The 121896-nt window shown below is 35.7% G+C and overlaps 1 protein-coding gene across 2 annotated transcripts; it reads right to left on the bottom strand.

Moving 5' to 3' along the window:
- Positions 1 to 2293: 2293 nt before the first annotated feature.
- LOC135081506 (mucin-2) lies at positions 2294 to 77733 on the bottom strand. 2 transcript variants are annotated; one of them, XM_063976221.1, is made up of 10 exons: positions 77385 to 77733; positions 22505 to 22738; positions 6471 to 9378; positions 6135 to 6373; positions 5491 to 5567; positions 5027 to 5402; positions 4823 to 4953; positions 4527 to 4682; positions 4116 to 4273; positions 2294 to 3773 (listed from the first exon to the last, which is right to left on the bottom strand). In XM_063976221.1, the coding sequence occupies exons 2-10, from the start codon at positions 22578 to 22580 to the stop codon at positions 3650 to 3652; spliced, it is 4245 nt and encodes a 1414-aa protein (XP_063832291.1). In that variant the 5' UTR covers positions 22581 to 22738; positions 77385 to 77733; the 3' UTR covers positions 2294 to 3649. The 2 variants fall into 2 exon arrangements, with proteins under 2 accessions (XP_063832291.1, XP_063832301.1); XM_063976231.1 differs by having other exon boundaries at positions 4533 to 4682.
- Between the last annotated feature and the right edge of the window lie 44163 nt (positions 77734 to 121896).

Below are 121896 nucleotides of genomic sequence, written 5' to 3'. Positions count from 1 at the left end.
ACAAAATTATTTTTGTAGTAGATACAATGTGAATAGATATCGACGAAATAAAATTGCAATCTTACACGTGGTAGCGGGTAGGTAATAAATAACTGACTCTATTCAAAATAAGTAGCAGATTAGGGTCGTTGGCATTAATTATATGAGCATTGTCTCACCTCAAACTCTTCTCATCTGGCAATCTTGATTTCAGACATAAGCTACCTACGTACATAATTATTCGGTTTGTAAAACTGTAAAGTAAAGGAGCCTTAAGTCTTACTGTAGGACACAGGCGTTATCCCATTAACATATATGTATACCACCACGCGATTATTTTTCCGTAATGAAAATCGGGGTGCCCCATTTTCGGCTTCACATTAAATCCCCTCAAAGGCGTTTGGTTATTGTCGACTCTCCCCCTGTTTGCAAGTGTGATAGTGTTGTGGCCACGCACACACCCTCGAGTCAATTCAAACTGTTCTGGAACGCAATCGAAGCGGTCGGGCGGTTATCGCTGTGCCACTATTTACATTCCCCACTTGTTTGTTTTTGCACATTGCCTCCCGTATTTACGTCTTACGAAACGAAGATTGAAGATTTTGTATGAGTAAAAAAATATACGAGTTTATTGGATGGAGTGTAAGTAGGTCTTGAGATGCTTAGCATTTTATTTTCGTTACAGATTTGTTTTTATTGTTATGTCTGAAGTATCAAATTATATTGATGATTTTGGTAATAATATAGTACCTACCACATAGTCCTCAACTTAATGATTTATCAAAATCTCCATCGATTTTTATAGCAATATGGAGTTACGTCTAATTCAATTTAGCTCAAACAGTTTTTTTTTAGAAAAGTTCTGTCTTGTACTAATTTAGACAGATATAAAATAATGTGACTCATTATTTTAAAATATACATTATTAAATAATGTGTGTCTACTTTTTTCAATCCGTATACTGTAACAAGGGCTCACCGTCCCTCAAGTGTCGAGGTGATAAAGGCAGTAAACCTTATTTACAACGCACTTATATTCGGAGCACAGTGGGGGCATGTAAGCACGGCATTTTATAAATTACATACTTATTTCGTGGGTGTTCGGATTTTCAGCTGATCCCGCCCTTTGAACGAGACATCCTGGAATCTTGAAGCTAAATGTGATTGTTAGTTGAAGAAATGGGATTTTTATAAGATCTTAAGTGTTTGTGTGCGAGACTGATTCAGATTTTGTCACAAAATACTTGACGGTAGGTAAGTAAATAGGCAAGATTTAAAGTGCACGAAAGATAGTTAACATTTTTTTTTAAATATGAGGTTGGTAGCGGTCGTAACATTTAGTACTTTTGGTAATATACAGGGTGTCCCAGAATGGTTGAATCAAACTGCTAGGGGAGGAACCTCTACTAATGTAAGTACTATCCCTAAAAAATTAAATTAAATTTTTTGTTCGGATTTTTTTTAAGTAAAGTGCTCTAAACTCGAAATCTAGTCATTATTTTCAAAAGTTTGTTTACAGATAAACGAAGCGATCATGTACAATTAATATTAGAAAGAAAAAAGTACAAATAAACTCCAAACGCAGCAATTATAGCCAACTACTTAGGCAAAATGGGACATCCTGTATTTACTTAAAGAAATTACTATGCATAATCTTATTTAAACCGTCGACTGCGTAGCCAGACATATTATGTTGCCTCAGATTGACAGTTTTTATATTCCGCAGTTTAAGGTTTCTGGGAATATTAACAACTAGGTACAACCTCCATGATATTATTATGATATCACCATAATATTTCGCTTTCAATTACCGAAATGACATCCAAACTCAAACTTCCTGGCTTTACCCACGATAATAAAAACGTGAGCAGAAGGCATTTCGCGGCCGCGTCAGCCAGCGAATTGTCACCTCGGGCGCCGCGAACTCATTCCAGACAACAACCAACTAATAAACTTTCATTGGGGAAATGCAAAACAAAGATTACGACTCGACGACGGCCTAATGCTTTTGCAAAAGTAATTAGAAGTTGTTGAATGAGATCGCGCACTCGTGTTTGATCTTTCAGGACTCTTAATGATAAGATCTTCCTATTGTGGGGAACACCGTCTCAGTGCGCGATAGCTTGATAACGTACTGACAACAGATATTCAATTATTTTCGTCAAACGAATTTCGTCCTTGGAAAATTTTGGCCCGTATTTTATTCAAGAAAACTCTTGGCTTTGTCAGACACTTTAAGCGACTGAATTAGAATAAGTACTTTTCCTTAAGCTCTAAGAAACATAAGGACGGTGTTTGAAAAATAAAACTCAATCTCTGACATTATTATCTATATTCAGGGTCTTAATTGTTTAGTTTGTCACTAACTATAATTATAATAATTAAATTAGAAATCTACATGTACAAAAATTGATTTTATATACAAGAATTATCATGCAACTATACTTACACTAATTGGTAGGTAAATACATAGTTAAAATGATCATAATTCCAGGAATGTACAACAACAATCGATATCTATGATGAAATTGATCATTTATTTGACACAATCGAGAAAAACGTTTCGAAGATTCAAAAACTTCAGCGTTCATTATTATAGTCATTTATAATATTCCTATCGGCTATTAATTAAATTAGATATTAATGTCTTCATACCTGCTGATGTTATTCGCGACAATTAAATTGACGATCAATAACATTTTAGTTACGCACAAGTTAATGTAAAATTAATAAATTCTTAACATTATAAGGTTCACACACGTACTTACTTATTGAAAACGTGGAGGTCCATTCAACATTGAACCGAACTAGACGTTGCTACGCGTCACTCAACGTTATAATATAGCTTCCAGACGATATCTACACTCATCTTAATAATTCTGTTCTATTCAGAAAGTTACATTTTAATATTTACACACGTACGACGAACGACGATTTGGCACAGGGGCGTTTGACGCACACTCGGCCCATACGCTCCACTACATGTTCTGAGCAAATATAGGTATGCAGAGAGTTATCTACAGAAACACTTCATAGGCCGGAGTACTACACTTTACGTATGCGATATTCCACCTATAGCAGCATACGGATAAAAAGACTGAATATTAAATAATATAGTTCATTAGCCAAACTGAACGCGAGGGTCAGTTGACAAGAAGACTTAGAAAGAAGGGCAGACAATTTTTATCGTAATAGCACAAATGAAAAATCACATAGATGTAGCATCCCCTCTATGAATTCTACTAATCCCGACTTACAATATTGGTGAGTTCTTATTCTACAATTTACATCTCACAATCAGTCATATAGTTAATAATATTTTGGCAGACAATTTTTATTTAAAACTATTTCAGTTGCTGGTTTTATATTAATTAAACTCGTAGTAGGTAAGTAGATACAAAACGCAAAATAACGCTTGGCACTGTATAGTCCTAAATAGGCCGGACTACAAGCTGCTAAAAATACAATGCATAATATAAAATACGTATAAATTCTGTGATATAATTTAGATTTGATGATAATAAAACGTATTCACAACCTGTTACTGATGTACGAGTAAATGACCTCATTTTATGTGATAAAACGACGACTGGGTACTAGGGATTTTAATTGAGGTTTGAAAATGTGATATTGTCAAATTGTGTCAAGTCTCAGGGTGGTTCTAGCATATTCTAGAAGTTGCTGTCGTACTCGGAGCGGCGCCGCGAGTAGTGCGAGCGCGGGTACTCGCCCGTGTACCCGTACAGCTGGGAGCCGCCTCCCGTCTGCCCGTACAGCTGTGATCCACCGCCGTAACTGTCCACAAAATATAAGAACTTTAGAAATTAAGACAATATAAACCAAGAAATAAAGAAGATCGTTGAATAGTCACGTCATGTAGAGTCTCTTTTCTAATGACTGATTCTTACGATCCTTTACCAGTTTTCTTTTTGAGTCCAAGTTACATTAAAGTATATTGACAACGTCTACGTCAAGTCTAGTAATGGTAATAAAATTAAGTCTGAGACTTATCACTAAAACATCCTAACTAGATTTTTTAAAGAAGTAAATAAATTAATGCGTTGGTGGATTTAGTTCACTCATTGCGCTCAAACTCCTTAAAAACATTACTGAAAACTCTATATTTTATCTACTTACCCATATCCATTTCCGACAGGCCCGTATATCTGCGAACCCCTGCCCGAGTCGGGAGTGTAGTGCTGCATATACTTCTGCAGCTGCGGAGTCCACTCCGACCTCCAGGAGTCCCCAGGATTGGGGTATGCCAGCTGTTCGATGAACGCCGTGGACATGCGCTGTGGAAAAAATAAATAATTTTGGAAATCTGCTTTGTTCACGTTGCAATTCTTAGTTATTGTATGAATGTCTAAAAGCTTCTAAGAGTAAAAACTAATCGCTATTTTTACTAAGCTTAAAATTCATTAACGACCGGACGACGGTATTGGACTAATTTGGTAAAATCCTAAAATGCCTTGAGGCCCGAGGAAGATTTTTTCTAAAAAAAAAGGAAAAACTGTTACTTGTATAACTAAAAATGATTATAGGTACCTTTACCTTTCCACTAGGGAGATAAGGCAGATCCCTCTCCTTTAGCTGATGCATGTCATCGAAGCCACCCATGTGGCTCTTGTCCAGTTCTCGGAGCATATCCTCGCTGAGTGGTATTGGCTGTTTCGCTTTAGCGCTTTTTTGCCGATTGACCAGCTGAAAATAAAAATGATGGGCTGAATAAAATCAAAAATATTTTCATCGTCGCATTTGTGTCTCTAATCCCTTGTTATTCAATATTAATTAATATTTGTTTTCTCTTTCTTATAATAACTCTAGAATGAAATACGTCTTACCACTGTAACTCCGAAAATAACAACAAACAAAAGTGAAGCCATCGCTATCACTATTACAGCAATACCCCACTGTGGCAGGAACGATTCCTCTTCAGGTGCCACTACCTTCGGCTCCTCACGTTTTGGTAGAACTGGAAATAGAAACAAAATTAAATATCCTGACAAGCATTAATTACTAAAGCGACAGTATTACTAATCACATACCAATGAATTCCGTGTAAGCAGGATCCATAACAAATTTTCCTATTTCTAGTTTTCCAGCAGATTTGTCTATAGTCTTAGTCATCTTTTCATCGCTTTTCGTCATTCTATCTTCATCAGGTTGGTCACCCATCATTTTATCGGGATCAAATTCCTCATTAGTTGAGTCTTCGACTGCTTTCTCCATGACTGACCCAGGTTTGGCTTCATGGAGAGATCTATGGAACATTTTCTTTAAATCGACGGTGTCGATTCTCTCTTCAACGTCATTGAGCTCAATAAAGTAATCAACGAGAATAGAGCCCTGACTGAATCCATCAATACGAATGTTCTTGTACCATTTCTTCAGCAAGTCGGACTTGGAATAGACAGAGTTAAGCTGAAACAGAAACAATTTGTTATAAAATTATAGTTGACATGAATCGTACAAGTACCAGTTATTCTAGTTTATGAAATGAATGCTTTACTTCTTCTTTGACTTCATCAGCCAACTTCTGCCATTCTTCGGTATTCCGATCCAATAATTCGGGTATCCATTTGGCACCTGCGAAAAAAACAAAAACATAATAATCATCATACCTATTCTAAACAAGGTTGCTTAAATTAGATGTAATTATAATAGATCAAAATGTATGTACAGTCACGGAATGAAAAGGTTCGTCAGTTTTCAAATTGATTCCTTCAACGAATCGCGAGCACATATTACCTTTTGAAACTATGTTACAGAATAATCTCGAGTTAGAGAAAATAATCTTTAACTGTTCGTCAGTAAAGTTCAAAATTATTCAGATCAAAGTCGTTTGACGATTTATCTTGTCAAGAAGATTATTATGATGGATAAACTAAAACCTTCTTGTTGGTTCAACCTGCCATTATTATTTCTATTAAATAAAAAAAACTATTGGCAATTGGCCAATGTCATCATTGCATTGCACTGATGGTATAGAAAAATAAACAAGCAAAACCTTATTCGTTAGCAAACGTCATATTTATTTAAATGTTAGCAGCACTGTTTCTTGCACTGTTATGTTGGCAGGTTTGACTCTTACAGTACCTAGTGCAAGCGAAAACCGACACTAAGGTGACGAACCTTTTCATTCCGCGACTGTACCTGCAACGATTTTGATGGTAGCTGCGATATCACACTCCCGTCTGCAAACGCCGGGAGTGGTCGGCGGGGGCGGCGCTGGTGTCGTGGTCGTCGTCGTCGTCGTTCGTCGTGTCGTTACTTCAGTGCTGAACTCAGGCATTGGACTTGTTGCGGTTGCATTCCTTTGTGCTTCCAAAAGCTTCTCAATTGAAAATGGTGTTGTGGATGGGGACGGCCATCCAGTGAATTCGGTGGAGGCTCTGTAACAGTAATTAGATGGGTTAGATTATACAACTGTTAATGATTAGATAAAATAAAGAAAACTAACCAAATATAAATATTATTTATGTGCATTACCTCGTTGGCCAGCCTTTTTGAATCTTAGGAGTGACAGGAGCAGGACCAATACTTGTGTTTGGCCTGGGCGTTGTTTTTCTTGCATTTTTGCTACCTGGTCTTGAAGGGAATACTAATTTTATACCACCTGGAGCTTTGGTTGTTGAGCTCGGAGGAGCTGGCTCTTCAGTTTCGTTCAATTTGAAGCCAGGTGGAAGTAAGCTCGAAATATCAGCAACTTTAATCTTATCCAATGGTAATTCAATAGGTTTCTCTTCCGTTGAATTCAGCTTAAAACCAGGGGGCAAGAATGCTGATAAATCACTAACGGGCACAATTGCCGGTATCTTAGGTTCTATTTTGGATTTATCTGTAGTTGAAGTATTCAATTTAAAACCTTTAGGCAAAAATGAAGTTATATCAACTTTTTGTACTTTATCTACAATACTTGGCTTTGTGGTTTCTTTTACTTCAGGTGCTTCTGATGCAGGAGGTTTATATCCTGGAGGCAAAAACTTGCTTATATCATCTGTCTGGAACTTTTTCACTAGTTCTTCTTGTGGTTTATGTTCTTTAGGTCTGTATTCTTTAGGTAGCAATGATTTATCATCTAAGATAATAACTCTGTTTTTAGTGCTTATGCCTGACGATCGTCCTTGGGTTCCATTTATTACTGACTCTTCAGAAGACGGCTCTGGTGCACTTGTGGTAGTGGTAGTTGTAGTGGTGGTAGTACTAGTTGTTGTACTTGTTCTTTTATCTTTAAATGACAGTCGTGGTTTATAACCTGGCGGTAAGAGACCTGACAAATCATCCATAACAGTCACCAATTTCTTCTTAGGTTTTTGAGTCGTAGTAGTTGTGATACGAGGTGCGAATTTCTTTATGTTAACTGGTAACGGTTCTGGGGCTGATTTTTCTGTCACGGAAGTTGGTGCAGTGCTCTTTAAAGTAAAAACATTGAGTGAAGAAGGTGTTGTAGTTGTGGTGGTCGTTGTTGTGCTAGTTGTCGTTGCTTCTGTTGTAGTTTCAGTAATTAATGCAATCTTATGCGCCTTATTTAATGTTCCGGAAAGTACTGCACTTGATAATTCTGACTGTATGCTATCTAACTTGTCATTTATATTTTCAGTTGACGACGAAGATGAACTACTAATGATACTAGCTGAATCAGATTCTATCTTAGGATCTTTGGTAGCGGTTTCTTGATCCTCTTCATCTCCTTCTTGTTCATCTGACAATGTTTGTTTTTTATCATCTTGTCCGATTGCTGGGAACGGCAAAAATCTAGCGCCGGACACACTTCTACTAGTTTGTACTGATGCAACAACAATCCAATTTTCAGTAGTAACAGATGATGATGTGTCATTATTTTGAAGTTCTTCCAAGGAAGATGAAGATGATGCTTCTGACGCCGCGATGACTTTAGCAGTAGTGGGTGCATAAGTGACGTCTGGTACAGATATTGTTCCATTTACAACGCTTTTCGTGGTAACAACAGATACAACCTCTTGTCCCAGAATTGATGGAGTCTCAATTGAACTAACGTCTTCTTCAGATGTTGAAGATTCGACGGTTGCCCCAGTCGTTACTTTGTCTTCGTCGTGTTCAGTTTGGTCGATAATAGTTGTGTCTACAAAATGTTTGAAATTGTCGTCTTTTACCGTAGTATTCACTGGTTTCGTTACTAAAACATCAAATTCTGATGAATTAGTTTTAAATTCTTCTGTAGTTGTTTCAGCTTCTTCATTTGAATCATATTCGTCATAAATATCTGTCACAGGTTCCGACGATACTGGTTGCCGTGTTGTCGGTTTTACTTCAGGTGCATCTGTTTCATCGTAGTATTCGACATATTCTCCTTCCTCCTCTTCCTCGCCACTTTCATTATCATCGTGATGGTGAATCTCAGCAGACTTTTCAGTCGATGTAGTAGTAGAAGAAGTAGTTGTACCAGGTCTTCGATACGTCATAATTTTATTATCAGCATTCATTGAACTTGCATCAGGTTTACTGTCTTCAGTTTGTTCTGAATTTGAATCACTTTGGTTCGATTTAATAACTTGAACATCAAAAGAAGCTTGTTTATTTTTCATCAACTCTCTGAATGAACTTATGTCACTTATGTCATCCTCAAGAAGTGGTTCTAAATCTAATAAGGCTTTGTATTCCGTAGAAGAACTGTGGTAAACATTTGCATCGGATTTTACAGGTTTGAAATTGTTATTACTAAACTTCGGACTGTTCCTGAAGTTAGATTTGTCATCATTAGACGGGGATTCAAATTGTGAAAATCGTGAGCTTGTAGGTTTATTACTCAGTCTTTGTTTACTTACTAATTTATTTGGATTGTAAGTAGTTACTCTATGATGATCATAAAGATCTTGGTTATCATTGTCAATATCTTCATCATGTGATATATGACCGCTCTGGCCATTGCTCTTCAAGCTATTACCATCAAATGGTATAGTCTTAAACCTGCTGTTCCGTAGGTAGTCTATGTCTGGATTGTTAATTGTTATTTGGCCTAAAAATGTTTCTGGTTTGGATGGATCATTTTGATACGCCACTGAGTGTATTTGGGATGCATCTGGCCTCTTGGTTGATGCTGGATGAACCATCTGGAAGTTGTATGGCAGTGCTGGCCTGAACCTTTGTCGTTGTGGTGTGAATTCTGGTTGATTTACATAATATTGAGTGCCAGATTGACTTCTGCCCGTGGGCAATTGGAAGGGTGAGGGGTTTTGGTTGTAGTTAGGACTAGGGAATCTGACATGGGCGTCATTGTATAACGGCTGCGGTGCTGACGGTGCTACCCTGAAGTTGTCTCCATGGTCAAAGAATGACGTTGGCCGACTGTTTGGAAATAAAGGCGGTTGTACTTGAGCAAAACTTCTTTCCACCGGTGTGTAGTAAAAATCATTTTCATCTGAAAAGAAAAACAATCTTATGAGTATACTTTGTGAATTAACTTTGAAATATCTAATAAATAAACTGCATATAATAAATTAAAGCAATCAGTTGAACCGAACATAAATAATTCATAAGTCAAATTGTCACCAAACAGGATGTGGACATTCAGTACCTAATTAGATTAGGTATGTACCTACCTACCTACATACAATATCTATGTATAAAAACATGTTTTAATGAAGTAGCAAATACACGTATGCTAGACCTTTTTGATTTTTTAATAACCCCTTTTGGACATTGCATTAAAACTTGATAATAATGTCATTTAATCCCATCACGTAAGGTTGTACGTTAACCCATATCACACCCATGTTATTTAAATTATTTTGCTGGGCTGTCACAACAAGTTTGGCAATACGCAAACTGGGAAGCAATCCTATTATGTGCCCTATAACCTAATACATCAGCAAACAAAACAACTTGGATTGTGTACAAAAACAATATCGTAATGGATTTTGTTAACTTGTTTTGCGAGAATGTTAGTTTCAAAGCGTTTTAATGCAATTTCGTGATAAGCTTTTATCGAATTCTGTCTGTTACTAGGCCGCTATAAAAGTGTAGGCTAACTAGCTGGCTTTTAACTTTATTACCTGCATCTTTCGGTTAGCGACCGCATATTTTCAAACCACAAAAGCAAACAAGACATACATACCTACTCCTAAAATAGTTCAAGTATCATATTCATAAGACTTGAATGTTGATGAACTGCCTACCACAATAATGATTTAGCACAACGTTATCAAAGATGAAAAATTCTAGAAGCGCTCTACATACGTATCTGACAACAGAAAATATAAAGGTAAGTACGATATTTCCCTCGTTAAAATATGAATAGGGTGAATACGTAAAGGATTTTTAAAATCCTGTTCCCAAACTCAGTGTTTTCATAAAAAAGTTTTTCGAGCTACCCACTCTACCAACACCTATCAACCGTAAACACCACTTGTCGCAATTCATCTCTCGCCAGAATAAAATTATGTTTGGCGCAAAACATATTCGGGAGGGCGCAAAGACAACGCGCGGCTAATCTTCTTTTATGACCCTTCCAGTTTATTATTACGTCCTGGTTTCGGCTCCACATCGTTTCGAAGATAATCTCAAGGAAATTACTTCCTTGCGGATCATATCCCTAATTAAGGAGCGTCCTCATCAGAGCTCGAGTGGAAGCAACGCTGAACATAATAGGAAATCGATAAATTGGGACTCTCATAAGTCAAGAGCCTTTCGTGAGATACTTTCGACTTGGCACTTACGGCCTCGCTTAAAAATCTGTCCTAAAATATTACTTAACGTATGTGGGGAGTGTTTATTTATTTTTATTTAACTTAGATACCCTATAAGGTTTTGGTGGTGGATGTTTTTATGAACATTCTAGTGTAACTTAACAACTCGGATAGGCAACTTGCTTAATTTGGAAAACTTAAAATAACATTTAATTGACAAAATAATGATTTCATCTTTTTGCTTTATAACTTTTTTAATTATTATGTCATAACTAAATATTTTATTCGTGATTTATTTATTTATTTATTTTTTTTATTTATTGGTTTACCAACAATTGCAATATATTTTAAGGCATTAGGTATTTTCTAAGGCCTCTAACTTAAAGTTGTTTTTCTGCAGACGGTAAAATTATTCTTGTGACCACAAAATCGCCATTAATAATCCATTAGCAAGATTACGGTTCAATTTATTTAATTTAATGCAAGATTTATCCATAAATAACTTAATTTAATGACATCTTGGAAAAGTCGGGTATTGTTTTCACGGTTTGTTATCATTATTGGATAGTCGAGGGCTTTGAAATTTTAAAGTACCTAAGTCTTCTAAAATTTTGAGAAGTGAATCTGTAAACTTGTTTTGTAGGTAACAAAATTATAGAGACTATTCAGTGAAAAGTATATAAAACTTGAAGACCTTTAATAATACGAAAAGTATTTATAATAAATTGTCAGTGGCATCTAGACTTGAACAATGAAATATGATTTCGCTTTCGAAATAATGTTGAATGAAAATATTCGTTAAGTATTGTATTTGTAAATTTATTAACAAGCAAAATGTCACAGTAAAAGAAAAGATATACCTTTTGTTCAGTTACTTATTTAGTTTTGGGCTAGACAGTAAATTGTATTTTATCCGTCATTTTTCGGTTCAAGTTTCGTTTTATAGAGATAGCAAAACAATTCGACCGTACAGAATGATTTTAAATTCGACGCGAGGAATCGTTGTTCGTTTTACTTTATTTTTCCTTTAAATCCCTGTCGATGAATATCGGAGCCGTAGAAAAGGAATCTCGGAGAGACACAGGAAAATCTGATGCAAATGAACATGAAATTGCCCTTTTGAAACACACGCATTCCGAAATCTTTGCTGAGGGTTCTCGAGTTTTCTTTGTGAGTATAATGTTGTTTTGTTTATTGCGCACTCAATTGTTTTTCAACGCAAATAAAATACGCCTTAGGCCCGGTTTTTTGATTCGTAGTTAAAATAACCAATAGTCAAATTTGACAGAAGTCAAATGACAAGTGGTTAAATATCAGAAAAAAATGTTTTTCGAACAATGGTTAGCTTGACTTTTAGTACATTTTTTAACTATTAGCTAACATTTTGTTAATATTTAACCATTAGTAGCAAAAGTTAACAAGTAGTTATTTTAACTATGAATCAAAAAACTGGGCCTTATTCTATGGCAAGGGAATTGGTTCATCGAAAAAAGTTGTGGCGAACGAAGGTCGAGCTCACTTCCCACTCTACTTAATTCTTCTCCAATCCCAAGAGTCGCACTATATTGAGAAAACAAGTTTTTCCCTTCGTCTCAAATATTTTCCCTGATTAAGTTCGTCGTGGTTAAATTTCCCCAGGGCTTGCGTGAACCTTATAGCTTGGTGTCAATTTTGATAGCTGTTATTGATCGTGGGGATCATATAAGTAGGCAATATGTGGAATCCAATCTCCTTCAAAGAGCCGAGATTTCATTAATGTACGAGCACACAGACCCGTTTCGTAGCGCGTTTGAATATTTTTAATTATGTTCACATGAGCAAATACTATCATTTAATTTCCAACCTACATCAAATGCTGAATCTGATTCTAAATGGTGATTACTTTACTGGGGCAAATATTGTATGTATCCTCGTTTAAATATCGAGGGTGGATGGGTAGTTGGCAGTACAAACATTTATGCATCATGTATTATCAGATTGCCAACACGTCGCGCCGTCGGTGATAGTAAATCTAGTTTTCATTTTAGAGAGGTTGAAATTTAATGAAACTACCAGTATTTATGGTAGATTGTCCAGTCTTCAAAATTTAGGTCACAGTCCTAGGGTCAGATTTTTATGAGCGTCTGAAATGGCTCAATGACAATCGTTACGACGGCATAAAACGTGTCCTCCGAAGGACAGAACCATTTGTGTTTTGGTTGATTTGAATTAAGATTCAAATTTCACTGCGCCTTACGACGAAGTATTATGTAGGTAGTTAAACTTAGTAGCATGTTATGTTAAACCTGATAATCGAAACCAGAAACTGTTTTATTATTAAGAATTTTGTATTTTTCTGTATCGCCATTCAATAGTAATCATTAACGATTTACGCAAATGCAGTTAAACGTTATGCGATTTTAATAATACATTATTGTTACTAATCTGTGTCATAATTACCTTAATTAATTCATGTACGGCGTTAACAGTACAAAATGGGTATTAGCTTATGGAAATCGTCATAAAAACAAAACAACACAATAAGCGTAATTAGGTTAGCTTTTTGCGGTACAAAGTTTCCAAAAGGTCTTTTTGGGTTTAAAACAGTATTCATCTGAACAATAAGTTGTAATTAATATTAGGGGTGGTCCACATGCCGTAAATCGCAGGTAATTAGGGGGTTCGGGCCGTCGGCCTGCACGTGACGTGAGGGAAAGCTCAAAAGCTCTTTGTAATACACACGAGCTTCGCCCGAGTTTACCATAAACATTTAGATGTAGATTTTTACGGAGCCACCTTTAAACGGTAACATTTATTAAAATATCTGCACCATTTTTACGTAAGGTTAATTTTAAATGTAAAATGACAGACGCCATTTTTGTTGCCCTCCGAAATTACTGAATTAATCGCGTTTACAAAATTGTTACGGTGGCTGTTGGGAACATTTTGTTGCTATTTAAATTCAAAGCAAAATTACAGTCCTTTGATTTGGAAAATCGATTAATTTGTTTAACTGATTACCTATTTAATGTTTGACTTTGAGTTTGTTAACGTTCTAAGGCGGCTTATTTTGGATATAATAATTATCACTGAGAAGACAGTAAGGTAATTGCATCCTTATTTTGGTGCTATGAAGGTTGCAGTTTGTTAAGCATCTTGAAGTATTAAGAAATCAGTTTAACGCCTCGATTTTGTTCCTCGACAAAACTTTAGCCCATGGGGCTTTGGAGGAAAGGATCAGCTCATTCAGCAAAGGACGATAACTGACTTGATTAGAAAATAGGTTGTTAATTGTTGATGCCGATTTAATGGATTGAGGGTGTAACAATATACACGTTGTCCTGATATTTAGTAATGCCCAAAATCTTACTAATCTAACTTCACTAAAGATTTTAAATACGAAAGTATGAAAAAATGATTTAATAGATGCTTGTTACTTTTTGACGTCAACAATAATTTCAAAGTTAAAGCTTGTGAAAAACTTAATATGAAATTGCAAGTGTTAACTAGGTTTTAAATTACTACACAAAATATGACAGCAGTTGATATTAACATTTTACATTTAATAGTTATTTCATTTAAGTGTTAATTGTAATTTATAATTAATGTCAAACACAAATTAATACTAACATATTACGAGTATTTCATCATTTATAATTACACCGTATCTAGTGAAAGGGAGGAAACGTGTTTCATAAATAGCTTTTACATACTTTTGTTGAATAAAATTCAAATGAATATTAATGTTTTAGCATAATGAAGGTTTTTTTAGTATTGTTCTGTTTACATACGAGTAGCTGCATATAATTCAAGCGGAAATAACACATACCGTAAACTATTTTGGCGTTCTAATAGTTTCCTTTAACATTTCCTACAATTTAAAAGTGAAGACCTTGATTTCATCACGTCGTTAATTTACGAAAATTGTAGGCTTAATACGACGCGGGCAACTTATACGAGTATAAGTAGAGCAACCTCGTTATATCAACAACTATGTACTTACATAATAACTCTACATTTTACTGATAAAATCAAGAAGGGAACTTAAATGAATGATTTAAGGAATTTAGTTGAAGAATAGGTATAGCTGACAGCAGCTAGTACATTTCTCGTAACCCGATTGCTAACAAACTCAATCACGTGTATTAGTAGGCGAACTTATCCCTGATGAAGTATGGGCGGGCGTTAGCCGCAGGCTCGCTCGAGGCCTATTAGGCCTGCTTTCCACCAAAGTGGAGACAAGACAAGATGTGCGGAGACGAGCGACATAACGAGCAGTTTATCTCCACCAAAGTGAAGCGGAGCGGAGATGTGTGGAGACTTCATTTTCAGATATTCTCGTTCTCACACCGTTCCGTCGCTTAGTGCTTATTAGGTATTTTGTATGAAAACCCTGTGCTTACCATGAATTTACGTGTGCTCGCTAGCGAGTGCGTCAAAAAATCTATGAAGCTTTTATAATTCTTGAAGTTGCCGCTAGGGGTGCTGTGCAATGGTAATGGTAAGCACTCAAGCCGTTTTGAAGCTGAGCGGAGATGATACGCGTAAGTAACGTTAATTATAAGTTAAGTAATTGGTTGCTTAAAAGACATCTTGTTTACTCGCCTCGTCTCTGCCTTGGTGGGAAACGACCCTTAGAGTGACCTCTCACGTGCTCCCCACGTGTTTGGGTAAGACATGCCTAGGAATTCCAGATAAGGGCCAAATGGATGCCGCCTTGGGTAAAACGTGGAATTTATTCGAATGCTAAAAGCTATATTGATATTCCAGACCGTTTTTATACGTTCAAGTTGCGGTTATTTCTTTTAGATCTAGAATACGTAAATAGACATGTCCTTTTTAGTGATATTGACTTCAAAGATCAAAAATTTATTTTTGCTTTAGTTTACTGAACATCTAAGTATCTAGTCATTTGAAATGATAATAGCTTACTTTCGATTGACTTATTTCAGACAGTTAAGACGTTCTGTGATACTATATTAGTTACTTAACTATCTTCAGATGATTGAGTTATTCACATTAGTCCTGACCACAAGTATATCCTGTTTGTAGGTAGGGTTTGATTTTAATTAATCATTACCAAAACTAGCTAGGTCTTCCTAAGTAGCCCTATTCCCGCAAAAAGGGTTTTAACTGGACCGTAAAAGACCGTTAATCGTGGTTCTCTCGGCAAACGTTTATTTCTATGCTAAATCACATTAGCACATACCTCAAACGAGGTATTTAATTAAGGTTATCTACGTGAGTGTGGTTTTGTTGAGCCATGAATCTCATCTCTTATTAGAATGCCGGATCACGTGTGATATAAACCAGTGCGGTATTATAGCTAGTGGACTAGATTTAGGTGGTTATGATATGTAGAAGCGAAGTACATAGTTTGGTTTATGTAGTAAAATATGTATAAGTAGAAAAGATGAATGAACGCACTTAATATATCGGAATAATTGAAATAATCAAATTAGCCGTACATAAAACATATTTAACTTTGAATGGCATATTGGGTTTTATTACCAAACTTAAATAATAATCTGAAATGGGTAACTATCCAAAAATGAAAGTTGTACGAAACGTTTTTTCTTTAGAAAGCTCAGTTTAAGCTTGCTTAAAACGTCGTCGTACATAGCTTAATATTATGTTATCATTCATGTCATTTATTTCTAATGTTTTATGCGTTGGGAATTTTCCAGGAAAATTATTAATTTCATGTAATTCAATATTAATGTCATGTACAGTAAGTGAAAACGATGTTAGGTACCTAATTTTCACAGAAACGATCACGGTACGATGACACGGCACGTGTAAATTCATAAATTGTTTATTTTGATATATTTTTCTAGCTTTTGCCTGCGGCTTCGCCCACATGAATTTCGGTTTATCACAAAAATATTTTATCGTCTATCGTATCCTTTTCTTTTAAAAGTCCTGACTTTACTTACTTGACTTAAGGTCGTATGTCCCCTAAATGGGGCAGAGCGCGTTCACAACAGTTTAAAAATCCAGGATCTATCCTTTGGTTTTCCCTAAGTCTCAAACTATCTTTGAACGTGAATAGGTAACCGACGAACAGAATTTCTTTGACATTTATAATATCCGTAAGTAAATACGGATTTCACGGAATTTTCGCGAATCCTCGATTCCATTGATTTCCAACCAAGTAGTAGGTTTGTACTTAATTAAATTAAATTACGCTTTAAATGGAAAAGAGGAAAGACATACTATTCAATGGAAACCAAAATAGAAATTCCTACAAGAGGTTTAAGTTAGAGATGGGTAATACTAGGTAAATTTGATACTAGGTGCACCTATTCCAAGTATTTATTAATACTCGATCCAAATACCTGTTCCACCTAGCACGTAGTAATTTAGCATACTTGACGCGACTAGTGCGGACTAATCCAAGTAATATGACTTTAAAATACAATTTTCTTTGAAAAGATACAACCGTAGTATGAATAATGCAATTTGAAATTGAATAATAATTCCTCCCTTCATACTTCAACAGGCTTTGGACTGTCAACTTAAAAGTTGGCGTATTTAAAAGATATCAATTTCATAAAAATATTTACATATTTTTTTCTTATTTACATGAATATGGTTTGACTACGTTTGTGTGCGTTTGCTTCGTCGCGCTCAAATTTGTTTGGTCAGACAGAGACGGAGTGAATCTCTACGTTCGCACATAAGCTTAGCAAGAAATACTAGGTGCGCGTAATACACGACTACGGATTACGCAATAATAACCTCTATTACTTTCAGGGTAGGGTCGGAAATCGTGTAATTTTTAAAATACTAGGTGGATCAAGTATTTTAAAAAATGGAATAGGTGCCGCCTAGTACTGTAAAATACCTAGTGTGTGGATCTGTTCTAGTAAATACGTCTCATCTCTAGTTTAAGTACTAGACTAAACGTTTTGATGTTGGTGGTACTTTAAGTGAGCCTTCTAATAAATAAATGTAGAACGCATTTTGAAAAAGCTGACAATATAAGGTATTATAGTAGGTAGGTCAAATAAAATATAATTTAAGACATGTACTTACCTACTTCATTCTAGTATCATAATCATAGATAAAGATATATTTTACATTATTATTATAAGTACTGGTCAATAATTACAATTTCAAACCTATTTAAAATCTGATAAGTATTTCGACCACAGTGAAGTAGGTTATGGCGTGGTCACATACCTTTGTAATCTTCTATAATATAAAAATGAATCGCAAAATGTGTTGGTAAGCGCATAACTCAACAACGCCTGGACCAATTTTACCAATTCTTTTTTTAAAATGTTTGTTGAAGTCCAAGGATGGTTTTTACAGCGAGAAAAGTTTGAATAATTTCCGGGTAAACCCTAAAAAACTCGAAACTTCACCCCTAAGGGTAAAACGGGGTCCACGCGTACGAAGTCGCGGGCGGCCGCTAGTTCCCAATAATTATATTGCGTGACCTCGTACGTGCTTTAGACTTGGTCGACTTCAGAAGCAATTTAATTCAGCTATAAAAGTTAATAATCTCTTAGCATATTCAATGCAGTGTTAGGTTATGTTCTAGGGTAGATTAAATTTAAATTGAAACATCGGTTAGTTCCATTTCCTTTGTACGCTCTGTGAATAAAATCTAAATATATTTACTGAAAGAGAACGAGTATGCGTTCAGGAAATTAAAGAACAGATTGTGCATTCGCTCTGTCAACCTCAGCTGTTATCTTGGCTTTTTGAAATCTGAGTATACTTTATAACATTTTAAGGTTGTATTTTATATCTTATACAATCTGAAATTAGGTAGGTATTCAACTATCTTTTGAGGAAAACTGAAATCTGTAGTTTTGTTTTGTTTCTTTCACACACGCGAAAAAGGGCTGAACGCGAAAAGACTAACTTAGCTTACTGATCAGCTGATATCATATTCACATTAGTCAGTTAGTATGCATGTGGTAGTGGTGAGTTAATAAGTATCCAATTTATATTTAACTATGCTATAGTGATTGACTACCATACATTCGCAATCTCTCAGTAGGTAGTAGTAGGAAATAGAGGCAGATCTAAATCTGAACCCGTAACAACGACAATGGGGGTAGCGCATGGTTCCTCAGTATCTAACATCCTGTTTTCATTGCTTTTGAATGATCTCCCACAGCACGTCAAGACGAGACATTTTGATGTACGCTGACGACATTGCTGCGATCGTGCGTGCGCCTGGTATTGATGAACTTGAGTCGAAATTGAACACAACAATATCAGAACTCGGTGTCTGGTTCAGGACTAACGGACTAGTTCTTAACCTGACAAAGACACATTTTATACATTTCTCACTATCCGGGAAATCCGATAGGCCAGTTAGTGTGACATTAGAGGGAACTCGACTTGAACAAGTGCAATCCACTACCTTTTTGGGCTTCGAATTAGATCGGGGCCTGACATGGACCTCGCACATGGATAAGTTGTGTGGCAAGTTGGGGAGCGCGTGCTTCGCATTGACCAGACTATCTCGGGTAGTAGCAGAAGATACGATGCGAACATGTTACTTCGCAACCGTGCACTCGCTGCTGCAGTATGGTGCTGAGCTCTGGGGTCTCGGTGCCGACCGAGAACGGGTATTTAGGATGCAGAAACGCGCTGTGAGGGCCATTGTACAGGTATCGCAGCGAACAACTGTTAGGCCTCACTTCAGAAACCTAGGTATACTCACCCTGCCGTCCATAGTAATTTACCAAGTAGCTATATACACGCGCGAGAACCTGGACTCATTTGTGAGACATAGGGATCGTCACAACTATAACACTCGCATCGCCGAAGCACTAGTATCGACTGCAGGTAGACTACGAAAGTCTGACTCTTTGACGCACGTATTGGGGCCTAAAGTATACAACCGATTGCCTAAAATAGTGAAAGAAGCGGTATCACTCCATTCTTTCAAATTTCAATTAAAAAAGTGGTTGATCGAGCAGGCGTTCTATAAAATTGACGAACTGTTTGGAATTTAATTATTATTGACGCTATTTATTTTGACATTTAATTGACATTAATTCTATTTGTATTATTAATTTATTTGGACATGATGTGTATTTCTTTCTTATTAATACTGCAATTGTTTATTATTAATAAGAAAATATATTGAAAATTTGACATGTAATGAACATTATGAATAAATTTCTTATTCTTATTCTTATTCTCACATCGGCAACGAAACAAAAAAAATACTTGAAACATAATAATGAATATTAAAATAGACCGCTCACAATTTTAATAACCAAGAAGAATTTTGAAACTTTGAATTACAATTATCATAAAATAAAATCAGTTTCAATTTCAGAATTGCCTCTGAAATGTTGGACAATAAGACAGCAGTTGATGTGACTCTTTCGTCTCTAAATTAATTATTAATTAATGTCACCTTAATTTGATATTGTCTGGAGTTTTCAGCTATGACTGTATAGACTGAATGGCGTCTTTTAAAGCGATGTAGGAAATCATAAAGTAAAAGTAATTAACAAAAACAGTCTAGCAATGCCTTTTATACTTAAAATTATAAACTAATTTGAACTTTGTAAACAAAATGTTTAAAATGACATTAAGTTCTTTTATGAAACCTAATATACCTTATTAATATTACTTAATGTATGTGTATAACCTGTATAATATACGGGTTACATTACATGTAAGAGCGGTTCAAAGAGATGAAGCTAACTTGCAGGGCTTGAGCTAATGTTAGTTGTTGAATCATCTTGAACTAGGACATGAGTCTGAGATTAATTTTTGTTTGATTTCGTCTTAGTTTCAATATAATTTAAGTTCATAATATCTAAGTGTACTGGCTTCTCTTCATACAGCAATCTCAAACATTTGGTCTATCGAGTAGGTAGTTTATGGACAAGATAATTAAAGGTAAAAAATGCCATGTCTGGTATTTTTATTTCAAAATCACACCTGTTCCAACGATATAAGATGCCTCAGTGTGAAGCTTGCTGTCCTGGTCCTGACGTTATTGTACCCACGAGAAAAATATATTCCCTGCTGTCACAGAAAACTCCACAAGCAATAGTTCAGTGAAGTATAGGGGAGCAATAAGAAGGAATGTTTGCCCGAGTTGTCAAAGTTCCGAGCAAGTTGCAAACTCAAGGGTAAAATTCAAAGACGATAACAAGCGGTCGCTATTCGCGTCTGGGCATTGAATAATAAATGGGCCGTCAGCTAGCACACGTGGGTGGCCGTTGGGCCGACGTGTTCGGCTCAGGCCGAAAGTTTCGGCCTTGGGCCCTTCCCACCTTGTTTAGTGTCGTACAACAAAGATATGTACATTTTTAGACGTTTTGTCGTCTGTCTAAAAATTGACCGCTTATTTTTAGATATTTATTAAAATGTCCTTTTCTACGTAGCTATGAACTTACAGTATACGTGTAGGTAGAACTTATAAACTAGCTTAAGGCTAATGATGTGGTAACAATATCTCTTACAGCTTGCTATCTAATGTTTAATGTCTATCCAATTAATCAGTAAAGTTTACGCTCAAAATAGCTTATTGTTTATTTCAAGAACAAAAATTCTGATTGAAGTCAAAAGGACGAAAAAATGTGTCTAAAAAAGGTTTCGGCCGCAATATCCGGAACTAGCTGTATTTATTGGCTGCACTAGTCGCCATTCCTGCATTGTACGCCCACTAGCTTTATATTATGCGTCCACATGTTTTTTTGGTCCGGTTTTGTCCATTAGTGTCGCTATATAGGACTATGTATGTGTACGCAATGAAAGAGCACAGATATGCGGTTGTTGTGTATCACAAACTGATAAAAATAAGGCATCGTTTTAGTTAACTTGATTTTATCTCTTTTAGATTTTGTTGCGATAAAAAGTACCTAGACAGATTCAATCCATCTCTAAAGCAAAATTCACCAGAATTGGCTCAGTGGTGTACTTACCTAGTTGTAAAAACATAACAAATACACAGAGTAACTATAACAGTAGTTAGTATAGATACATGAGTCCTTAGAGACCAGAAGCGTGCGAATGTGACCGTGAAAATTCTCGTTTTATAAAAGTCAGCGCACACAGAGGCGAGAAGGGCGGGAAAGCGATCCGATAGCGATCCAGCGCGAAACGGTGGACGCATAACGCGCCGGGGGGGCGTACGTTTCTATGTGACTGAATTTATACAAACTAGAATATTACAAAAGTGGACCCGGATTGCAACCGCTTTTCCGCGCTTCCCGCCACTGTGTGCGCTGACCTTTACTAAAAACTAAGAGTCCCAATGGAAATCATGCCCGCTGTCAATATATTTCGATGGAATTCCGAGTATAGGCTCTGTGGGATTGATTCAATTGAGCTTAATATAATTTTTTTCTACGAATACCTTTTGAGTTAAATAAACCACGAATTTCGAAAATAATAATACTGACATTCATTTAATTTTCCTTGTCAAGTGGACCTAATCTCTTGAGAAAACTGATTCGGATTTTCGTTGTCTTATTTCTAAACACTATGTAGGTTGTAGGTATTTGGATATTGTTTGTAAATACCATGTACCTACATTTAGGTGATACTATGTGGGGAATTTGTTTCATACAATTCGTATGGACGATTAAAGTTAAGTAGGTACAACCGTAAATAGCTATTACAAAAAAAAGATAATAATTATGCTTGATTGACTACAATATGAGATTGGTGACAATTTGACTTACGAATTGTAAAAATGGAATAGTGAACAAATATTAAAAATAAACAAAAGAGAATCACTTGCAACTCTCTCTCACTCCACATTTACAGAAAAAAATGCTCTACTTTAAACACCGAAATGCCAAACAGAATCGATTTGTAGAGCATTTTCCGACCTACGTGTGAAATTTTTCGCTTTGACGGATAAAAAACAATTGAAAATCGACTCACCTTGACATTGCGTCTCTTTTATAATAAAAAGCAGGAACGAAGCGATTGTGACGAATCTCCAGCGTCGCCGTCCCATGGTGTTTGGTTATATTTCACCGTTTCATTGGTCTATCACTAGAGAAGTTATAACACGAGAAAAGTCTTTTGCGTTTTGGGCACAGCCATATTTGGCGGAGAATTTGGCACAGTCATTGATTAAGCCTACACCATGTTGGCTTGGCAGCACCGTCACATCTGAAACAAAAAATACGCATTTTAGTCTGAGAATTCCAAGTTTATGTCGAATAAATGATTATTTCTGAGCTTTATTTATTATATGAAAGGTTTTTAAATCAAATAGCCACTAAAAGTAATTACTCGGACTAGTTAACTCGACGATCGTAAACTAGAAAATAGATTTTCTATCGCCTTTGCTCATAAACATTTAAAAATGTTAATAGTGTTATAGCAATTATAATTTAACAGTTCAATTTGAAATGACGTTTATGCGGCAGCAATATCTGGTTTAAGTAATTAATTTGAGTGTTAATTTAAACGTTACGCTGCAAATAACAAAGAAAGTGCCTGTAGTTACGGGTAATTGCTTTTGCTTAACAATAAGGGCTTCTTATTGTTAAGTAAGCTCTATCAGCTTCTACAATGCTAGTTTCCGAACAAACAAAATTATATAACAATCAATTTGAAACGACTTAACCAGATAAAGCTGACAAGGTTGTTTGTGTTACTAATCTAAAGCTGAGTTGCACCATCTTAATTTAACAGTAACTATAACGATAACCGGTGTTTTTATATGGAGTTTGACAGACTTGACGTTTGTTAAAGTTAAAGTAAGATGGTGCAACCCAGCCTTAATCAACAGTGTCTAGGTAATTATATCGAACACAAATAGAAGTTGGGAAGTTCATTAAGTAAGTGGTTGCCAGCCGGCCCATAACTACGGTCTACTTTAATCAATAGATCCCGAAGCCCGAATTGTGGCCCACGAGAGGTGTCAGGTGTTGTACCGTGGATGGTAATTAGCCCGGGCCACTTAAAAGGTACTTTAGGTATCATTCTCGGTATCGATTACCAAGGCTCGGTTAGGAATATCATATCGCAATGAATTATACGAGTACCTACAGAACAATATGTACTAAGTCGGATGGTTATATCTGTTTTCTTTCATAGAATCTGCTAAAGTACGCAGTGGACGTCATTTGGCTGAAACGAAACGAAAGAACGCTATATTTCGCAAACTTTTTATTAATCAAAAATTAAATAGCGTCCAAAATACAAGCATTTTATATCATCAAGCTAACTTACTAAAACACGTATTGTAAATAAATATATGCATTTTGTTACCACGGATAATAGTAATTATTTTACCTCAAAACGGACTCTATCTACCTCTAACTCTTCATTTAATCGTGGTCTGCAATCGACCTCAGTCAATCAATTTAATTAATACCATCTAGGGAACCAATCCTGCGATTTCAAAGCCTCCACTAAACTATTTTCTAAACAAGGTTCGGCCTTCCAAACTTGCTTTGACAGGTGTCCAAATTTGGCCAGTGGGCCACAAAGAACCTGACTTTAGCTGTCACTTGTCAACTTTGAAACTAAAAAACTAACTTCTATTATTGACTAGCGGCCGCCCGCGACTTCGTACGCGTGGATCCCGTTTTACCCCCTTCATCTATCTTACGCGGTTTAGATTTTTTCATATAAATGTTTTTTCCCTCTAACTCCCGTTCCCGTTGGAATTTTGCAATATCCTGTTGTAACTAAGCTTTAAGTTTACTAAGGTACCTGCATGCCAAATTTCAAGCGTCTAACTTAAGCGGTTTATATTTTTCATACAAAAGGATTTTCCCGCTAATTCCCATTCCCGTGGGAATTTTGCAATATTCTGTTGTAACTAAGCTTTGAGTTTACTAAGGTACCTGCATGCCAAATTTCAAGCGTCTAACTTAAGCGGTTTAGATTTTTCATACAAAAGGATTTTCCCGCTTATTCCTGTTCCCGTGGGAATTCTTAAGTATACTATAACCTGCCCAGGAGTATGAAGAATAATTGTACCAAGTTTCGTTAAAATCCGTCGAGTAGTTTTTGTTTCTATAAGGAACATACAGACAGACAGACAGACAAAAATTTTACTGATTGCATTTTTGGCATCAGTATCGATCACTAATCACCCCCTGATAGTTATTTTGAAAATATATTTAATGTACAGAATTGACCTCTCTACAGATTTATTATAAGTATAGATTATACCTACCTACCTAACCTACTACGACTACCTAGTTAGTAAAATTTATTTGAGTAGGTTGATAAAAATCTAAATCATTCATTAGTAATCAATTTGTTATAAAGGATTACAAAGAACAAGTTGGGCAAACATGGCACATACTTGTTACTATTGAAAACCGGCTTTATGACATAGTTAAATAATTAATCAAAATGCTTGTTGCAATAGATTTGCTTGTGTTCAACGTTCCAATAAATTAATGCCTAATGGTAGTGACTAAAGTTATCCAAACGAGTTTTACATTAAACAAAATAAAATTAGTCCAGTCAATGAATGCTTTAACGACGGTGTAGAGAGAAATCCCTGGAACACAATTTCTGACCTCGGGACTTTATTTAGACTAGTTAGGAGGTGAACATAGTAAAAGTCCCCACCCTTAGCCCTTGAGCCGGCGGGAAGAGGAGGGTTTAAAGGTACTATTTTTCGGTTTTTCGTTTAATCCTCGGAAACTATGCGTCCTAGTGACATGGCTACTATGAACCAAAAAAAGCTTATTCAATTTGCTACATGTGAGACAGTAATTTTTTTTCTATATCTTATATAGTTTTCTCGGCATCTGCTCTAGAAGGTCGATCTTAGACGTCAATACCTAAAGAACCGTTTGAGGTATAATAATGAAATTGGAAGCTAATGTTTAACTTGCAAGTCTCAACACATGAGCCAAATTCGAAGTGTTAATGCACAGTACTTTTTGAGTGATGAGGAGTCAAAAGTGGCTCCAATTGGTTCGTCTAAATATACGCAGCAGCCCCCTCCCTGGAACTAGGCTTAACATGCTTCCGCATGTCTAGAATATTAGCTCAATGTTGATTTAGTCGATTTTCTCCTGATGGAAACATGTAAGACAAAAATAAAATTTCCAATATTACAGACCTTCTGGAGCAGATGCCGCGAAAACTATACAAGATATAGAAAAACTTGACTATCTCAACTGTAGCAAATTGAATAAGCTTTTTTTGGTTCATAGTAGTCATGTCACTAGGACGCATAGTTTCCGAGGATTAAGGGAAAAACCGAAAAGTGGTACCTTTAAACCCCCCTCTCCCCGCCGGCTCAAGGGCTAAGGGCGGGGACTTTTGCTATGTTCACCTCCTAACTAATCTAAATAAAGTCCCGAAGTAAAAAATTCTGTTCCACGGATTTCCATCTATAATGCTTTATTGACTGGACTAAATGAACAAAAAGCCGGTCAAGTGCGAGTTACAACCGCATGCACCGGATTCTAAACATTTTCATCGCATCTTTAAGCTCATAGCAGACTTCTCAACTCGGAAAGGGGTCAACACCGTATCGTCTTTCGCGAGCTGTCATCGCCTTTCGCGCGCTGCTGTCAATCGCGAGGCGAGGCATTTACGTTACGGCGCGGGATAAGTGTACATTGCAGTATGGAGTTTCATACAAAGAATACTGATCGCCTCGAGTTGATACGGTTACGATCCCTTTCCGGGTTGATTAGTGTGCTATTCTACGTCCTTTACGTCCTTTAGTTTTCAAGCCCCGATTTGTCACGCTGTAATCCAAATTTCGTTCATCTGCATAAACTTACTTTAAAAAAGCCAAACTTCCTGAATCACAGTCGTATCATTTTCTTCAAACATTAAATATGCATCTTTTTCTACATTTACTTGTAGAACCTAACTTAAGGAACCCATTATTTTAAACGATTTTTTTAATGAACCATAGAGAGTGCATTTTAATGCAACCGGCCAGACATTTTCTGTTTCCTAGCAAACACGAGAACCGAGGAAAAGGAAATGCAGTGTAATCAAAGGTTAGTGTAGAAAGGTATACTATTAAACTGGATTTGCTCAGAAAAAGTGGTCTTGGGCAAATTAGATGCAGTTCGTGCCATGTTAGGTGTGTCCCAATGCGGTACGTGGAAGGTCTCGGAATTACGTACGCAGGAAAAGTACAACGTAGTCTGTTGCGCATTAAATTTACATGAGACGAGCTGAGCCATCAAGGCATAAAATTGGTAAAATTTCTACACGATGTTGGGAGACAAATCTAAAAAAGACTCTCGTGTGATTTACTGAACTTTGTATGACAATTAATTAAGACAGTCGATGGTTTGATAATGAAAAACCGTACATAAGCTTTTTGGAATACCTAAGACTTTTAACGACGTGTTTTTCTTCTTCTTCACTATTATTATCTTGAGGTCACCGATGTAGAAAAACAAGTTCTATTGCTAATGCTATACCTACCAATATCCAGTCTAAAATATACTCACTGGATTTTGTTTATTTTTGGCAGTCACTATTATTTTTAAATTTCGCGCTATTTGTTCAACCAGCCAGTACGAATTAATGATTAAAAATAAAATACGTCTCTATTTTAACGCATTTTCGGTCGTTGCACCAATATCGGAGGTAGTGAAATGTGTCGTGACGTCACGCGGCGAGATGGCTTGCGTGAAAGCGACGTTACGGACCGGCGAACAGTTTCTCGTATGCGCCCTGCACACGATCCGACAAAATACATGCGTCGTGTTTTTGACGTGGATACGTGTGACGTGTAACGATGCATTGTGACTGTGACGCTTCATAATTAGGCCTGTTACGACGAAATTATGACAGCACCTACTAAAACTGGCAATTTATTCAGTAATATTATGAAGAAAATTGACCTAAATAGAGTCTTTTTTACTTTTTACTCAAGTTTCGATTGTCGGAGACTATGCCTACTTTTACGCATGCATGTTACTTTTATCATGCGTCTTCGTAGAAGAAACTCGATTTCCTTTCGAAAAATTCGCGGTTTTTCCAATCTAAAGTATATTTTGAAAGTGCAAATATGGATTTCGGGATCGTGAGTGAAAAAGTTTACTTTTTAAGATTTTCCAATCTGTCCACACTTACAAATGTTATCCCTCAATTTTCCTGGTATTTAGAGACAGATTCTCTTTCAATTCCAGGAAAATCTTCGAAACGTTTAAAGTGGCTTCAAAAACTTCAAAAAGTAAAGGATCGTTCTAAGAAATTTTACACGGGTTTGAGAGAGAGAGAGCTTATCATAAACGTTTAATTACATCTATTCTATTATTTACATCTATCAAAAAATAATAAAAATAAAAACGATTACAAATTCCATTATTATTTGTTTTTAATGATGAGTTAACGATGTTAACAAGTTGCTAGGTACAGACGCCAGCACATCAAGCTAAATACTGTGTGGTTTTATGTAGTTGCAATAGAGTTGAGATTGCAACAAAAATGCATAGTCTGATGTGCTGTACATACAAGGTTTTAAAAATGAGTTTCTTGCCTCGAGCGACTTCTTCACAAATATCAAGGTTCCAACCTTTCGAAAATTGCGAGTCATAAAATTTAACACGGTAAATGGAATATGTATGAGACGTCGCATTTAATTACTTTGTTTGTCTATTAATTTCAAAGTATTGTTATACATGTAATTACATTTGAATAATAAAAAAATGAATTTAGGCACGATTTCATATTTAATTGTTAAAAGGCCAGAATGGTTTAACGAAGTAAAATTGGTAAATAATACTTCACATAGCAGAATGTATAGCAATACTCAGAAAATTGACAAATATTCATATAATATCAGCGTTCATTTCCAAGTACATTTTCATTTATTTTTCCTTTCAGATATTTTATGAAGATCACTAAAGCGTAGAAAATTAACCGTGAACCATTTTCCGAGAAAATGATATTTATCTTGGAGAAATGTGATATGCTTGAGGAAAGAACTAGGTAAATGTATTCTAGCTCTCTATAAGGTGCATGATCACATGAAGTAGACCTTATCCATGGCATGAATAGGCAGACAACTGGTAGTTACACGCTTTTAAAGAAAAACATAATATGAATAAAGAGGTGTAGAAAAAACTAAACGGAGTTGGTGATTACTGTAAAGTAAAGAAAGAAGAACAATATTATTAAAAAACTTTCCTGGTAAAACTATAGCTTAAAGAATAATAGTCGCAACGGGCTGGAGCGAAAGGTAAAAAAAACAGTGCAGAAAACTTTAAAACAATATAACTCGTTTCCGGTAGAGAAAATCCAAGGTAAAAAAAGCCTTTGTGAGGGAGAGGTATGAATGGAAAAGTGCGATTGCTTCAAGTACGTACTCGTTTGGAGTGCATTGCGTTTAGACCCAACTCGTGCGTGAGAGTACAGTTGACAGCTCATCTGACTGTATTTTTGTTGCAAAGTAGCATTTATTACAAGTGTACTAGATGCCATAGTGTTAATATGCAGTCAGTACAATGTAGAGGGCCAACGCGTTGTGTTGTAAGCTTCGCCCTTGTAAGGAGATGTGCGTTGTGTGCGTATTAACAAATGCAGCATCATAAATTGAAAAACTTTCTCAAATTACTTTAAACCCTTAAAGATTCAAAGTTTTAAATTGATTAGAAGTTTTATGAAACAATAAATAGAAAGCACATGTAAGCTGAGGTGCACAACCTAGCTTTGACCGTAACTATAACGATAACCGGTGTTTTTTGTATGGAGTTTGACAGATTTTTGACGTTTGTCAAAGTTAAAGTAAGATGATGCAACCCAGCCTTACTTGCTAATTTAATCTGATGTCATTGATCAATGAATCTGCCATAGAACTCTACCCCAAAAGTATATGAGTACTTATTGCATACATTGTGGCCCATGAGGGCCCATGTGGTTATGCATTCACAAAATTACCATGTTTAACCACTTAACACTTAATTGCTGTACCATGGACCTCAAACCGCAGCGGTCTTACATGCAAATAGCAAGTCCAAGCGTCTAAGGTAATTCAAATTGCCCTCATTGTGAAGTTATGAAATGTTCTCACGGTCACAGTATTGTCGTGTGTACCCATTTGGGTCATGCTGCTAATAGATTTGTCTAAAACACTTTTTAATTGGCCAATATGTTATAGGAAATATCCGTGACCTTCCGAGAAAAGTTTCACCGTTAGCTATTGTGAAAGGCCATTTAATTTTGTTCCATACCAAAGTGATATAATTCGAGGTCGGTTCTCATTGAAAAGATAGGCTTAATAACGAAGCCTGAAATTAATGTAAGAACGACATTCTGGTGGTGTATATTCTATAAGATTATCTAGTATGTAATACACTTTCAAGGCATAATTTAAACACTGCGCCACTAACTCAAAGCGTTTAAATGATGATAGATGATTCAGAAATTACAAACAAATACATTCGTTTTGTAAAGTTTACGACATACTTCGTATTAATTGTAGTTGCTTAAACCTGGCTATGTTCAAAATATTCGTTTTCAATATTCTTTTGTGATTTTGCGAATGCAACGATATAATAGATTGGTTAATCTGCAACACGAGTGCATCATTAGGTTACTAAATATACGATAGTATTTTGTCCAGGAAGACGCGTGACGTAAGCGCATACATTTTAATTAATTTTGCTATCTTCATCATTTAAATTGGTAGATTCCACGCGGCGTCGTTTCCCAATTAACTGCATTCTACTAAGCTTTGCTATGCAATAAGCATGCTTAGCGTACCGAGTTAAGTATCAACGAAAAGGTCAAACTTGAACGGCCCCGTGGAGACACAGAACGCATACTAACACCATCGAAGGTTGATTTGACACTCAACCTGCTAACCACCACGATTCTTCAATTTACAATCATCTGTAAACGATTGGGCGACCTTTGGAGTAAATCGTGATTGTCATATGGGTCATTCCACAAAAATATGTCAACTCTTAGTCCGCGCCACATTTCACATGAAATATTTGTTAATATTTTATTCCAAAATTGTTAAATAACAGCTCGCAATGTGCTTTATTCATCACCCATTTATATTTTTTGAAACTATTTTTAAAACATCTTAAATTACTTTTGAACGACCCAAAACGTCATTCCCTAGGCATGTCCGTACTCCAAAAGTTTGTGTTTTGGGACCCACATTTATAAAAACATCAACTTTATCCTTTGTTTTAATTAACGAATAATCTATTTAAATGTATATTACATCAAATTCTATTAATATTTTGCGGTTTCAATAAACAATAATTTGATTTTCTTTACTTGAAAAAGAGTCTACAGCTTTTAGCGTCATTCCCTCGCCACGCACTGATTTTATAATTTTGCGCTTTAATATGTATTTAGAGAGAATGGCATTTAGTTGAGTTTAAAGTACGATACGAAGTTATCCTCAGACCATACTGGCTTTGCGGTAGCCGTTTTTTGAATTAGTGCAAACGTGCCAGTTGTTGGGGAAACATGTGTTAATCCAGTCACTTCGTCAGTCCCTAGTTGAGTAGCTTTATTGATTACAATAGGAAATTGTATATAATTTAATAGTATTTACGTGTGGTTTTTAGGCTATTTTCGGCACATCGTATTATGCATCTTATAATATAAAGTTAATCTGCATTTGTGTTAAGTTTTACTCCAAATCGTCAGTCCCTAGAGCGTCAGGCCCTAGCTTTAAACGGCACTTGGGACTAAATTACTAGTTAGGGAATGATGTTTTTTATATAGTGATAATATCAAAACAACTACATTATGTATATTAACTTATCCGTAAATTTTAAGGTTATAAGTTTTATACTTTATTAGAAGTCATATAGGAGTAATGTAGTATGAAAAAATTGAAAATTATAATTTCTCCTAAAATAAAGCATAAAGTGACTGGCCCTTTTAGACATAACATAATTAATTAATAAACTATAATTTACACTAATAAAGTATTCAAAAGCATCTTAAAAAAGTTACGGACAAAATGACGTCGAAAATATACAGATTTTTATGGAATAACCCATAACATGTCAATAATGTTTGATTGTAACATGTTTTCGGCTACATTACCCTTGAATGAACAGCAGTGGCACTCAAATTCGTGAATGAGAATTCACTCCAGCTATAAACATGTCAATTATTGTAAAATGGCTTTGTTACAAAATATTTTTGACGTATTTATACGTACGCACTTAAAACAATGTAACAAGGTGCTTAATAAATTATCTGGGGGCGCGGCAGTGCCCCCACCAAGTCGAGCAAAAAAGCGGCACGGCCGTACCATCCTTTTCTCGAAGCAATTCAGGCCATTTTCGACCGCCTGTAACTTCGTTGTGGATAAAACTAGAAGGCTGAATTTTCATTAGCTATGCAGGCATTGTAAAGACACGGTATATTTAAAATTTCATTCAATTTGAACCAGTAGTTTAAGAATTATAACGGGTCAAAGTTACTTAATTTTGTCACTCACTGACTCACTGACTCACTGACTCACTGACTCACTGACTCACTGACTCACCGATCATCAAAACTCTAAGGCACTTCTAGCAGACCTAGAAGCTTCAAATTTGGAATATAAGTAGTGTTTGGTGTATGAATCAAGGAAAAACTAAAATATTTGGGGGCACGGTAGTGCAACCGCCAAGTCGAGTAAATTTTTTCAATTTCGGTCCAGTTTTCTAGATACATAACTGCTGTCTACAAAATACAAAAAGAAATGAGATTTGGGGGCACGGTAGTGCAACCGCCAAGTCGAGTAAAATTTTTCAATTTCGGTCCAGTTTTCTAGATACATAACTGCTGTCTACAAAATACAAAAAGAAATGAGATCCCATCAAAAACAATACTTGTCAAAAAAACCAAGTCTCGCAACTCAGTTGTTCTACGGTAAAAAGTTGTGAGATCCATGTAATACCAAGTCCAGGCCAGGAAATCTTTAACGTTTTACATAAATATATTGACTTGGCCATCGCATGAAAACACGTGTAAATTAAATTATTTAGTGCGATGGCCAAGTCAATAATTTATGTAAAACTTTAAAGATTTCCTGGCCTGGACTTGGTATTACATGGATCTCACAACTTTTTACCGTAGAACAACTGAGTTGCGAGACTTGGTTTTTTTGACAAGTATTGTTTTTGATGGGATAATTATTTTACATATTGTCTGATGTACTCGTTACATAAGTTGTAATGAGTATTTAAAAAGCGTGCTTAAAATAAAAAGAGCGAAAGAGAATTACACAGTAAAAAAAATATCGTAACGCAACTTATGTTTTGTCTTTCCGTGTTGGTACATACTTTTTGTGTGCAACAATGTGTTACTGAAACAAGAATGTTGCACACAAACTACTGACAATCACACATAAGTATATTATGACCTCTCTTGTAGGTTCTAATAAATAAGTATTAAGGTCACAAGTTTGGCTTGGTATTGTTACTTATCTACAAGGTACCTACGTATTCGTTCCTTATGTAACTACATTTGACCTTTTATTACCATGTTACGGTAATGAAATGATATTGATGCGTCTTTTGAGATTGTCTGTAGCATTTGGATTATATTTTTATAACATTACCGTAGCTATTCACATAATGTAGAAGGTTTATTACTTTGTACGAGGTAAATACGAGTATATTGGGTGAGTAAATATTTACGATGTTTCCATTTTGACAATCAATAACAGAGAGGGTAGCGATGGCTCCCTAGGTGACTTTTACTGCCGTTTATCTGTTTAATGTTTGCGCTATGGTTGAGACCCAGGTGGGATTAAAATATAATTTACGCTTTTCATTTTCTTTATACGATTATCAAGATGATTACTTTTGTAGATTCAAAATAAAAATCTAGTAGAGTTGGTATAGCTGAATGCAATGGGAAAATTATTACTACAATTTCTGAATTAACGTACAACAATCGAAGTAGTGTACTCGAAATGATACTACTGCAATCAAATCTTTAAACTCATTATTCCCGCCACACAAAAAAAAACTTGATCTCAATCTCAATGAGATTTTGCTTTTTGTGAACATTACGTGGAACGGAACGTGAATTAGAGTTCGAAATTCAAAATGCCATTGGGTTCAATCGTGTTCAAGCACGCGTTGCAGAATTAATGGAATGAATTTTCAAAACTGGCGTTTTAAAAATAGAATCTATGCCATTCGGAATTCGAATGCTTCAATATTTTTTAGAGGCTTGCATCATAATGTGAGTTCCTACATGGAAATTAATGGTGACGACAAAAACTAGTAATAAAATAATTGAATTCGATACGCTGGTTTTTGTTACTCTAATAATTGTACTGAATGTGACCTAGCTATGCCACATCATACCAGGAAGACATTTTGTTCAACAATGGAGAGCCAAACTTGCGCTTTGTGTTGCGAAGTATCCTTACACAGTCATACTACGACTAGGACAGTAACTAGTTTGACTAGAACATGATATTCAAGTTCTAGTTAAATTATTCCGTTCCACTTTGTTGATCGAAATAGGTGGAAATATTTCCAAATCTATTTGTGAATAACTTGTATGGATTTGGAGTTGGTGGCTATCAAAAGTATGTAGCTAAAAATATGTATGTAAATTAAATAAGTGACTAAAAGTAATCACAACCAGAAATTTTCGTTTCGACTAATCGCATAAGTATTAGGTGAGACCTATTGTTTTGTTTGTAAAAAACTTAGCGACAAAATCTCAATCTCAAACCAAAATAGAAATGCTATTTTGTCTACAAACACAGTGTTCGTCAAAACGAAAGCCGTCTGTTTAAATAAAATTTCACGACCCGTCCGTGTCATTTCGAATAAATAGATATAAGAATGGCAGAACTGCACCGACAATACGATGTGAATTATGGGATCTGCGAAATAATCCGAGTTATTTGTCCCGCGGTCCGGCTGACCGAGTTATTTTCATTTGCACAACGCAACAAGACCAGTAAGACAACAATTGTGCAACTTGTTAACTATACTATGTAGGAGGCAGTACTTAGGTACTTATTTAATATCGGTACTTGAATTGCTGGTCTAAGGTTTAGTAGAAATGTATTCAATGTAAAGGACTAGTGCCCGTTTTCACCATCAATCTCTTATTTTTAAGTGACCCCTAAGGTAACACATAACAGGAATTTAGTTTTTAAAGGGGTCACTTAAAAATTAGACATTAATGGTGAAAACGGGCATTAGTTATTTAGACGCACAGGCCACACAAAACTGATAGATCTAGACACGCGGCAGTTTGTCAAGCCAAGTTCTAGCAAAGAAACTGGCTAGCCAGCGCAGTGTATTGAAAAAATACTAAATCGAAACGCTACATACAATTCTAGGAAGCGATCGTCGACGATCTACAAACAGAGTAATAATTTTATAAATACCTATATTAATTAATTTTTAAAAATGTTTCTAAATTGTAAGTTTGTTAGCAAAAACGTGTTTACTTATTTTTATAGCAGCTGTTTTTAATATTATTATGTAAAAGTAGTTAAATTACTTACATAAGTCAGCGACTTTTCATCTAGCAAAATAATGATACCTAATAAGAACGTGCGTTCTAAGTATGATCGTTTGAACATGTTTTTATTTAATTACTGCATTTAAAACATTGTAAAAGACACGTTAAGTATAAGATTATTGGTTTAGCAACGAGTTAGCCTAGAACCAGTTTCGGTCTTATGCAAAAAATGCAATATTCCACAACTCGATGCGCATGGGCAAGCACTGCAGCGCGTAATAAATAATTTGCTAATTTGTTTCGGACTATGTTGTCCAAAGATGTTGTTATGACTTGAAGAACTTACCATTCACTTAGCACATACATACCTATTTAATTTAATTAATATTGTATATTTTTTTAATTATTTGTTACAATACTTTGGCATCCGTGTCGTTTTTATGATTTCAGGAATTCCTACATGTTCATTAAAAATAGTTTGATATATTGACTTAACTTTTGTATCATATTTTATCACAGATAAGTAACTTATGCCCGTTTTCACCATCAATCCCTAATTTTTAAGGGATCACTTTGAAAGTAAAATACCTGCTAAATGTTATCATAGGGGTCACTTTAAAATTAGGGATTGATGGTAAACACGGGCATTAGCTGTGATAAAATATGCTATGATCGTTTTGACCAAAACTTTAGTCAACTCTACAATTTCATACATTTCAGGATACATTTTGTAACCCAATTGGGGAACTATTCCATTTATTTTAACGATTTATTGTAACTAATTGTATTTAGTGTAGTGCCCATAAAAAAATAAAAACCTTTCATTCATGGCAAGCGACATGGGACAAAAACGCCTTAAATTGACAAACGACACGGAATACTTTCAGTTTTGTCACTTTCCCAAGAAAATTGCTCAAGGAAGCGCGGCGATATGCCAATTACTGTGTACATCGACCTTCGATTAAAGCATGTCGTCAATCGGGTGTAGAAAACTGCGTCGTTGAGTTATTAAACACACGTTACAGTCGATTAGTTCCCTTGATAGAGTGTCTGCTAATGAATGTCGCGGTCCCATAGAATTTGAAGTTGATGGATCGTTTGCTTCCCTGTTACGTTTGTCTTTGGAATCAATAATTTTCTAAGAACAAGGAAACGTTGTTACACGGTTGGATAAGTAAAACACAGCTTGGGTAAGACACTAGTAATATCTAAAATTAACTCCTGTTTAGGAAATAGATTAGCATATACGAAGCGTGGCTTAGTACTATTCTGAAAAAGGAAATAGGTAATTGTCTTTTGAGTTAACGTTGACCACGGTCGTTTTGGAGATGATTAGAATACTCGTAGTTGCGAAATATTTCTCTCTAAAAATTTGCAAAAGATAATAATATGAACTAAAATTGAAACTGTTAAATCTTTAGAGCCTGCCATTGTTTTAAACCTTATCTACCTGAATATGTTTAATACATGTTTATACCTACACAATCAATATGCTTTAGTCTCACTATCAAATAACGTCACAAAAAGTTATATGATTGGGCGACTATAATTGCTATTACACAAAAACTAGTCCACTTCATACTCGTATCTAGTTACCGAGCAATTCTGAATATTTGCGTCTGATTGATAACTATGGTTAGCAAGGCATTAAGCACTTTCATCCTTTATAATTAGGTTGAAGGCATTTCCTTACGTAATCTGTTATGTACCAGTACCAAGTAAGTATACGTTTGGGATAGTTGGCAAGCTTTAGAACTCGAATAATGCTCATACAAGCGAGCCAAGTCGGAATGGACGCTATCAAATTATGCTACGACTTTTTTGTTGTAAAAAATGCGCTCTGACTATGCAAACCGTATTCTAATGTGTTTTGTAGGCACGAGAAAAACTTGGCAATGGTTATTGTTGTGATGATATGAATAAAAATGTATAATTGAGTCGACAACATAATTGGGCAGTTGTCACCATTAACCATTTGAAGGCACAACGTCTATAAAAAGACGTCATAGGTCATAAGGTTGCTATACAAAATCAGGATTTCAGACAATATCAACTATCAAAGAAGTGTTAACATCACGACATACTTTTGTAGTTAGTAAGTTGCTTAGTTAAGTTTCAAGGCTAGAAAACTTACCTCCAAAGAATGTTTAGGCTTACAATCGAAACTCTGGGACAAACACTTGACCTACCACTACATCTTTAGATGTTCTTACTAAACTTTTGATCTGTGCAAAAACTGATGAAAATACCATATCAGCTGGCGAAGACATCCGAAAACGACCGACGAAGGCCGAAGCTGGTGAAAGTGTACCGCGGGAGGGGGGGCAAGGTTGCGAACCGGCTGCACGAGCAGACGTGCCAAACAAACGCGTTGAGTAATAGGTAATAAGCATTGCGTCGGCTAATGACGAGCTGGTGATGTATGCCCATTGTGATGAAGGCGTCACAAATTTTGTAACTAACAGACAAGTGCACAAGAAATTTGGAGAAATTCGTCACCAATTCGCCCATGGGAAAGGAGATGTAAATAACGATTATTAAGTTACGTCACGTGGGTCACGTCACGTGTTTGGTATGCGAAAGCAACTTGGATACCTGCACGACTCTACGTACAGTTCGCGCTAACAGAATTTGACCATCTTAAAAATAAGATACGATAAAAGTCCACTACAAAATTCAAAGATCACAATCTGGTTTTCACTTTGTACATCAAATACAACATTATTCACATCACTAAGGGGGTAGGCAATTTGTGTCAATGTTAGTCGGCCTTATTTGTTAAGAGTGCTAGATTTTATTGGCAAGCGCTGTACTGAAAGTACCTTCGGGCCGTCCCTTGCCTACTTTGTAATACTCGTAGCTTTTAGTTATGAGCTTCCTGACGTCTTGAGTTTTAAAAGATGCACTATCGCCGAGTAGCGCTAACTTTAGTCTACCTATACCGGATTTTAATATCCAGAGACGCGCCACTATACATGTCTTGATGTATGGGGAACGTGCAGTCTGTACTGCATCATTTATGACATTAGCCTGCGGTCTAAACTATTAGAGACAAGCTTGTTTGCAAAGTCAATTGTGTTGAAAAACATTGGTTGTGATACCTTGGGACCAACAGATCCATCTCCCTTAATTTCAGCGCGTTATTTCACGTCCAAGCTTTGTCAGACATTCTTACACACATTATCGTACTGGCTCCAGGACAGGAGGTTTTATGCTATTTCTATTTCAAAGTGTGGACGTTGGCATTATTTTCATTCGCGTACAAATGCAGATGCAAATCGGTGATTATAGAGTATGCAAATAATCGTACTATGTACAGTACAAAATGCTAGCAAATTATTCATGGGGCTATTTCACAGCTCAATCATGTCGATATGACCATGTTTACTGCGAGACAAAATAAATATGGCCGTGTTTGGAAAGAGCGTCGGCCGTGATTGGGAAAATTTCCAGGGAAAAATAAGAGAAAATTATGAGTGATTTAATTACGATACACGAGCCGGGTTGATTCTGCGTACAGCAACATCATTTTGGAGTAAGTAATTTCGTCTATAAATCATTAATGTTTTGTATTTACTCAAAATGGTAGGAAAAACAAATTATCAACTTGACTACGTACTTACTACAGTTACGGTAACATTTGAGTCAGGAAGATCTTAATGGTGCTTCCTAGATTTTTAGTACAGCTATTGAAATACCTTGACTAAGAAACAAAAAATAAGATTTAGAATGAAAAAAGCCTTCAGATTTCGTTATTTTCTCTGAGGGCATCATTACTAGAATTTCCCAAAAATGATCTTTGTTGTTAAAAAAGAACAATAGCTAATACGAACTGACCTTTTGGCAAATTGCTATGAGCCGCGTACAGCCGACTAATCTAAAAGTGCTTGGAGCAAAAATTTTGCTCGTTAGTGTTTCCAGCGAGCTTCCTCCTTTTTGCGAATTTCTTTCTGCTAAAACAGAAAGTAACTACATCTCTGATTATGAACCTATTATGGAATATAATATCATTAATAAAAATAACTGAACGTGATTTGCCAAAAATATGTTACATAACTTTCAATGAAGAAGTAGTCAAAAAAATAAAGCATGGCATCTAAATTGATTTGAATACAAATTAATATAAAAACGACATTGGTCTTGAATGACCTGACTTTGTAGAGTTCAAAAAGATGATACTGTGCCTTTGGACACAGAACTTAAAGGTGGCGTTCACCAATACCGGTTTCTGCAGATCGTACGACGTACCAAATATTATTATCACCTACGGAAGAGTTCGCATAATGTCACTTGATCACCTTCTAGCCAGGACCTGCTTCGACCGAATAGTCACCTCGTGTAGCTAGCAATTTCGAGCTTATGTTTAAAACATATCAACAAAATGATAGCCGATCGTTGTTAATAGCTGTGTTTATTTTCATTTAGTGCAGTATTTACTGAGGCAAATGCAAACAGTTTATTTACTTCAAGTTTAAATAAAATAAATGTTTTTAATAGTCGCAAAATAAGCTAAATTTTATCTACAAAAAAATACCTTTTTGTACAAACTTCGATTCTCTGTTGTGTAGGTATATAGTTTTTGACGATTTGCCCTTTGGTTTTTGGTGAATGTATGTTCGGTTTTCTAAATTTAGATCGTATTAAAAATTATGTAAATAACTAAATAGAAAATTGTGTTAAAGGTATGATATTCATCTTATCATTTATCACTCTGGTATTTGTCCTTGGCGGGACATGAACCCGCACCCGCAGCTGGCGAGATCCGGCTCGAGAACTACCGGTCGTCAATATTGGTTGAGCATTAATTTTATATCACAAAGTAAATTGACTCTTTAATGTTGATCCCGTCGCTTCTGAAAATGATAGGTAACGATGTTAAGATACCTATATTAACTTATTAACGTTTACTTGGAAAAAGAAAAACATAAAATACTTAATTCCAAGAAAAGTTTTCTTAAACATCTTATAATCTAGTAATTCCATTCTTTTGAATTTTTAAATTAACATAATTTTCGTTCTATCTTATGTCTACGGTAAAGAAGACTTTAATATAAATTCTTATTAAAATCCCTCTTTTTAAACGAAATAATCATGAAAGCCAATTTATAAAGCAAAACTCACTGTAATTAAAAATAAACTTCGCTTGTTGTTTTTGTCATTTTTCCATTAGGCGACTTTTCAAAGAGATGTTTATAAAATGCCTATTAAATCAAAACATCGCGTGTTTAACTAAAGGATAAATTGAGTTCTTGATGTATCCGTTTGATTGAAAATAAATGTTTTATTAACAATCCGATTTCCAAAGTAAAAAGAAATGTTGGTTTCTATTAACATGGATGATATCGGCACAAATTCGGAATAAACAAAGCCTGTTTCAATTATTTATTTACGCTTTCATTTTTGCGAGTCGTCGATTTCAATTATTTTTGCTATTATTATTTTTGCTACTCTTCAATTTGCGGTTGACGAGCAATGGGTGTAAAATGAAGTTATTGACTTGGAAACGAAATTTTATTTTTCATCGTATTTATTCAACAAAGTTTTTTAATGAAGAAAAATCTTATCAAAAGCTCTTCAGGCGCCTATTGTTTTTTTTTATCTTGAAATGAATTGCAGTTTTTGATCAAAACTTGCAAGTAGGCATATTAAGTTTCTATTTTGAAAAAGTATTTTTTTATGCAAGACAAGGCATGAAAAGATTTATGTTTAATTTCAGCCCATTCGATTTTCTACGTCTTCATTCATAGCCTGCTGATTTGATTAGTAATGTTTCGCCCTTGACCTTAACCAAAAGCACGAGAACAGAACACAGACGGCCCAAATCAGATAATTTGGACTACTACTCATTCGTATGCCATGTTTCCCGAACGAATGGGCAAGTTTTCTCTTTAAATAAATCCAACCTAAATCCGTATTTGCCCTTCGCAAACTGAAACAAAGCTCCAACTTGGGTTCGGTGTCTACTCCAAATGCAAAATTTATGAGGTCCTCGCTCATAACTATTTAATGAGAGATTAAGATGGCGTTCGTTAAAATTTTAGGAAAATAACAAGGGAAAACTGGCGCAGGTGTGACGAGAGGAACACTTAACGTGAATTCAAGAAACCACATAGGCTGCCGCAACTTTTGTTGAATTATAGAGCGAGGAGGGTCACGATGGTTTTAAAACGGGGCGTTTCCAAGGACACCGAGGAATGTGCGGCGAGTCCTGAATGTGTAAGCGCTCGTTGTGATGCCAACGAAGGTATTGGAACATTGTATTTCTCTACTATAGATTCTGTAGGGAGCAAAGAACTCTTAAGTTTACACTGGACAAGCTGCTCAGAATAAAAATTGTGTCAAAGCGCACGTGGGCAAAATTAACGTAAGAAAATGCACAGTAGGTAAATAATGGAAACGTTTTATTAACCTTTTGCAATGAAAAAAAAAATACAGAAAAAAGAAAGGAAGGCAAGCTACAGCAAAATTTTGAGAAATAACCTCACTTAAAAATTTAAACAAAAGCTTGCATTAACACCGTTTTGGCTAATTTTACATTTGTCAAAGGACTGTGAAAAAAAATACAACAGATTTTTAGTTAAGACTACCCGCGACTTCGTACGCGTGGATCCCGTTTTACCCCCTTCATCTATCTTAAGCGGTTTAGATTTTTCATACAAATGTTTTTTCCCGCTAACTCCCGTTCTCGTGGGAATTTTGTAATATCCTGTTGTAACTAAGCTTTAAGTTTACTAAGGTACCTGCATGCCAAATTTCAAGCGTCTAACTTAAGCGGTTTAGATTTTTCATACAAAAGGATTTTCCCGCTAATTCCCGTTCCCGTGGGAATTCCTAAGTATCCTATAACCTGCCCAGGAGTATGAAGAATAATTGTACCAAGTTTCGTTAAAATCCGTCGAGTAGTTTTTGTTTCTATAAGGAACATACAGACAGACAGACAGACAGACAGACAGACAGACAGATAGACAGACAGACAGACAGACAAAAATTTTACTGATTGCATTTTTGGCATCAGTATCGATCACTAATCACCCCCTGATAGTTATTTTGAAAATATATTTCATGTACAGAATTGACCTCTCTACAGATTTATTATAAGTATAGATAGATGAATAGAAATCTTTTATTATCATACTATTTTGTAGCAGTGTATCATTTTGGATATCACCGCGGCATCTTAAAAGACCGCTTGTGTAACGTAGTCTATGATTTTAAAATGAAAGTGATTTATGGGCTAGCAAAATTAAAATGAAAGTTTTGTTATGTAAAATGGCACGTTGTCGAAGTCGAGTAAATTATGTAAAAGCCCGTGTTTACAAAATAAGTTAACATTTCTCAACTGACGCCAATTAAATTACTATTGGAAAAAGAGAAGTAGGTAATTCTCGGGAAAATTGCATTTTTAGCGTATCCTGAACGATAATTAACTTTTGTTAAAAGTGTAATTAAAAATTATATTAAGCTATTTTATTTACAGTTTTATTAAACAGAGTGTGCTATTAACACTGACGTTTTTTTAAACGTCGTGGCCGTCAAAACTATTATGGAGTAATATTTGTTGATTATCGATTGTTGTGAAATAACAGACGTATTTGTAATTAGCGTGATGTAACATTTTCCGGAATCATGGTCAATGCGGATTTAAACACTTTATCGCCAATTAGTTTTTGTCATAATAGGTCGAGTAAATAAATATACTCGTCGTTCAGTGGTTACATTTGAGAAACCATTGCTAACGCATAAAATGTATGTAATATGTAAAAAAAAGTTTAAATATCTATTCGTACTTACCTATTGTAGAATATTACTAGAACCCTCAACCATAAGTAGAGTCGTAGAAATAGTGAGAGAAGAACCTTTGCAAGCGTCCCAGACAAACTTTATAATTGCTTATGTGTTAGCGTGATTAAATTTAAACTGGCAAAGTCAAAGACACAGCTAATTGCTCCCAAATTGATTTACTCATTTATAAGCTATATGACGTCAATATTAGTGAACAATGCCGTTCAAAGTAATAACTCCATCGACATCGACAACACGGGTTGTTTACCAAAAATAAGGGTTTTAAACCGTACCGCGCTGGCCCCGCAAATTATGTAAACGCTAGCGCTCGTGGTTATCAAATTAACGTTTCCCAACCGGCCCCAATTAGTGGAATATCCCACTGCACCGGAATTTCATTCAACCGATTCTTCCCACCGGTCCCCTTTAGAGATGTTGGAGTAATTATTAAATCGAGACTATTCGATTTGGGTTGAGGATTTGATTGAACTAATACCCTTTTTACATCAAATTAAACAAACTCTAGAATAATAAAACAAACTTTTTTATTGTAACAAGATCTACAAGCCAAACAACTCAACCTTTTGTTTTATACAAGAGCGTAATCTATACTTATAATAAATCTGTAGAGAGGTCAATTCTGTACATGAAATATATTTTCAAAATAACTATCAGGGGGTGATTAGTGATCGATACTGATGCCAAAAATGCAATCAGTAAAATTTTTGTCTGTCTAAGCTGTCTGTCTGTCTGTCCGTCTGTATGTTCCTTATAGAAACAAAAACTACTCGACGGATTTTAACAAAACTTGGTACAATTATTCTTCATACTCTTGGGCAGGTTATAGTATACTTAGGAATTCCCACGGGAACAGGAATTAGCGGGAAAATCCTTTTGTATGAAAAATCTAAACCGCTTAAGTTAGACGCTTTAAATTTGGCATGTAGGTATCTTAATAAACTTAAAGCTTAGTTACAACAAGGAATTCCCGAAATTCCCACGGCAACGGGAATTAGTGGGAAAATCCTTTTGTATGAAAAATCTAAACCGCTTAAGTTAGATGCTTGAAATTTGGTATGTAGGTACCTTAGTAAACTAATTCCCACGGGAACGGGAATTCGCTGGAAAATCATTTTGTATGAAAAATCTAAACCACTTATGTTAGACGCTTGAAATTTGGTATGCAGGTACCTTAGTAAACTTAAAGCTTAGTTACAACAGGATATTGCAAAATTCCCACGGGAACGGGAGTTAGCGGGAAAAAACATTTGAATGAAAAAATCTAAACCGCGTAAGATAGACGAAGGGGGTAAAACGGGATCCACGCGTACGAAGTCGCGGGCGGCCGCTAGAACCTAATAAAAGAGTCGTCTTGACCTGTGGGTGGTTTGGTTGGTGACAAATAAAATAAGTACCTATTTCAACACTTGTTGAAATTCTAAATAACTATAACTTTTTCTTCAGATCTTTTAGTTCAGTTAGTTAACTAAGATTAATAGTAACAAAGCAATTAAGTAACACCAATTGTTCATAATAGGTAAAATTTGAAAACAGTTAGTCCTTGTAGAATGTCGCAACGAGCGCAATGCAGTCAACCTGTTAAAAAATTCTTCTTCTTTAAAAAAATACGAGAACATTTACGCTCTGTGATTTCTGAAATATTATCAAAGGGGCCTATCTGGCAAATTTATAGCGAGTGGAATATTAGGCAACTTTAAAAGTTAGGCGGGCAAACTTTTATATGCGCGGTAAGTTGGCGTGGACGAAAATCGTTATAAATCTTATACCATTACTCTAACAAGGTTGAAATATTACAGGCCGGAGTCGCTGAAGCTATTTTTGTACTTTGTGCCACTCCTTAATCTTCACTCACAAATTGGGCATTTGACGAACTCACTGAATGTGTGTTCATTTTTCTCGACAATTTATTAAAAGCAAAGTTCAAAAGGGAATGTTTCAATTTGATTAAAACTTTCCACGAAACCTTATCGTATAACCTGGCGAGAAATTGAAAGCTACTACACGGTAACTGCATTAATCAAGTACTTTAAGAGCATGGCTTGTTTCCGAGCTACTCATTAATGCAAGAATTTTCTGATACAAAGGACTCCTCTTTTGCTACATTTACGTTCATTATTTTGAGAAAAAAATACTAGGAAAGCAGATGCTGCACTCACACAGCGGTTCTATATTTTAATGAACCACCATCTGCCAAATATCTTTGTTTATATTGACAAAAACTGGTTATTTTAAACTATAATTATTTTTCATTTAGTTGTAAGTACTATAAGACCTTGCTTCTTGCCAATTTTCATGAGTATAGGTCAACGGGAAGTGCCCATTATAGGTTTTAATTTACTGACGAGTGCCTTTAAGTAGGTATATGTGACATTAATTTCTACTTGATATCTCCTAGTACCTATGTAGAGTCTGGAATCTGGATAGACGCTTCAACAATGATGATTCTATAGCCTAAAGATACTAATAAAACTGTTAATATCGTATTCATAATGTCGCAAATGTAGCTTTTCATTATTTCGAGGTCAATCTAACAAAATAGCTCATCTGGTTACCTAATTATAAACCAAGAAAATAACAAGGCCACGACCATATAAAAAATTGCAGCGTGTGGTAACAGCACCATTATTGCTGAGGTTTTGCATTACATAATGTAATGTTTTCGTTTATGTACCTACCACTAAATGCGATGCGTATGAGCCATTCAAATAAGTATGGCACTTAGTCCGATCCATAGACTAACAATTATCTAGACTTCTAAACAAAAGCGAAAAAAATGACAAGTTTTCACACGAGTACAAAAGTAAGTCTTTTTAGATTTGTGGTTTTGACAAATTGCTCAATAAACTGTGTTTAAATGACGAAAAGAGACTTATAAAATTATATATTTTTATGCCTATCTGAAAACCTAGAGCCGTAGGAACTTTTATTTTTGCAAACACTGATGCCAAATCTATAAGTTTCTATATCTACGTTCTGACCGCTAACCTAAAAACAGCTGCCAACCAGCAAAAAGACTGAAAACTAATAACAGAGCCCATAGGCCTTCAAAACAATTGAAAAATCTATGAGCTGACACTGAATAAATAAAAAGGTAGTCCTTTGATGTTCGTCAAAAATAAAATTGAGATAGAATATGTAAAAATAAAATGCAAACCAAATCAAAGCAAATTCAAATACAGTATGAAAGATATTGGTTACGGTTTTATTTTCTAAACAATAGAAGTCAATATCGGCACCACCCAGACCGCCCTATAAAGATGACTAACAAACAAATAAAGTGAGCTGTTGGTCGATCTTCGCTCGGCCCCGCAATAACACTTTCATCCCACTGCTTCTCAACTTGGATATTCAAGTGTGTTATTGAAAAAAAAAGTCTTGATATACAACGTGTCCCAAAATTCTAGGAAAAGCCGGCGCCGGAGGATGGACATAGTCATGACTACTTTAGGAAAAATAAGGAAAAAAATGTATCTCAATTATTTTTTAAGTTACATAATAAATTACGAAACTCTTCGAAAATTGACACCCCTTATGATATCATCATCATGACCCTGGACATCATCTAGCACTAAAGTGCTCGAAAAGATAAGTCCAACGAACCCAAACTAGATGCAATTCCGCCGTTTCGTTAAGAGTTCCTATGGCCACCTCCAGACTCCATCCAGCTCAATGGTACCATAATATTGCATTGTCATCGTACTTACACAAGTATACCAAATTTCAGCTCAATTGGTTAAGGAGAACTGGTTTTAAATTCAGTTGCAAGATTTATCCCATACTAACTAACAAGCGAAGTGCTTGTAAAAATGGTACGCATATCTTTTTTGCGACTAGGTTTCTTAGAGTATTATACCATTTTGGAATCTTGGATAGTTGCGTCAACTTTATAAAAAAACTTGCCGCAGTAGTGTTCATACCTTTTTTTTTACAAAACGTTGAGTTAAAGTGGAGTGAAAGTAAAAATCGTTGAAAATTTTAAGGAAATAACATATTTTGATTAACTTTTGTGTAAAAACTGCAAGGATTCTGGGGGGTTTAAGAGTTGGGGTGAACAGCAGCACTACTTAAGTTGCCGATATAAACAGAATAACAGGAATATTTGAAGAATTGTGATCGTGGTAATGTAAAATATCATAAGGGGTGTCAATTTTCGTCGAATTTCATAATTTATTGTGTAAGTTAAAAATAATTGAGATAGATTTTTTTCCTTATTTTTCCTAAAGTAGTCATGACTATCATATGTCCATCCTGTGGCGTCGGCTTATCCTTGAATTTTGGGACACGTTGTATACAGGATGTTAGGTAAATGGGTATATGAGCCGACACTAGCCCATGTTAACATGGTCATATAAATGGTATGGTAAAGTCAGAAAATTGATATCTTTATTTTAATTATTTAAATTTTCATACAAATCGGAATTTATAAAATTTATTTTGTATAAAAATTAAAAAAATAAAATGATGATATCAAATTTCTGACTTCACCATACCATTTATATGACCATGTTAACATGGGCTAGTGTCGGCTCATATACCCATTTACCTAACACCCTGTACAACCCAAGTTCGTCCAAGTTATGTGAATCCACATTTTACTTTTTTTTATGACAAACGAACAACCACATGTTTTTCACACGTTTTTCCTGAGGCCTGTAAAAAGGGAATAATTTTTGAAAGCTTTATTTTATATCTTTGTTATGTCATTGACTAAGGCTGAGTTGCACCGCCTAACTTTGACTGTAACTATAACGATAACCGGCGTATTTTGTATGCAGTTAGACAGATTTTTGACGTTTGTTAAAGTCAAAGTAAGTTGGTGCAACCCAGCCTTAATCTCTAATCTTTACAGAGTTAAGCTTTAACATTAACAGAGTACAAAATACGTCAAACTTGGCTTGGTAAACTTTGTTTCAAACTGTGTCTTTAAAGATTTAAGCGAATCTTCTATCTTTTTATGATCAAAAAGTTTTTCATATGTTGGGAACCACTGTCCACCAACTTGTTTTCCGTTGCGCTCGACCAAAACAAAACCATACGATGGAACAATCTTTTCCCCAATCGCATCGAGTTCGGTGTTATTTGTCTGCGGTTCTCAGCAACTTTGTAAATGTTCTTATATTCTATTTGCAATACCTAGTTTGGATTGCACGGCGATCGATATTTGTTACGTAAATGTATTGTGTTATTTCGGAAGGTATTTTAGACATTTTATAGGTAGGTAAATCATAATAATATAGCCAATTTTATAGTTCTAATTTGTTTCAAAGAAACTTTGCCGGTGACTAGTTTTGCAAACTACGATCGTGCGGTCAAGCTAATGGACATTTCGAAAATTACTTGCTTCAAACCTCAAAACTAAATGATTTGAAATTGCTAATAAATACTAGTTAATGATATTTGTCGATGAATTAATAAAATTTCTGTTGTGTACGTGATTTTGGAAGTCAACGGTTTTCGGTAATAATGAGTTTTTAATTAGCACAGACTAGCGCAAAAAGACGATTTTTAGTTTGGATTGCGCTACGTTATTGGCCATTAAGTAATGTTTGTTTGAACTTAATTACACACTGTGAGTGTCGTCTAATTTTCTATAAGCTTTGAGTAAATACTTACATAATGATATATTTTTTATATTTGTTTTCTATATTATTATTTGGTATAACATTTTGAATTAAGTACCTACTTATAATGAATGACGTGATTTACTAATCTGCCCTCGGTTCCAATTCGGACTTTTATGGCAAAATTATGTGAGAACTCTATAGGTATAGTTCACACCAATAGAGTTGATGTCAATTATATCAATATTAGTAAAAAAATATATATAATGCAGATATTGTCACTGATTTATCAATGCTTCATTTGTGCTTTGGATTGTAAACATAAAATTAATATTGAGACTAAAATATTATTATCAAATTTCATGTGTGACGTGTTATGACACCTAATTCCCTGGCAGCGATAATTAAGTATTTACAAAATTATTAAAACGTGAACTAATACTTATTAAGCTATACTTACTGCAAGAGTCGGTAATAGCTAAATTATTTACTTAATACTATAGAGTGGACTATACTCAGCTACATTTAATGCTAGGATCAGCCATAGCGCACCATCATCATGGACCACCTTATTAGTTATTTGGAGGGAAGCGATATATTATTTAGTTACTTACTAAATATTACAGCGTAGACTATACTTATCAAGCTACATTAATGCTAGGGTCAGTCATAGCGCACCATATTAGCCGACCAACTGGTTCACCTCAGCGGCGTACTTTCGATTTCGCGACCTCCGCCACGCCTTGCCGCTCACATACCAAGCCGGATCGTGATCTAAACTTGTTTACCAACAGCGTGCAAGTCCACTAAATATAGTTTTGTTAATAACAGTGGACAGACGAAATAGAAACTGGATACCAATTCGATAATGATACGAGTCCCAAATCGATGGATGATAAATCTAACAGTCGTTGCGTTGTATTGATGACAACACTAGATAATAGATTTTGTGGCAAATTCACCCTTATCCTATTACAACTTATTGAGACTTTAGTATTTAGGTAGATGCGCGTCTACTATATTTGTATGGAACGTCTATTTTAAACCTCATTGGTAATGTTTTTTTTGTACAATTACTTGTTGTTTGTTTTGTACAATTACCAATTGCCGTATTAAGATGGACACCATTAAAAAAAAGATGTTTATCAACAGAGATAATTACAAACATAAATTAATCTTCATACATCACCGTAGATTCGGTCATCGACAAAATAAATTCTTACTCGAGCAACAAGTTATTAATGATTTGCTTTAACGAATTCGTAAAATACGAATTAGAATACAAACTGTGACATTAATCTTGAACTTATCGCGAGACCAATTAAATGGCTTTTAGTAAAAGCTTCGTGATAACAAACGTTTCTCGCCGAGAAATAGAGCGAAAACAAAATGCGTTGTTGTGTAGAAAGCCTCAAACGTACAGGAAGGGACTAAGTATAGCACATAAGCTTCCCAGAAAAGGAAAACCTTCCTCCGTGGATTTTGAGTCTTAACAAAAGAATATAAAATTCAAAACATATTGGGAAAATTCTTCATTTAGTAGCAGATTGATGTGCTGTCAACAGTAGGACACATACTCGTAGATACTACAAATAATAGTTAAACGACCACAAAAGCTGAGACATTACAATAAATTAATATTTATTATAATCGATTGATACAGCAAATTATTTTTTATTTTCGTATATGACTGTATCGTTTTTTTTTTTCGTATTTTGTGACTCAAATGACGTAGGCGCACGTTTATAACGTTGGAACGTGCATTGAGCTACGCGCCATATAACTTTTAAACTTTGCATGAAAAATTATTAAAGTTTTAGGCTATATTACTACAAAAGTCCCGTAAAAACATGATTAATTCATTTACTAACAACTGATTGTCAACAGTAGTACCTAATAAACTATACATATAAAATCCTGCTTCTAGGAAAGATGGAATTATTAATTTTCGATCGGTTCAACATCGGTACGAAAATCAACCTCGCCACTATTCAAAAACTACTTATTACCTACTTAATTTTGTAATCTCTGCATTAAGCTTTCCCAACTACACCCAACTGGCTGACTAACGAAAACTTCCCTCTCTGAGTAATCCATCAATAAATTAAATGCTCCAGTAACTACTTTTGCAACAATTTGTTTGCTTACCAGTCCCTCGTCCTTTATGTTCCGAGAAATCAAAGCGTATAAAGCGGATATCCCCACTTTTGTAGTTTCTTATGCGTATAATTATAGAGTTCAAAGTCGTGGGAGGTTTTCAAAAAATCGCGTAGTCACCATCCATTTCCATCGTCATTAACGGGCCGAGGAGTGCGTCTCGACCGTACGGCCCAACGGGCAGGGCTCTTTGTATTTCTCGATTCGTCACGGGATTGACTGCAGCCGTTTTTTTTCATTCGATTCTCGCCGTTATTGCTTTTGCTGTAAGAACCATGATGCCATAACATAATTTACATCGGTTAATGGGAAATGCTTGACAATGACAGGGAAATTCCGGTGTGCATCAGTTGCTATCCAATTATTTTCGCGAATCATTTAGCTGTTCTACAGCCAATTTGGGCTTTTATTCTTGCTTTAATTTGCGTTTAAAGTACTCACGTTTCTTTGAAGCTGCTTTTATTATTATACGTTATAACATAAGTTTTCTTTATATTAAATCTATTTAAGCCAAGAAAATGTAAAGAATTAAAGATAATATATTAGCGCTCGTAGCTCTACATAATGCTTAGTGCTTGTTAATGGACTTGTTATCACATTTCTACGAAATCTCTAATTACTGAAATATTCCTTTTGATTTAACATTTTGCGATAAATAATTTCTGGCGAATATTAACATAATAGTATTTATTAATTTTAAGCTGTAATTCCTTCTGATACTTGAAGTACATAACACAATCATCAAAATATCTTTTCATCATCATCAATCATCAAAGAGACCTGAAATTGTATTACAATTCTATTACAAAATAATTTTCCCATTAATTTTGAATGAATGAATCACTAAACTCTACATTAATGGTATACCTAATGCAATTATTTATTGCATCAAAACATAACATCCGAACAGCTCTTGACGAAAACACACATCTAATTAGCCGAACAAAGCCCAATAACGCAATAAAATCTTTTCACAGAGCAGCCATAAAATTTTAATGGACCACCTTCTTGGCAAAACTAAGCATTTTCTTAATAAATGGCAGTTTAAAGTTCTCGCTGGTGTAATTAAGAGAAATAAATGAAGATGACGCAATAACAATTTAGTACAGTTTCATCATATAAGTACATCTGCATTTTCAGCAGAACGAAACATCAGCGAAAACGGTAGGAGAGAATATTTTTGTGCCAGGAAATGTAATATCCTTTACGCGAAACGTGCGAGTGAGATATTTGAAATATTGAGAAGTGTGATATTCCACCGTTCTTGCAAGATACTAATGTGCCACAAGAAATGTAGGATTATTTTTCTTGCAACAATTTTGCGAACAACCGCAGTCCTATAGGGACGTGAGTGAACGAATAATATTTGTTACTTGCATTTTCTGAGATGCTACATGCACGAGGAATTTGATAGTGAAATTTTGAGGATTGAAATTCTTGACTTGAATTTTCAAGGGAGCTTGACTTTTCAAGAATAAACATTGTGAACGTTGAGAGGAAGAAATATGTAGGAAATGCCATGAGCTTTCTAAATGATGAGACATTTTCTTTCAACATTTAGGTAGTTATTAACAAGCCATATTTTGAATAAAGATATGTAAAATAATTAAAAGGTGTAGAATAAGTGAAAGAAGATTAAGTAATTCTTAGCAGGCGTAACTTTAAAACTGAATAATTGGGTGCTTTAAATTATTTATCACATTAATTAGGTTCAAAAGTCACATTAAGTGAAAATCTCTCCGTAATCATGAATAATTATATTTAAAGCCTTAAATTGTTTTCTCGATTTCAAGAGATTTAGGTACCGAAAATAAAGTTGCAAAAACAAATGCCTTTTACAGAACAAATTAGATTCTCTTCTTAAAAAGCCGGTCGATTTAATAATATTTACGGCTACTTTTAAAACTGCCAACATAGTTCAAAAGAGTTATTACACAATCACATTCACTCAATTAATCACTCAAATCTGATGCAGATAACATGTTTTAAAACAAAGCATCTAATAACATACGAACAACGCAACTGTCAGTACCAACATTGTATTGTGAAGAAATTCGTTCGTGAATGACTATCGGTGTTGAAATGTATGGGAAACCAGGCATGAACACTTTGGAATGGAATTACACGTACCTCCCTATAGAAACTGCAAGCATTGCAATAACCTTTTAAAAAAGAATTCATACATTGCCAGTAACGACCATTGTTTAAGTGATTCAATCATCTAAGTTCTGAGAAGTAAAAATAATTTATTACGTTTCAAACGTTGTCAGTCACTTGATTGAAACTCCTGATTTCTTACCAATTATTTATCAATTTCTTCTTAATGAGTATTTACTGACTAAATAATGTTTCGTTAGCGAGAGTTCTCAAATAAATTATTGCGTTTTCTTTATTAGAAATTTTAAGCGAATAAAAACTTAAATTCTTTTGTTTTATATTATTTGATTTGAGTCATAGTCAACATCAAATCAGAATAAATGCATTTGCACAAGATCGCATATATTACAATAATGACAAATTAGGACACATTTATATTAGAGCATTAAATTAAATTACCCATAGAATTACAGCCCATAGCAGTTCACAGCTGGTCATGAACCTCGCCCAATATAGGGCAATTTACCCTGTCTTCGATTCGTTGCATCTCCTGGCATCACCTTTTGGTGAAATAGCTTACATATCGATTAACCAAATTAATGCTTATTACCGCTTACATGGTTCTTCTTATTGGGTACTTAGCCTATTCTAGCACTGTTAAAGAGTGCAATCACGCGGTTCTTCACCAACTGGCCTATTTTGTGACTAGAGCTATCGTGCGACGACGCTGCTATCTCGATGGTCCGATGAAATTTATTGCTAAGCAAGAATCTTTGTGCCCGTGCACGCGTGAATGATTCACGCGTCGCCCGCGCACTCAGTCGGCAAAGCGTGGGTTGCCACATAGACTCGACAGCCACGGTACAGGGTTGCCAGCTTAAAAATTAACCTACCCCAAAGAGAAAGACTTCCTTGATTGATTTTGGACTTAATGTTTTAGGTATAACATAAGTTTCAAACTTTGTTGGTGTCTTATCTTGGTCTGATTGATTTAACGATGTTATTTTGGTTGATGATATCTGGCGATAGATTTTTAGATACAGAAGTCTTCATAGAGTCATTTGAATGTCTGCAAAATGATTTCAATACAAAACAAATCCTTCGCACCTTTCACGCCCAATTTCGGAATACTTTTCGTATTATAACAATCCAAAAGAAAATGTAAATTTCTTAGAAGCAACATGGCATAGTAATGAAGTGAAAATCTAGCCGCTAATTAATGTAAGGACTAAGTATGGTGCTTTCACCATAGACTATTCTTTCGTGGAGTAAACAAATTTGTTAACAACATTGGTGAAAGAAAATAGTGAAACGCGTGTTATCCCTTTCTTATGCGTCACAATCTCTTCATCTGCACACTAAACTTGCAGATTGAAGGGCGAAGGGTCGGCAACAAGTTGTTTCATCGTCAGTCGTAAAATGCGTACTGAATCCGACAAATGTGTGCCATGTGACAACCCTGGCAGTACCGGCATACCGGCGCGGTCACATTCCGCGCGCCCCGACGTCGGCCGCCATATTGTAAAAATTCACACTATCTACATAATTGCTTCATACTTTCATTTATACGTAAAACTATGACGTCAAGGCTCTTCTAGACATAAACAAGCTTTGACAAACATTACAACTTACCAAACTTTCAATAAACATTGTAGAAGGCAGCGTAACGAATTTAAGAGAAAGTGATTTTATGATTACACCTGTAACCTATGACTTTGATGAAAAGATTGTAGGTTTATCATCAACGAATCAAATGAACTTACATAACATTTGCTCGTTTGATTGCTATAAGAAATGTGTTCAATTTATGGTAGTAGTGTTACGTTGTTCACACTATTACGTGTGTTAGCGTTGTTCACACTAATATAATTGCCCTAATTGGGATTCGAATCTGCAACCGAAGCTAACGAGGGTGTAGCTACAATAACCACGAGGCGAGGTAGCTCAATAGTGTACGCTACAGTCTATTAAGCTATTACGTGTAGGTACTTGCGTTGTTCACACTAGCATTTGCCCTAATCGGGATTCGAATCTGCAACCAAAGCCGACTTGATAGTTAGCTACGCTAACCACGGAATCAGGTTGATAGTTTTCGTCACAGTCTATTAGGCACTGTGTTTTAGTTGACCTACTTGCACATTAATTAAATAAATCATATTTAATTAATCAATTTAGACTCTTAATTAATTTTAGGCAGGGCTTTGGCGACTCATCAGAAGTGAAAGCACGGGTTAGAAAGTATTTAGTCGCGACTATTGATATGTGCATTAGAAATCTGTGAAACACAAGCGTTACTCTCTCACAGGGAGAGACAGAAGCGACATCAACTAGCGAATCTTTTTGTCCGGCCGCTCAGCCTAGAACAGGGATCGAAAATCTTTTAAGAAAGACCTAAAAGTGTCAATTTGTATACCATCAAAGACCTATGCAGCTCTGAGGATCTTTGATGTTTTTAAGGTTTTTATACTCTCTCACAGGGAAAGACAGAAGCGAAATCAACTAGCGATACATTTTGTCCGGTTGGTTAAAGCCTTAAAGGCGGCAACCTTTTGCTACAAAACTAAAAATGTCAATTTCTAATTTTCCATTTAAGAACCACTCAGCTCTGAGGAACTTTGATTTTTAGGGGGTTTGAAAATAAATTAAGGAATTGAAAAGCCGCAACTTGAACATCAAAAGAGCCGCAGGTTGCCGACCGCTGGCCTAGAGTTAACCCGTCAACAAGATGCGTCGTGTAAAGACGCAGCGACTTAGCCGTGTTAGGGACTGAAATTACCTTTATATCTTTAAGGCTAACTTACACCACCTTATTTTACCGTGATAATAACGATAACCGGTGTTTTTTGTATGGAGTTTAACAGACTTTTGAAGTTTGTTAAAGTTAAAGTAAGATGGCGCAACTCAGCCTTAGAGTACCTACTCAATATAAGTACATAAATAAATCAAGTACCTATGAGGATTACATATTTTCAATTAAAGTTAACAGGGATTTATTATTTGAACGAGGCTTAGGCTGAGTTACACCACCTAACTTTGACCGTAACTATAACGATAACCGGTGTTTTGTGTATGGAGTATGACAGATATTTCACGTTTGTCAAAGCTAAAGAAAGATGGTGCAACCCAGCCTTAAACTCTTATACCTACACCTACAGTTAATTGACATTTGATTACCAATAATTGCTTACGAAATCAAATTATAAATTTCGACTCTATGAGGTAATTCAAGTGGTTACTAAAATAGTTAGCTCTTTAATAATTACCATCGTATTATTGTGTACGAATAAAATCTTCTATAGCTCTAATTCGAGTAAGAATTAAACAAAAGCCCCATTAACTTAATCCAGACTAAGTTACCTAATTAGATCTTAGAAAAACATATTCTTGCGGACTAAAAGAAAGATAAGATTAGTAAGTTAGTTCTAATTAGTTTCTGTAATCACGTGTAACAGTACAAGCTAGTTTACTTCCCACTTTCTTTTAGAACGAATTGTCTACTAAATCGTTTAGTTGATGTGTAGTCATTTGTCTGTACCAAATCAAGGCTTTATTATTTATGTTGTTTTTTTATATATTTCACGGGATTTTATGTACAGGTAGAGCAATTTGACGAACCAAATTGACAAAAGTAAAACGGGTAACAGCTTGTATAATATTTTTAAATAAACCTCCATTAATGTCTTATTTTATTTAAATAGTATAACTAGTACCAAACAATTACCAAACAATAAAATATCAAGAGCTGTATTTCTACGTAACAAGTGAAAATCATTCCAAACTAATGATCAGATTTAATACTTGAAATTCTAAGATGAATCTCATTCGATTTCCAATTAAATCAGCGTTTAATATTAGAATTACTTTCAATACTTTTTCACCAACCCCTTTCCAAATGCTTAACATAATTACTGAGATCTATTAAAGTGATAAGTGTCGTGCAAACGTCTCTGCTAGAGCATTGCATGTCGCACGCTAAGCGTTGAGGGAAGGCAATTTAGAGCAGCCATGTAAATCCATTTTAACTGGAGATTTAGTGACTGTTAAGAAAATCTGCGCTGCTTGGGACTGTCTTTATAAATCTCCTTTTTCAGGCTGTCCTTTTCGAACGATTGTAGTTAAGATATCAATGCACGTAGAGTCACAGTGGCTTATTATAGTAAGTCAGAGGTGTGATCGTCTTATTTTATTGTTTGTCTGTCTTTTTCTGTTGTTTACTATTATTCAGTTTAATAAAACGCTTATTTTTTACTTTTATTCAGTTATTGTGCAAGTACAACATTTATTCATTTTGTGCATATAAAATGCGATAAAACGTTTAAACTTGTCACCTCAAGTAAGAAATCTTGTATGTAAAATACACTGGCAGATTCTTAACCAAAGTTTCTCGGTGATCTTTTTAAAATTTTATTTCACCGTCTTTTATGCAGCCTAGAACACTCGCCTCTGAGGTGAATACACAAACATAGTTTCTTTGCCTCAACTAAAAAGACAAGTGCAAACGTCCTAAGGCATGTTATCGCATGATATACTGCGGTGGATTTTGACATTTATGATGCAGGTAGAGTCTTCATTTTACGGTTTACTCGTTTACTCTGTAAGGATTTGTTGTTCACATTTTAAAATGTCGTTGGCACATAACGGAGTTGTAAGAAAATTTATTTTCTTCACATTTTTAAGAGGTGATATTTACACGGTGCATTCAAAACGGCACAGTATAAAAAAGAACCCAAAAAGGGACTAGTAGTAGTTTCGCACGATTTTCCTTCGCAGAACTAGTAATCGCATACTACTAGTTCAAAAAAGAGTCGCTTCGCACGCGATTTTAATTCTTTTGATAAATCCGGACGAAACGCCTACTAAAAAAAATATTATTAAAAGGGGACGTTTCGCACGAATAAAAAAGCCACCGTCCAGTAGGTATATTGTTATTGTATTTGTTAGAAAGTAGTTTGAACACCAAATAAACTATAGACTTTATAGAATGTTTTGTCTATGTAATATTTTATGGATTATAAAATAAAAGACACTCGATCTTCGGCTTACACAGAAATACGTTATTTCATTTCAATTATTCCCATTATAATAGGTTATGGGCCCAGTAAACCCAAAAAGTTATCAATAAGTGCATTATCTGGAATAGGCGCGTATTTATTTACAAGAAGCAAGAACTGAAATATCAAAAATGTCTTCGAACGCATTCCTAACCAGTGTGCCTAAGCTATTGGGTCGCCAGAATTACCATGAATGGGCGTTTGCAGCGGAAAATTTGCTGGTCTTGGAGGGCATGTCTGACTGCATCAAGCAAGAAAGTTCAGAAGCCAGGGCAACAGAAGACAGAAAAGCAATGGCCAAGCTGATCCTAACAATAGATCCGTCATTATACGTCCACATTAAAGAAGCTAAAAGCACCAAAGATCTGTGGCAGAGACTAAGAAACATGTTTGATGATTCTGGATTCTCAAGACGAATAACATTACTCAGGAATTTGATATCAATTCGCCTTGACAGCTGCGAATCAATGACGAGTTATGTTACACAAATCATCGAAACGGCCCAGAAGTTGTCAGGAACAGGTTTCTCCGTAAATGACGAGTGGATCGGGAGTTTATTGTTAGCTGGTTTGCCTGAAAAGTATTTCCCCATGATTATGGCAATCGAGCATTCGGGAATCGCCATTACCAGTGACGTAGTGAAAACGAAGCTCATAGATTTGGCAGGAAATGACTGCGAGGCGGGAAGCGCATTCTTGAGTAGAGGGCAGCACAGTCGTCATAGTTTGAAAGTTGGTAGCACTGGCAAGTTCGACAACTCCAACCAACTTCATGGCGGTGCGTATGGCGGAAATGGAAAGTCTATGCCCGACTCATCAAATGTCAAATCGGACAAGTCAAGTGTCAAGTGTTATCGTTGTAAGCAGTTTGGACATTACAAATCTCAATGTAAACAACAGAGTAATCAGCCTCAGATAAAGAAAACAAACGCATTTTCGGCAGTTTTCTTGAGTGGAAATTACAGCAAACAGGACTTTTATTTGGATAGCGGTGCGAGTACACATATGACTCCAAATATAAACATGATACAGAATGCATCTTTTACTACAAGCATTAAGGAGATTATAGCGGCAAATCAGAATGCTATGCCAGTTTTATGCTCTGGGGATGTCGATATCATAACCGTTACTCCGGATTCCCTTTATGAAGTAACGTTGAAAGATGTGTTGTGTGTACCTAACCTTACCACAAACTTAATTTCCATCAGTCAACTTATCAAGAATGGGAATAAAGTCGATTTTAAGGAGAATTGTTGCTATGTTTACAACAGACAGAACACATTAGTGGCTGTAGCAAATCTGATAGATGGTGTCTACAAGATGGTCATAGAAAAGAAACAGTGTTTGTTTACATCAAGCTCTTCAGCAGCAAGCAGTGAAATGTGGCACAGGAGACTTGGACATCTGAATATGAACGATCTGAACAAGATGAAAGATGGAACAGTGACAGGAATATCGTGCACTGATAACTCCGTGATCAACAAAAACTCGTGTACCGTGTGCTGTGAAGGAAAGCAGTCACGCTCACCATTTGGACATGTGGGAACGAGGAGCAGCGAGCCATTGGAAGTTATCCACGCTGATGTCTGTGGCCCCATGGAGGTTACTTCAATTGGTGGAGCAAGGTATTTTCTTATATTTGTTGATGATTTTACTCGAATGGTGTTTGTCTATTTCCTCAAAGAAAAAAGAGAAGTTTTCAAGTACTTCAGGGAATATAAGGAATTGGTAGAGAACCAACAATGTAGAAAAATCAAAGTATTCAGAACTGATAATGGGTTAGAGTTTTGTAGCAATGAGTTTGAGAATTTCCTAAAAAAGAGTGGCATAATACATCAAAAGACCAATCCATACACTCCCGAACAAAATGGTTTGAGTGAACGAACTAATAGAACAATTGTAGAGAGAGCCCGTTGTTTATTATTTGATGCAGGATTAGATAAGAAGTTCTGGGCAGAGGCAACAAACACCGCTGTCTATCTTAAGAATAGATCTGTAGCATCAGGACTAAATAATAAAACTCCTTATGAGCTCTGGACAAACAGGAAACCAGATTTAGCCCATATTAGAATATTTGGCAGTCATGTTATGGTTCACATACCAAAAGAGAAACGACTAAAGTGGGATAGTAAGTCAAGAAAGCACATATTAGTCGGTTTCTCAGATAGTGTAAAGGGATACAGAGTTTATGACCCCATCAAAAGATGTATTACAATTAGTAGAGATGTTATTGTACATGAGAATGCAAAAGGAAACTGTACATCAGATTCTAATGTAACAGTTTCAGTTGGGGATATTGTCCAATCAGAGGTTCCAAGCAGTAGCAATAACATGGATGAAGAAAAGTTGGATGTCATTATGAGCCCTGTAGATTTCACTGAAAATGAGTCGCATGATGACACAGTAGGACCTTCAGAGTCTAATGCTTTGACTGATTTGGATTCAACTTTGCATCAATCTCAAGCATCTGAAGAGGTGAAGGAAACTTTATTACCAGAACCAGCAATTCCAGTAATACCCAAACGAGTGAGAAGGCCACCAGAACGGTATGGGTATATTGGGTATACCAACTAATGCAATGCCAGCTGATGTTCTGACTTAAGCGTTATGTTCCGTAAAACTTGTTTTTGTAATTATCGTTTATTTGCTGTAGTTGGGGTGTTAGAAAGTAGTTTGAACACCAAATAAACTATAGACTTTATAGAATGTTTTGTCTATGTAATATTTTATGGATTATAAAATAAAAGACACTCGATCTTCGGCTTTCACAGAAATACGTTATTTCATTTCAATTATTCCCATTATAATAGTATTGCTAACAAGCATACACAGTTGTGTACTTAGCATGACAATTTTCGAATCTAACCTACTTGGCGTAATACGAGTATTCCGTGCGATCCGGCCTAACGCAAGGACCGACCCATAATTCATACAAATTAATGCTGCCCAGCTATGTTCTATTTCTTTATCAATACGCATTACATTCCATCACATCCCAACATTTATGTGGCCACCCTATTTCACTCTACAGGGTGACCAGGGAGTTGACGTTCAAAGCTAAATTCCTTACATCAAGATGTATGTTCTACCCCCATGTATGTTCTACGATTTTGCTTAATTTAAGAGATAGAGTTAACTGTGACTTATCCTTTGTTGGTTTTAAACTTTTTTCTCACTCTGGAAGCTTCTCTAGCGTAAGTAAGTAAAATCAAACTACAAGTGCTCGCCAGAGTGAGAAAAGAATTAAAAACCAACCATAGGTGATAGTTAAGGATAAATCACAAATTTAATTCTATCTCCTAAACTAAGCAAAATCGTAGATCATACATGGGGGTGATTCAGATACACCTTGATGTAAGGAATCTAAACGTCAACTCCCTGGCCACCCTGTATATCGATGTCATTCAAAAGTGCCCTAAGAACTAACCTGCAAACCGTTCAGCGCATGCGAGTTTATATTTACGGCGGGTTAACTTTATCCGAAAGACCCAAGATTGATGTCCTTGGGGGTTGCTTTTGTCAAACAAACAAAAGCTTAGAGACACTTCCCAGGGGCGGCCGCCCCGGCGAGCAATATGTTGCTGAATTTTTAGTAATGCCCTCTGTTTCCTAATTTTCTACTCAGGGGTTTAGGGGCTTTACGAATTCCATTCGATTGAGCGCTGACAAAACATTTTGAGTGTACATTTTGGAATTGGGACTAAGATTTCAGTTTATTGTTTTTCAAAGATTTTTAAAGGTAAGAGTCACCTAAAAGAATGAATGAACGATGGTGTTACTGTGTGAGCTTGGACGAATACTACCTAGAGTACTACCTAGAGTACTAATACAAATTATGTTTGTCATGTTAAATGGTAATTATTACCTAACGCTTTTGAGAGGTTACTGAATATCCTACTTTACCAATTATTTTACTGTGATGTGACTTTATTTTATGCTATAGCATGTGTAGTTTTATATCTGCAATTTTACTCTTCAAAATTGCAGATAAAATAAAACTACAATCATCAGCAAAGAAACGCTGGCTAGCCTTAAAAATCACTTAAATCGTTGTTGTTAATTACTTTCGTCTCACTTCGCCGTGCAGCGAACTTGCGAGATGGACTCATTGCTCAGTGATATACGAGCCCAACCTAATGGAATGCGAGGAAATTAAAAATAAGTTCACTGCAGTCTCTTCCGCAAATAAATGAGGCTCTCTCAACTGGCGTTTATTGCCTTATCTCAAGGAGAATGATAGTATTATATCCCAGGACAAAAAACTTGTACCATGTCTTTGAACCTTGGCAAGAAACCTTGGAACGCAGCCAATGTCATTGCTCGAGGCTTAGTAAAGGCGAAACGTAAAATGAATTTTAAAAAATCTCTTTACGCATATTTGTAGCGTGAATCCCGTCTCATCACCATCGTAAAATTTAAGTGTAAATATTTTCACTCGACTTCAAAATACATAAATATTTATAGAGCCTTTAATGTTCCAAATACTTTGTATTAATTCAACTCGGCTGCCTTTTCAAGAGGGCCCAAATTAGCGAACCATAAATGATCAAAGGAATCGAATAAATTACAATCGATTCGGTCGACTGTCATAAAGTTCGATGTTCATTGACCTAAGGGAGGGTCTACCGATGTTACCGAAACAACGAACAAAACCCGTTGAGATTCCAGTAACAGCCCGTTTGGAAGCAATAAACGCGAACTTTTAGCATTTCAGTTAACTTAAACATCCCCATGGCCAATAAAGTTACGACCAAAAAATTCACAGATAAAAGTTTTACACGCCATTTATTTGTGCTTCAATTTACATAATATATTATTGAACCTATCTAAGACTTCAAGGTAATTTTAAAAACAATATTTATCTTATTCTGAAAAGGGATCGTCAGAATTCTAAGAATCTTCCAAAACAAATACTAACCAGGTGTCAATCTTTCAGACAAGAGCTAAGTAATGAGAGGGAAGTTATTTCATTTATTTTCATTTAAAATCCTCTGGATAATTTGAAACATTGTCTCGACAGCTTTCCAGCTCGTTACAAAATTTCGCCAATTTACCGAGAATTTCGACGAAATTATCTATCAAATACAATTTTATTGTTCAGATACAGAGCTCGGAACTCTCTAGAAACGGTATGTTCTGACATCGGCGAGTTAGTGATGCGTGCACTGCGTTCTCTACTCATTTTCCACAATTCAATGCCGAACTATAAGTTCATTAATTACTCCTAAACCCCGTTTCCAATAATAGCGCGAGTAAATTATACCTTGAACGTGTTGTTATACCGTGTCCACTCCAAACTTAGTAATAACATTGTGGATTATCCCTCCGAGGCTCACAACTTTTCTTTTTCACGAAACCAGAGCCTACTCTAGGGATTATTTGGTCTGTGTCTACACGGGAAGCAATAACGAAATTTAGCTGTTTTTATGTAACCGCCCATGTAATGTAAATACGCACGATAATAATAATTAAACTACCGTAGTATCTTTCCGGACATTACGTTTCACACACTAATTATTATTTAGGTAATGTTAATATACACTTAAGCGTATAAATAACGACTGTTTTTCTTTAATTGCATTATTTATGATTTGATTAAACGTTATACTCGTATTAAATTCGCCATTGTTACGAGTACATAGATACGTTACCTGCTTTCGATTTTTTTCCGACAATTAACTGAAAAATCCAATAAGGAGTACAGTTTAAATGGCTCAATGAAAAATGGGTTTGTATAACGCATAGCGGCCATAATATTTATGCGTGTGATTATAATTAATCATATTCAGCTCACATCGGGGTCCTTCGGTTCTATTCACTCACTGAAAGTGGCTCACGTAACAAAGGAACGGTAACCCGATACGTGAGGAGAAATATGATGCATTAGTAGGCTCATATTCCATTGCGGTGGACCCATTTGCTAGCTAATTGGTTCTGACGGGTCCCCAGTTGTTCGTGGCGTGGTGAAATCGCGTTCTGACGCGGTGTCGCGCGTTTTACCCGCAGGTTTGTATGTAGTGTGACGTGTGGGTATATGACGTCTGTTTGGAGTGGAGATCCTACTGGACTACAGAGGTTACAGATTTGAATCCTGTCGAGGGTAGATGTTAATGTGATTAGATAAGTAGGTACTAGCATGAGGTCGTATCCTTATGTATCTCTATTTAAGAGACTCTTAGTGCCAACATCGCCATAAAATAGAAACAGTTATGACGTTACCTAGCTTGTTTCTTATTATAACCACAAACAAAACAATATGAGGCATAGCCATATTTTGTTTGTCTGAGTCACATCTGAGTTCAACAGTACCTAACGGTCAAAAGTCCGTATTTCATAACTCCCAATATGAATATCTTCCAAAGTTCAGAATAGCAGACTAGGCCTTACTATTTTGGGTTGGAAATTATTCATAACTCAAACGATATTAAGTTTAAAATAAATTCACATATACGTCGTCTGCAAAACTGCACCACCGTACTTTTAAGGCAGCTATGGAAACTGGAGACCACTGCAGTAACGCCTTGCCTTCAAGTGGGTATGCAATACTCGTGATATCGTAAGCAAAGAGTTCTCAACTCGCCTTGCTATGTGTGACGCTAGCTCGTGATCTCTATCACAGGAATATTTGAGACCTTATTATTGGAAATTTCCTGAACATAGGTTTAAAGATTAAAATTGGGTCTCTAACAGCGAATTGCCAACATTAAATTGCCAAGTTAATGGCAATTTGCGGAGTTTTAAGTTACTATTTCACAGCTACATTGTAAATAAACAATGAATTTAACAGGCTTATTTAGTTACTAACACCATTTTTAGGCGAGATACTTATATAACGGATGAAAGATCAATATAAATGAGTTCAAAAACTTTTGCCCCGTAGGATATCGAATCCGCAATCGCTTATGATGTCATAATCCTGTGTACCGTAGAAACTACCGGCACCGGTAAGATTGGCTTTCTTTTTGATGTAATTTTAACTCTTATTACATGACATTTATCATAAAGCAGGTCTTAAGTCAGGTGACTGTACGGAGATGTGGGCACGACTCACTTAGGTAACCGGGCCAAAAAACTTTTGTGTTGTAATATTTATGCGAGATATACTAAAATCAATTTGAGGTTAGGTATACTGAAAATCCTGAAACCCTAAAATTGCTTAGATATTATACATATTACGTATCTTAATTATTTATGTTAGCTTCGTAACTATTAGGTCGTTTAACATAATTTAATACAGTAAATAACTGTCGTCATTAATAAAGCGTACTTTTCCTTTAGGATTTTTAAATTTTAATAACGATTGACGTCCAAGTTTTCGTCCAGAATTACTTAGAAAGTTAACAATTCTTACACATCTCAACTCTAAATGCGGTCAAGTGTAGTGTGGCCGTGTAAATAATGGAGATTTGAGAATTTTCGCAACTTTTAAATCCTAGGAGACAGATTAAAAAACCCGGCACGTACAACGAGATCAGCGCATTGTTTTTAGAGCGCTTTACGCATCGCGTTCACCCGCGGCCATACTTTTGGGCACGTGACGTTTTTCCTTTATTAGAAGAACGGTAACGAACTGGTGTTTTGAGTTAACTGAAACTGCAACGTTGTATGCGTCTTTATCAAGACATTTCTATAGTCGCTTAACTCGCTTAGATATCATCTAAGCGAGTTAAGCGACTATGTGACGACTGATGTGACCTATACCTATAATGTGGATGTTTTCTTGCAACATATCATAGATGGACGTCATTTCACTTTATTTTATTTCCATAACATTTTCAGCACTTACATTTTAGAGTTAAAGACAACGGTAATTAAAAAGACTATCTAATGTTATTAAATTAAGATTGAGATAATCAATTTTCTTTGTGTTTTCGAGGAGTTGGTATTTAATTTTACTCTCAATAAACTGATATTTTCGTAGTAAGTATAATGTGAAAGATACTTTAGAGGGGAACATGTTCAGCAGATTAGTACAAGGACGACTAGTTAGTTAGGCTAAGGGGCCAGTGGCGCTTAAGTGTACTTAACTACATAGGCAATTTGGCAGTATCTACTATCTATAGTATAGGACCTACAAAACTGCTGTGATAAAAGTCAAGTGTTTCTTAAAATCACTGCCATACCACGGCTATACTGTAAATAAATGCAAGTATCGCTCACAATATTTTTTTAATTAAAAATAGTTAACGCTAATAGGGTAGAGTTTCAATTACCATATTGGCCGTGACCAAAATTAGAAAAAATAATTTATTCTAAATATAATCAACAGCCACCAATGACACTGGTTTTGTGAGATATTGAATAAATAGGTTGTAGGAGATTGGGATAGGAACGGGATGGGATACCTTCGATTGAGCAGACTCCACAGGACGGTCCAAGCTTGGTTCTTCTTTCACTTTCACAAACACTTGACTTTTTATTGAGATGAGTTTAGCGCGCGATTTGGGTTTATTTGAATTGGTTTATTTTGGATACTTATTTAGTAATAAACGCCCAGATAGGTAGGCGAAGCGGCGCGTTGCGATGCGAGAGCGAGACTGAAGGTGGGAGGGAGAGGATAGGAAAAGGACTGTCAGAATGAGTGATAGAATAGTGTGACATGAGTTTGAAATGTATGAGGTTTTAATGCTGGCGCGTACAACTCCCCCGGCCTAGAGGTCTTCCTCTAGATTGAGTAGCGTTTGCAAAAAAAAAAAAAGTTAAAAACGCAAAAAAGCATGCGTTAGAGAGAACTAAACGAGTTAAATTTGAGTTAAATGAGCGTTAAAGTTGAGTTAAATTAAAGTTAAAGTTGAGTTAAATTGAAGTTAAAGAAAAATTAAAGTTAAAAGCATTATTTGAGTTACTGTAAAGGAAGAGGACAAACTCTAACTACAGGCCGAACATAAGTACCGGTTGCAGTGCGAATCTTTAAGGTGCGAATGATTTTGTCCTTTCCGGGATATACTTCCACAACCACACCCAATGGCCAACAAAGAGGATGCGCATTGTCATCCTTTATAACAACAACAGAGCCCACATCTATCGGTTTGGTCACCGTATTCCACTTTTCACGGCGTTGTAGAGAAGTTAAATACTCCTGACTCCAGCGACGCCAAAAGCTTTGCACTAATTTATTGACTAACTGATAACGCGTTAACCGATTGTCAGAAATATCAGAGACATTCTCTACTGGTAAGAATTTCAGTGGAGTTATATTGAGAAAGTGATTGGGAGTGAGAGCGGATATATCAGATGGGTCAGAGCTAAGAACACACAATGGTCTACTATTCAATAAGCCTTCTATTTGTACAAGTACAGTGTTGAACTCTTCGTATGTTAACACTTGAAGACCAATAACTTTATAAAGATGCGTTTTTACATAACGAACATTTATCTCTGTGATGCCGTTAAAGTGCGGACCATATGGTGGACTATGAAGAAACTTAATGCGTTGTTCAGCCAAATGTGAACTTAAATAATTTTTGTGAGAGTCAGATTCTAAAAGAGCGTAAATTTCGTCAAGCTTGCGTTTAGCGCCAATGAAGTTAGTACCTCCGTCGCTATATATCATGGAAACGGGGCCTCTTCTACAAATGAATCGACGAAAAGCGGCGAGAAATAGATCAGAGCTTAAGTCTGAAACTAACTCTATGTGTAGAGCCTTAGTTGTAAGACAGCAAAATAAACAAATATAAGCCTTCTGGCTTTTAACACCTCTGCGGCGAATGTGAGTAATAAAGAAGGGACCTGCATAATCGACCGATGTATAAACAAAGGCTTTAGCTTCTGAAACGCGAAATGATGGCAAGTCGCCCATAAGAGGGTTTGTAGATTTAGGGTTTAAACGAAAACAAATATTGCATTGATGCACTCTTTGACGTACTAAGTTACGTGCGGAAAGTATCCAAAATTTCTGTCTAAGCAGACTGAGTAGAAGTGAAGGACCAGTATGTAAATTACATACATGAAAGTAATCAACTAAAAGTTGAGTGAAGCGATGTTTAGGCGATAGAATGATTGGATGCTTTTGTCCATAGTTGAGTTGAGAGTGAGTGAGTCGACCTCCGACACGAAGTATATTATCAGAGTCAATGAAAGGGTTAAGTTTGAGAAGCGATTTGTTAAAGGGTTTATTATTTTTAATTGCGTGCATATCTTGAGTAAAAAATAGCGCCTGTATATGGCGTACTAAATAGAGTTCAGCGAGTTCTAAATCAGAGGATGTAACCACTCCGTTTGAACGTAGTATTTTAGCGAAGCGTAACACGTACACAGTAGCGCGTAATAATTTTGGGTACGTGGAAATGCGATCAATTAATCGATCGAAAGGGTGAGAGTTCGATTGAGAGCTTGTCTCTGAAACAAGAGCGATAGTTTTCTCTTCCAGTCGAACACTGTTAGATGAAACTTGAAATGGCTCGATAGGCCATTGCGAGATTGGCTGAGCTGTCCATTGAGGAGAGTGAAACCAATTTAATTGATTTAATAATGCTTTAGGAGTTACCGGTCGCGATATTACATCTGCAGGATTTTCATTTCCATTAACATGATGCCAAATTTTTGCGTTGAGTTTCGAATTAATTTTAGTAATTCTATTCGCAACAAATGTGTGAAATTTGTACGCGGGAGAATGTATCCACGTGAGAGTGACAGTCGAGTCTGAAAATGCGTAAATTGAGTTAACAGGATAACGATTCTCTATACTATCGCGAACCGATAATAAAAGATTTGTCAAGAGCAGCGCTGCGCACAGTTCAAGCCGCGCAAGAGATATTTTCTTTAAAGGCGCGACGCGCGATTTGGATGCGATAAGAAAGACTTCACCGGGTGAATCTGCATCAGAGCTCACGCGCACATAAACCACAGCTCCGTAGCATACTTCGCTGGCGTCCGCGAAGCCCATGATAGTGACGTGGCAACCCGCGGTGATTCCTATATGACGAGATATTTTTAATTGCGATAAATATTTAATCTCACTATCAAACCGATTCCATTTATTTTTTATTGAGTCTGGAACTGGCTGATCCCATTCAAGTTCGCGCTGCCAGCATTCTTGAATTAAGAGTTTGAGAAACGCTGTCACAGGGCCTAGCAAACCCAAAGGGTCGAATAATCTAGCGGTTGCGGAGAGAATCGTGCGTTTGGTGCATTGGTCAGAGTTAGTAGAGTTAATTTTGTAAAGAAAAACGTCATCATTAGGAAGCCACTGCATGCCTATGATTTTTGTCGTAATTTCTGAGTCAGTGTCAAAATCGACGAGCTGTGGATTTTTATGCGAATCGGGAATCTTATTTATAAGCTCAGGGTTGTTCGAGATCCACTTAACCATTTTAAACCCCCCGGCCATGAACATCTTAACCATTTGATGGTAAGATTGTTCATCTTTTTCTAACCCGTCCATAGATGAGACATAATCGTCCATATACATACAGGATTGAGCTTCAGACGCGGCGATAGGATAATTCGCGCGCTCGTCCTCAGCGAGTTGGCGAACGACACGCATAGCGAGGTAAGGCGAGCTAGAAACGCCAAAAGAAACCCTATTGTATTGATAAGTATCAATCGGTGATTCAGGATCAAATCGAAATAATATGCGTTGAAACGGGTGGTGATTTTGATCAAGCTTTACACAGAAATACATCTTTTCAATATCAGCAGATAAAGCGACTGAGAAAATGCGTAAGTTAATTAAAAGATCAAAAATATTACTTTGTAAGTTTGGGCCAGTGTAAAGAACATCATTTAACGACTTTCCAGAGGTTGTTTTACAACTTGCATCTAAAACGACTCGAGTTTTTGAAGTGAGTTTATCTGGTCGGTATACTGCATGATGAGGTATATAATAATTTGGAGTATTTTCCTCTGAATTCGATGCGTTTTCAACTTTTGACAGAAAACCGCGATCGATACAGTCTTGAATATTTTCATTATAGTTAGTGCGTAAGCCCGGAGTTGAGTCTAACTTTTTCTCTAAGTTATAGAAGCGACGCCTAGCAGTAAAGTAAGAATCGCCGAGTTCTGATGGGTCGAGTTTAAATGGCAAAGAAACGGTATACGTCCCAGAGTCGTCGCGAGAATGAGTTGATTGGAAAATGTTTTCACATATTTCGTCGTCAGGGCTGATGTGTCTCTTAGTAGGTACACTTTCAAGCTCCCAAAAGCGTTGCGTGAGTGATTCTAATGAGTGCGAGTCTACATTGCAAAAGAATGCTTTATTATCATTGCGTGAATGAGCTGAGTAGCACTGAGCGCGTCCCATAGCGAGATATCCGAGCGTGGTTTCGATGGCGATGACAGAGGATTGCGGTGAAGTTATTTTATTACTACCTAAAAGAAGCGGGAATATCTCATTGCCTAACAAACAATCGATTTCAGCAGGGATATCGAAGCTGTCATCAGCCATAGGAAGACCTTGTAAATGCGATAACTGGGTTATGTCAACCCTTACATTAGGTAAATAATCGGTTATTGTATCAATGACGCGTGCGTTAATAGTGTATTTACACCTGGGATCAAAGCGTGAGGCAATTGTGAAAGATACATATCCTAGCGACACACTTTCAGACTGACCTATGCCCTTAATAGTGGTAGGTAGCGGATTGACTTTTAAGTTCAGTCGCGCACAACATTTATTTGTGATAAAGTTGCTCATCGAACCTGTGTCTAGAAACACGCGTAATTTTTGACACGTCTTATTATTGTCATAAGTATACACTGACGCGGTGGGTAATAAGACCGTGGTACTAGATTCATCAGCGATCGACGGCGTGACTGCAGAGAGAGACACATTGTTGGTTGGCATCGATTGCAACGGCGGCGTGACCGGACCGGGCGCGGACATGGACGCGTCGGTCGGCGAAAGCGTCGCGCTGCAAGTCAGCTGTTGTGACGTCATAGGTCTATTCACGTTAAAATTATCTATATGAATAAGAGTGTGATGTTTACGTTGGCAAACTGAGCAACGGTTTTGAGATTTGCAATATTTAACATTATGAAAGCCTAAACAATTGAGGCAAAAGTTACATTTTTTCACTAGAGAGTAGCGAGTTGGCGCATTTTTCGAGCGAAAATAACTGCATTTGAACAGGGCATGTTCAGGTTCCGTCTTACAAAGTTGACAATTCTTGCGTACAGCGGATGGAGTGTATGAGCCTTGCGAATTCGGTTGAGATTGGAAGTAATGTTGATTGGGTTTTACTCCAGAAGCTGTATTAGAAACAAACGACTGTGTCGGTTTCGAGTTTTTAGACTGCGATGCGAAATTCGTTTTATTATTAACGTACGGCTTATTCTGCGTAAAACATAAGCGTAAAGCATGGATTTTATTCTGTTCTTTTATAAAAGTCTTGAGATCATTAAACGTAGGCATTTTTACGTGCTTAATGGATTGTTCAAATAAATTTAGAGTGTCTTTGTCTAATTTACTGAGAGCAATATGAGTCAAAATGAAATCGGAAAGGTCATCAATCTGTAAACGTCGTAAGGCAGCTTCAGCTGAGCAATACTGTTCCAAAAATTCATCTAAAGATTGCGATTTGAAGTTTATTAACTGTTCCAAATACATAGAGGCTTGTACTCTTATGTCTTGGTATTTTTCTAATAGGTTGTTCCAAATTATGTAATAGTTCTCACCAGTAGGTGGAATACCCGAGCAAATTGTAAGTGCTTTTCCGGAAAGTTTTCCTATAAGGTATTGAGCCTTTTCACCTGGAGACAAACCAGTGTTCTCATGAATAAGCGTTTTAAAATTTTGGTAGAAAACGGGCCACTTGGAAGGGGCTCCGTCGAAAGAGACTAGTTCTAAAGGCGGTAATTTTTTTATGAAATCCTGTTTGCGACGCTCTGTGTTGGCTTTGAGTTGTGCGATGGAGCTTTGCACCGAAAGGATGTTACAGTACAAATCGTCAAACGAGTTGAGTGCGGCAAATGTAGGTTTGAGTTCCTCATCATTTTTCATATAACACAAATTAAGTTCGTCAATAGTATCAAGAAAATCCGATCTTGTTTTTTCAATCGAATGCATGCGAGACATGAAAATTTGTTCAATCTGAGGGTCGGAGACCTTTAGGCTGAGGTCGTATAATTCCTGAACCCTCTGAAAAAGCGCTTCTTTTTTAGCTTCAAGCAAATTAATTTTGCGTTTTACTCCCTCCATTGTATTGTAGGTGAGCAAACACACGCACGAGAGCTAGCGTTAAAAAATGAGTTGAGTTGTGCGTATTTATTTATAATCCAGTAGGAAAATAAAATGCGTAGCGTACTATGTAAGCGAATTTGAAATTGAATTGAAATAAAATTTTAAAAGATTGAATTTAAAAAATATACGTGTTTACAAACAACGAGTTGACGTTTGAGCGAATAGTAATTTCTAGAATGTGTCAAATGTCAAACGAATCGAACTTTCCAGTGGGTCTAGACAAAGTGCAAATTATAATCGCAAACCAGTCGCAAAGTGGTCGAAAAGCCCCTTTTTTGTATGGAGTTTTGACGGATTCGATTTTCGATTCGATCAAAAAGTGCGTTTTGTCTAGGGGGGCAGAAAGAATGTGTCAAACGAGCGAATTTTCTAGAATTTTCTAGAGAGTTGTCAAAATGACGGATGCGTGAAAATGTGTAGTTGTGATTTTCTGTAAGTGTAAAGGATAGGAAATGAACCATGCGGCTCGGTAGGACCAGAAAGGAGTTGTAGGAGATTGGGATAGGAACGGGATGGGATACCTTCGATTGAGCAGACTCCACAGGACGGTCCAAGCTTGGTTCTTCTTTCACTTTCACAAACACTTGACTTTTTATTGAGATGAGTTTAGCGCGCGATTTGGGTTTATTTGAATTGGTTTATTTTGGATACTTATTTAGTTATTTAGTATTAACGCCCAGATAGGTAGGCGAAGCGGCGCGTTGCGATGCGAGAGCGAGACTGAAGGTGGGAGGGAGAGGATAGGAAAAGGACTGTCAGAATGAGTGATAGAATAGTGTGACATGAGTTTGAATTGCATGAGGTTTTAATGCTGGCGCGTACATAGGTAAATGTCAAAGGTACCTGCAAAATATGCGCACATTAAATAGTTTCGGATGACGGCAGATCAAGCTAACATTGTGGCATCTTATGTCGTTGTAATAAAAGCGACATTGCAATAAAATTGTCTAGGCTAATGTGCTGTTAGCTAGACATGAGTAAAAAGCTAATTCTATAATTAACCATCAGTCATTCTGCGGGCGTGGGAACCTGTTTGATCAATACGATTGTTTGTATCGACAGGCGACATTGGATTTTACTTACCCGTGTAAGTTTCTCCTTGTCATTAATATTTTAATCAAATTCTTAAGTTAATATTAAAAGTATAATTATTACTTAATATTTAGTAAACGATCATAAACACACATGTCACCAGTTTGAAATTAATAACAAGAACGCATCATCAAACACGTATAATTGCGCAAAATGTGTCGTTATAAAACTGCAGACGTCAAATTATCTATCAACAAGATATTTTCGAAAGTAGCGACGTATTTCTCTTCGCTTTCTTGTTACTTCGCCAAATTACTTGAGCATCAAGTAAAGGTAAACAATCGGAGCGATTGTTAACCTGTGGGTGTCGTGGTTGCGCAAGCGCCGAAAGTCGGGACGATCTGACAGGCGGATATCGGCAAGTGGCCTCGGCTGAGTTTCCAATGACTCATCACAGTCATCACTAGAGAATACCCAGCCTCTGCCCACAATTCGAGTATACTCAATGTCATCCGACCACTTAGACCTTAAGAGGTATTTTAATTGACTATTTTATGACTCAAGTTCGATGTGTCTGGGTTTGCCGATGATAATCTGTTATTGACATTCGTTTTTTGAATCCCGGATTTGCTTTTTGACAATCGATAACTGTTTTCTGCTCTTCTCGATACAGACAAATCACCCTTAAATACTTATTCGAAACAATGTGTTAAACGAAAGCTCTCATCGTTCATCATAACTACAACTAACATGCAAGCAGAAAAGAAAAATACTCTCAACTTCATAAAGAAAAGCAATACGGATGGAGACAATAGCAACCAAAATATCAAGGCCTATTGAAAACTAGTTACTTCTACAAGATCAGCTCACGCTTCGGCTCGCAGTCGTATTTTTTGCAGCGATAGAAGAATTCCGTAGTGACAAAGGAATGCTGCATGACCGCGTTTCCATTGTAGCAGACAGCATTGGCAGTTGGAAGATAAACAGTCATATTTTCCGTCGAACATTTTATAAGAAATCGAAATCGGGCGTCAGATATTTGCAAGAGGATTCAATCAACTGAGTGAATTACGTATTTGTTTTTGAAGAATCGAGTCTGATTTCACTTAGTAGGGCCTATTAGTGAGTAGCATTCAGACAACAAACAGACTACATTCAGACTTAAATGTAGATCGATAATTGAAATATTATAAAAGCATCAAAAGGCAAAAAAATCATTTAAGTACATACCGTATTTTTTTCACTATAATTTTTTTTCATTAAGCTTTTTGCATTTTATAAAGTTACCTCGTTAACATGTCTACGAATTTAAGAAAAAACTAGACAAAATCAATAAAATATAACATTAAAGTGGTGGCCAACATTTTTATATTTCGTCCCTCCCGCCGCTTCAATGGAAATGGAAACGTAGCATAAGCCGGATCTAGATCGCTCGAAGGAACATTACAAGAGTTTTATATTTTATATTTATTACCTAAGCTCACAGACATTCAATTCTTTTAGGTATTAAAATTGATAATAATATTGTTGTAGTAAGGGGGTTTTTAATAAAGTGCTTTCATCACGCACCCACCAAAACGTATTCCCGCATTACTAAAAAAACTTGTATGGAAATGTTATTTGAGGGTGCCACGCACGCGGGGCAATCCCGCGTGCTTGATGAAATCCGCACGATACTTATTAAAAACATCCGAAGTTGAGCAAAGTCAAGACTCATAAAATATTGTTTTGATAAAATCACTTGTTACGGAATTGCTCTACAACTTAGGCAACAAACAACATCAAGATGCATATGACAAGATAATTTAATTCAAAGTGTGTTCGAGTTAATAGTGCGTTTGCCGCGATCGTGACGCCATGACGAAACTGGCGTTACTATAATGATTGGCTTGTAACAAAAATAGTTAGCCGACAAAGAGAATCATAGAAATTTCTGACGGTTGATTAAGCAATCTTCATCACGCTGAGAAGTACTTAAGATTGCGAAAGAATAAAACAGCCAGTTAAGTATACTTAATACTCAATTGGGATATTGAGGTGTTTTCATGGCACGTATCAATGTCAATTATAACTGCACCTACAGGTATTGTAGAGAAGCAAAATATTTCGAAGATCAGCTAGCATGAATAACCACAGTGTAACTTATGTTTTGTTAGCAGACTACACTATTATGAAAGAATTATTGGGTTCACCTCTAAATATCAAAGTAGAGACAGTATGCGAGATGACTAAGGCTGAGTTGCACCACCTAAATTTGACCGTAACTATGACGATAACCGGTGTGTTTTGTATGGAGTTTGAGAAATTTTTGACGTTTGTCAGAGTTAAAGTAAGATGGTGCAACCCAGCCTAAAAGCTCAACTGTAAAAAGGCTTAACTCAAATTACTTGTAATCAGGTACTTGTACCTATATCATATTCAAATTATGTAACTTTATCCAAGCAAAATGATGTTAACAATACATTTTGGTTAAAACATTATAACAATACAGTGTGAGTCACGTTAAAGTGTACATATGAAAATAGATGAAACTAGACCTATTTTTATCGACAAAAAAGAGGTCAAAAATTTTTTGAGTTTTTTTTTTTATTTTTTATCGATTTTTTTTTCTTCACATTACTTATTGTAAAGAAAACGTAATAACTTTTAAACTAAGCGGTATATCCTGATAAAATAAAAACAGTAATAATGCTAAATAACAGGCGATACTAAAAAAATACATAAAATACACAAAAAATGCCAACAAATAAAAAAAAATGATACTTTTTGAAAAAAATCTGCTTTTAAATTCGTGTTTTTTTGGTTATTTGATAAATTTCTCCAAAAAATGCCCCTATAATAGGTGGTTTTTATTACTTTATATTATTCTCTATCGTATTATCTTTGTGAAACCAAAAATCGCATGTCTCTATCTCTATCACAACATTTGCTATGATCGTTTGAACAAAGGCCTGCCACAACATTATTCTCCGCTACAGGTAGAGACAATTTTAATTTTAACTAAAATGTTTATTTTACTTCGAAATCTTTTGTTTTTATTTGAAATCTAACTTGTCTTTATCAAAATTACAAATCTAGAGCCATTTTCAGTTTCGTTGTTAACGAAGCTTTGAATGGCGCGCCCGGAGAGGCTTAGTTCAAACGATCATTGCAAACGTTGTGATAGGGATAGAGACATGCGATTTTTGGTTTTACGAAGGTAATACGATAGAGAATAATACAAAGTAATAAAAACCACCGGATATAGGGGCATTTTTTGGAAAAAAATATCAAATAACCAAAAAAACACCAATTTTAAAGCAGATTTTATTCAAAAAGTATTATTTTTTATTATTTGTTGGCCTTTTTTGTGTATTTTATGTATTTTTTTAGTATCGCCTGTTATTTAGCATTATTACTGTTTTTATTTTATCAGGATATACCGCTTAGTTTAAAAGTTATTACGTTTTCTTTACAATAAGTAATTGGAAGAAAAAAAAATCTATAAAAAATTAAAAAAAAATCTCAAAAAAATTTGACCTCTTTTTTGTCGATCAAAATAGGTCTAGTTTTATCTATTTTCATATGTACACTTTAACGTGACTCACACTGTATTTTAGAGCAAATAATAAATTTATCAAAACATTGTGTAAATCAAAGTCAATATTTCCCGGATCTAATTAATATTATACTTTGAAAATACTATGTAAGCAATTTACGTCAATTTTATTGACACATAATGGTATTCTAATTGGAAGTAAATAAGCAAATAACAAAACCTGCCTACCAACAACATTAATTAATGTACGGTAAGTCAACATTTGGGAATGATATTTGTCAAGAAGGCTTCAAGTGAAATTAGTTTACCTCCCTAAATATACATTAAACAATTGTTTACACTTAACGTTATTCCCTCGAACTTCAAAGCATATTTACTGGGGTTTCTTAGTTACCTAGGTTACATACTTGGGGTAATTAGAATAATTACTAATTATGATTTATAACCTACGATTTCTACGTATATAATGGTTTAAAATGAAATCTACTGGTCTCTACATTGCAGACTCGTGCAAAATAATTACATAAAGTAAGATTTGGCGTGACAATTAGGTTGCACAATGCTCTACAATTTTTTAAACGCAAACTTCGTTTGTAAGGTCTTATGCATATACTCGTAATGTGAATGACAGAAATATAGCGCTTACCTTAAAACATATAAGCAACCTAAAAGCATATTAAATTAACTCTCAAAACAACTACGAAATAATTACATCCTAAAAACAAAATATCTAATTACATACTATGATTATCGCAATATCAATTTCATCAGCGTTAATAACTTTATGCAATGCTAATGTAGAGCTAATCAAATCTCCACTATCACTGCTAAAAAGTGATTACAACATTTAATCAACAGTGATATGTCCTTTTAATGACACCATGCTTGTATAATTTATGAAATTGATACGATATCAATATGCAAAAGCTCAAAATAAAAGATGAATGTAAGTTAAGCATGCAAAACAAAGTTTGATAAAGAGTACTCACCAAAAGATAAGTGACAATCCAATCAGAAATAAATCACAACAAAAACACAGAGCCGGATGATTCAGTGCACACCACGGGCCGGGCAGGATACGTACGATATAATAAAATAAAATCACCAGGGTCAAACAGGATCGCACAATTTAAACAAAACGTGGTTCGCACACCATGCTCACTGTCCAGGGTTCCTACGCTCTACCGATGGCCGACCAGTGCTGCGGCCTTAAAGTTACAGACGTTTCATAATAATCAATGCGTGAGTGTTGTAATATTTACGTAATTTTTTCAGGCTGTCAGATGTTCGCGATGTTGACAAGCAGCAGCGAGAGAACCGCTCCCGACGAACGCACGGGCCGCACTGCCTGCCCATAACAGCAAAAGGTCGTTCGTTACCCACATTCTCTTTCCGCGCAAGCCTTCCCAAGTTAGAGGGGGACGCACGATCAACATGCCCAAAAGCACTCGAGACAGAGAGAGATATAACACAGCCTCAGGAAAACCCGAATCCGAGTCTTGATAGTTCTAACTTACGACCGTGCTTCGCCTTTGTGAATTATTTGAAAGGTATGTTTAGTTGCACAATCATACGTGTAAACGGAAACGGTAAAAACGGTTTAATTGTTATATTATGGACGTAAGTGAACTGAGCAATTTACAAGTAAATGCCGGTGGATATACGTGGCGGGAGCTGGTGGAAAATAGTCAGCATTTTCAAACAATTTTCTTCGCGGCGGGAAAAACAATTAGCTCTCATTCATAAACGGTTATTATAACATAACATATGGCCGACATATCCACGCTAATTGCTTCATTTGCTATTCATAACAGATCTTAATCCTTAATTAAAGCTCATACACACCAACCATAACTCGGGCTTAGGGCGAATTGGGAACTTACCATATTAACGATGGTATTAGAGCTTAATACATATAATACATAAAAGGGGTTTCAGTATGTGAATAAAGATTAGACCCCCAATTTGATATCGGTATAAACAAACCTTGTCATTAATTTGGCCGTACAATCCGAATTATATAATCTGTGCGGCTTAGTGCGAATTTTCGACACTAAAATATTATGTCGCGCGTTATGACTAGAGATGTGCCGCTGAGAAAGTTCTCGTTCCCGGCAATATTCCCAGTGAGAATATTCTCGAGAACTGAGAACGCTCCCGGGAATATTCTCAGTGTTCTCGACAGAATACATTTAGTTTTAATTTAAATTTTGTTGTTTATATGTGATATTATGGTAGCGCATTTTCTTACATAACTTTTCAATTCCTATCATTGGAGGTCCGAAAATATTTCTCATGCAATTTGATACCATAATGATCATTCTTCATAAAAAATTTAAAACCTACATATTTAAAAACATAATCATTGATATTCATAATATCACTAATCATACACTTAGTTTTTACTAATATTTGTTTTCATATATTTTTCTATACTAATGATCGAAACTCATAATCATTCGAATAAATAACTATAATATTCATAAATGTGATGTATCCTAATATATGTTTTCATAAATTTATTACTCATAAGTGTATTTATCCATATTATTGAAAATCATGATGTCTATATTCGTATTAAATCGTATTTTAATATTAAATTAATTTTAAATGGTCCAAAACAGGCAATATTTTGTGCCACAAAACTAACGTGACAGAAACGAATCGCTGCAAAACCGACTCCACGTAGTCTTGTCTGCCCTACCCCTAGAGTGTAATTTAAAAGCCGGAGGCGCGGAGGGAGGGCAGCCCTCGCCCGCTGTAACGAGGCTCAGGCGCCCGGGCGAGCTGGAGCGGCTGAGGCTGGTCGCCGAGGCGCCGAAGGCGCCGATGGCGGTCCAAAAAGCCGAAGCTGCGGAAGCTGCGGAAGCAAGCGTGGGTGCCTGAGCCTCGTTACGCAAGGGCGGAAGGGCTGCACATCCCGCAGCGCCGGAGACGACGAGATACCAATGCATGCTGCATGCTTGCTTTCATGCTGCATGCTCTGCATGCTTATCTACTCTATTAAATTATATATGATTTTTTTAAAGATACGAGTATGTCTGTTATAAAGTAAATTATTCTGAACAACAACATTATGAGTTGAAGTATGTTCTTAGTAACAACATTATTAATTAAAACAATATGATCAATGAATGTTATGAAGAAAACAGATCTGAAAATAAAAATTATGTATTTTAAATGGTTCTTGGTAGTAACAGTATTGATAAAAAAATTATGATTACTAACTGTTATGAGCTCCGATGGTAGTAATAAAAATGTATGAATAAAAAAAGTATGAAAAATAAAATTATGAAGAGAGATTATTATGAACACAAATCGGTAGTAAGACAAAGAATAGGATTTAGAATTTTATGTGAGCCAATATAGAACCGATATTATTTGTATGGTTTCGATGTTTTATTAACTGGGCGTTAAGACTAGTCGTTATAAACAAGGCATAAAACGTGTGAGTGAGATATTGCAGTCTTGCTCACTCTTTTCGTCGCGAACGCGTGCCGCGGCTTTAGGACTCGGCTACGGTATTTGAACATCAGTGTGCCTTTGAGTTTTAAGGCCCTTGCCACCCTGGCGGATTGCAAGCGGATTCAAAGTAGATTTAAAGCGGATTCAAAATGGATTTAAAGCGGAGAGGCGACGCGACGGAGAAGCCGCGTGAAAATATCGTGAAGCTTCCCGAAGGCTGCCCAGTCGAGCTGGATTCGATGATTGACCTTTTTTTCGAAGTTGGACCTACCTAACTGGACTGTTTGCCCCAGGTATACATTATATTCAACAACTTCGAGTATAGAGTCTCCAACTTTTAGAGGAGTGGGTGCAACACGGTTTTTAGACAAGATTTTTAAATCTTGTCCATGTTCGTTTTGAGACCCACTTGTTGAGAGACTCTATTGAGACCATCGAGCATTGTGCCTAGATCTTCCACGATCTCAGCCATGACTACGATATCGTCTGCTGTCTGGGTTATGTACTCGCCGTTGATATGTACGCTGAATCCGCTCCAGCCCAGAAGCTTGAAAACATCGTCCAGGGCGGTGGTGATGACGTTACCCTGTCTCACCCCTCTCTGCAACTGGATAGGTTTCGGGTCCTGATCTTAAAACGGACTGTCACTGTGGCGTGTTATATCAATAGTCAATTTGGCACAGTCGAAGAGACTGAAGCACTGCCCATGTCTCAATCAAATCGAAGGCTTTCTCATAGTTCACAAACGCAAAGTGGCTGATTATACTCCTTGATCTTCCGTATAATCTGCCGTAGCGTATTTATTATGGTATGTGGTACTAAAGCCTTTTCGAAAACCGGCTTGTTCGGGGGACTGAAAGTCGTCAAGCCTGCTAGCGTGACAATTCGTAATGACTATCGAAAACAGCTTGTAGACATGGCTCAGAAGCGAAATGGGTCTATAATTCTTAAACAAGGTTTAGGGCCTTTAGTACCGGCGTTCCGCCTGCTTTCAGAAGTTCAGACGTGATTACGGTGCCTTGTTGTTTTTCAGCTGTTTGAGAACCATTCTAATCTCGTGCAGACTAATGTACGGGATATATTCGTTAAGTGTCGGATCAATCTAGCTAGCACGTATTTACTATAAAAATGTGTCATATGATCCGTCAGACAGGCTATCCACAACTTATCCAGAAGTGGCAAAACAGGCTCTTACTAAGCGATTGTGAAATATGCCCTTAATGTCAAATAAGAATACTTTAAAAAATTAAAAACACGCTTTTAATTACTAACAACACTAAAAAGTCAAAAATCATCAGGACCTTGGACATCATCTAGCATTAAAGTGCTCGAAAAGACAAATCCAACGAACCCAAACTCGATGAGTTTCCGCCGTTTCTTTTAGGAGTTCCTATGGCTACCTCCTGACTCCATCATTAGGATCCTGGACATTATCTAGCACTTAAAGATCTCGAAAAGACATCCAATGAACCCAAACTCGATGTGATTCTGCCGTTTCATTTAGGACTTCTTTTGGCCACCTTCTAGTCCCATCAGACCAGCTGGTACCACAATATTGTATTGTCATTTCTAATCTACATAATAATTGCCAAGTTTCATGATGATACAAGACTTAGAAGTGCGTGTAATTCAGATTCTAAGATTCCATTACATAGTTGGTTACATACACGACGACCTAATAAGAGCGTGTTAAAAACGAAAACATTGACAGTTACATTATTTAATTACGTGTAAAAAGAAATTTCTGTCATCTTTCATTATCATTAAAGGGTGAATTTCAACAAGTGCATATTTTTGCCTAATTTTGGTGGAAATTGTTATTTGTGTATTTTTATTCTTTAATTATAGATCAAATTTATTGGAAACTTATACTGTTTCTAAAATGATTAAGACATTAAATTTTGTCCAGTAGTTTTTTAGATTTTCCTTACACCAAAATTAAGAGAACACCAAAATTTATATTAAAGCACCAAAATTAGAAAATATGCTGTCAGTCGGTCATATCTTAGTGCCAAGCTCAAGAAATGGTTTTAAATTTACCAGCACCGACTCCAAAAATATTAATCATGGTATATTGTCCTAATAAATAAATAACGACGTACTTATTTTCTACTTTTAAGTGATTGTTGGCGTCGGTTTTAATTTTTTAGTTAAAATTATTTTTTTTCATGCTTTTTAGTTGATTAGTCCTTGTTATTGTAACTGAAGAGGGACAGTACCTATGTTTAATGTGATTAAGACTATAATTTTCCATTTTGTAATGGAAAATTATAGTCTTAATCACAATCCAAGTGTAAATAATCTTCCTAGCAAAATACAGGCTCCCTACTTTAAATATCGGCAACTAAAAAGTATCAATGTATCATGTGTCAATGTATGTATCAACAAATGAGTATTGAGTATCATCTAACTCCTAACTTATGTTGTTTGACCTTTCATCATCAGCTCATCTTAAATACCTGAAATAATACAACTGTATGTACATACCTACCTAAAATATTTAAAGAATTATCCTCCAACTCCTAAGCGTTAAGGAGTTTTACCTTCCATCATCACCTCATCAACATTAGATGATGACTACTTGAATAACTTTAGAAAACGTATTGCATTCCTACAAAATTTGAGGTTTACTCTCGATTTCCCTAGGATCCCATCATCAGATCCTGACTTGGTGACAATGGGACCACCACATAAGTGTACCCTATAGAACAAAAAAAGAATTTTGAAAATCGGTTCACAATTGACGGAGTTAAGTCGGTTAAAAATGCTTTGGTGCACCACCAAAAACACCAAAATTGACTCACCAAAATTAGATTCTCGTTGAAAAAGCTAAATTATATGAAATCTGTTTTAAATATAACAATAACATTTTAACACATGGTATGAAAACAGTTCCTTTACATTATACGAGGAATTCAACTAAAAAGAATAGCTTAGAAATCTTATACAAAAAGACACCAAAATTGCAGAATTGTTGTCCGTTTAAAAAAAAACAACACATTTACGTTTTTGGCGGGAAGACGCAGAGGTCTTGCACCCGTCTGCCGTCACTGCTCGCGGGGGCGGTACTAAACCTAACGAATGATGGGAGTGTTTAAATCCTGTTTGATCTTTAAAGAAACTGACGAGCTATTTCATTATTGACACCAAAATCATAAATTTTTCGCGGACAAAACTTAAGGACGTGACTTAATCACAGTTACTTGGGAAACTTGCTTAATTTGGTAATCTTAGATAATAGATAGATTGTATAATCCAAAAATAAACTTTTTCCCTAAGTTCTGTTTTGATCTTCAGCTAAAAAAATACATATTGTAAGAAATTAAGGATGTGGACACTGCACCAAAATTAGAAACGCTTAGTTCAATTATTTTTTGTCGAATTTGTAAAAGAAAATACTCATTAATAATGTTGTCCTCAAAATGGAACCTCTGTATATTTTCGTGTAAAAAAAAATCAAAGTTCTATGTCATAAAAAACATATGATTTTCAGCTACGCCGCTCAAAAAATGTGTTTGGGAAATTGACCCTAAAACGACATTTCACGACGAAAAAAATAAAATATAATAAAGTTGCAGTTGCCAAGAATATTGCCGAGAAAGTTCCCGAGAATATTCTCGGGAACACTGAGAATATAGCCTTTCACGGCAAATAGAGTGTATTGTTTAATATACACTTATCTGTTGACTTAATTTAATACTATTTTACTTAAGAAAGTTTGTTTATTTCCATTTTATAAACATGATTCTCAACCTTTCTCACTTAGGAGAACGCTCCCGGGAACGCTCCCGAGAATATTCTCAGCTGAGAGAGCGTTCTCGGGAACGGCACATCAATAGTTATGACCGCGCAATTAATAAAGATTTTAGTGGCGGGAAATTTCGCCTCAGCTCATCTCCATCCATTTGTTAAAAGCCTTAAACGTACACTCATCATTACTCTTTTACGATAAATTTTAGTCCATTGTTATGCGAAAAATGTCTGACTTAAACGTTTGTTCCGCTTCCACTATCGATAAATTAATCTGTCATTCAATGATTGTATCCGGATTGTAAAAATAGTACTACATTTAGTTAATTGGGCGAGAAAGAAAGTTAATTAATTAACGTCGCTTTAGCCTACCTACTGAATGACTGAAGCTACACATCTCAAAGAATTTTACGCAAAGTCGATGTAAGACGACAGCACGTCAAGGTAAGCACGTTGGAATAAGTGCTACTTTGCAAAAAAAAGTTTGGTCTGATTTGCTGTCGACTGTGCATTTCTTTATAGCAAAACAGTTGTAAAAGGTACCTACATAAATTGATATTTTAATATGTCTTTTAGCGTAAAGCTTTGACAGATCGCTCCTCGAGGAAATCTTTTTAGCATTCTTTTTATTTTTTAACCAAAACAACAAAAATACAGACAAAAAAATAATTATTGAGATGAAGATATTCTTCGAATTCCTACCGATGTAGTTTCGTGACACGTGCTTAACGCCTTGTAGTTTTAGGTGTCAAAAATAACATCATTAACATTATTGTAAAGAAAAGTTATTAAAACAGCAATTAATCATGTAAACTATATAATAATAACTAAACTATAATATCTTGAACCAATTTGTTGGCTTGCTTAAATTACTTAATCTCAACAATCTATTGTATGCCGAATTCACACCAGTTATTTGGCGTGGGAAACATCCTCATTGATATCTGGTAAATCTATTTCCTATTGTCATTTACTCATTTACTAACCGTACTGAAATAATTTCGTTGATTATTTCCTCGAATCATGAACATTTTTTATTTTATTGATATGTTAAATTCACGACCATATGGTGAAGTAGAGCGGTAAACCTAGAAGATTGTGGGTCTCTAATTTCATAACTGATAGAGTGACTTCTACTTGGAACTTTTCCTTAAATTGACTTAGTAGGTACGTGTCAGAGCTCCGCAGCGAAAAATCTTTGTCTTATTTTTTGTAATAAAATTATCTCATTCTTTCTTTTAAGACTTTTTTCATTTATAAAGCTTAAAGCTTCATCATTTATAAAGCTGAAGAGTTTGTTTGTTTGTTTGTTTGTTTGTTTGTTTGTTTGGTTGAACGCGCTAATCTCAGGAACTACTGGACCGATTTATAAAATTCTTTTTGTGTTGGATAGCCCGTTAGTTCCTGAAGGCTTTAGGCTATATATCATCACGCTAAGACCAATAGGAGCGGAGCACCAATGAAGAATGTTTCAAGTCAGTGATTTTTTTCCTTTTGAGAGCTGACGCTGCGTAAACGGTTAAAGTTACGCAAAAATCATGTATGACAGAATTGTTCCCCTTTAAAAGTTCTAAAAAAAAGTCCGCGATAGCATATGTCTATCTTTTAAGGTTGGCTCATAGTAACCCTTTTTATGCAAAAAGAAATCTGTTTTAAACTAATGCATTATTTGCGGAGGTTTTTTCATAAACATTATATTAATCCTTATCCAAATAAATAAGTTATTCATCACAAGTATTTAATTTTAAACATACTTGGCTTTTACACCATTCGATTTCAATAAATATCTTAGAAGATATCGGAGTTTTAAAATATCATCGCAGCAAAATAATGATCAAGTACTGCGCGCGCCACTGATGGATCAATGCACAGCCTAAGCCGCTGATCGTAGAGACCTGAAACTTGGACGGTGTGTTCTTTGTAAGACGTAAGCATCTGATAAGAAAGGATTTTCCAAAATTCTACCCCTAAAGAGGTAAAAAGGGGGGGCAAAGTTTGTATGGGATAACGAGATTCCTTCGTTCAATCTACTTCAAATTTCGCATAAGAATTCTATAACAGAATTAATGGAAGATGTGTTTCGTATTTTAGTGAAATGCACCCCCTTACTATGTTAAAAAGGGGTAGAAAGTTATTTTAGTGGTGATTTGCTTCAAAGTTGATATTAATTACTCATTAGTGCATTTTTTTTTACAATCATGTCATGTTAAAGACTATCATACTCTAGGGGCCTCCACTTAACCTCGGAGTGGGTGCCCGCTGCGTGCGCTCACCTAACAATGCATAGTAATGCATGACGGTCATGCCGCGGGCACTTGCTTGCGCTGTATACATAAACTCATTTTCGCGCGAGAGTTTTGGCGGAGGCCCTTGAGGTAGTGGGAGTAGTCTTGAGGAAAAGCTCCTTCTCCCACGGCCAGTGGCATGCTAGAAGCTTGGTAATTCTAGCACCCGTAGGAAAATAAAAAAAAAGTTTACCAATACGTTATCAAACGTTTTTAATACTGCGGTAGGTGTAGTTTTCGATTTCGTTGTAAAAAGATAATACCACCGATCAAAGGCCGAGCTGCATATTCATAAAATATAAGAAAATTTTATTTTTATGTTTATTTAACCTTTAGGATTTTTATATTTTATAAGTATTCAAACATTTAGATAATAACGTTAAAACATTTAAAAATCGTATGAGAACGTTTTCGACTTCTCCGCGGACGAAGTCGCGGGCAAAAGCTATTTGTAAAATAATTAGACTAATTTATTAAAAGTGCCTACCCAAAGTCATTATTCCACGCGGACGAAGTCGCGGGCACAGCTAGTTTATTCATAAACATTATTTTATTTTATTAATTTTACACAATACAAACACCTGCTATTAACATTGCGGTAATGGCATGCGTCAGTTACAATTATACCCAAATGCAATTTACAATCACCCAAATTGAGGTAATATTAATTTATAGCGTTGGAATACCATTATTAAATCATCCCAATAAAGGCTTCAGCAGGATTCGAACTCGTAACCATATTTGACACGATGTGTACCAACGCCAATCGATAAAGGTATAATGTTTTACGTTGACTTCAAAAAGCTGGGATATGACGTAATATCATTAAAATTAATACGCAGTTGTGTCACCCTAATTATTATTTCCTATTGTCTACATAACTATGTGTAAATTGATTTAATACAAATTACAATTTCGAGGTAAATAATCCTATTACTCGAAATGCCGTGCTTGTCTCTACATATACGAGTACATACACATAAAGGATTACTCGCCTACTTATGTACGCATTCAGCCAGCAGTAATACATTACCTTTGAATCACCTCGATTCCTCCCAAATTAATGTATTACGGGCATTCCTTACTGAATGTACGGATTTCGAAACCTAACGGGTGAATACACTCGAAGGAATCTGATTTCTCGTACTAATCAAATTCATACGGTTTAAGGCTTTAGGCAGAACTTTTCGGTCGTCCGTATGAATTTCGGAATACGTGATTTGGTAGGAATTGTTAGTTTTTAGGGTTCCGTAGTCCTGACAAGGAACCCTTATAGTTTCGATATGTCTGTCTGTCCGAGGTTTTGCTTGGAAACTATTGGCACTAAGGAGCTGTAATTTTGTGGAGGTATGTATATTAATCACGCCGACAAAACAGTAAAATAAAAAAAAATTTTTTAGGGTAGCTCCCCTACATGTAAAGTGGGGATGATTTTTTTTTCATCTTCTACCCCATCGTGTGGGATATCGTTAGATAGGTCTTTTAAAATGGCTTAGGGGATTCTTAGACCATTTTTCGATTTAGGGATCCGTTTGCAAAATGTTAAAGTTTAACGAGCCAATTTTTGTCCGAGTAGGCTCTAAAACTAAACTGTTGGCTTGAAAAATCTGGAAAAAATCATGATAATAGTGCTTTTTATGAACTTTCAAGGAAAACTATAGCGGTTAAGATAGATCAGTTGGTTCAAGAGGAAAAGTTGTTTTACTAATGTATTATAATATACCTAATAAAAATTCCTGTATAAGAAGGTCGATTATGGCAAATAAGCGCGACAGTCTGTATATGAATTTATTAGTTCAACTAATTAAATGATTTATCAAATCTATTCGTCGATCAACGCTATAAATAGGACCTATGTTAAAATATTCACTAAGGTTAAAGTTCAACAGAGTTTTGTCATTTAATACTTCAGTGTATTAGATATAGAAGGTCGTTGAATGGTCAAAATTGAAATGAGTCATCGTATTTAACATTTCTATCGATTAATATTTCCAAAAGTTGTCAATAACATTATATTTATTGCAATGTCAATTTGATTTGCCAAGTCCGAATGTAGATGACTCATTTATGTTGAAAATGAGCTCAAAATAATCTTAATTTAGGTATGTTTCTAGTATTCTATAGAGCTGTGACTAAATAAAAACAATAAAACAAAAATGTAGGTAATTTTTTCATAGCTTTTTCATTACGATTTTCCCTATTATGTTAAAAAAGTGTTGAATAAACCTTATAAAACCCGCGTGTTTCTTACTCTTTTTAATTATTTTTAAAATTTATCCACCACTTAATCTCAAACAAAAATGCGACAGACACGGCCAGACAGACAAACTTGACACTTAGGTCGTAAGTTTTCTTATTTAAAGAAAATTACGGAACTCTAACACGTATATTAACCTCTTCAAGTATGAAAGGTCACGCATGCCGCATGCACAATGTCGTAACTGTGGATGCGGAACCAATGTTGAATGTAGAGCCTTGCCCAAAAAATGTATTGAGATACATACAAGTGCAAGAATAGCGTAACCTCGCTGAAGTTAACACGTGAAGGCCGATTACTTCGAATGACTGTGACATATTGAATTTTGGAGGTATAGGAAATAATACAAAATTGGGCATTTATTGCTTAAAATATAAAATAAAGTCATGGCTATACGTACTTCTTAACTCGTTCGTATACATAAGAATCACTAGACGAGTGGAAATTTTATTAGATAGGTACTCCATTTACTTCGGCTAAATGACTTTTTTCATAAAAATTATACACAACTAGCTTTCCGCCCGCGGCTTCGCCCGCGTGGAATTTTGTCTGTCACAGAAAAACTTTATCGCGCGCGTCCCTGTTTCAAAAACCGGGATAAAAACTATCCTATGTTCTTTCCCGGGACTCAAACTATCTCTATGCCAAATTTCATCAAAATCGGTTGCGAGGTTTAAGCGGGAAAGCGTAACAGACAGACAGACAGACAGACAGACAGACAGACAGACAGACAGACAGAGTTACTTTCGCATTTATAATATTAGTTGGGATGAATACCTAACGAATGAAAATATCTTAGTTACCTGAGTCACTTCTTTTCTTTCCTTCTATTTAGCCAGCGTGTTTTACGTGTAAATAAAGTGTCAGCTCACAAAAATGTTAATATTTTTAAAACATATTTGTTACTGTCCTCAAGGCCTTTACAATCTGTCGCTATTTTTTTGTCGGACACGACATTGATCAAACATGTGCAATCGAAAATATTAATATGCAAAATCATACCTACATAAATATAACGTAATGCTTAAACAGTATTCCGTTCATATTCGTACCAGTGCCAAAACTAAATCGTAATTGGTACTTAATATATTTTTAATGTTCACGTGTGCATATTTTGTTTATTTTAGTTTGTTTTGTTTTAATTAGTATTCTAGATCCAGATATGTTACCACCTAACTTTGACCGTAACTATAACGTTTACCGGTGCTTTTTGTATGGAGTTTGACAGATTTTTGACGTTTGTCAAAGTTAAAGTAAGATGGTGCAACCCAGCCTTAGTTAAGTTAGTTAACTAGTCACATCACGAGTAAAAAACATTGATCTTAGTTAGTAGGTATAAACTTGACCATGTTTTAATTCATTACTTTTAATTAAAAATGAATGACGAATAATTAATCAATGCGTTTATTATTTTCGTCTATAAAAAACAATAAATCATTTAAACACTTTTTGCAATGAGATAGTAATCTCCACAAATCACTATTGAACACGCTATATTATGAAGTATGTCAATAAGATACATTATCGCTTTATTAAGTTCCGAGCAATGTAAGTATGCCATCACTGCTAATTTCTAATGAAGAACAAAATGCTTCCATTTTTTAGGTGGTTGTGCATAATTAAACGAAAAACCTATGAATACTAAATATTGCTGCATCGGCTACAATACCAGAAATCGATAAAATGGCAATTGCTAAACTAAATATTCAGTTTCTTAGAACATCTCTATCTATTAAATAAATAAAATATCGCAATGTCGCGATGTCGTTGGCTACTTCAGCATTTATTTCAGCATAGTGATAATCTCCAAGATATTATGTAGTTATTTTTATAGTTTTATGGAAATACACGAAGAAGCATAGGAAATTCTTTTACTTTCGTTCGTTTGTTTCAGCCTAATGACGTCCACAGCTGAACAAAAGCGTCTCTCAAAAATTTCCATTACCACCGGACCAGCGCTACCCACATCCAGGTACTTCCCACGACCTTTACCAGATCGTCGGTCCACCTAGTGGAGGGCCTCATATATTTTGTTTTCGTGTTGTTCTTTCATCATAAACATTCTTAGGATCAAAATTTTTGCCAGCCTTGTGATCTTATCTTTTTTAACACCTGTGATATAGATGCCTTAAAAGGTTTGATCTCTGAATAGCGTTCGCACGGCGTTGCGTCGGCGCACGTTGGGACACTACGCGCGACATCAATCGTCACTTTGATATGTCAATGTCACAGGTTTTTATGGAAATATGTCAAAAGCCCTGTCAACGCAATGCACGCTTGCTTAAAAGAAGAAGAAGAAGCTTTTTTGTATGATTTTTACCTATAAGTTGCGATTGCTTAAGGGGCGTGAGCGTGTGCATTTTAAGCAATGCCTATTACCTAGCGAAGGGTATTAATACATAGGGGAGAGTTCGGTATATTGTACCGCCGGGTAAATTGTACCACCCTCATATTTCGTAAAGTATTTATTGAATGTCTGTAATTGCAACACTCAGCGATACACAACTAAATTAATTGAATATTGGCCATATGGTTTTTGCCGTGACAATTAACACGTGTGTTTTATTTTGAAAAGATTTTTTTCATTGTTTTCAAGTAACTTTTGAGAATGCATGTTCAGTTTGTAATTTTGTTAAATTTAATTACACAGCGTTTCTAATTTATTATTTAGAAGCGTAAACTAGTATGGATTACAATTATTTGAAACATTTTTCAGTGTTTATAAGTTATATTTTTTACCGATTTTTTAAAAGCACTATCACCTAGTCGGTTAAATTGTACCACATCAAGTTGTATGGAATTTTACCAAAGGATTTTGAAATTTTTTTAGTAAATCATTATTTTGAAGTTATAATACCATAGTTATGTTTGACTAACAATAAATGAAAGCATAAGACTGGCAAAGTAGATTAGGTACAAGTGTGCGTTACGATAATTGGAATTACAAAACTTGTACTCAAAATCGTGATAACGTGTAAAACAATATCGATTGTCTATGTTATTAACTACTGTTCCTTTTCGTTACCTAATTTGTTAAGAATGTATCGTATAATATTTTGCCATAGTTTTTTTATAGGCTTGAAATTTATTGAAATCCAATTTATGACCCTGTGGTACAAATTATCGAACCGGTTGGCTAAATTGGACCGATGCTCTGAACTCGTATTTTGTTGATTTGTGCTAAATATACAACAATCATGTTGATTAATACCTATGAAATAGTAAGTTGAATAATTTCTCTTTCATTATATACCATGGACATTAGCAAAAACAAAACAAAACTATGTGTAAAATGGGATTGAAAAAAACTGGTCCAAATTACCGGACTCTCCCTTACATACAAGTACTGCCTACCTCTGAATAAAACTTATGCATACTATTGCTCAGAACGGGAAGTGGAACGAAAGAGAGTAACGAATTTAATAGTGAAATGATACCTTCTCAAAGTTACATCTTTGTTATCGCCTGTCATCGCGATATATGATTTATAGACTTATTTTGTGTGCCAACATGGAGGGAAAAAATCATAATGTAACGTAGTAAGTGTACTATAGGCAGAAATCCAAATATGCTATGCAACCCCGCCCTTTGCATAGGCTTCAAGCGTAGTGCTGTCGAAAATCTTACATTTTCATAGCCCCCAACAACTTCAAAAAATATTTTGAAAATTCCCAAAACCAACATCAAAATCATTCTCTATTTTACCCCTGTTTTGTATTAAACGTTCATATTCTTCTCTCAGCTCTATTCATCAGTATGTATTGGTTCAGACACAAACTTCCGCATTTAAATCATTAGGTAGATTCCGAAAAACCCCGACGTGTCTGTAACGACCACTTGTTATAATTACCTCAATGAGAACAGGTAGCTCATGCTATGTCTCAGTGTACAGTTAATTACTCTAGTGAAGTCTGCCGCGGCCCTCGCTCGGGCCGAGCGAAAGTGAATCGAGGGCATATCAAGGTCCCCAGCCATTTTTTGCGATGATCTAACCATTGGTATGCCGAAATAAAACGTAGTCTAGTTTTGATTAAGTTTGTTTATTTTTGGTAGGACAATTGTATAATAGGCCATTGGGTTCGGAATCAAATTAGATTTTATATTTTTTGTTCTCTCTCTTATTTCTTTATTGATTGTTTTAAAATTATTGATTGTTTTGTTATGTTATTTTTCTTTAATTACTTTAGCATGTCTATGTTTTTGTATACTAGAGCTAACAAATACCTTACTCCATTTTATTCAATGTTTCCAGATCAATTTCATTAGACGACTTTAGCCAATTAGAAAGATTACACTACAAAGCCAACCAAAACTAATTATAAAACTTGCTTTATCATCACTAACGAGATTAATATGGGTTCAAATAATTGTGATTGCTTTTGGTAGAGATTTACCAAACCTCTGAGCAGGAGAATTTAATTTATGTGCTTTGAGTCTTGTTACACAGAAAATCTATTTCAATATTCAATATTCTCAACCACTCACTAGACCAGAGGTTCCCAAACTGTTGGTTTCGATGCCCTAATCCAAGAGAATCATGATCGAAAATAAAATGTAGAGAAAGAGATGAGTGGTAATTTCAGCTCATTTGTGATCAGTTGCAAATATTCCGATGAGTGGTAAATGCTCAGAAAATCAAAGCACATCCGTCTCATTAGTAGCTTTTCAACACGATAAAGTAAAATAATATGTCTTTTAATTTTCATTATTTTGTTTTGTTTTTGTTCTTATTTTCTAATTAAAAGTTACCTATTTGGAGATTTTCTGATAACTTGTTACTAGGCTAGAAGTACAAGAGGTATGGTAGGTAGTTTTTGATCATAGGGGGGTTGCAAAAAAACCTCTAAGGGCTAAAAAGAAAAAAAAGAATAAGTTTCTAAAAGTAGAAAAAAGTTTGGGAAGCCATGCAGTAGACCACAAATCCTCTTGATTTTAAATTTGGAGCGGGGATGTGGAATATATTCCAGTAATAAAGCAACGCGATGTCGGAAATAAATTGTATGCTTATGCCTTCGCAGCGATTTTCCTTTGATCTTATGTTTCCGATTTGACGTATTCGCCCCCCACGTATCAATTATGTGGATGTTGATTCGGGGTTGTTACTGTGACTCGGTTCAAACGTAATTGCGAAGTTGGAAATCCATTGTAATGCGATTTTTTTCTGAATAAGTCATAAAGTTTCATTCTGCAATCACGCTTAAGCTAATAATATGTCAAATCGGAAACCGGAGTGAGTCTTAGAATTGTCTTAATTTAATTTTAACCTTATTGTCAATTCATCAAACGAGAACAATAAATTCAGTCATCAGACATAAGTAGTATAGGATGATTCTGATGATGTGGCACCTACTTTTTTACACTTAAAAAAAAGTAAGTACTTTATACATGTATTACATGAGTATTAAGTCAAAGGTGCAAGTATCAATTCAAATAGTAGTTCAGATATTAATAATAATCATCGTAATGTAATAATGATTTCTGAGTTAATTGCTTTATAACGTAATGTACACATAGTGTATAATATTCTGTAAACAAAATCAGTGAATATAAAGCACTAAAGTGTTTATTGTTAACAACAAACAACATAAATAAGATACGGACTCCATTTAGAGTTATTGCCCTTAATTTAAGGAAAAACGGGAACCGTTTTAAAAATCGAGATAAGCCAGAATGTTGTTTCCATTTTAATCCCGACGTAATCTTGGCTGTAAAAGGACAAGTGCCCTACTGCCTGCAGCACTAGTAGCTTGAAGAAGCTGCCAGAGCGGAAACGAGGAGAAAAATAACTTTTGGAAGCATAAAGCTTGAATATACTTTGAAAGAAGTACCTACCTAGTTAATTATTATGATTTATTAGTATTTTTTACAAATATGTAATGTAAATAAGAATTAAAATTAAGTAGTGATATTTTATGTTAAGGTTACATCAGTAATATTAAATTATGTTTTAAATATTTTTTTTATTTGGTAAATAAATTAACTTTTGAAAAAGAGCCTTGATGCTTGAGATTTCCCCGAATAAATTAACCTGAATATTATAAACAAAAATATTACTTCATGTAGCCACTAAAAATCCATTTAATTGGTTTCATTTATCACATTTTTTAAAATATAATTTTCAGTTAAAATTTAAGCCTGCAAACCTTGATGCAAATCAGATTATTCGATTAAAAAAATAAATCACTCGTTAGAAATCTAGTTCAATTTAAATAATCCTAAATGCATTTTGCAGCCTTTGTTTTTTAGGCTGAAACTATTTCAAGGCAATAAAAGAATTGACGTACCCCAGCCGCCCTAGATACACTCCTGGGCGGAGCCGCAGCTTCCGCGGGACGGACCGTAAACTTTTTATTGTTTCCGGGTCACAGCCTCTTGACAATTCGGTTTTCCAATCAACATCTATACAGCGATAAAGATTGTGATAAACCGCTCCTTCGATCCACGTGTCTTTTACGTTCGCATCTTTCTTTTTCTACACAAACATTTCGCCACCGTCATTTGTTTTGATTGGTGTGCTTTTCACCCGTGTTTTCACCCGACTATGTGATTAAAGGGAGGATAATTTTGATGGTTATTTTACTGTGCTATATTTATGTGAGTTTCATAGACAAATAAACGAAACGTAAAAAAAGAAGTAGGATTATTATGACGTCAAATGAAGCAAAAATGACATTGAATATTGTAAGTGGTTCTAAATGATGGCCTTGCGGTAATGGCATAGCATTGGTTTTCATGAAATAAAATACTGCATAATCCATTGTGACTGGTGACCTTCATTGAAGAATATTTCAAGACCACAAGAAGTTGCAGAGTAAAGGAAACTCATTTAACTTCTACAAGCAATATTATACATTTATAGAAAAAAGATCTCTAGAAGCAAGTTATTAGGTGCATGATACAAGATCATTCAAATAATACGCTCAACTCAATCAGCAATAAGTATTCCAATGTATTCATCAATATGTCTACAGCTACACCTTCTATAACTTATTATGATAATGGACCAATGAATAGAACAATTTAGATGCAATAAAAGGATTTGAAAGAAAATAACTATTTAAGATTTCCATTAATACTACAAAACAAATTAGTAAAGAGATTTCCATTTAGGTATGTCTAAATGAGAAATTAATTGTAATCTCTACCACCACGCTCCTTTTAACTACTTGAGACGTCGCCGAAAAATTATAAAAAAAATACTCAAACCTCGACTCAAAGTCAAGTAAAGATTGAAGCTTTTTAATGTTTGATTAAGTTTCAATAATATACAACAATACTTACCCACCCGTACCTACTTACTCTTTTTCCGTATAAATTCACACTTGAATGTGTTTCATAAGCTTACACTCTGAAAAACATTTTCCACGCGTACAGTTACGAGCACAGCCAGCAATAAATAAAATCAGTTGTACCGTCAGCAACTCTAAAATATTTCATGCTCCAATATTCGTATTTCATGCGCGTTTCGGAACGGTATTAATTGCACGCTTACGTTCGCTTTCGTCACGAGGCGGGTTAGCAAGTGAAAATTCACGGTACGCGCGTAGATAAATCCAACTCCTTTGAGCTGACCTACTACGTGTTGTGACCTCTAAACATATTGAAGTAAGGGTTAGCAACTAAAGCCCAAATACATGGGCGTAACAACTACTAATAAAATTGTAATACATACTTACATCGTTTGTCCACCACTACATTTATTACGTTAAGTATTAGAAAAGTAGGCGCACCGTTAATAAATGTTTGCAATTAGTGAAGCATTACGTGATGAATAAAAATGTATGAGTAAATATCAATTTAAAATGGTTTGTTTTAATATTTGCACTTACTTTCATACATAATAACTACATAATATTTTATTTAACAACGCAACTAGATAATTTAGAAAAATGCATCTAAATAATGCCACAGTTTAGCTATGCTGTTGCAGCTCTTCTATACAAAACAGTTTTCAAATTTCAAGACACAAAAAGTCAATTATTAAATTTGACTAGGGCTCAGTCTACAGGACGTGACAAAATAATAGATTTTCAGCCAAAGAGAAAATACCTACCCACAAATACTTATCCTTTTACCAATGTCCTTAGATACTGATCCATAAATGCGATTATTCAATCAACTTAAACGGGGCAAACCAAAATACGTTAGTCAAAGTTCATTCTCCTCTTTTCGTTATTCAAGACCACTCGCCCGATACAAAATCCTTTTAGAAACGACATCCTTCAAAAAACTATTCAGTTGAAAAAGAAAGGGTGTTGAAGTTAAAACGCTAAATCTTCGTTCAATGGACTTGATAGGTATTATTCTGTAGTAGAGACGACTACCTATTTGTCATTCACTTTAGCTTTTGTATAAAAATAAACTTTTGACAATAGCTTTAACTTCGATTTATTCTGTTGAGTAACGATCTACAAATACAGGGAGGCCAGGCAGTTGATTTTCAAAGCTAAAATTTAGATTCCTTACATCAAGGTGTATCTAAATCACCCCCATGTACGTACTCGTATGTTCTACGATTTTGCTTAGTTTAGGAGATAGAGCTAATTTTGTGATTTATCGTTATCCTCACCTATGGTTGGTTTTTAATTTTTTTCTCACTTTGGAAGCTTCTCTATCGTAAGTAAGTAAAAACAAACTACAAGTGCTGCCAGAGTGAGAAAAATATTAAAAATCAACTATGGTTGGTTCATCACAAATCACAAAATTAACTAAACTAAGCAAAATCGTAGAACATACATGGGGGTGTTTTAGATGCACCTTGATGTGAGGAATCTAAATTTTAGCTTTCAACGTCAACTGCCTGGCCATGTTGTATATTGGATACTTAGTAGGTACTATTAAATTTTTTCAAGTACTTTTCATCATCATCATCATTTCAGCCATATGACGTCCACTGCTGATAGGACATATATATAGGCCTCCCCCAATGACTTCCACAATGACCGGTTGGCAGCGGCCTGCATCCAGCGCCTGCCCGCTACCTTTATGAGGTCGTCGCGGCGTCCACCTTGAATTAAAAAATTCAATCATTTTTAAATTTTATCAATACTTAATAGCAACCAAACCTCCTCTGGGAGGACAGTGGTTATTAGTGATTGCAATGTAATCAATACACGTTTCAAAGTTAAGGCAACAATGTCGGTGATTTCGTTTCTTTTATTCTTATTACAGGAAAAACCATATTTATGATTTCTGCGAATTTCTATATTTCCCGAAATCATACTGCCGAGATTCTTTCCTCTCTGATGGGTAGACGGAATTGGGTTTCATCTATTGTCATTAAACCCTTCACACAATATTTTATAAAATTAAATACAACAATAACAACATCTGCTTTTGTAAAATTCTACTTTGTACTTTTAAAAGGGACGCTACGGGAAACATTGTAGCAGAAACATTAATTAAAACTTTGTACAATATTTTTGTACGTCATTTCCATGAACAAAACCAGTCGCCGGAGAGATGAAAAGGTTTTGTTTAAATAATACATTTATAATTACATTTCATTATGTGAATTACGCTGATGTTTTAATTTCGTAAAATCTCAATTTTTTTGTTAATTTTATACTTATCTGGGCATTACGGAGAATGCCCTGAAAAGCTTGTTTTTCTTTGTAGTTAAATTACATTAATTAGGTAGGTAAATTAGGGTATATGGACTTTAAACAATTTTACCTCGCGCGTTGGTAAGATTCTAATATAGCTACGCATCTACAAGTCTAAACTACCAAGTTAAGAAAAAAAAATACATCACTTGGCACGTGCCTATTTGACCGGTATCCCCTCCAGTACAACCAATCATTTAAGCATTAGAACAATGTCATTGTTAAATATGATAGATTACGTAATTATTAATGGGTCCACTTAACAATTTTCAAACACATAAAAGCGCCTACAACAAATTCAAGGCAATCAATCAAGGGTAAACTTTGCGGAAGTTTCATGCGATTTGCAAAATGACGTTTATCTTACCGAAGGCAGAAGACAAACAGTCCTTATAAAAGCTTTTACCGAATTTCCTCGAACGATGGACTCTTTTTGAGCCTACTTAACTGTCTTTAACAACGTTGACACATGGTGCTTTGTTGATAAAGTTTAAATTGTGTCAAAAGTTAACCTTAAGGATATGTAGGGTAGGTATTTCTTATCACAGTGGAGTCCGTATTATAAGTTAAAAAAGGATTCGGTCAGGACCTGACTGACTTTTTCACGAACTTAACTACCGTATGTGATGTAAAGTAACATGCTGCGAAATTAAACCACAGAAAAAACACGAGAATACTGAGGCATTAATCAGTTTCATACAAAGTTGGTATTGGAACAAATTGTCTTTCTTGAGCGATAAATCGTACGTTACAACTACAGACACAGCTGATGAAGTTAACCACGGCTTGTGGAAAATATGTTAGTAGACTGTTATGTACAATAATCACAACCGCCAGGTACTTACTTTCCCTCTATGTTTTGATATAAGAATATTAACTAAACGCCTTGATGCCTATTTATGTGGAATAAATGATTTTCTACCCAGTAATTTTCCATATTCCGGTACAATTTGTAGCTAACCAACAACATACATTCATGATAATAGGTTCAAAGGGTCTCCACGTCGCCAAGTTTTTAAGGTTCCGTTGACAACGGTTGACGTTGTTGTTAATCTAAATCCTGCTAGACCCTGAATGGTTATTAGGTGAAAAACCACTTCTAGCTGTCCCAACCTTATTTTAATTGACTTGCCTTAAGGGAATAGTTGGTGGTTACGACAATTCTTCCAACGCGCAAGCCCGCCGTAAAAGGAACGGCCCTTGTTACGTAAGACAATACACACAGCAGTATAAATTGGCATACATTATTGAATAATGTCTATTGTTGACCTAGTTCTCGATTATTTAACTATTACCTAATAGTATTATTCTAGCAAAAACAGGTGGCTTCAAATCTAGGTACACCTATTTTAAGATGTTAAATAAAAGTTTCTTGTCCGTTTTCACCATCAATCCCTAATTTTTAAGGACCCCTATGAAAACAAAATTCCTGTTCACTTAAAAATTAGGGATTGATGGTGAAAACGGACATTTACCTCTTTCTTTATTACTGTAAAGATTTTGACCGTCATCGATGTCGTTTTCAGTGATTGCACTAGACTAGAAAGTCGATACGATAACGACTGCAGCAATACAAAGAGAAATTACTAAGTGTAATGATGACCGACATCACACCCTGTTTCGAGTTTCTACCTAATCGCATGTTCTGTTCCGAGACTCACGTTCATAAATAGGTGTGACTTGCAAAAGCCAGGGTAAATTGTGTGACAATGACTCGAGTTTTACAAAGATTCGCAAATGTTATGTTTTTACAGGTATTACCTAGATTTGTTTTGGGATAGGATTTTTAATAAGTAATATAATATAGTTCTTGCAACTCACGAAGGCGTTTAGGACGAAGGAGCTTTACTTGTATGTGTATGTGTACATGCACATAACGATAGTGTACCTAATGTCTATCAAAACTTTTGAAAAACGAACAGTAGCGAGCCACCACACATGTAAAAATCACTCGCCTTCGTGAATTGCGACAACTATAAATACCTGACTAAAGATGAACATTATCTCTCCTGGATTATTGTCTGATAGGATCTGACAATTCAGTTTTTCTAAATTGTAGGTATACTAATCAGATTGATTAGGGTTAGAATCTCCCTGATTGACTGATGATTCTATTGGCGGGACTAATGATAGGATTAAAGTCTAACAAAAGGGTTAAAGCCTATGAAAGAGAGACAACTAAATTTATTCAAACGCTGAAACAGTTACGTAAGATTTTTTTTCTCAGTTAGCAACACAACTTTAATGGATGCTTATCCAAGTAAATATATCGTACAGTTCTCAACACGTAACCACGTACAGATGGCAAATAGAGGAGCCTCTACTCTATTAAGCAATGGACCGTAAATACCTTGGTTAATCACCTATATGAGGTAGAGGTAATTTAGTGAGGTCTTTAGAGTTAGTTTCTCGGCTGTAACTGGCGATTAAGACTATTAACAAAGAGGTATTAGTGGCGCTTCTGTTACTGCTCCTTCAATTGTTGGGACTGTGTCATTATACAGCCTTAGACAGCCTCCTAAATAATGGTCGTAACATACATGTTTTTTTTACATTAATACGAAAAAAATGTTCTGTGAGTTGGAAGCGAGTTAAAATTGTTATAATAGGACATTGGTGATGATGAGCAATATTAACATCTATTGAGTGAGCTGTGACAGTGTGGTTATCGTGTCTGACATAGGCCAATTCGTCGTGTCCTATGAATCTTTAAGCTACGAGTATATTTGCGAGTAGTAGTAGTAGTATTTCCACATTTTTATTTTACTAGACAAAGCAAGATTATGTTCATGAATTAAAATGAAAAACCCTGCTATATTTGTATTACAGCAACTCATACGTTAATTTTAAAGTGTACGTATTATTTGTGAATTGCCCTACACTAACCAAAGCTCACGTCACTTACCTATTTAAATGATCGATACAAAAGAAAACTATTAAATCCCGATATATGGGTGAAAACTGAAGTTAGTAACATAAAGTGATATTGCAGTGAAAATAAATCACGTAGCTTTATGCACTTTTCATGCAGCATTTTGCTGTGGAAATTAAACGAATAAATTTACCGAAATAAAACATTCAGTTGCGCTATGAGGCAGATTGGACGAAACAAACGTATTTATGTGCAAACTGGAAGCTCAAACAAACGGTTTTGTGAAAAGTTTTTTATAATAGCATAAAGTGGTACCATTTTTGGTAACAAGGTAAATAACTAAGCGAGTGGTTAGCTTATTTACTTAACTTTTGGTGGTCCGAAATATTAAAATAATATAATATATAATATGCATAGCTGGGCACCGTTAATCAAATAGTTAACTTCGTTAATCGTTAAACCGTTAATAAAAAAATTAACTTCGTTAAAAGTTAAAACGTTATTTTTCGCAAGACTTAACGCAAGTTAACGTTAATCGTTAATCCGTTAACACATGATAATAAAACGAAAAAAATAATTGTAAGTATGCAAAGTTCAAATAATTTCGTAAGCTTGTATCTCTCTTGTATCTCTTTTATGTTTGCGCTACAAGCTTTCGAAATTATTTGAACCTTGCTTAAGTACAATTATATTTTTCGTTTTAGTACAACTGCATTTCAAAATAAAAGCTTGTTTTAAAAAAAAGTTCTATTTTATTATAATTTTATTTTACACTTTTTAGGGTTCCGTAGTCCTGACAAGGAAGTAAGGAACCCTTATAGTTTCGATATGTCTGTCTGTCTGTCCGAGGTTTTGCTTGGAAACTATTGGCACTAGAGAGCTGTAATTTTGTGGAGGTATGTATATTAATCACGCCGACAAAACATGCAAAGTGGGGATGATTTTTTTTTCATCTTCTACCACATCGTGTGGGGTTATCGTTGGATAGGTCTTTTGAAATGGATTAGGGGTTCCTAAGACTATTTTTCGATTTAGGGATCTTTTTGCAAATTATTAAAGTTTAAAGTGCCAATTTTTGTTCGAGTAGGGTGTCCCCCCCCCTCTAAAAACTAAACTGTTGGCTTGAAAAATCTGGAAAAATTTGTAATATAACTGCTTTTTATGAACTTTCAAGGAAAACTATAACGGTTAAGATACATCAGTTCGTTTAAAAGTAATAGTCATTATTGACTCATGTATTATAAAATTTCTTAATCAGTAAAAATTCCTTAGAAGAAAATATGAAAGTGACTTTATTTAGATGAAGTAATTGATTGCTTCTGAAATATATTGTGGTAACGACGGACAACTACGGAACCCTACACTGCGCGTGGCACGACACGCACTTGGATAATTTAGCACCAAAGTGCTCGAAAAGACAAATCCAACAAACCCAAACTCGATAAGTTTTCACCGTTTCGTTTAGGAATTCCTATAGCCACTTCCTGACTCCATCATCAGAACCCTGGACATCATCTAGTACTAAAGTGCTCGAAAAGACAAATCCAAATCCAATGAACCCAAATTTGATGCGATTCCGCCATTTCATTTAGGAGTTCCTATGGCCACCTCCTGACTCCACCATCAGACTAGCTCAATGGTACCATAACATTGCATTGTCATTGTATTTACATAAGTATACCAAATTTCAGCTCAATCTGTTGAGAAAAACTGGTCTTAAATTCAGTTGCAAGAATTGTCCCACAAGTGAAGTCAATATAATAAGCTTGTATAAATAAATAAATAAAAAATAGAATTTTCTTATATCGTTATATATCGTTTCGTTAGTGATATGGTTACAAAAACTGTTGTTTTGGCTTCTGGAAGTTCTGGAAGCCCGAACGTACTTGTCAGAACACATTTTCTAGCGTTTTTCAGCGTGCCTGCTGTATCTTTTTGGTAAATAGTAGGTACTGGATTAACGATTAACGGACTTAGGATAATTTAACGGAAGTTAACGAGTCCGTTAACATTTTTCAAAGTTAACTTAAAAGTTAATCCGTTAATAGAATGTTAACTTCGTTAATTAACGATTAACGGATTAACGAGTTAATGCCCAGCTATGATAATATGAAATAGGTCTCGGGAAGAGCCTGGATGCGGGCAAGGACCGTTCATTGTGGAAAACCTTGTGGGAGGCCTTTGTCCAGCAGGGGACGTCATTTGACAAATAGAAATCTTCCTGGGACTTTAACTAGACAAAGCCCCATCTCATCTCAAACTAAGCAATGCTTTTACTGTCGTGAAAACTACGATCCAGATCTATACAGATGATTAATTTCGATAAATACCTACTTAGTAACATAAAAATGGTAGGCACCTACTTATTGGAAGAGAGTAAAAACACATTCATATTTTCCTATGAAATAAAAAATGTAAATATTTTCCTACACATTGCCTTTAAGCGGAAAGTGCTCACAATACCCTATGTTTTCTCGAGTTATAGAGCCCCGTAAGCCAGGGAAGGATTCCCATGGCTTTCCTCCTAATTTCCCATGAATTATGCGAACAAGGTCGCTTTGAAGGAGTGAGTACATGTATAGGTACGAGTAGGTAGGTTCGCCTCATGGTAACGAGCAGCATATTTTACGAAGTAGATACAATCTACTATCTACATGAATTTATAGTCTTTTGATTACTAACTTAGTTAGTTACTTAGTTTTCTTACATTATGCAAGTATGCATCGTGCGGTCCACACAGCTTACTATGACCGCAGTCTATGGAGGAACTCCATACTTATGTGGTCGCAATCCTCAGCAGTGAAGGAACGAGGAAGAAGAAGAAGAAGAAGTTTTGTTACGAAGTAAATACCATGGCACAGTAAGCGATACTCTACTCTACGACTGTAATAATAAGTGTTATTTTGCATAAATAATTCATATTCGGAAGTGCTGTTGATGGTACACACTACACAGTTTCGTTCCTGCAAACGTGGAAAATCCTTTAATGCCAACTGTAGCTATCGATTCCCGCAGGATCGCCGAAGACAAAGGCCTCGCCTTATCACCTGCCAATTGGCGAAATATTTCCTAATTGAGTTTCGCCTTCTGTGGGATGAATATTTCATGACCGCGGGGTACAAGGATCCGTTTCAAAGCCGGTCTGTTGCACATTTCAGGAGAGTATAGTTAAATACCTTAGGTAGGTAGGATTCTAACTAAATTCTCCCAAGTCTAATTACTAGGTATACCTAAATAGATTGCGAGTATGTATGTATATTGTATCTATCAACTATGCGCAAACGAATTGAACCGTTACCTACTCATTAGCATCTCCCCGTGGCTTTGCCCGCCTTGTTTTTATGGGTAAATGAAAATACACTAATAAATAAGACCAGATCAAAACTGCTGTCTAGGCGGTCCTTTGCACGAATGCACCAAGTTTGCCACTAACAAGATGAAACAGGGAAAAACAAGGGAAAGATGGAGAGACGTCATAATAGAGCTGGTGAACGCCAGACTTACGTCATTTAATAAAATCCAGTCAGACAGTTTTGACAGTTCCAACTCCTTGCCAGACAGTTTTTTTAGGATAGCTGCCAAGATGACCCAAACTTCATGATCCACCAACATTGTAACCTCTATGGAGAGCATACGCTAGCTCTTACTCTATAAAGCGAGCAACAACCACATGAAAGTTTCATCGATTGAAAAAAGTAGATGTAGAGCCCTACATCGATTAAGTTGGTATTCTAATGACGGATTTCGTATTTTGTGCTAACCTTCTTGCATAAATACCTAGCCTTTGTTTCCTATGCATTACAAATGGTACCTAGCGGCACGCTAATTAATGAATTAGTATGTCTTGTTTGTGGCCGGTCGAATTAAATTCATGTGTGCAACAAATTAATAAACGCCAGTTAGACTAATTACGTATTAATCATGATTTAACTGAACTAATGAGAGGATTGTTTTTTGAAAACAGGTAGGTATATTGGCTTATGCTATTGTAAATAATAATCGTTAATTAACATGTAGTAAGGTAGGTTAGGGCACCTAATAAGGGCGGGGTTTTTGAAAATCATTATCATCATAATTTCAGTCACAGGACGAGGCCTCCCCCAATGATGTCCATATGGCGCGGTTGGTAGGTAGCGGCCTGTTGCATCCAGCGCCTTCCTGCTACCTTTATGAGGTCGTTGGTTTACCTTGTAGTTTGGACCTTTTGGAAATCGTTATAAATCAATTTTGGGAAGTGTGCTTGCTTGTAAGACAAAAAACTATATTTTTAAGAAACGAAATTGTACAAAATTATGCATCATTGGCCAGCATCACAGTAATTTTCCTTTCATTTTGCAGTCAGCCGTCACAGAAATGCAATTTATTGCACCAAATAGTTCGGATGACAAGGAATGCATTCCGCGCTTTCTCTCGCAATTCGTAAATTGTGAAGTCGACACACCGAGGCAATATATGTATTATATCTGCTCTTTGGGTTCTGACGATGCGGAATATTCAAATTGCACACACTCTCTCTACGTTCTAATGGCTCGAAAATATAAAGTACCTACCCTATTAGACTTACATCATACCTATCACATCGAACGTTATCATCAGAAAACACAGAGACATTTCAATTTTTTTGAAAACATATTAAATGTTTCTTAAAAACTGAAAGTTCAATCAAATTCAAATTCATTGAGAAAGGATGATGGGCATATTGGGCGTTAAACCAACAGAAACAAAAAGTATACTAAATCAAAGCTTAATACTAGTACTTCATTTCATAGTATGACAACAATCCTGAAATACGCGGGGATACGGAGATAGAGGTCGTTGAATATGCAAAGTTTCCATAGTAATTTCACATCACATTAGGGTAATAAAAATAGTATTAGGTCAATTAGATTGCTTTTATCGATCATATTGAGAGTATCGTATCATATCTTACTATCGATTCTATCGATTTGGTAAGTATGTATACCGAATAAATCATAATCGATTATTCGATTGCAATAATCGATTATATTGCTGAAAATAAGGAATTGAATTAACAATCAAATGATAGTAATGATGGTAATCAATAAAATCGATTAATCGAATTGTTAATCGATAAATCGTTATTTGGCAATATCGATTATGCGACAACACTACAACTTAACTGGTAAAAATCCCATTGAAACATGACTGTGTTCATGTCATTTCTCTAAATGGTACCTAGGTATGGTCCTACACTTATAATGTAGAACATGGTTTAAATATACCATTTGTTGGCCCCACTCCTGAACTGTTGGACATAATAATGGATAAATAACTTAATGTATTTAAAATGTGAGTAGATAAGTATATTAATTAATAATATTTTTGTTTGCGCAATAAAGCACCTATTACTATTACACATTATGTCAATTTCCAAGCAAACCCGGGAGTTTTTGATAGTTATTTATATGAAAATATATTTCTGATATTAAGTCCTAACAAATAATAGTAGTTACATTTCTGTTGGTTTTACGCCCAGATTCCATAGAAAAGTGCCCATCATCCTATATTTGTTATTTTATGTTGGGTTGAATTTTTGCACAAAAAGCTCTTACATTAACCTTCCTGATAAACAACACTGTTTTATTTGTATTTATTAATGGTTCTCTTTACATATATTTCAAGTGCCTGCCGAAAATAACTCCAGAACGAAGCAAATAAAAAAATACCAATAAATACTTATTTACAAATGTACCTGCTGTACAAATGTTTTTTACAAAACATCAAACACAGAATTTGCTCTATTATTGCTGTAGGAGTGAAACAACGTTTGACAAATAATACCTTAGTAAATTGGCAGACAGAGATAATTTACTTTCCTTGGCAGACTAGCGGCTACACGTGTAGGCACTTACGTCATATTAACTTAATTATACTAAATTTCCTTCTGCGCTAACCATATTAATTTCACTAAGAATACCTTACGAGCAGTAGACATTTGTGTCTCAGTATAAGCACAGTAGATAAATTAAACAGTACGGAAGCTTCATACAAACGCTCGAAATCAGACTCACGCACACAGACGCACGCTTTACACGAGCTCTAAGCGAACCTCGCAGTCCATCCGTCGCGAGTGTCGCGCGCGTTGTTTTTTTTAATAATAATTTTATTGCATGCGCTGTCCGCTGTATTTATAAAAACATGCCACGAGTGTATTGCGTAGTATACGGCTGCTTGAACTCGGCATCTTCAAAACCAGAACTTTCATTTTTTAAACTTCGTAATAATTCTGAATTGTAAAAATGATTAAAAAATACCTAACTATTACTTTTTAAATAAAGTGCTTACATCTGATTTTGTAATAGTTCTTTTTAAATTACGTAATTACGCTTTTTAACAATTTATGTGTTCTATTTGATAAAGTAATTTGCTCCGCGCGCTTTTGTCCTACTAAGTGATGAACTGTATTTAAAATGAGGTAATAGGTATGTGAAAGTAAGTATCCGGTATTTTATTTATGAGAATAGATCTTCTACCGGCCTTTAGTAGTACTTAATCAATTTATTCAATTATGTATTCGATCATTATAGAACCTAATTAACGTTTTATTTTTTTGTTAACTACTTAGTCAATTAATTTATTCCATTAAGTATTTGATAATTAAAAAACCTAAATAAACGTTTTAATAAATAAGTAAGTAGGTAAGAACCTTATTAATTTTATAAAGATTAAGAGTGCCAACCTTAACACTCAGTTGAAGTGTAGGTATTTATCTCGCCGAAAGGGCTAAGTTTCCGTACTGCTTTAGCTCATATATATACTGTGGTATAAGCACAGAATAAATAATAGTAGTACCTACAGAAGGATTACTCCGCAAGACGATTTAAATAAATGCGAGTCTTGCTACCACGCGATACAGTGTAATTCAGCTCGCACAGCACTACGTACCTACAATTTTATTCACCTACAAGTTTTGTCTCTTTCTATCTCGTGTCTCTGAACTCTTCTTACGCTGTTAGGGTTGCTATGCTGTCTAGTGAAAAAATAGAATTAATCTACTTAGGTATTTGTAATTATTTATTTATTTAAAACTTATATGCACATAGAACGGTGTACATAAGGCATGGAACACACACACATGGAACGTTGAACGGTGTAATGAGGTACGTATGTAGGTAAGTATTAGTGTTATTTTACCTTTGTAAAAATAACATTTTAAATATACCTACTTAGGATAAAAAAGTACTTATTTTAATACAATGTCTTCATTCATACCTATTTTAACATAAGACAAATAAATTAAACATACCTACTATCACAGAAGAAAGAATGACATCATACCTACCTACTTACTACGCAAACACGAAACGGTTACATCCTAGAACGAGAGGCGTCACCCGAAAATCATATTTGTATTTGGCTTTGCACAAGCTTAATCTAATGTTACTCGCTGTACTTTGGCAACATTTTATTTAATACCTATTTAATGCATTATGGCAAAAGAACTAGCTTGTCGTAATTTGGTGTATCGATGTTACTCTTCCGTTTCATTTACCTACACGGAAAGGTAATAGTATAAATTGTATTCAAAAGAAATTATTATTAAAGGCAAAACATCAAGTCCCGACGGGCGCGCGCGTGACACTCGACTGATATAATACCCGCCGGCGGGGCGCTTCGCTGTAGGTAATTATCGGATGTACCGCGCGGAGTGAGCCAGGCCTGGTATAAGTGATAAAATTACCGTTACAACAATACATGTAGGTAGAGTGAGGAATAGCAAAATTTATCTACGACTTAATTACTTACTGTGCCTTTAAATACGTTGTAAATATTGTTTGATTGATTGTCGTATTATATAAATAAAATAAAAATAAACTATAGGTGACTTATCTCAATTTTGAATTTTTATTATGGTTTTTAAAAGGTGCACACGGGCATTACTTAGCCTTGCCGTGGCATTGGCACACTGAAATTCACGCGAGCGAAATCGCAGTATAAGCTCGTATGTTGTATACTGTATACTGTACCCACGATGCCCATTCAAAAACCTGACCAATTATAAATCGACAGCGGTTGACACTAGCATCGGGCTTGTCCCCATTTGTTTAGTTGCCCCGGGGATGTATTCAAATTGAATAACAAACTGTGACAGCCCGCCCATTAGTCCGACTGCTGTACCCCGAATAACCCCCCATTGTGAATCAACGAGCTGCACTGACGATTTAGGACATCGCATTGTCCTGTAGCCTCTATTCCACGGGAATCTGCACTTAGCTGCAATGGAAATTACCTCCGAATGTGCCGCAAAATCGCACGTATTATCACGTCAATACACGCTACAGCGGCACAAAACGGATTAACTGACTACCCCGAATTGCTAACCTTCCACACAATAGAAATTACAGTGCAGTTAGCGTCAAATAGTTCGGTTCGGTGGGGTACACCCAAAGTAGCCTAAGTTTGAAACAAGACGTGTTACAGACATGCACAAACAAACATGAATAATGTTTTAGGGTAGACACTGCGTTAGGCGGACGCCCGCGCGGTTTCATCCAAGTGCTCCGTTGCGGGCACCCGCGCGGGGGACTTTCGTATAAAACCGCGCGGGCGTCCGCTCAACGCAGTTTCGGGCCTTAAATTATCAACTTTTTGGTCACTTTGGGTGTCACGAACTATTTGACGCTAACTGTACCTAGATACATTGCCTGCAGTCTCTTGTAGACAATGTAGGTGCACAGTTAGCAGCACATCAGACAACTTAATACATCTTTGTTGCAAAATAACACTTAATACAAAGACAGAAGATGCCACAATGTTAAGCTTGATGAGCTGTTATAATTAAGATTTGTTTTCTATTCAACTGTTTTCTTATTTAGATATGAAGAATGTTATAATTTACAATGTCTAGAGGCTCAGGTGTCCTTACAAAGTGAAAATTAAGGTGAAGAGAGTCTCTCGAAGAATGTGTGCTAAAATTTTTACTTACAACGGATTTTATTAGACTAGACTCTATAAGATCCTATTAGATTAGACTAAGTAACTAGGCCGTAATTAACTTCTCTGATAACCAAAACTACTTAGGGAACATGTTCCTTCTTTGTTCTTACGTCATCATGTACCTCAAACTATTCTATTACGTTGTCGATCACCACCAAACGCTGGCTTTTGCACTATTAACCGAAAATATTCGAACAATGTGTTGTTAAAGCTAAATTAATAACGTTTATCAAAACAAAACACGGTGCGGTGGGATGACGACCTTTGACGGGATACAGTTTACTCAATAGGATGCCGACAGATCCGGGAGTAATGTCAGAACTTCCTTATTACTTCCCGGGTTATTCATCTCACCTGCCGATATTGTAACCTGGGGCATTTTAGAGTCTGTTATTGAGAGCGTTAAATAGAAAACTTTGCAGATTAACTTGGAGGGAATCGTTTTGAGCTCCGCACCTTTGCAAATGAAATGTTTTTTGAAGTAAGTACAACAAAGGTTTTCTTTTGTTTACCTTCGTTTATAATGAATCCATTCTCTTACAGTGTCTTATGTATCATTGAGATGTAATACAACCTAAAGTTACGTCCAAAAATATTCAAGAGACCTTTTTGCCTTTTGTATGTTTTACTTAAAAAGGATAATTTATCAAAGAGCGCTCTCTGAAGGAAACTTGGGAGACACAGAAATACTTTTAAGTTCTTTGCGCGAGACTTTTTTTATTGCGAAATAAATATTCGTTTCTGGCTTGATGACTACAAATTGCGAAGTCGGCTCAGCTTTGCCTATTCTTCCGCTGGTTTCGGTGACATTTGATGACATAACAAGGAAAGTCTTAATTCACTTTGACCTTCGTCAAAAGTAACACTGTTTTTTCTTGCATAAAAATCGTAAATACACAATTCTTTGCGTTCAATGCTATTAGTTATTGGAACTGTATATTTCAGTAAGTACCTATATAAAGCTATAGATTTGGATCCGTGAAGTCAGAATAAACGAAACTACTTCTACCGAAAGAAAAGTTGAATTTTGTTGATAACATACAACGATAGAAATATTCTTATCATAAGGCCATGTAATGTGGAATTAAAGCGCAGTCATAGGCAAAATATAGCTATAGTCAAATATATATATATGTTACGGTCAAAGTGATAAATGTGAAAATTATGAATAATCGCCGGTTATTATGAATAATTACCGCATGATTTGGTAAATGTGATTAATATGAGGTCATTTATGTGTGTATAAAACTAAATAGGCGGCTTAGGGGTGGCCCAAGGGCCACCCCCGCCGCACCTTAACCTATTTTTGACTTTAAATCAAAACATTATGTTATAGGCATCATGGAAAAGTAATATTATGCAAAAAACATTCCAAACTCATTATGCCAAATTATATTAATATATGATATCAAAACGTTCAAAAGTTTGGCTGTACACGAGCACGTACACAAGATGTTGTTCTCTTTTATGAAATTTGTTAGTACTAAGGTTGAATTATTAAATAATCACTGTTAAATGTGATTAATTTATCACTTTCACCGCGACTGTCGGGAATTATTCATAATAACCGGTTATTATTAATAATTTTCAATTTATCACATTAACCGTAACATATACAGGGTGTCCCGTAATGTAACGTCAAGCCGGAACTGGGTGTTGAGGCAAGTTGTGCTGGTTATCAGAAAAATATAAAAAAAAATCTATGTGGCATATTTTAAAAATAATAGGCATTTAAAAAAAATCAAAAAATTCTACTCCAGGTGACGGTCCTTTTGCTCGTGTTGCCACAAATCTTCACTTTTTCCAAATTTTTTTTTTGTTATGTAACCCTGAATAATGGTTCTCCAAATTGTTATCAAAATTACAAAACCAGCTGCTCCAGCTTGGATGAAAAAAATACATTATTCCCAAAAAAAATATCAAAATAAAAATTTTGTCTAGTTTAAACTGACTGTACTGAAAAAAAAAAGTACTACGCGAGTGTGGCAAGTGACGTCATAATTTGGCGCATTTAGTAAGGATTCCAAAATGGTATAACACTTGGTAAATTTTTGCTGTAATTGTCGACAATTTTTGGTTTTTTGGAAATAGTCCCGTTTTTAACTTTATCTACCTTGGTTAAAAAATATTATTCTAATGTGCCCAAAATTCAAGTTTCTGTGACTGACTACCGTACAGTCAGTCACAGAAACTTTTGTCACCATGACAGTAATTAGTAGTTGACATACTGTGACAAAAGTCACCCGTGCGCGCGCGCCTTTACTACCTGCTCTGCCTGCACTTGTACTTGGTAACAGGGATAATAAGGATATGAAGTTTCGGTTATGGATACGGTTACGGATATTAGAATAATATTATACCGGTTTCGGTTACGGTCACGGATATGAAATCATTTCAGATTATCCGAAAGTTTCGGATAATTTCGGTTACGGAATTATTAGAATTTCAAAAATGTAGGTATAATACAAATAGCAAGATGCTGCGTGAGCGTGACCCACATAGCTACTTTATGTACCAAATAAGACGACACCTATGTATGATAAAGTTAAAACAGGCTGGCATATTAGATGGTGCCAGCGAATGCCAGACAACTTTTTTTATTTCGGATATCCGATAGTTTCGGTTACGGTTACGGATATCCATAACATCCCTGCTTAGTAAGATGGCCCTCTCCGTCCCGCTCATACCTTTTAAAATGGCTTCTCCACCTCACTTAAGCCAGAAACTTGAATTTTGGGCACATTAGAATAATATTTTTAACCAAGGTAGATAAAGTTAAAAACGGGATTATTTCCAATAAACAAAAATTGTCGACAATTACAGCAAGATTTTACAAAGTGTTATACCATTTTGGAATCCTTACTAAATGCGCCAAATTATGACGTCACTTGCCACACTCGCGTAGTACAATTTTTTTTCAGTACAGTCAGTTTAAACTAGGCAAAATTTTTATTTTGATTTTTTTTTTGGGAATAATGTATTTTTTTTCATCCAAGTTGGAGCAGCTGGTTTTGTAATTTTGATAACAATTTAGAGAAGCATTATTCAGGGTTACATAACAAAAAAAAATTTTGGTAAAAGTGAAGATTTGTGGCAACACGAGTAAAAGGACCGTCACCTGGAGTAGAATTTTTGGATTTTTTTTAAATGCCTATTATTTTTAAAATATGCCACATAGATTTTTTTTTATATTTTTCTGATAACCAGCACAACTTGCCTCAACACCCAGTTCCGGCTTGACGTTACATTACGGGACACCCTGTATATAAACGTTTAGTACGACCCAGTAACTTTACAAAATTACTGATGTACCTACGACGTCTGCTAACGAACGCAAACAATTTACGGCTCGCGACCGTGATCGGCAGTTTTCACTCTTCTGAAGTAACTTTCCCCGAATTCAATATACAGTAAATATTTCCATCTCTACGGGATACACTAGGTACTGAAAGATATCTACAGGCTTTGCCTTCACAATGATGCTCTACAATTTCTGAGAAAGAACACGACACAAACGAGTATGCTTCATACAATCTGTTAGACTAGGATATTTACGAATTCTGTAACGAGACTCTGTGATGAGCTCAACTAGGATAGTCCCTAGGTGAGTTGACCGTGTTATCGTGAAACTATGCTGCATTTTATGTTGAAATCACATGACTTATAAAACAAGTGTTTAAAAACTTAACATACTCTAGAACCGACTCACTTTTTATTTTGCGTCAGATTTGAATTGGTTTCGACGATCAGATAACTCCATTATTTTTGAAAACGCTATGTAACGTGATATACGGTTGTTTTCAACCTGTTAAGTTCTGTCAGAACGTTACAATCTGGCAATCTACTCTGAAGAGGCTAATTGAAATAAGTGCCCAAGTAAATATCCTAAGGACGAGTATATCCTTTGGTTTTTACTAAGTTTGATCAGACACATATAAGCGACTACTCTAGCAGAATCTGTCTGGATTACTAATGCCTTAGTTTCTTCATCGGATTAAGCCTCTACAAATAGTATAGCTGTAGGTACTACAAGTAAGCAAGTTTACGAACTCATATAAAACGTTCAACGACAACAGATGCGGGATTATTTCATAAAATGAAGTAGCTAACAGCTGATAAATCATCTGACCAAACAATTAGTGCATTGATAAATTTATGATTATTAAATCTAGTCACATCGCGAAAAGATAAGCACAATCAATATTGTACAACAGTAAAAAAATTTTAACGCCGAGAAATGCTTTGCAATGCATATCTACCTACTGGCCGATGGAGACGACCAGTGGGTTGTGTGAACTTGTGTGACTCCTAACGCTAGGAAGCACAAGGTCTACTCACTAAAACCCGACGATCTCCACCAGGCCCACCAAGCCCAATGAAACTGAGCTGCGAGTTATTGTTCTAACTTGGACATTCGTATTTTAAGTCAGTTCAAGCTGACCGTTATCACCGCACTATAACAGCACACGTTAGATCGATGGCAGCTGCAGCAGGCCAGGGCGTGTATAATGAGCGGGATCAATTAGGTTAACACGGCCGTGGTTTATCGGCTATTTTGCGATGCGCTTCATTTAGGAGTTAAATGCCGTGCGTAATCGTAATATCATTAAATAATACATGACAGCTTTAATCATGCTTTATAATTAATAACTGCATAAAGTTTATGTAGTGTTTGACTTAAACAATCTTGCAAACTTAAGACCGAACTATCTAGGGCCGTTTGAGTGAAACTTATCTTTGATTGCTTTGGTTTAGTTTCAATCTCTTTATTTATGATTTTTCATAAAAGATGTATTTACTTAATAGCTTTGTTTACTATAAAAAGCAATAGAAGAACTACAAATGGGTACCGCTTAATTTCTTTGATACCCAACATGAAAGCCAACTCCTTCTCTATATTCTTTTTACCCGACTCATAGAGGACTAAGTATGCACTCGTGTACCTACTTATTTAATTAGTAAAGTCTTATTTATTATAATGTAAATAAATATGTAATACACTCATGAGTATGTCCTCGTTATACAAGCAATGACAACATTGTTAAAGAAAATAATGTCTATGTTCATACAAATAAAATTATTCTCAATGTACTTTTTCTGCAGAAAGATAGAAATAAACAGATAGACAACAATTCATTTCTCATTTTGCAGGTAAAACGACAACTCTCGTCCCATTGTACCGCGACTAAACAGAAATATGCGGCAACGAAATTGAGTTAATTAAAGAAAATTTTGACAACTCTCTGCCAACATACGGAACCGCGACGGAGCGAGGAGGCCTCCTAATTGAATCGCCGTCTTTATCTACATATTTACTTAATGTGAGAGATCTGTATCCCGTGGAGCAAATAATTAATTAAAAGTAAAGTACTACGATTTGTCTAGAGACGGGCAAAGCCTGTTAGAGTCAACTCGGCAAATTTATCCGAGTGCTTTACATTTACTTTGCATGGAAGTGCCTCTTTTAGGTCTTAGTGAAACAACAAAGCGAGTTGAAGAATGGAAAAGCGTGCGAAATGGTTGCTATAACAAGCAAGAAATTATTTTTGGAATACTTAAACTGATCTATCTGAAAGTACCACAATCACGATAGCTAACATTTCATTCGCAGTTTTAATACTCAATTTAACAATTTTTTAATCATATTTTGCACTCCTTTTTACATGGAAAGGTAGGTAACTCACCACTACTATCTCACAATATTATATTACATTTTCAAAGCGAGCCTAATATATTACGAATAAATCAAACCGCATTCATGCCACATTCACATTTAATATGAAATACGAATATAAATTACACTCCTGTCCTACCTCTTCCTCGAACAGGGACATCCATAGGTACTAGGTTGAACAAACAGATGGGTTTAGAAAGAAAGGAAAACCGTTCGTACCCTGTTAAGGACTATGAACATTACAATTAAGTAGTAGTAAAGAATAATGTAACAAAAACGGGAAATATTATACAAACTATTTTCACACGTAAGAAGTGCCGGGAACAGCTAGTTATAAAAATAAAATTAAAACAAGCTATTGTCAGGATAAGGTACCAAATTCAAATTGGTAACTGCTCAGTATAACAAGCTCATCTCTATAGGCACACCAGACCACACAGCTGATAGCATGCATATTGGCGGGTCTACAACCAAGGTAGTAATTAAGGCCTCAAAACATGGCTTAGTTAAGACATCGTCACGTCCCACCTTGAAAAGTTAGTAACTCAGCCTCCGTCACAAGTTAGGATGATCGCGAAAGCCGAACGCCCGCGACAGAGACTTGGGATAGCATAAAAATAACCGCCAGTTCATTTGACGTGGACGAACCGGTTACACCTCTACTAACCTACATAGGAACAATTTATTGTTTCAGCCAAATGCTGGGACACGACGTCTGGATTGGAAAAAGGCCTCCCCGAATTATTTTCACAAAGACCGATCTTGCGCTGCTCGCATACAGGTTCCCAACAACACAAAAGAAGTAATGAGGGATTACTTCTTTTGTGTTGTTTGGATATAACTATACTACTATACATACATGCATGTACTCGTAATTGTAAAAATTTATCCATGTCAATTTTGTGAACATAATTTTTACAGAACCACCATAAAGAACAAATCTCCAAAAGCATTTCCCTTAATCCGTTTGCTCGACTCGACCTTCCAAGCTGAAAAAGTTAAAGGTTGAAACTACATAGAATAAAAATTAAATATACGTTTATACGCAGATATTTTTTTATCATTTTCCAACTGAAGTAAATGAGTATGATGTACCTACCTACCTAAAAACTGTCTTCCCAGTTACAATATCATATCTGGCTGTTCTATCTAAACTATACTTGAGAGAAACACGCAGGTGGTGCCATCGTTCGCTCCTGCGCCCAAAGTTTAGCGAAGCAAACACTCGTAAAACCTTTTAATATAGCAAAGTGCTCCTCCGCCTAGATTACGGGCAGTACGTTGGAGTAACCTATATTGCCCGTAATGCACACTGGTTATAGGGGCAAGTTCGAAACACTCGGAAAGTAAACTAAAAAGTTTACGCCAGAAACGCGATACGTTTCAGAAGTTAGAACGTGTTAAACATCTAAATTGAAACATTTTAGCCTTTAAAACCAAGTAATAATTGATACTGTAGCTCGTATGGATTCTTTATGATAGTATTAAGTGGATGGATTTTGACTTTTATTGCACAGTTCACATTAAAACAACTCTGTCATAAAATTACAAATGAGAAAACGATATTAGTCCTCCTTAATTAATAACATTTATGCTAATACATTTCGTTTCAAAACTGAATCAAAACACCTCAATTTTCAACAGCAGTTGAAATTTTGTTTAATTGTAATTGAATGAGTCTGCTGACTGGGACATTAACGCAACACGAATTTATGGGTTTATTTCAGGGAACATAGAAAATATTTTTAGCAACGATGTAAAAATGATCTGTATTGAGTACAAGTCCATAAATAGCGTAGATATAACTTCTTTCATCTCCCAAAAGGAGGCAGCACAGCCTAAAGAAAATCTTTGAACATGGGATAAAATGTTTGTACATATTCTGTATACCTATGCCTCAAAGCCTAACTTGATAATATTCAACTCATAATTTATGTTAAAGGTACGCAAACACAGTACAGCAGTAACTAAATAAGGTGTTGCTCGCTCTGGCATCAGCTGTGCTGAACGCCGTTGCCATTAGGAATGCAAATTTCGGATTTGGCCTTAATCAGCGGCTATGGAATATCTTGTCGGCACAAACACTACGAATTGTGAAAATATGCAAATGTATGTAGATCCTCATCAAACGGCAAGACTGAACGATTCACAATCGGCAGCGGATCGGAGACGTCTCGTGGTCGGATTAATAGCGGTGCCACGTGGTCGACCCTTCGGTATACACCCGCCCTAATTAAGAAGTTTCCAGATCGACATAAATTCCGTTACATCAGGGTTGTCGCGAAAAGTTCCCTTCTAAATTAAATTAGTTCCAAAGACGAATCGGATCTTTAATTTTAAGGCTAAAACCGAAACTCCGGAAAAGCTTAGTTCCTTTTAAATTAATGGCGAGCGGCGGTGGGTATCTAATTTAAACTCTAATGTCAGACGTTGTTTAGAAACTGCTCCGGAGTTGTATTTTCTTGTTTATTTCAAAGAGGTAACTTTGAACAGCCTATTGAAAGGAACTAATTTATCTGTTGCCGAGAATGTCACTCTTTTGGACGGCCTATTGTATACTAAATTGATAATTATACGGAAATGGCAGAAATTTACTCTGCTTTAACCCGTTCCTATTATCTGAAGCTACCTGGCTTTGCCCACAATTTCAGCTGATTGATAGAGTGGTTCATTTATCAACGTCATTTACTGAATCGGCAAATAAAGCCATTCCTGCCAGCCGCTGTTTCCGCTGTTTTATTAACCACTTCATTCCAAAGTTCTGCAGTCTTTGGAATTGTAAATGAAGACAAAATACTATCATACATAAAACAGATACCGCTGAATGTGCTTGGGAGTTACCTTTATGTTAAAAGGTAATGTAACGCTGACGTCATTAAAGCAAGTGTCACGTGTGATTACGCTTTTACCAAATGCCGTCACCATAACCCTAAATTATAATTTATTTCCACATTTGATGCTCCCCGGCTAATGCAGATGGGGCCATATTTCAGGAGGGCTTGCGTTCAATCTTCAACACATGTAAATTTAAAAGTATCCAGGAAATCCCTCCTGAATCTATTATAGAGAAATCCCGGTCGGTCCCATTTTTTACCAATTACCATTTCTGGCGTTAGCGGCTTAATGTCGCATTAAGGTTATTTAGGGCTGCACAATCAGCAGTTTTGGTTTAGAAATCGGAGTTTTAACCTTCAAAAAGTGACCTACATTTGTTTGAATTAAATTGTAGATATTGGCGCAATAAATGGCCGCCAGTAGCGCGTAAGCATCGTGAATGAAAGGCGTTGCGACATGTTGCTTTTCGCTTTAACAATAGTGCACTTAGAGCAACTGCACTTATCGGAAAAATGTCTCTTGCAATGTGCAAACAAGCATTGGAAACAGCTTGATAAAAATAGCCGACGTATAAAGGAAGGGAAATGTGCTCCTGCACGTACGTACCACTTAAATCACTTGTTAGAAATCTCAATAATATTTTTGGGAATTGAGGTTGAATTGTCACACAAATCTCTATGTTAAATTATAAAGCTATGCTTAGGGACAATAATGCGGTGATCTCAACAAAAGCCTGCCGCTTGGCTTAGACGAAATCGTAATTTTAATAGAACATCTTTCTCAGTTCTAAATTTGAACTGAAATTTTACAATTCTGATCTGAAATTTAACAATTTTAGGTCCTTATCTAGTATTTTTATTTCCATTGTTACACCGAGTATTTTCCTGGTTTCCAAGCGGTCCACGATCCCTCTTCCTACAAGTTTGATCACTACAAAAAGGGTCTTTTGTACGCTGAACTTTAACAAGCTAATGTTTTACAGCGGTTAAGTTATAGCAAGTTAACGGCGGTACGTACTCTAAGTCCCTAATTACGTACTAATTATCGGTGCTCTGTATTCTCAGCGGGGTTCAGCTGTGCAGCGACATACAAACACCTATCTAATTTAAACTATTACTATGGGTTGCACCATCTTACTTTAACATTAACAAACGTCAAAAGACTGTCAAAGTCCATACAAAAAACGCCGGTTATGTAATACCTAGTCAGTCTATTTCAAGTTCAAGTCGGTTAAAATAAGGTGGTGCAACTTTCCTTAGGCCGACTACTTAAAACGTAGGTAACTTTAACCAAAACCGATTTTTTTGTCTGGTTGCAGTTGCACCACCTAACTTTGACGGTAACTATAACGATAATCAGTGCTTTTTGTTGATGGAGTTTGACAGATTTTTGAAGCTTGTCGAAGTTAAAGTAAGATGATGCAACTCAGCCTTAATGTATCAATTAAGGATCAGTTGCAAAGTTGCAGTCTGTTACGCACGCGTTCGTTTGACATGACGTGTAGAGAAGTTTAATTAATCCGTGCCTCAGGAAATATGTTACTTAATTAAAGATTCCTACATAGAGGTAGTTGAGCAAATTGATTGTTTAACTAAGTAATTAACTTTGTTAGTTGAGACGTAATTTGAGCTTCATTAATTACTAATAATTTTCCAGTATTCCCTAACATTTTACGAGTAATCCATTTTGGAGTAATTTATATTGTACTAGCTTTTGCCCGCGGCTTCGCCCGTGTGTATTAAGTTTGTCACATTAATAAAATGTATAAATTAGGTTTAGTCTTTAAGTTATTCTACAAGAATACTATAAAGTTTTATCTAAATCTGTTCAACAGTTTTTGCGTGAAAGAGTAACAAACATCCATACATACAAACTTTCGCGTTTAAGTATAAATTAGTAGGATTAAGCGTATTAGCGGCCAAAATAATTTTAGAATAATTTCGTTCGTCTGTTTTTTGTTACATCAACGCTTAGCCATCATAAATTTGGACAATGGGCTAATGAAATGGACCATTTCGTTGCCAACATGGCCGCTTATGCCGGTGCTAACAAAACCGTCGTTAGTATGCCAGCCCAGTGCAGCATTGCCTTTAATTAATCACGTCATTTGGGCCAGCTCATTAACGTTTAACCGATGTTTAGGCAACATTGACTTTATTGCATAATGTATTTCGAATTATCCGTTATGAATTTTAATGCAGCCGAGCTTAATTTGGATTAAACATGATTAGTTTAGACTGATTTGCCCGAAATATATGAATTAAACATGTCGTTAGAATATTTATTTAGCGAATTTATAATAACTAATTTTATCGATAAAATAAGTATTCATTTAGGGAGGAGGCTTTTGTCCAGCAGTGGACGTCATTTGGCTGAAACAATCGAAAGAGACCAAAAGGTGCCCGTATTTTTCTCCACAAAAAACCCTTGCCTTATTAACCATTAGTCCGAACTAATCTGAAGTGAGTGGGCCAAGAGAGCATAAGTAGTTGAAAGTCCTCCATGCTCTTTGAGCACTTGTTGACGTCGCGTGAATTTGAATGCACTAAGAGCGTGGACACACTGAAGTTCGTAATTAACGAGTTTTGACGACGAAATTTAATTAAGTCTCTTTTACGAAATTCAATTCTAAGGCAAGTTAGGACGGTGAAATTTTGTACGTTGACGTTAGATGCTACTCTAGTAACGTCACAAATGTATTAAAATTTTGAACGCTGAATGGTACCAGATGAATATTTCTGTAGCCACTTAAGACAATAAATTGGGTTAAGAACGACCAACTTACTTTATTATATTAATAGATAATAAATAGCCCTTACCTTTATTTAAAAATCAATAAAATCCTATAAAAAGCTAAAGTTCAAAATATCGTAAGCATAAGAGTCATGCCAACATTTTAGTTATCCTGAAAAAACGATAAATTTTGTTTACAACAAACATGTCTTACTCTTCAATAAGTTACCCTTATCAGCAGTAAGTTTACTACCTTTGTCAAAGCTATCACAACCACAGTTATTGCCGTCTGTTGTTCTCACAACAATATATTTAGCGAACCGAATTAAACTCAAACTTTGTCCGTGTTCATTTAACTCGGCCGGCGCATGACGTGGAGTGAACGAATGAGTGAGTCGAGAGAGCGTAAGTTGCTGACAGCTCTCGTCGCGACTCGCGACGCGCGTGTCTGAATGCAGCTTTAAGTACAAAGGTTGGACACACAGGCGTGTTGAATTACAAACAAACTGAAACATTTTCACAAATTATGCATAGACATTTTAACCGCCTCTGTGGTCTAGTGGTTAGACCACCTGCTTCAGACGCAGAGGTCCCGGGTTCGATTCCCAGTGGGGGCAGAATTTTCTGTTCGGTTTGGTTGGTGGTAGGGCTTGTTCCAAGTCCTCCTGGCTAGCTACCACCATCTTACCTAAGTCTGTCGCTATAACAACAATGTTAACAGCATTGTTGTGTTCCAGCAGTTAGAGGTAAGATAGCCCGTTCCTCTGTGGTTGAGGATTTCGGGTGAAGCTCGCTTCCACCTTCGGCCTGATCATCACTTACCATCAGATGAGATACAGGCCAAGAACATCCTCGTTGTGGATAAAAAAAAACTTCGCAAAGTCAAGTTTTCGTTAATTCGATTTGTCAGATTAACGTTTCATTGAAGCCACGATAGCCGAACGGTGAAGGGGTCGGAATGGCCGCTCGACATCCAAGAAACGCGGGTTTGAAACCCGCCGCCGCTCAAGTATTGTGTTGAGCCCACTTGTAACACAAGCATATTTAGCTTACTACGAGGGGCTAAC

Source organism: Ostrinia nubilalis, chromosome 2, assembly GCF_963855985.1.
Source record: "Ostrinia nubilalis chromosome 2, ilOstNubi1.1, whole genome shotgun sequence".
Lineage (NCBI taxonomy): Eukaryota > Metazoa > Arthropoda > Insecta > Lepidoptera > Crambidae > Ostrinia > Ostrinia nubilalis.
This window is presented reverse-complemented; position numbering and strand designations above follow the sequence as displayed.

Bases quoted from the DNA above. Each gene is read 5' to 3' on its own strand.
- LOC135081506 (XM_063976221.1), bottom strand. From the start codon at position 22,580: ATGGGACGGCGACGCTGGAGATTCGTCACAATCGCTTCGTTCCTGCTT. The intron at 9,379-22,504 runs GTGAGTCGATTT...TTTTCTTTTCAG, and splicing joins AAAAGAGACGCAATGTCAAG to ATGAAAATGATTTTTACTAC. The intron at 4,954-5,026 runs GTATGTGATTAG...TTCTATTTCCAG, and splicing joins TGCTTACACGGAATTCATTG to TTCTACCAAAACGTGAGGAG.